We start from the raw sequence: 140,654 nt of genomic DNA on the forward strand, positions 1-140,654 counted from the left end.
AAGAAAACAGGTAGTCTGTCACCAAAAGTCCTTTCTGGTTATATACACAGTCACTTTGCTTTCAGCAATGTTTTATCAGTGTTGTATGACTGTCCTTATGCACTGCTTTAATAATTTAGTATGCTGTGCATTAGATTGGGAAAATACTCATCGAGAGTGTCTACAAGGATTATATCCAAGTCTGAAAAATAGATCTGAATTTACATTCCCTGTGTGTTAGTTTCTTGCATAGCACCTAACAAATAGACCTAGCTGTATTCTCCCTTATATTTTATCTTGGTGTAACTCAGATAATTTAATTAGCTAACGGAATGTCTGTTAGTATGTGTACAGTGTTAAACATTAATTTTTCCTCAGAGGTACAGAATGAGTTTGAACAGGAGACCAGACTCACTGAAACAGTAAGCCCCAGAGTCATATGGGACAACACCTGCAAAAACATACAGATTTCTAGTTCCTGCTAGGTCCCTGAATCTCAGTGTTTTCAGTTAAAGCTGGCCATTTAAATACTTCTATATTTTTGTGCCACATCAGCTGCAAGAACACACAAATTTTCACTACAGTCAACAAAGCTGTCTTAGCCCAGTGCCTGTAAAACCTGTTCCAGTAGCAGTTTACTTGCATGTCTGCATGCACCCAAAGACCTCTGTGTGTATGTATGTATGTATCTATCTCTGTGTGTGTATAAATATATACATATGCAGAAGTGTCAAAATATGGCCTAATGTACCTACCTCTTACTTTTCATAATCCTGACCTATGATATTCTACATGCATGAGACACAGGACGGATATGGATAGAAGACAGTAAGGTTTCATTTTTAAAAAGTTCCATCTGTGATTAATATTGCATCCAAAATTATAGAAGTTTGCATGGCTCCTCTATCTATTGAAGTTATTGGCAGGACTATTCACGGAGAACAGTATTTTAAGAAAACAGTGCACTGAATTTGCAGCGAACTGACTCAAAACTTGTAGAGAAAGCCCTGCTCCCAGAAGTCTACCATCCTTCCAGCCAGTTCACCCCTTTTCACAGTATGCTGTGAGATACTGCAGGTGCTTTGAATATATTCTGCATTATCATCACCCCCCTGACCCCCCTAAAAAAGGAAAGTTAAAGGAAAAAATAAAAGAGCTGTCATTAACTTATGGTTGACCATGAATTTGAAGCAAAATGATGAAGCCATAAGGTGCTCCTGAATGTCTGGGGTATAAGACAGAAGTTTGACAGGCAACCCCTACAACTGTCAGTTCCCCAAAGCAATGAAGCAGAAAATAAAAGTGCTCCCAAACACGTTTAAAATGATTCATCTCACTGTTTCACTTTGAAACAACGAACAAAAATGGAAGCATTCCTATTCCCTATTGAAAGTAATCACAGTTTTATATCCTGCAGTATTTACATAGGGAGACCTGTTTATTTAGAATCCTTGGTGATAAGGACACGGCAAGCTGATAACTTATTATATATTCTCTTTTCATTTTGTCTTTTTTGGGGCTAGAATTATGTATATTTTATGATAACCCAAAATGACTTATACATAAAAAATACAGACTTTAAAGATAAAAAGGATTAGTAGCAGGTAATGCATTTTCCATGAGTGGCTATAGGGCTCTCAGTTCCAGAATGTACAGGCTGCATACAAATGAATTGATAAAAGTCTGAGGCTGCGGATGGGTAGAAAGGCTCATGCTTTGCTGGAGATGATTCTTAAAGTTACAATAAATCAGACAGACAGTGTCGGCCTTTGAGGATAAACCTGTGATGGCTTGTTGTGCCTCTTTGAATCGCCTCAGAGGCCCAGGGACTAAAAAGTGCCTAGATGTCACATTAAATCTACCAGGAGGATGGAGCACTTCAAAGAGGAACGCAATCAGATCTGATGGAAAATACATTTTCTGAAAGCTACTGACAAAAAAGTAATCTTTGATGTGGATGTTGAATAACAATTGATATTGTCTTTCCTGACATTTTTCATTATTGCTGTCTTATACAGCCTACTTCATGTATTAAAGCAATATTAACTGTTTGACAGGGACAAATCCTCAAACTATCACATAAGCAATTGTTTCTGAATTGTCTTAGCCCACTGCCTGTAAAAGCTGTCCCAATAACTGCTTTTAAATATGACGGTATACTCCTCTCCTTGACTACCTAGACAGTGTCTGAGCCTTGGTATAATACAATAGATTCTAGGGGATATTAAAAATGGTTCGGTGGTTATGAGGTGTCATTTGATTAAAAGTAAGGTGCAGCAGTGTTTTCTGAAGGTGACTTTTAATGAGAGAGGTCTATAAAAATTGAGTCCTTATTACTCCCTCTCTACAATACACATTTATAGCAAGTAGGTCTACTCAGAAATTTAGAATCTCAGACAATTCTTGGAGCTTAAAAGAAGAAAAAAAAAGAAATGCACAGGATATATTTGTTATTTATGCAAAGTATAAAGAACTCTGTAGCTATATAAAAAGCGATAAATATAATGCAGATAAAACACCCAGTTTTTACTGGAGAGAAATTCAGGCAGATCTAAAGGCTACATGTAATTTCAAAGGGCTGGATCCCTCCTGAGGTTTGATGTCTTAACTCCCTACTGTAACAATGTGCTGCTTTACTAAAGATCCCCAGAAATCTAGAGCCCTTAATTCCTAGATGACCTCGAGCTACTGATGAAGTAGATGAAAAGGCACCTGTAGCTCTAATCAAGCTGGTACACATGGGTTAATTGCACTAGCACCAGGAAAAGGCACGTGCACAGAAACCCCAAACCTGAGAGTAAATGGCAACAGTGAGGTAATCTACTGCTCTCAGGCTGTCACGTGTTACTGGCATTTCTGTGGTACCATAAAATAGTGAAGCTGTGGATGTCCATGTTTACTTCCAATTTTCTTGACAGTCTTCATTTTTTCATGTACCTGGAGGGTGGTTTCACCAGCTTTTTCTCCCTTATCATGACTACCAGTATCAGAGCCACCACCAGAAGCCTGCTGCACTCATTTCAGATGATTCATTTTTTTATCTCATTTTAAGGTTTTCTGTTGAGTCCCACCCCAGGGAAAGTGTTTAATGGTTTACAGTTAAACAGCTGTATAGAATAAACAGAAAATAGGATGGTGTTTAAAAAAAGTTCCATAGAGAAATTGAAATAATATCTCTAGCAGGAGAGAATAAGCAGCATCACTGACCAACTGCATAATGCACAGCTGTAATGCAGTAAATATTTTAATTGAGCAGGAGAGTTTGAAAGAGAGTTCAGCTACACTTCTCTGCTACACAGAAACATGGTTCTGTTGCCCTCTGACAGGGAGGACAGCTTTCATTTACCATTCTTCTGCACCACTCTTTGCCTTGCCAGTGTCTAAGCTCTGGAAGGCAGTCATCCCCAGGAGGATGAGGATAAGTCATGCTGCCACCAACATTTCTGCCAAAACCCAGGTGAAGCGTGGCCGGTGCCAAGTTGTCAGATTCCCTGGGGCCAAGCATTCAGACATACTTTGTTTCTGCCCAGAAGGCAGTTGCTGTCTTCTCATGAATCAGACACTATGAAACCTTCTTCTCTTGGATGACTTGCTGTTGATGAATGACTCTACTCCCACCCAATACATACATACATACATACATACATACATACATACATACATACATACATACATAGGAAAAAAGCCATCAGTGACATTCTCAACAGCTTCCAAGGTTATTCTCTTATCCCCCAAGCCTGACTCTTGCTTTATTATTTCAGAGTTGGCCAAAGCCAGAAACATCCTATATATACTTCAATCTGAAGTCTTCATTGGCCCCTTTAGGACTCCAGATCCTTGACACTTCAACTGCAATTCCACCAGGAGGGATTTCTTTTGTTTCATGCTCTCCATTGCTCTGTCCCTGGTGGGAACTCATCCACTCCCAGGTTTCCTAACACCTTTCTTCTGAGTTATTGAAATGAGGCTGCTTGGCCAGCTGAAACTTCTTTGAAGTTGGGGAATACTTCAGATGTCAAGTCATGAAATTTCCTCTCTCTTTACTTTAGACTGCTGCCTGTGTTTGTAAAAATCTATGAACTACTACCCATTAAAGTTCCATACACAGTGAACTCCTGGCACTAATTTTGTAATCCTACAGTAAATGGGGAAAAGAAAACCACAGAAATTACTCTGTGGAAATATTAGAAGGATAATTGTTGTTGGGGGATGGGAAAATAAAGACCCATTAGCTGACTGGCAAAAAATATGTAAAAAGCTTTTAGTTTTGCTTTTATGTTATTGAGGTCAAGCTAACAATATTCCCTCTGCACAGATCAAGGTTTGACAATAGAGGAAGTCTGGTTAGCACCATTTTAGAAGTACTGCACCCTCATGTTATAAGGTAGCAAACCAGTAAGAATTCATGCCACTGCTTCACATTTGTCCACAGTTTTCTGATGGGTTTTTACTGGGCATGCAGTCTTTACAACATATACGCCATTGTCTATCTGCCTACAGCCAGCAGACATTTCATCCCACATGCTCTGACACTGACAGAAGCACTGGCACATGCCCTCACGTCACTTGTGCTGCTGCTCAGTCTGGCAGGGTCTCACAGCACACAGTTCTGACACTAAACATGGGGCAGCTGCCACTTCCCTTGCTGGTTTGGGCCTTAATTATATAAAGCACAAAAATAGAGTGTGCTACTGCTAAGTTCAATAAATGACAGTAAGGAGCAATCAGCAGGTCAGTGTGTGAAAGAAATCCAGTTTTGCACTAATGAGGACAAAGCAGCTATGAGACAGCTGATTTTGAAGGCAAGCAGCCAGAGTGGTTGTCTGGGGATCCAGCCTCATGGCAACCTTCTCAAAGATGAATTTTGGCTATACTGAAGGGTCAGGAAAAGGAGGAAGAGGGGAAAGATCCAAGTTATGACTTCTTCCCAAGGTTTCCATAAGCAGCCAAGTTTCTCCTGCTGGGTAGCCAACATCCAACACAGCATCAGTACATCAACCACTATGGTTCAACCCAGTTCCATGTGGAAACCACAGTCCTCTACTTCAGCTGATCATTTTCATATGCACAAAGAACGGGAGTGCCATGACTTCTTACAGGCTTTGAATCACTGCTGCCAGAGAGGAGGAGCCCAAATATAGCACTTCATTTTGCTTATGCACTTGTTCAGCTTCTGCACACACACCTCTGCATATTGAGCTGGGCTTAGAGATTCACAGCTTTCCTGGGCAGATCTGTGAAAGGATGGAAATTGCTCCATAATTACTCAGATGCCTTATGGAGGCCTGTGCACTCAATGTCCAATTTATAACCAATCAGCCCTGTACAACAAGCACCTCCACGTACAATAACAGCTGATTCTGTCTGGCTCTCAATTCTTAGAAGTTACAGCCCCGCAGGATGTAACAAGACAGTTTTATAAAGCTGTGCAAGTAAAAAGAATCATCAAGGTCACCATTTTCAAAAGCACCCAGAGCTGAAATGAAAGGCTAAGCAGATGGTGTGTGGCACAGAGTCAAACCTCTCCTAACTATGGTCTTTTTTTTCCCAGCTCCTCTGAAAAAAAGGGTGTGCAAAAGTTGTCTACATAAAATCAGCTCTGATTTTCAATTTTGTCTTAAGATCATTAAACCAATTTCTACTATACTGTCATGTTTTCAGAAACAATCTGATGAGCATATAATTCTTTGTTGTACCTTTGAACTGGTAAAAGCTTATAGATAAGTAGATATTTCTATGGCAGAGAGTTCTAGAATTCCAGAATCTGGATTTCTTACTTCTTTTTGAAGTATACGGATTTAAAGAGCAGAACTATCACAGGAACACAAAGTATCATCTTCACACTGGTGAAAGATGAATATTCTTGAGTTCTATTTCCTGTATCATCACTAACTTACTCTTTGTCCACTCTGCGGTTTTGGTTGTGGGTTTCATTTGTAAATTAAAGGAATTGCATAAGTAGCAGTTAATTAACTACAGGGTAATAAATCCACTACATGAACAATGTGGGTTGGCTCCAGCCATCAGCCAAACAGCACTCCAGCCACTCCCTTGCTCCCCTCTTCTGCCAGGTAGGAATGAAATACAAGGAAAGGGAGAAGACTCATGAATGAGTTTAACCTGTGAAGCAAAAGCTGCACACGCAGGCAAAGCAGAACAAAGGATTCCCCTGGGCAAGCAAATGTCGGGCCACTCCCCAGGAAGCAGGGCCTCAGCAGACATAACACTGGCTTGGCAAAACAGATGCCATGAGCCCAACTGTTCCTGTGCCATCTGTGTCCCCTCCCAGGCACTTGCCCACCCGGATCCTGCTCATTTGGAAGGCACAGGGAGGATGAGAAACAGAGAAAGCCTCGGCACTGCACAAGCACCGTTCGCCAGTAGCTGAAGCTCTCAGGATTGTGTGGTCAGGATTGTTTTCAGCACAAATCAGAAAAGCAGCACTTTCTGGGCTGCTCTGAAGAAAATGAACTCCATCTCAGCCGGAAGCAGTGCAATGAGAAATGGAAATGAAAATGGAATTGGGATTTTTCATTCCTCAAGCTGCAAGGAGCAGTCATATTCTAGCAGACCTGCACTAGCCCCAGACAAAAGTGGAGAATCTGGGTAGTATTCTGGCATCCAGAAGTAGTATTTTCTTTAGTACTCTCCCAAGAGACTAAAGCAAGCATTTTTCCATTGCTAATATATTTCAAAGGTTATTCTGCCCAGCAGATTTTCTTGATGGTATGTTCTTTCCCATATGCCCTTCCTCCTAACTGATTCCTCGTGCCTGACAAGATCTTCATGAAACTCCCCACTAAGGCCTCCATTGCCAATCCGGGTGAGATAGAGAAGATGTTATCTAGATGTACAAAGAGCTGTATCTTTTCTCCTCCTGAGGCAAACAGACTGAGACTTGTGCCCCAATAACATCCTGACATCTGTCAGCTGGGGGAATATAAGACCCAGCTTTGATTTTTTATTTCAGATTCACGTAAATGGTTTTTCTGCTCTGTAATTACTTTGCTGATAATTACACAATTACTCTCATTTACAGTAATCATTTAAAAATGAATTGATGTTAGCCTAGTCTAATTTGCAAAATAAATTAAGCAAATTATTACTTGATTTTAAATCAAGTAAATCTACCCCTCCATTCAGTTTGCCTGCATGGTGCCACAGCCCACTGTGTTGCTACTGGACATTAGTGGCGCTCATGACAGATGCAATTGTTGCAGCCTCACTACAATGCAGTAGGGGGAAGACTAGGGGGTGTTGCTGCCTCTAGTTATGTGGCATTTTGCTCTTCCTGAACTCCTGTTTAAGCTGACCACTTTGATCTTTCTCATTATGAAGATTTATACCATCATCTAGTGGAACTCCCCTCAAACTACAACCCTTTAACTCTTCTACTCTGCACTTTACAAGCAGCCTGAGATGGGAAGAGCAGGCAATGAGGTTCTTGTATTCAGGTTAGTGAATATATGAGGATTTTTTGACATCTCCCACAGCAGGAAAATTTGCCATAACTACTGTAATTAAAATCCTGCTCAGTATTTGCCTAATGTCACATTAAATCCATATACTGCTGTTGCTCCCCCTTCCCACCCATCTCTCAGTGTCATACTTTAGAATCTAGAGACAAAAGTACAGCAGTAACCACAGCTAAGTTTGTTGTACAGAGGAAAATATCCTAATTAAAAAAGCACATTATAAACCAAGAAAATAAACATGTGGCCTATGTGCTCTACATCAGATGATAAACTGTGCCTGAATGACAAAGGTATTCCATCCTAATTTCTCATCACATTTGAATAGACAGCATTTCCTCTTCTCTTGTGGCAATCACTTTTGTGTAGCAATACATGTATGCTTTTATCAGGCATAGAAATGAGTTGCCATTCTCACAGGTAATTCTCTCAGCTCTGAAAAACAGCATCAAATATATTTCCTTGTTTAATTCAGGAGTTCTGCCAGACATGTTCCAAATGAATTTGTCCTTCCTAATCCAGAAAAAAACAGGGACTCATCAGTAGTCCCATACTGCTTCAGGGCATCTAGAGAAGCTTCACATTGGCAGGAGAAGTACACTAATTCCGTGGCATGGAGCTGATTAAGAGACTAAATTAGAGGTAGTGTGCCTTTACCTGAGCGCATCAGTCAGGAGGTGCATTTCCTGTTCAGGGCTCATGCCTCACACACTGGCTCCTGGCAGTGTCTCTCCCTCCATAGCTGTTGCAGCAGACACCTTTCCCCAAACATGGCAAACTGAGGAGGAAGCCATGAGCCCCCCAAACTCATGAAGAGCACATGGTGATGTTCACACAGCCTGGTCCCCCATGTATTGCTCACTTCTGATTTAGCTGTGGCTGTTGGACCACAAAGATCCAAGGAGTAACTGCAATGACTATCCCTACACCAATGACCCAAGAGGTCAGGCCCCAGATCATGCCAGGATCTGTACCAGGTGTCCTCTCCGTGTTTCCACTTTGTGATGCTACCGAGCGAGCAGCTACACCAGTGCTATCACAGCTACCCTAGAGCTGGAGTAGCACCTTCTATTTCTTTTTGATACGTACAGTTATCTCCCCACAAAATGCTTTGTCTCCTTTCTACTGTTGCAGCAGTAGCCAGTTGATACTGCGGAGAGCCTTTCTGGGAAAAAGTGCTGACCATGCATCCATGCTGTGGATTAGTTTGCCTTCACTCTGATTTAACACTAACATAATTTTCTGTGGCCAAATGTGTGACGCCTCCATCTCCTCAAAGTCATGATTATACCCCTTAAAGCCCAGGCATACGAATTTCTCAACAGTCAAAAAAGACAATGTAAAGGAGAATAGTAATCCAGTGTAACAGCACTTGTTTTATAATAGAGTGTACTAGAGAGCAACAGTACAGCTGCTTCATCTAATCTGAAGCATGTGCAGTTCATATTAATAGTTAATTTAATCTGCTTTTAAATCACAGTAAGGTGAACATCAACAAAAAGGCGTGACCTGTCTTTCCTGGAGGAGCGGAGTCACGTTTCTCTCCACCTTCTCCATGTGAAAGAGCAGTGCTACAATTAAAGCACAATAATGTGCTTGTTATTCAAGTCAGGCATTAGTTCTAGTAATGGGGTGCTTGGTGGTGAGATGGATTTCCTTGTTAGGAGCTAAGCAGAGGATTAGCTGAATTCTCCATGGAGAAATCTTGATTTGTTCAAGGTCTTTCATGTTTTCTACAGAGAAGGGATTATGTCTACTTAAAGAGGGGGCTTGCTTAAAAAGCTACAAAGTATAAGAAAAGGATTTAGGGCAGTCGGGCCTGTGTAAAGTAGCTGAGGGGTAGAGGGAGTTTTAAAGCAGTGGATTATTTAAAGCCATAAAGTTCAAAAAATAATTGGTTTAGCACTACTGGGTCAATGCAGAGTAACATGCTGGAAAGGCAGTTAAGCATAAGCTAATATTCATTTTACTTCAGCTAATTATTGCAAGGATTCAGAGTAGAGGGTGAAAGAAAAAATGTTCTAGCCCTTTTCTTTGGGGCCCAATCATGCACCATAGTTCTGCACTCCTTTGCTTTGCTATAGATATATGTTGTGACATGCCTTACCCACCCAGCACAAGAATTGCAGGGTGCTCTTTCTGAAGCTCTAACACTGTTCTCTTAATGAGGCCATGAAGCAAACCATTAAAAGCCTTTTAGAAGAGTTGTAAAATTCACAGTCTTCCTGCAAGCCTCCTGTCTCAAAGGCAGCTCTGCTCCCTTTTCTCCAGACCCTTCTTCAATAACCTCTGGCAATATCATTAGTTTACTTTGACTACAATCAGACTTTTATGATCATCAGTGCCTATGAGAAATCTAAGCAGAAACATCCTGCCCTCCAACCTGTTCAGGGGAGTGGCACAGCCCTTGGGGACCATGCCAAAAGCCTGACAATGCAGGAGGCACAGGGAACTACCACACTTCAGTAGAAAGCTCTACTGAGCATCCTTGGCACTGAGGGAAGAGGTGCAGACTGAAGTTCACCCTTCACTTTCACCTTAGTCATGCTGTGGATTCACAGCGGAGATCTGACAACAGCAGAAGCAAATCCCAGCGCCGCTGGAGACAGAGCCCCAGGTTCTGCTAGACAGACACACCAATCCTAATGGATTAAAGCATCTAGAGATATTACTTCCAAAGGTAGCACAGCAGAATGAGTCATGGCAATCTGAGGACAGCACAAGCACGCAAAAAAAATGGATGGATGGTTGGAAACAGCTGTTTAAAGCTGTTGAGGATGGACAACAGCACAGGAACCAGAGAGTGGTGAGAAAGGAGGTGTCTTTAGTAATTCACTGGGAGCAGTTCAGTGAGTTTAATGAAAGCTAATGAAGAGATGTAAGCATTCACTAGGGCAGTGGTAGATATACTCTCCAGGCAGAAATACTCTGGGTTGATTGTGCAGGATGGAGAAGAGGTAGGAGGTGGTAATGTAGAGTTCATTATGATACAAAGCAGTGAAAAGAAGAAAGTGCTTGGATTTAGGTGTCACATGAGGAAATTGGAATGGGCTTGCTCTTGCCTTGTACAGTTCTCACATATTCACATTTAGCACATTGCATTCAGTCCACAGACCAAAATATGTTGACAAACAGGTGGGGAGTTTACACCAGAGCTTCCCTTGTGGAAACAAAGGCTCCACAGGTGAATAATGAGGCAGAATTATAGGAGCTAATTCTGCATGATAGCCTGGCTAAGTGACACCTCAGTGCATAGTGAGGAGACTTAATAGGAGATGTTAAATATTCTAAAGCTAAAAAAACTTAAGTAATAAATGGAGTTATTTAGAGAATGCATAAAATATAATTATATGAATGGATACAGAGTCAAGATGTTAAGAATGAGTGTCAGAAAATTTAATGAAGTAGCAAATATTCTCCCCAAGGGAAATTGCAAACCTGATTATTCTGGAAAAGTAAAACGCGTACAAATTTAAGATTAAGAAACGTATATTAGAGAAATGCCACAGGTGGGAAAAAGGAGTAAATTTTTGTGTCTGATATGCACAATATAAGTCAAAGTACATTGGGGTCTGGACAAAGCAAAATATTTTGCAAAACATATGCAATGTTTATTTTGGTAGGTTCACCTAAGCACCTGAAATCCAGTAATATCCATATAGTCATCCTTGCAAGGGTTCTGCAAGGTAAGAGGACACATTTATTAGTATTCTGTGGGTCTCAAATTGACACAGAGGCTAAGAACTAAATCCCCAATGAGATCAGGCATTGCCACACTCATAGTTACAGATCTGACCTAGCTCAAACCATGAGCAGTGTGTTTGCCAATAGAGTTAAAATATGTTTACTTTTATTCTAATATCAATGCAGAAACACCTGAAGTGAACTGGTGAGTTTTCATCCTCTGCCATGACTAGTGGACTAGATTCTTTGAAGATTTCTCCTCTGCATGATTTCATTTCCAAAAAACAGTAAACAGGACTTTTATTTTATGATAATCCTATTTCTGACTCTTAGTACAGGTTGCCTAAGTCCAACTTTCAGGAAAACGTTCCTCATTTTGTCTTGACCTACTCCCCCTTCAAAGTGAAATATCAACATTTGCAAACACTGTATCATGAGGAGAACTAATTTATTCTTTTTTTTTTCTAAGTGCTTTGGATGAAAGGCAGGATAAAATTCAAAATACTATTTTTTTTTTCTTGCAAGTTCCATGCCATTGAAGAGGTGAAAAGGTTCCTTTGAACAAAAGCTGTTGATTTATCTACATTTTAGTGGCTTCCTTTGTTCCCTGAAGCTGCATATTTAAACTTTGCTATGCAGGAATTTATTACATATACAGGAGGGCAGAGTAGTCTTTTTAAACTCAACTGCTCTGCTCAGACCAAAGTTTTAGGATGAAGTAAAATTGAATCCACATTATAGATAATTGCTTTTTCTGTTTCAACATTTTTATGGATTTAAAAAAATTTTAAAAAATACAAACAAACATTAAAAAATTCAAATGGAAGTACCAACTACAGTCATGGTTATTAAGACTGATGTAAGAATATTTAGCCCACATTTATTACATTTTTCCTGGTAAGAATAATTCATGAGTATCTGACAACACTCTGTTAATTCCCACTTTGCTAGCTCAACACAATAATTTGCCACCACTGCCTTCTAGCATCACACATGGCATCTCTTCTGCATGAATACCTGAACTAGAGATGCAGCTGTACTAGAGATGCCAGTGAGTAGTCATTACTGGCATGGCAAAGAAGCATTTGACTGTCATAACTCCCAGTTTTCAAACCAAGCACACGTTTTTCATATCCTGATTCATCTTCAGAAGTGGAAGTGACTGTGTGAGGGACTGCAAATAAGAAAAAGCATTCATATTGGTAATGACTTATAACTACTTTGACAGATGGGTGGTTTTGTGATAAATTGAAAATCGCGTGGTGGTGGTGTTTGTTATTAATTTCGATGCTTCGTTTTTTTAACTTCAAATCAAAACAAGACTGGAAGGAACAACTTGGGTCATATAGTCACTATTTAGTCTGGTGTACAGAACACCCACTCTGCACAATGCTACTCACTAAGTGCTTTTGGAATCCTTTAGCAAACTAACACACACTGATACAGAATACAAGCAGACCCAAAGAGAGTGGCACAGGATGCCAAGCAAACAGAACCCGCCTCACTTTCAAGCACAGCCCTTCCTGTTCCTGGTGAGGTGTCTGAATGAGGAAATGCCTGTAGCCTTCTCATCAGGTATCTGGATGTACTACTGCCAGCCTGTCTCAGAAGCAATGTGGTGCCTGCCCCACAGAAACCTCACAGCCCTGTAATCCTTCTCACTGGAAAAACAGCTTGAAGGGACAGCCAGAACAAATCTTGTGTAGCCATGGTGACTAAATCCAGCTGGTATCTATCTCAGAGGGTTCATCCCCTTTCCCTTACATATATAAGCACATAGCCCATAAAATACAAATGACACCATTAGGTATTCCTGTCTTTATGATTTTATCCTTCCTGGTTTAAACTGCCTTGGTTCTCATGTCGTCTTTGGTACTTAATTAACATTTAGAGTTTCCAGAGCACTACCTCCATTGTCTCTGGAGAGGGACAGCATCCATGGAGAGGGACAGCAAAGGAATAAGGCATTAGAAAAGTGTTTGAAGAAGGAAGAGTAAAGTTTAAATCTAAATGCTGTTCAGCTGATTTAAAGAAACAAAAGCAATCAAATATCACCTCTGATTCACCGCTATACCTCTGAAGAACAGGTACCACCTAAATTATAAAAGGAAAAGGAACTTCCTTATTTGTAAGAATCAGTTGAATTTGACTGTACCATCTAGATAATGTCTGCATTTCACGGAATGTTCAGGAAGAGATTAATCTCAAATCTTTGTTCTATCATTTCAACTATTTCCATGTTCAAACTGTCTTTTTCTGTAAGTAGGCTTTTATGACTGATGTATATATTTTTAACTGGACTGATATGGCACAGTAGAGACATCCAGTGTTTTTCTTAGATTAATGAACTCTTGATTGTCACTGAAGATATAGTACAGAGCTATTTCCATTAGATAATGGTAATTTTAATTTCACTTCAAACAGAAATTTAAGATTTGATATTAATCAGCATTAATTTGGGAACCTGCAGCAATTTGACATCAGATATTTAATTTCCCACACATCTAACTAGTTTCTAGTTTTTATGTGAAACACAAGCTGCATTTATACTAAGGTGTAAATTCAGTCATAGTCAAAGGAAAGTTGTTGAAGTCAATGGAGTATTGTCAAGTTACTGTCCGAGGATATGGGCCTATCTATTTTGGAGAATTGAAAATGCATGCCTATTAAGAGTTGAAGATTCTTTAGAAGAAAATACTGGTTTGGCTGGTACCTACCATACTCTCCATCTAGGAATGCTGGGAGACAGAATAAGAGTGTGGGCTTACCCATCTTTGTTAACTCACTAAATAGCAGCAAATACACTATGGCAATTCAGGAAGAAAATAAGATTTCTGGGTGCCAGCAAAGATCTGCCAGTTGAGAGGAAGAAGGCAGCCCAATAGACAGAGATTTAGCAGCTAAGTGATGGGGCCAGAGCTCTGGAAACACAGAAATAAAAGAGAAATGAAATTTCGACAGCAGGTGATGGGAAGAGACAAGCTAGCATGACAGTGAACTTTGGATCAGAAAAAGATGACATTAGAGAATAAGAGTCACTTCTGACTTACAGTCCGTAAAACTCCATTTAGGTTCAGTGAGACTGTACAGAACATAAGTCAGGGTTGCTTGGGTAGAGTAAAATCCTTAAAAAACAAAGAGAACCCTAAAGCTAGCAGGCCATAGAGAAGCACAAAGTTATGCAGCCTGTCAAAGAGGTTGCAAGACTGATTTATTAAAGTGCTACCATTGCTAAGTGCTTGATCTTAAACACATTTAACCCAGTAGGAGTCTTTCCATGGACTCTGGATCAGGCTCTGAAACAGCAATGCTTTACTGGTTGATAAAGTGAATAACAGCACATATATTTTCTATTGACAAAAGTGAGGAGGAATTTTTAAATTGCTTTAGTTGAGACAAGTTATTTACAAACAAAAAGCAAAGCTAGTGAATGCACAGTGCCCTGTTAGAAGGAGACAGAGGGAAGTTAACACTTCAGTGTTGGTTGGCATGAATGCAGCAGAAAAAATTAAATGAAATGCTGACTATATTTATGATTCTTACTGATTTTTCACCCTTGTAATAGATACACATGCATGTAGCAGAGAAGTGAACACTAGTTTAAACCAGAGTCCTGTTCCTTGGGGTGACTACAAGCACGCAGCCAGGGAGGAGTGAGAAAAGGACAAGTATATCCTTATGTCCCATCCTACCACATATTTGTTGGTCACTACATACCTCCACATGAAACAATTTTTTAATACAATTGGAATGAGCAGCACAGTTTCAGAGCACAAAAAGCAGTATATTACATGGTGCCAGGAGCATTCTCAGTCTGACCCTTTTCTTGCAGTTAGACCTACAAGAAGATCTCTCAAGACCCTCTTCTTCTGCAGATGAAGGAAAATTGCAATGTTTTTTATTGAATGCGCTCTGGAAAGCTAGATATCAGGAGAAACAGTAAAGCATTTCTGCAATGTAGGAATTTGGCTTCATTTTCAGCCTTGATGTGATGCAATACAATTGCTTGCAAGACCTTAATTTCATTCCTGCACTTCATTCCTTAAACCCAGAACTTTTCACTCAGACTTGTTAGCATAAGCCAAGAATTTCTCCACCCCTATCAGAAGTGCATTCACAGATCTGAATTTGAGGGCAAGGTAAATGGAGGGATAATTTCTTCAACTGAACAAAATAGCTCTGCCTGTACTACTGCTCTTTAATGTCTGCAAAGTGAAGCCAAACTTCAATAGTCGACAGAGCATTGTGTTGACAGAGGTGACAGGGCAACCATTTAATTTTTTTTTGAACCACGTTTCAAAAATTCACTATGAGCACAAATTATAAGCTAACATTCACAGTGAAAAACAGATCACCAGGTTCCCAGAACAATTAGCATCTACCACATTCTTCTCAGGATACAACTGAAATATTACAGGTGACATTCAGCAGGAGTTTTTCTTCCGTGTCTAATAGGTCAAGAATCCATCACTTTTTTTTTTTTAACCTCTGGTCAGGCCTCAGAAAACAACAACAACGACAACAACAACGACAACAGCAACAACAACAACAAAACAAAACAAAACAAAACAAAACAAAAAAAAAAAAAAAAAAAAAAAAAAAAAAAAACACCCCACAGCCTTCCTGAAGCTGCCAACCAGCTTCTCTGTAATCAGCTTGGCAACAGCAGCTTTAGGGACACTTTAATATTCCGTGTCCATGCTTATTCACACATTGCATGTTCTTTTGATCCCATGATTTTGTGGCAAACCATTCTCTTTTCTGTCACCCTTATTATTGTGGGGAACAGAACTGCCTCATGTTTTCTGGCTCATTTCACATAGATATCAAATGAAAAATTGTTCAAGTAGGTACTGCTGAAGAAATCATTTGCACCTTTATTAAAAGTTAACAGAAGCTGCCAGCACAGGAATGCACATATGTAACTAACTTTGTACATGGTCAGTAAAAACAAGTACTTGAACCCCTCAGAGCTCATAGAGTTTCATTACAATATGTATTTCTCTAAAGATAAAATTTTTCTTTTAAGGCGTCTTCTCATAGGCTGTTGACCAGAACAGAGAAATGGAGACACTTCACAGGCAGGACCTTTCCTTAGTTTCCATTTCCATTCTCTTAGATTTCAACATATGCTACTCAAAAGAAACTCTGAATTCAGTAATAAAATTACATATTAAATGTTGAGTTAAATTTGAATACATTTAATTATTCCGATCCCTTGGGAACTGAAAATCTATTACTCATGACACAGACCAGAAGATTTAAGAGAGAATTGTATTCCTGATGGGCTTTAATCCATAAAACTAAAGACAGAGAAACAGTGACTTGACCAGAGACACTTTCACCTCAGGCTGAGCTGGCCAGGCCTTATTTTAGCCCAGTCTTCACAGCATCTGTTTTGTGTAACATTTTAAACAGATTTCTGCTAGAGCTCCTTAGAAAAATTATTTTGGACACATTTTCTTTATTTTGATGGCTGACCAATAAATCACTATTGTTACACTGCTAGGGTTTGTGAAGATTTTATTAACATTAGAGTCCATTTAAAAGTAAAGTTTCATATGGGTGAGAGAAGAAAATTTGCCACAATCTGTGCATTTATCATTAAAACCTCAGAAGGGAAACAACCCTTTTAAATAGGAGTCCTTTCATTCTATGCCAGTTACAGAAAATGCTTACCAAAAAAAACCACCAAAAAACAACAAACAAACAAACAAACCAACCAACAACAACAACAACAACAACAAACAGTTGAATACATATGAAATACCACTCTCTTCCCTTATTCAGACTGCAGGGCAACCCAGGACACAGTTGGGGCAGCAGTAGATTGCAACTAGCTTCTCTTCTGAGCTCATGGGTAGTTTTCAAATATCCAGGGCTTTGAACCAGATTGTTCTATCTCTTGAAAGACTATCTTTAACCACCTCTCTTCTTCATAATTGTCAGTCTCATCACAAAATATAATTCTCTGGATACTTACTTGGATCCTATAAATAATATGTAGTACAGTGAGTGGTATAGGAAAGTTGTATTCTTTGCATATTGTACCCCAAAAGGCACAAGACAGGATGAAGTCTACCAGCATATATCTGGCTTTCAACAGCTCAGAAGCTGAGCACTCACTGTCATTAGTGGTGCAGGACCAGAAGAAATTCTTCTTTTGCAAATAAGGAGCCTTGAGCAGAGGGAGTGTAAATGATTTTCCCAGGTCACAGGGTATCATGACACTCTGCCAAGAGCTCTCTCTGAGTTTCCTTAGATTTCAGTTCAGGGCACTGAGGTCATTCCAGCTATGCTCTTATTAGCCACCTCCCTGGGACACCTGCAATCTTTCTGGGTTTTGATTCCTATGTCGCTGGTTGAGAAAAAGGCTAAAGGATTTTTCAGAGGATTAAATCTGCAACATATCCAGAGTCCTTTTCAAAAGTCTGCTTTGAATGGAATGGACAGCTACATCAGAAGATACATGCTATGATGAGTCGAAGAATGCAGGGCTCAGATGACTAATTTGTCATCCTAATTGCCTCTGGAAACAGAGGTAAAAAGGTGTTTTATTTTAAAATTTTCATCTAAGTACCATCTAGTGCATCTGAGGAATGTTTACATTGTCTTTCACTACATGTGTGAGAGGAAGAAAATTAATGTGAGGTTTCTCATGTTTTCTGTGTGACAGAAAAAGAATCAAAAAAGTGGGTTTGCATCAATATGCAGGTGATCAAGCATTTATCACAGGATTTACATTTTGAAATTGATATAGAAGAGCAAATGCTGACTGGAACTTTTCCCTAAAACCAAACCTAATTTTGATATTTGAAGGAAACCCTTCTGGTTCAGAAGGATAGAAGAGAAACAAGCAGATTCCCTGATCCTTTCTGCTCCTGAACAGGTCTGTATCAGCAATTACTTTTCATTCTGGCAGCTTTCACAGAACTCTCATGCCCATGTTTCAAAATCAAGAATTACACATAGTTATGAGACTTATTTGAATTAGTCCAAAACTTAAAAACAGATGGGAGTAAAGGACCTTGATAGGTGTGGCAGAGCACTGAAGAAAGAAGTCCTAAAAAGAAAGTTTAAAAACAATACAAAACAAACAAAAACAAACCAAAACAAACACAACAACAACAAAACCAAAACAAACAAACAAACAAAAATCCAAATAGGGGAAACACCTGGAGCAATTATTTACCAAAAGTACTCATCTCTACCTTTTTTCTACCTAAATATAACCAAGAGCTCAGGGCTACACTGACTATGTGTAATGAGCCAGTTAATTTGTCTGAACCCTGGCTGTCTGTGAGGGAGGGATTACACATGGGCCATGTCCAGGAGGCAGCCAGGAGAAGATGGAGGAAAGCCTTGTCTCTGGGAGCCTGGCCACCAGTCCGTGTCTGACTGGGGACAGGCAGTCAGCAGGGGAACATCGAAGACACTGAACCCCAGAGACACTCTCCAGTCAGATGGCAAAATGTCTCCAGCCATGGACTGCACTGGGACACTGGACTGGGCCAAAGGTCTCCCGTCAGCAGGCGGACTTGGGGAGGAGCTAGGGGCATAAAATATAACTGCACCCCACGGCACTGGGGTGTTCTGTCCCTTGCCTTTTGACTCTTTGGGGACTTTTCGAACTTGCTTTTGGAGTCCTGCCTTTTGGCTCCCCTGCCCTCTCCTTTGGCTCCTGCTCGCCCTCACGTCTGTGCTGCCTCCCTGTTTCGTCCCCGACCAGCGCCCTGCCTGCTTCGTCCCAGCATCCCGGTCCCTACGACCAACCCAGCCCGCCTCCGAGCCAGCCCACGGCCCATCCTCGCCGCAACCCTGCCCAGGCTCCTGGAGCTCCTGCCCGATCCCCAAAACCCGGTGTCCGGCCGCCCGTGGCCGCAGGAGCCGTGCCTGGGCGGGCAGCGCGCACAACCCCGCCTCGGAACAGGGACGGTCCTCCCTGACCTCCCTGGCGGCGCCCTCTTTGCCCTCGGCCTCCTCTCTCTCCCTCTCCCTCCCATTTTTCTTCCTCTTGCTCTGTCTTCTCTAGCTCTTCTTATGGTAACTCCTTTTTATTTGGGTTTTTGGGGGTTGTTTTTGCTGTTGTTGTTGTTTTGGGGGTGGGAGAGGGCTGGGTCTGTGTTGTTTTGTTTTGCATTGTTCTTTGGTTTGGTTTGGTTTTGGTTTTTGTTACCAATTAATGGTTCTCAGATACAATGTTTGCCTTGTTTGGCTTAATTTCATTCCAAACCATCTAATTTTAAAAGAACTTCTCACGGTTCCCCACAGTGGAACACGAGAAGTTGCTACTTATATACTATGAAGTTATATCAAGTAATACAATTCAATTTGAACTCACACAGCATGACCCTCAAAGCAATAGCACTTACTGAAGAAGCAGTTACAAAATAGACAGTTACCTGATGCTGGAATGTTGATAATTTTATCTAATCTAACTTGGTGAGATTCCTAAACTTGTGTTCTTGGTCAGCAATATTTCTTATAGAAAACTGTCAGAAATATGCTTATATTATTAGCAAGTTATACCAGACTTTTCTGCCTCAGTCTACCCCTCTGCCCTGGTTTGAGCCTTTTCACAATTAATTTCAGCCCCTTTTGCTTCCATGTACATCTACTGCCATTTGAACCTTGTGCTTCTCAAAACCCCTCTCTGCAAAATCAGTTTAAACCCATCCCGGATGCAGAAAAGCCATCACTTGAAGGGAGTTTTATGCCCTATTTCCCTGCTCACCAATGTGAAGACATCTGCCCTTCTCTGACTGTTCTCATTCCCACCAGCTAGCCCCAGCTGCCAGAGAAAACCTGTCCACTTTGGGAACAGAAAGGGAAACCGTTCTCTAGCCAACCACTCTTTATCATTGTGTTAATAACCATGTCCCCATCTGTCCTCCATATCCATCTGCTGTCCTCTGTCTCACACTGGGCTTGGAAGGTCCTTGGTGAATGCACAGCCCTTGGTGACTATACTTTTGTCATACTTCCGAAAAACTGATTAGATTTAGCCTTGATCCATGCAAAACAGATCATTTAAGAGAAGGAGAAGTATTGTTATACAAAGACATTTGTCACCTGCACACCACAGTACAGTCCTGGAAACGCCACCAACTGTCAGCTCCTGCTCTGAGAAGGGAGCAGGAAATGGGGGATCTCACCTATCCCACTCCACCTGAGAAATGAACTTAAGACCCATAGCCAGCTGATGAGATGTAAGTGAAATGGATTTTAGGGACCCTGAAGTCAGCCAAGGAGAGCAGTAAAATGGCTAACCAAAACACACAACTGAAAAGGTTCTTTTGAATTAAAGCAGTGTGGGATCCATAGAGGATTTGCACGTTTTCCCTGGGAGGGGCGGGGATGAAGTTGTGATTGATTATTTTTACGGATCAGTCAATGTGGCAAAAGCAAGGACCTATGTTCTACCTATAGCAAACACACTTAGTACCAAGTATCAATGTGCTGGAAATGTTTAGATTCAGGGGTATTTTTTCTGCCTACTTCAGTAATAGTGTATAAGTCTTTAGATAAATAAATAAATAAGACCCTGATACTACAGTTTTAACAACATTTTGTGTTCCAGGTCTTTCAGCATAGCCACAGGACAGAGTGACATTAGCAGGACCACAACCTGAACCATTGGAAATTCACAGGATGACACCCTAATTTCCATGTTTCCAAAAAAATTTCTGTCATTCAAAAAAGATGCACCAAGAAAAAGGAAAAAAGGAAGTACTTTTTCTCTCAGTTAATTTATTTTAATGAAGACATCCAGTTGTAATATTCTTTTACTATTTCTGAAATCTGGAAATATCACAAAATGTGGAAAGGCAATCACATGAAATGAAAAAATCAAGGCACAGTATTGTCTTGCTGAACCCATTGGAATCTGTCACTGAACAAAGGAATCAGAAAAAAAAGAAAAATAAGAAAACCCACTGTGTTGGAAGAATAAATGTTCATGCAGACGCACAAACCAATAAAAGCAAGGAAGTTCTGAATCCAGGTCACTGTGGAGTCTTAAACACAGGCCTATCATGTTTTGATGCAGCAGATGCCCATATGGTCTTCCATTAAAAGGTCTCAAAGCAATGGGCAATGTTGCCATACCATATGTGCTGATTTGAACTACTGTGATGATTTATGTTAGTGAGCATAAGGATTTTTTTGCCTTCCCATTTTTTTTGTTATTCTTGTTCTGCTTGTTGCGGTAGCAGAAGCCTAGAAATGGACAACCTCATCATTGGGGGTTTCCAGCATTAATACTAAATTTGTTTCTGGAAAAAAGAAAGGAAAAAAAAAAAAAAAAAAAAAAAGGAGCAAAATAACTATAAGGCTAACAGAGCAGGACTTAAAAGTGAGTTCTCTAACCTGGAACTACAATTTTCCACCAAATGAAAGATCCTAGTTTCTACTTCAGCTTCACACTGCTTCTAATCAATTCCCTGCTAGGAAGTTACAAAAAGGCAGTGGCCAAAAATGAACCTTATGGAAATTTAGCTCTCAGGAGCTGAGCCCCACAATGCAGGTTTATTTTACAATTTCCCTTTTTAAAATAAAGCAACTGGAAAGAAAACCAAACATGAAAAATATCAGTGACTAAAAAAATATCTTGCTTTCTGGGAAAAAGAAACAGTAATGTAGCTAAACAAACAAGCAATAAAAAAAGCCAGCATCATGTCTCTTTTCCTCCATAGTACAAACCAGAGCTATCCATGACTTTCCTACCATGGATCAGTTCTGTGTATAAAAGTCACCACACAACACCCAACAAACATGCCACTCATCCTGTTCTGCTGAGTATTGCATACTTTGGTGAAAGATTTTAAGAAAGGCAAAGCAGCCCACTAAACGGAGGAGCAGGTTTCTTTCTCCTTTCCATGCTCTTAACAGCTCTAACTACCACACCCCATCAAATGTCACTGTCAAGTGTAACTGCCTAGTGAAGACACAGGTTGTTATCTACAGACTAAACCAGTTGAATAATTAATTCAGCTGACAATTGTTGCTTTTCCAGATTTATAAAATGTCAAGACAAAAATGACTTAGAAGGAAATTTCAACAGCACAAAGATAGGAGGTATTCAATACCTTATAAAATCTTGGGCAGCTGCCAACCAGCCATAGCAATTGTTCTCCTTCAACTCAATGTAATCCTCCAACTCAATTTTCCCTACACTTTTTTCCAAACCTCAAAGAAACACCAGGTGCTCCAATGTTAGATGGTGCTCTAAGCTGTTGATTTGAGAACATGGCGGGAGGGGGGGAACTGAGGTAACTCACCCAGTTTCATGTACATAGCTTTGTGTGTAGAGATGCATATAGACTGTGTATACAAACATACTGACATAAGGTTCTGGTAATTTTACAGATTCTTTCTTTATCATCAGCACATTTGCAAGTGCCTATACACCATGGGAATTAAATCAGAAATCAAATAAATTGTCCAGATATTTTATAGGATTGACTAGACAAAGCAAGGCACATTCTGCCAAAAAGCCAATTCCAAGAAGGAGCCACACAATGCACCCAAGAAAAGCCATGGGGGTTTCTGTTAGGGTCAGGTGAACTGAGCTGGGCAAAGCAGAACAGATAGCAATTGAAGAAAGAGGGTAAAGCCAGAAAATATGTGGTTGCCCAGAAACATATGCAAAAATAAGCGGGTAGGGCCAAAGTGCTGGCTAGAAAGTCAGCTTGCTTATCACAAGCAGAAAAGCAGACTCATCCAGTAAATAGAAATTATGTCGTTCCAGTAAGTTACACTGAATCTATCAAATAGTGCTCTTAACAGAATTGTTAATCATTGTCTTTCCAAGTTGTTTAAATCCTAAATCTATTGACTTCAGAGTGCCTGATCTCAGGAAGGACAGAGCTCTGTTTTGGTAGAGGGGATGACAGGGCCGGACAAGTGTAATGTACTCAAGAGAAATAGCAGAGCATCTTTTTCCTGGAGTGAAGTCCCTCCCACTGTTAATAACAATCAGTTATTTCAGACCTGAGGAACCTGAACATGCGTAAGTCCATTGCACCTCATGAGCTTCATCCCAGAGTCCTGATGGAATTCACTGGTATAATTTCCAAGCCATTCTCCATAATACTTTAAAAGTCATGGCAGTCAGGTGAAGTCCCAGGGGGTTGGATGATAGGGAAATATTGTGCCTATCTTTAAAAAGGATGGGAGGACCCTGCTAACTACCACCGTATCAGCCTCCCCTCTGTGCCTGGGAAGATCCTGGAACAGATCCTCCTAGAAGCTGTGGTAAGGCACAAGGAGGACAGGGAGGTGATTCAGGACAGCTTCAAGGCTTCATCAGGAGCAAATCCTGCCTGCCAAACCCAGTGGCCTTCTATGATGGGGTGACTATATCAGTGGAAAAGGGAAGGGCTACAGATGTCATTGATCTGAATTTCTATAGAGTTTTTGACACAATCCCCCAAAACATCCTTCTGTCTAAATTGGAGAGAGATGGCTTCAACTATTAGCAGGATAAGAAAATAGGATGGTCACATCCAAAGGGTAGTGGTCAATGTCTCAGAGTCCTGATGGACATCAGTGACAAGGTCCATCCTGGTCCTGCTGCCTTTTCCAACCTTGAAATGAAACTCAAGATAATTTTAATGTGGGAGGTAATATAAAAGTGGATCTAGGGGCAGTTATGGAAACATGTCCACAAAAGCCCACATGGGATGAATACAGTTTTTATATGTTTAGCAAATTAGTATAACTGACAGAAAAGCACCAGTTAGGAGAACAAGTGATGATGGAATTTCTCCCACAGTCAAGGTCCTTCTCTGGAGCCCCCCACCTTGATGCTAGCTCTACTTTTTTTATGAAGATGTATCTTCAAGAGTTCTTCTCAGCCTTTGTTCCCAGGAAGAGCCAAGATATGATAAGGGCCTTGCACCCCCAGGGCTTGGAGCTCTGGAATTTGTTTTGTCTTTCTATCTAGAGAAAAGCCATGGAAAATTACTGGGAAAACTAGACACTAAAAAAATACAATAGGCTACAGAGCTACAAATATATGTGTGAAGAATAGAGGGAACATATAAAAGGAAAAAGAGCAAACCAAAACAGCATCAGTGCCAGTGCTATTTAATGTCTTCATTAATGATTTACATGAAGGTACTGAGTGCACCCCCAGCAAATTTGCTGGTGACACCGAGACAATTGGTACTGTTGCTACATCTGAAAGACAAATGCCATCCAGAGGGACCTGGACAAGATCAAGAAGTGTGCCCATGGCAATCTCATGAAGTTTAACAAGACCAAGTGCAAGGTGCTGCACCTGGGTTGGAGCACTCACCGGTTTCAACACAGTGTATGGAATGAACAGATGGAGAGCAGCCCTGGGGAGAAGGACTTGGGGGTGCTGGGGGATGAGAGGCTGGACATGACCCAGCCATAAGCACTCACAGCCCAGAAAGCGAAATGTGTCATGGGCTGCATCCAGAGCACTGTGGCCAGCAGGTCAAGGAAAGGGATTCTGCCCCTCTGCTCTGCTCTGCTGAGACCCGACCTGCAGTGCTCCATCCAGCTCTGGGGTCCCAGCACAGGAGAGACATGGGCCTCTTAGAGAGAGCCCAGAGGAGGCCACAAAAATGATTTGCAGGAAGGATCACTTCTCCTGTGAGGAAAGGCTGAGAGAATTGGGATTGTTCAGCCTAGGGAAGAGAAGGCTTTGGGATGACCCAATTGCAACCTTCCAGTACCTGAAGGAAGCTGCAAGAAAGATGGAGAGAGACTCTTTACAAGAGCATGTAGTGACAGGACAAGGGGGAATGGATTCAAACTGAAAATGGGTAGGTTCAGATCAGATATTAGGAAAAACTTTGTGAGGGTGGTGGGGCACAGGAACAGGTTTCCTAGAGAAGTTGTGGATGCCCCATCCCTGTGAGTGTCCAGGCCGAGCACTGAGCCACATGGTGTATTGCGAGGAATGTCTGCTCATGGCAAGGGGGTTGGAACTGGATGATCTTTAAGACCCTTTTTAACCCAAGCCATTCTATTATTCTAAGGTTCTATGATTCCATGACTCATTGAAGAAGTCCTTGATTTGGCTACCAAATCATGGTGGTATATTTGGCATGGTGGGATGGATGGATGGATGGATGGATGGATGGATGGATGGATGGATGATGTCAGTTACCTGCCAAGCTTCCCCATCACTCCTGTCCTCCAAAGAACACAGGGGAGAAAATAACATGGGGTAAAAAAAAACCCTGTGGGTCAAGATAAAGGCAGTTTAATAAAGCAAAAACAAAAGTTGCACATGTAAGCAAAGGAAAGACAAAGTTTTATTCTTTATTTCCCGTCAGCAGACAATGTCCAATTGCTTTCCAGGAAGTAGGGCTTCCAGATGCATAGTGGTGGCACTAAAAGACAAATAGTAATAACAAATGCCTGCTCCCCTCTTCCCTGTTTCTCTTAGGTTACATTGCTAAACAGATGCCAAATGGTATGGAATATCCTTTTGGTCAGTTTGGGTCAGCTGCCCTGGCTGCTTTCTTCCAACATCTCACCCATCCTCACTGGTGAGGGCAAATGTTGAAGAGACTGCACTGATGCTGTGCCAGCACTGCTCAGCAGTAGCTAAAACACTGGTGTGTTATCAACACCTTTCTTACCACCAGAGCATGGCATTACAAGGGCTGCTGTGGGGAAAATTAGCTGCCTCTCATCCAGAGCCAATACAGTGGATCAGTCCAGCCATAGATTACTTCTTTCATTCATGTTTTTATTATGACAGAATGCCTCACAGGGAAGCCTAAATAACTCCATTCTTAAAATAGAGTCAAATGTCATGCAGAACTTAATGAACTTGGAAAAGAACAGTAATCAAGCTGCAAAAAAATCTGATTTTTTTAATCCCTTTTTATTTGAACCAAATCACTCTGTGCTATAGGCGGTCAGTAGACACAGGATTGGAAGATAAATAAATGCACCCTGGCAGTTGCCTCATCTGCCACTGCAAGTGCTTTCTGACACATAATTAGAAAACAAATGGAAGATTAGCTTGATAATATTCATTAGCATCTAGTGAAACCGAGAGTGTCTAATGTTCAAAGCATGTTGAGCTTTTAGATGAGTTTAAGAAAATTCTGTATTTCCACCCTTCAGTTATGAGAAGACTGGGGGATGGGGGAAGAAGGGGAGGGAGGAGTGGGGTGGGAGAGAGGGGGAGCAGGAGGGAGGGAGGGAGGAAAAGAGCTTGGATAGGGTTAACCCCTTTTTCTCTTGTCCATGCTATTTATTGATGTGTTTTTTCCCACAAGTCTTTCTCCTAATCTTCAGGGCAGGAATAGTTAACAGAAAAGCAGGGCCTCCTTTCAGGCATTGTTGTTTTTCCATGCTCCCCTTCTTTTTTTTTCCCTTCAAATTATCCTAAGTAAGGATTTTAATGATATTCAGAAATCACGGCTGTCTTGCTGAATCGCTGTAGGACTGACCTCCCTTGACAGTTCTTAAATTATTCAGCTATCAAGGGCCTGCTAAACATTAAATTAAGCATCCTCTCTCCCCTGTCCTAAACCATTAAGTTATGCAAATGCACAGATAATGGGGCATATGACAGCTGGAGGCATTAATCAGGCAGCTCTGTCTCTGGGCTGTTGTTATGCAGAAACCGCATCTGCCAACAGACAGAAGAGACACAATTAGATCTCACTTAATGGAATAAGAAGAAACTACCGAGCTCTCTACACTCCTGTTAGGTTGTAGACCTGGGAGGGAATAAGGCACTTGGGAAATCTCACTAGCTTTCTGTTTCTCTTGCTCTCCCTTTTTTTTTTTTTTTTTTTTTTTTTTTTAATACCTGTTCTTCCAATTGAAATGAAAAATTACCTGTAATTGTTATCATTTGCAAACAAAGCCTGTCAGAAGACCCACCCACTCTTTACAATGGATGTTTTTCTTGTTCCTTGCTAAAGTTCTTTGGGGAATTTACCTTCATTTGTTTTTTTAACTAATGCTCTGTCTTTTGCTGGAGGAGGCTGGAGGGGGAAAGGAAGAAATAAATGGGTCTCCCTTTACATCATTCAAATTACTGCTCTGAAAATGAACTAGTCTGCTCAATCATAGTGAAGAAGCATATTGCTCAGGCATGACTCAGTTTGCCATTTGTACATATGTGATGATTTCTTTCTTATTACTTGCTAATTTATTGGAGACCACTCTTTGCATGCAGATATTTCTGGCACTTTTAGCACATTTTCCCCCACAAAATTTTTTCTCCACTCTAATGAGGCGAGTGGGGATGGTGCCCAGAAATTTTGTCCTATGAATTTCTTAAAGAGGTTCGGAAAATAGTCTAAATAATTTAATGCAGCTTACTTTAGAGTGGCTTTAAAAATCCTTGTTAAAAATTTGGGCTATGATGGAACATGGATTCAAAAAATACTGAATAAGTGGGTAAGTGTGCACACATGAGTCTCTGTTTTAGAAAAGAACCTTTTTCCTATACAAACTGACCTTACGTTGTCTGCTGGAATTTTTCATTATTAATAAAGTATCTGATGGAATTAGATCTTCTTTCACCCATGGTAAGCTCTCCCCTTCTCTCTGAAAGAATACCTACTGAAACAACTTCACTAAATCCTTTAGACAAAATCTTTAATATAGGTATTTTCCCATGGAGAGGCTGGGCTTTTAATTCAGATTATGTGTTAGCTTGTTTAATGAAAGCAAAGAATATCAACCTTTACTGATACCTACTTTGATTGTTGGAAAGCAGTGACTTTTTTTCTGGGACTTTTGTTGAAAATGTTCTTGAAGTAGTGGAACAGGTTGGTGAGCATACATCAGTTTGTATACTGCTACTCAAATAAGCCCAATATGTTCTGCATGCAATCAGTAACACAGATCTTTTTCTGCCCAGCTGCCATGATCAGCACTTCTGCCAAAGGTTTTACAAGCCAAACAGCTACCTAAACATACTGGTTGAACATCTAAAATTGATCTCTACCCCAACACACAAAATAGTCAACACCTCTCACTACTGAAAGCCTGTGACCTTATGAGCTTAACTGTCACCTACAGAAGAGCAAAGCTAGAACCCTATCTCTAGGTAGGAGGAGAGCAAATCACAGAATCCAAAAATACCAGGTCTTCCTTAGCAATCCACTTAGAAAGAAAAAAAAAAAAAAAAAAAAAAAAAAAAAAAAAAAAAAAAAAAAAAAAGGGTGGTTGGGTGGTTTCTAGATGTGACATTCTAGATGGTCACAGCTGCCAGATTTCCACATTTAAAAGAAGAGAGAATGATAGAAAATGCAAGCTGCTTCTCTTATTTCTATGACTGCATCTCTGACAAGCAGCTGGATATGTAAGACCTTAAAACAGTAGATCATGAAGCAGTACTAAATTAATTATGTAGTTTTGTAATTCCATTCACTTTGCTTTTCTTAGTTCTTTTTGTCTCAGGAGTACTGGGAATTTGGGCCAGTATATTTTATCTCTAGCTCCACTTTTTATGCAGAGGACAACTTTTCCTACTGGTACAACAACCTTCACGGTAGGAAAAATAGAAGCCAGGTAGAACATAACACCACCAAATCTTATTCCTTTCACTTTAATTTTTGACAATTTAGGTATTTCAGACATGACTTGAGCTGCACAGATTGGTTGACGTGTTTGCTCCCAATGGTCATATAGACAGAGCTATCATTTCTTGTGTTTACCAAGTCCTCCCAGAGATCTGGATTATGAAGCTCTTCATAAAACTTCGCAGTACCAAAAATGACATGCAAACTAAATATCGGTTTCTTCATTATTGGGCTGTTGGATGGCTTCTGATTTGGGTTTACAAATCTTCATTGGGATATTCTACTTTGAAATCAAGTGATATACAATTAACATCTTAGCTTTACTGTATGTCTAGAACAATTGTGTCAGATCAACAATATGTGTATAAATCATTGTACACAAATTCTATGTCTATATATTGCATAAATTTCTGAAACCTTCACTGGAGAGGATGGGACAGATGCAGATAATCAAACCCACTGTTTGCCCCATATTGTATGCTTTGTGACATTTAACTTCTTTCTAGTGCCAGTTCCAAAATTGTGCTGACTATGAAGCAGCAATCCATTAAGAGTAAATACAGTTATTTGTGAAATTCCTCCATGTTGATGCATACTAAGTTTTATAATTCTTCATCAGTTTTAAGTTGTATTTTTCACAAGATTCTAAATAGAGGTATCTGACCAATCTGAGTGCTTGTTCTGCATTATGATAAGATAGACATGGCATTGTAATTAAATACCTCTGTAAAAATGCCTGAATAATGCATATGTATAAAGCATTTACAACTGTTCCAAAATTTATCTAAGGTAGTCTTGGCCTAAGTACTACTTACACTCGGACTACAAATTTATTGTAGTCCGAGTGTAAGTAGTAGACCAATTTATAGCCCTTTTCTGGCCACTGGCTATATTTTGACAAACATAGGTGGGAATAATTTCCTGGGTGATCCTGCGTAGCAGATGACCTGCCCAAAGACATATGTGTGTGTGTAAATATATATATATATATATATATATATATATATATATATATATATACACACACACACACATAGAATTCTATTAGCAGAGATTGAGCATATCAAGAGATAAAATATTTCCTGATGCAGATAATTTTTTCTTGCATGATGGCATCATACAGACACTAGAGATCACAGCATACATCTGTGTTTTAAATAAAAAAGTGCATGCACAATTCTTATTGTTACTGTTTTTATTGGTTGTTCTCAATTTAATAAAATTTAATATAAAATATTAAATAGGTTGCAGTAGCCATCTATGTACATTCATGTAATCACCTTGGTGTTCATTCATCTCTGGCAGAGTTGCAACCATGCAGAGCTCTTAGGCTGCTGTAGAAAGGAGTGTGGCAGCACTGTCTTCACAGTCTCTCAGGGGAAAGTGTGTGTTCAGCAAGACTTCCTTAAGTGAGACTTGACAGTGAAGAGAGCAGCACTGAAACTGTTGATTTGTGGAACAGATATCTCACTCTTGTTCAAGAAAGCTTGCCCTCAAATATTATTTTAAATTGATTTCTAAGCACCATAATTGATAAGCACCATTATAATAAGGTATTCTGCCAATATATGTAAACATTTGGCCTTTTTTACTATTTGGAATCCAAAAAAAGCTGTATTGTCATCTTCATATGTGTTTTACACTGCATATGTAGGTACATTTATTCTGAGATGAACTGAAAGCTTAAAATGCTTAAAATGTGCAAGAGCAGATAGTCCTATGCTGAATTTCTAAATTTGAAAATAGAATTTGCAACATGTTCTTCATCTTGAATCTGCAAAGTGCTTTTTCATATATGCTGAGCAGTAATTGTATATCAAGCTAGGATTGAATACGTGGATTACTTTTTGAATGTAACTTAACTATAAAGAACACAGTTCCTATTATGCATAAATATATACAGATATGCTCTTTGCATTTCCCTATTACAGTGTAATGACTGGACTGTTGTTTATATTTTCCCCTCCCTCAGACACAATTTTTTGCTACTTTATTACATGGGCCAGAGCCCAGGCTGGGAAGTTTATCTGAGATTTAGTGCTTACTTTTAGAAATTCAAACCTTCTTTCACAGCTTTGCCACCAATTTCATGACAATAGGACTGTACTTAGTGTAGTAATTTAGCACAAAATTATATTGGTTTAGCCTATTAAGGCTGTAAACAACAACTTTCACTACCATAGGGTAAGAAACAGTCACAAATACCTAGCAGTTAAGGCTTATGTTCTAATTTAAGTCATCTACATCAGCAGAATTACTATATTGGTCTTCCATGCTAAGCTTATTTCTGATATTAGCTGGTTTTTACTCACTGACTCCAAAGCATAACCTGATAATTTCCTGCTCTGACGCTTTCATTGTTTGCTTTGACTGATTACCTTCTTCTCCATTCAGTACAATTTTTGTCCTCAAAATGTAAGAACTTTCTGTATGTCTTTACTTATTTCATTTGTTTTCAGGTCTGGAACATGATAGTTTTCGAGCTGCATCCATTTTCTATTGAAGGATATTTTATGCATGTCAACATTTCATACAGATGCCTATATCTATTAGTCATGGCATGTTTGGGTCTTACTGTTCTGAAAGGAAATGCATGGTTTTGCCCAGTTCTGCTCATGTCATATGTCTGTGGACACGATTAGACCTTACTTACTGTTGCTCAGATATTGTATTTTCTTTTCAGGCCTGCTTTTTCTTGGTTTTACAAAAAGCCTGTTGTTGAGATCCTGGTCTCTGGTGACTTTTGCCTACACTTTGATAAAAGATTTTCTCTCTGTCACTTACCAGTTGTCTGAATTTCCCTTGCCACAGCTCACCTTTATCCTCACTTTTACACATTCTGTCAAGGATTGTATTTCCAAAGCCATAGGGACTGGCCACCTTTCTCCATTCACTCTCCTTTGAGAGTCAGCCTCCACCTGAGTACTCATGACTCACCTGCTTCCAAGTGCATCCAAAGATCAAGCAGATCTGCAGTTTATTGTCCAGGGAAAGACAATATTGAGCAGTTTCCCGTCTGGACCGGAAGAACAAAATTATCACTTGTGCTCGTGGTCTATACACACAGGCAAACATTGCCGGCAGGTTTGCCTGAAGACTTCCTCAGTGTGAGTGCTTCCTGGACACTCACCAGCAGAATTCCCATCATATCAACAGATGCATCCTTCTTAAACCAGTGTCAGGCTGCTTCTGATCGTTCTGCTTTTCAGTGTCATCAGTCAATAGAAATTAATGCAAATTCACTGGCCTTCCACAAATTTATGAGCCTTCATTGGTTATTCAGATCCACCCCAATAGATCAAGCAAGACCAGCTTCTAATCAGGAAAGAAATTTGGCCCTGTAATTAACAAAACTTTGCTATACCTAATTTCACCATTACAAGTGAGTTTTTGCCATTTTCTGCAGAGTACCGTGGTACTGTGTCTTTTGTACAATTCCTCACACAGCACTACACTGAGAACTCTTACTCTGCACATCCTGGGCTGCAGGGGATTTTTAAAAGTCTGTCAGTCCACTAAAAGGGTAATTTTCTAGCATGTTATCTCTGTGTCTTTTAGTAGTTGGCATGTGAATTTGTGCAGAATCATTTTCAGGGTTTCCAGGTTTCTATGAAACTTTTACAAATTTGTTAAACCATCCATTGGTCATTCACTTTCTATTTTCATCTGTCTGATTGATTTTATAATGCCCCAGGGAGCAACAGATTTCCAGTAAAAACAAACTGGGTTACATCATTTATTTCACACACTTCCACCAGACCACTTACTAGTTTCTTTCCTCAGATTGTTTTATTTCTGATTATATTAGACATTGAGATTTTTTCCCCCATTTTTTCAGCCTGTGTTCCATAATCACTGCAATCTATTATCTATATAGTCTGTATATATAGGGAGATAGATAGGAGATATTCACATAATAAGCTTTATGAGATAAAATATACCTTCTTTGTATTTTGTATAAAATCTGTCAGATATACACTTCTATTATGTATCTCATATATAATACATTTTTATATCTTGACACCCACATTCATTATAGATATCAGCACTTCCTGTGCGGAGAGAAGTTGAACTCTGAGCCCTCAGGCCTGCCTAAGTCCTGGGGCATACTGAAAATTATAATAACCTATGGTTTGTTTTGCCATATTACTTAATTAATCCAGTTGCTCTTGAATTGCATTCTTCTTTCACTGGATATTAAACCAACTTGTCAATTGTAATTACAGAGCTCCTTTTTCCTTTTGTATCTCATTCAGGCCAGTCCTACTGAGTCTATCTTTTCTTGCATGATGTTGCTTTAGTGCATTCATTTTTAGTCTAAAGAAAATACATGGTATAAAGAGTTGAAATTTTAAAAAATGGCCAACAAGTTTATGAAATAATACTTGTAATTAATTAATACATAAACTTAATTAATATTTCAAAATATTTTAATTATAAAGCTGTATCTGTAGAAACATAATAAAACTTGTACAGATTATTCTAATACATCAGTAGTCAATAGCTTCAAGGTTTTAGTAAGTTTCCATTCTGAAGTGTTAAAGGTGCATCAGTCTGTTAAAAAGGGCTCATAGTGCAACTCTGCCACTTGTACAGGAAAACAAGTACTTCAGAGGAATATCAGGTAACATTCAGTACTTGCAAAGTTGCTTCTTTCTCTGTGCACAAGCACACAAAGTTACTTTTAAAAATTAGGTGCCCAGCTTTCTTGTCTTCATTTAATTTTTGCCTTCCCTCTTCTACTGCCACTGAACAGGAAAACATGCAAATACAAAGAAAACATGAGCAAAGCAGTAACAACTTAAGGTAAATTAATGACATTATCTCCATCACCACTTGAACCACAGGAACCACCTGATGTGGATATTCCTGGCCTTCAGAGAGACATGACCCTTGTGACATCATGAGTGTTATTTTGCCCACCAAATATTCTAGAATCAAGACCTATGAGCAGCTCCTTTAGGAACACAGAACTTCAACCTTTATTATAATTGTGAGCATGATCAGGCTCAAATAAACAAAATAACCTCTTTTGTCCTTTTTACAGAACAGTCCCCATTTTTATTCCTTCTTGAAAGATATGGTCCTCACAAGTCTATATGTCTGGTGTTTAACACCTGTAAATTTTTGTTCATTACCCAGGGAGCTGAAACCTAAAACCTACTGAATCAATGCTAACATGTGATCTGCTCGTCTTGTCTATCTCTCTGTGCATTTGTTTTATTTATTTTCTAATGTATATTTAGTGTGCAGTCTCTGTGTGGAGTATTGTATATTTCTAAGTAATGCAGTATTGCTGACAGGGTTTACGTGATGGAATCATTGATATTGATGTGACAGCCTTAATGTCTCTCTGCTTGTTATTAAGAAGTATCTTTGCTGTGATGCAGAAAGTAGTATTCTTAATCCCCTCTTCACTCTACATGAATAGTTGTACTGCCCCAAAACAAAATGTTAATTCATTCTGAATAGTGACAGTGATCCTGACAATCAGTAACACTCATCCTCAGTGTGATATCAATTCACCAATATTCCTTTCGTTCCCCTTTCTGTGAGGCAAAGCCCAGACTAGGCAGATTCCTCCATTACTCACTTGAATCACTCCCCATGAACACCCATGAACCGCAGGCAGACAGGGTACCCCAGCAGCTCAGTGAACATGCCACCAAAGATACTCCTACAGATGAGAAAAGGAGACTTAAGCATCAGTAAACTGAAGAGAGAGAGAAACTGGAGTGCTAATGTTACCCAAAGTGAGGGGGTTTTAACATTTCTCAAGTGTTGCCTCAGCCAGAGCTCAAAATCATCAGTTCGTCTAGGCAGGCAAACAGGCAGGAAGTGTCTACACTTACTCTTTCTTAAAATTTCCCACTGGTGCTATGGTTTTCTCATAGTTCTGCCTGCTTGTTTATGGCTAAGATTTTTTAGCTGCTTGGAACCCAGCTGTCTAAAACTCCAGCAGATTGCGCTATGCTAATCACCATTGCCAGCAAAGATCTAATGCAGATCTGACATAGCAGTTGCTTCATTTTAGAAAACAGACTGTTGAGAGAATAGTACTGCCTCTGCCACAAAGCCCAAGTAGCTATTCCCAGACTGCCTGAGGGCTCATTTTGCTATATATATTAAAGACATGAGCTCTGGTTATGCAGTGTTTCAGCAACAATAGTTATTAAAAAATTCAACAGATCCACCATCAATTTACATTCAATATTGTTCTTATTTAAGGAACAATTCCCAATGCTGCATCTGTTACCCAGACTAGCTGTGGATTCCCCATCCCTGGAAGTGTTCAGGGTCTTGGATGGGGTTCTGAGCAGCCTTCCTCATGGCAGGAGGGTTGAAACTAGATCATCTTTATGTCCCTTCCAGGTCAAACCATTTAATGATTCTATGATTTTATAATTCTATGATTCTGCTAGAGTACGGTGAACTTCTCTACACTAAAAAATATTACTTTTAGTTTGTTTTGTTGATCTAAAGTCACAGAGATTCTGCATCTGTGTGGTCCAAACACATACTTACACTGAAAATCTGGCTTGCATTTTCTTTTTAATAGCATGGAAGATAGCCATGTTTCAAGAGGTTTTAACTGTCCAGCAGAGTAGCCCTTTATTTTATTCCTATATGTTTCTTGTCACTATGAATTACTATGAATTACATGTGGAAGTAAGACAGCTCTTTGATGCAGTTTGGAAATTTTGATTTCCTAGTTCCAATGCATAAAAACACAAAGAAGGCTCAGTGATTATGGATCTGAGAGAAGGATATAAAGTAATCCAGAATTTAATTTAAATCTATATCTTGAGTACAGAGTAGTACTGACCAATTTACCCAAATCATCATTCCCTGATTTTAATTGTACCTTAAGTCCTTGGAATTATTTTTGCACATTTTTAGTTTACCAAAATGTAAGGATTAATCATTGTTTTCATTTTAAAATATTGTAAGCAGGCATAAAGCACAGAAGGAGTATTACAAAGACAAGGTAACCAACTTGATGAAGCCCACATAGAAAACTACCATTCAGAAGTTTGTCCACATTATCCCTTTGGTGCCTTATCATATCCAGCTCTTTTCCACCATCTCTAAGTCAATTGATAGGATTCACTTCCAGTCAGCTTTATTTTCTTTACTGCATGACTGCAGTGAAAAGTCCATCCTCTGACTCTTTGCTGGCCACTGTAAGCAGTCTCAGTTCACCTCTCAGCAAGTAGGAAACCATACCAGCAATCAGAAAAACGAGCTGACCTTCAATCTCAGCAGATAGGCCTCGTGTACAAGGAAAATGAATTCTGGATAGGCTTCTACAGAGATATGGCTAGCTTACATTGGCAAAGCCAGGCATATTGTTGTACTTCTGCTGTAGGGAAAGAGGGCTTAGGTTTCACAGCTATTAAACATCCAGCGAGTTTTGTCAGCTCTGACGTCACTGCATACTACAAAAGACTAAAAATTGTGCAATCATGGTTTGCTAATTTTTTTATGCCATGATGCTTTGGATGAAAACAGTTTTAAAAATCTTTCTTTATCATATCAACTCTTTGCTGAGAGTTGTCAAACATAAGAAAGCACTGCAAAACACTACGTGCACATGGCAAATGCTGGTCAGTTAAAAAAAAAAAAAGAAGAAGAAGTACATCTTACTTCAAATATTAGTGGTACAATCTGCAGAGACAATATAACTTCTATGTGATTCAATGTAATTTTTCTATTGGCAAAAATACTATAGGCACAGACAAGGGAAGGCTATCCATGATATCAGTTCCAGAAATAGGCTAAGAAATTATCACATTTGAAGCAATTAATAAGGGGGAAAGAAGTACGGCAAACTATTTCTCACCAAATAATATTAGGGGGCAATTTAGAAAGCAATATGGTATATGATTAAAATATTATTTAAATCAAACATAATACTTGTAAATCACCAGCTGTGATTTTGCCCACTACTTTCCTCAAGCTTAGCTTTTAAACACGTCTCTGCATCTATCTTAACCAAGTCTTTGTCACCCTCCTGTGTTCAGACTGTTGTTAACATGAATTTGACAGAAACTAAGATCTCTTTCAAATATTTACAGTCACTGCTTTAAAGTCTTTTTTTTTCAACCCGTCACATGTAAAGCAACATTAATGTTTCTCGGATAACATAAATACTTCCCAGATAAAGGCTAATTCATATCTGATAAAAGCAGGTCAGAAAAAATTGCAAACAACAAAGTCAGTGTGGTCCCTTTGTGATTTTTTGATTAATTTTTTTCCCTGCTAAGATACTGCACCTAAAATTTCTTGGTACTTGCAATACACTAATTTTCAAAGATTTATCCAAGACCTCTAAACCTTTCTTTTAACTATCAGAGTCCTGAATTTACATGATGTCATCAAACAATGACTTTCAAAAGCATTAACACAGGAAGGAGGAGAAATGATTAATGCATAGAAGAAACATATCATTAAATCTTAAACTAATCAATTATTAAATTCTGCAATATCTTAGTAAAATTGCCTGGTTTTATTTCCAAAGGGATTATATGGAGCTAAGGTGGATATATCATGCATTTCTGATGCACACACACATCAATGCTTCACTCATTAAGTTGTGTAAGACTGCTTTAAAAGAAATATACTGGTACATGGGAAAGACCTTCAAACACATAATATAAAATCTACCCATTTATTATTCCTTCATTTCCCTTTTATTTTCCTTTTTCTCATGTTTGCAACAGCCAAGACACCTGTCTTTGTGATTTACTAGTATATGGTTTGTTGTATTTTTACATTTTCCAGTGTTGAATGTGTTCTTTTTAAGAGAATCTGTAGAGCAGAGTCTTTCTCTTTTGCTGTAAGGGAACAAATTTTGAAATCAAGTCACATTATTTGGAAGGCACTGCAACTGATATTTGAACCTCCAGGGCAGTAGAAAAAGTGTTTCCAAATAATAGACACCTTTTTGTATGAACTGTTAGAAATGCGTAGAAGAATATTCCTTCCCAATTTGCTGAGGCAGATGATCCAATTCAAAAAGTATTTAAAGCATTAAAAAATGCCTTCCTAAATGAAAACTACTTTTGTAGCCTTTTTGTAGAGCTTGGATATATCTGCTATCACTTCTGTTCCCACTTCCAGCCTGCTCAAGAGATCACAAAAATCTTCCAGATAATTCTTGCTTTCACTTGGTAAAATAAGAAGGAACTGAACAAAAAGATCTTTAGGCAAAGAATGTTTTATTTCAACCACCAAACTGCAAATAATTTGGTATAACATAGCAAATAGTTATCTAAAATTTGCACACTCTTATTATTATTGTGAATTACTTAGCATACATTAAATCATTACCAACCTTTTGGGGATTTTACTCTAAAATGCTACCTGATGCTTACATTTTTGACCCAAAGGAGGAGTCAAAATTTTTCTCCAGTGTCTAACTCTCTGTTGCTCTAATAGAAAATATTAGCAGTTTTCAAATACTTCTATTCTTTCAGTCACTGGAATTCTCTCCTATTCAACAGTCTGTGATCTGATTTTCTATAAACCTGTACCTTCATTGACTTCTGCAGAATGGCACACATCTCTCTGACAAGTTGTAACCCATCACCCTGGTATACTATCACCATTCCTGTTTCAAGGATAAATGAAATAGTGCTCTTAGTTTTATGGCTTTGAAAATGCCTCCAATAGGGGAATAGAGAATACACTGAAGTATTTCTCACTACAACCTTTTCTTACCTAGCTAAACAGAAAGGCAGTGCAGTAGAGCTAGAATAAGGCATGTTAACAGAGATTTTTCAGCACTTATCTTCTATAGCATACCTGCAATTGAATATATTACATCTCCCTGAAACTTTACTTTCCTCCTTTTTCATTTTCTACTATTCAGAAGGCAAATGGAACCACAACAATGTGTAAGTTGGATTTGTAACCCATCCTGAGGGGGTGAATGCTAAGTAGGTCACAAGAACAGATACAGACGGGGTGATTCGCCTGTGGGGTGAGGAAGAGCTGCCACACTTCTGTCACACACCTTGTCTAATGCAATGTGATAGAATGTTCTTAGACAAAATATAGAGTCAGGTAAGCTTTTCTTTGGCCTTCAGAGATGATTTTGCTTAAGTGTTGAGGTACTTAACCTACCACTCATAAACAGTCTTGAGTAGTAACATTACCTTTGAAATAAGCAGTAATATGAGTGCTTTGTTTGGCAATAGATGTTGCATGAATTCAGCTGCAGTTAGACAAGCCAAGCTTTCAATTACTGCAGACACCATGGTGGAAAAAGGACCAGCATGTGGGCAGTAATTTTCATTGTTTGCTTTACTCCTGTATCCTTTGATAGCCAGCTGGTGATGGATGGGAGGCAGTGTAATGATGCAGACTCTCTCTTCTGAAAGCCATTTTGTACAGCAATCCAGATACTAATAAAACCCCATGAAATACCACATTTTTATGAACTGCTAAAGTGATATGACTGTTATATGTTGATAATGATAAATTGAAGGAGTAATTGGCAATAATTTATTACCCTTTTCCTTGAGAGAAAATTACTCATACAGCAAAATGATACCAGTATATTATGAAAATGAAGTCGTTCTCTTCCCAGGCTACTCCTCTTACAACCAGAAGCCATGTATGCTGTTTTTACATCTTTCACTACTGTTCAGTTCTGAACTCCATGCAAAAAGGACTGCTCTTTCTCTTCTTTTGTGGTACACAGAATACTATGACACAGACAAGAATCACAAGATTAAAATCTTTTAACAGAAGTAAATCTTTTAACAGAAATAATAGCACCAAAATATTTTTGTAGCCTAAGGAGATTGAAAGGAAACATTTCTTTATACAGTGTATAATGATACAGTCTAATTTCCTGAACAAGTAACTGATTCAAGATAGTAAAGCAACAAATATCCTGCTGAGAAAAAAAAGTTCAAAATTATTAGAGGCAGAAAGAAAATATCTGAATAATTAAAAATACATCTCTATTTGTTAAGCACACAGGAATATCTCTTTAGTTCTCATCTCTGAAGACAGATCAAAGATTACCTCCTTGAGATGAGAAAGAAATTCATTAGATCCTTTGTCCTACAGTGGAATCATTCACCTCAACAAAATTTGTCTTCAGTTAAGTTTGTAATTGCAGAGATGCAATAAATACACAAATAGCATGGAATATCTTTCAAAGAGCCAAAGAAAAGCTTTTGATAGCCACATTGACAGTGGCATGAGGTCTTCTGAGCATTCTTTTTAACAGGAATGTTTAATTGCTTTTTATTGAGCAGAACCTTCCCTTCTGCTTGTAAAAGAAATTATCGCTTTCTCCCTTTGGTTCAGTCAGAGGAAGTTAATAGTCCCAGTTTCCTCTGGCAACAGACACAGTTAATGGCTGGAAGACTATCATAAACAGGGTTTATTGCCCAAATTACAATCCAGTTCCTAACCAGCCTTTTCATTTCAAATTGTCCTCTTGGCATTTTGGTGATTCTCTGTCTTATTATCGGCTTCACAAAGACAGTTCTCTGATATTTAAAAACTTTACGTGCCTTTTTTTTTTTAATAGTATTCACATTGATGGAAACTGTTAAGTTCAGTGTGAAAGGTGTATTTATTTACTTCATGACACCAAAGTGCTTCTCAACAGAAGTGATTCTTCAGCTTGCAGCAAAACTTATGTTCACGTAGAAACAATAAATAATTCTTTCTCAGCTCTGAAGCTGTTCCTTTTGGTGTAATGTCTAAGTGTTATTATTAAGGTATTTGTATAAAAAAATATAATTATATAGGGAAACACTTGTGAAATCTTTAAGGTAAAAAAATAATAGAGTATTACATATGTGATAATTATTCTTACTATGACATCATAAATGCACGGAAATAATTGCAGTTAAACTAAGATCCCTGCTTTATAGTGCTATCAAAGAAGTCAAGCATATTGACTAGGTGTATTATGGTTGGAACATATCTTGAAATGAGGGGACTTCAAGAAAAATGAAGGCAGATTTTCTCAAATTACTTAGCAATTAGCAATAAGAAGCATTATACAAAGCAAAAACTAAAAATTGTGTTTCTTTGAAAGGGGATTTCAGAAAGGAAGATTTTGGGATTGCACACTAGAGAATTTCATTGCTATTGCACTTCATGACTAGGTGTCAGATTTTCTGAATAGATACATCCAAGACAGACACTAACTCAGACTGAAACACAGTAGCAAGAAATGTAAAAGCCACATTCCTGCCAGGACAAGGACATAATTACAAACACTTCATAAACTTAATCAGTAAGTTGTATTGTCACAGATTGTCAGAGGTAACAAAGGTCTACAAAGAACATAGGTTTGAAATGTGATCCAGTTTCACCATGAACTCCAAAAGCCATTACTGCATCATATTAAAAAAGTCTCCTGATTTTTACATAATTAAAAAAAAAAAAAAAGAAAAGAAACAAAATAAAATGAAACAAAACAAAACAAACAAACAAACAAAAACAGGATAGGGGAAAAAATCCTAAATTCATTGGAAGTGGGAAAAAACAGATTATTTTTAATTATACCATCCAATCCCTAAAGCTCTGAAGCATCTGAAGACTTCCAGCTCTATCAGGCCACTTCAATGATGCTGTCCTCTATAATTCAGACTGGTGATCTTTTAAATTTAAGTGTTGTATAATCATCAGGAGTATAACTATCAGCATTGAAATTCTGAAAATATTTACTATCACTGCATCAGGATGTTTACATCTCATATTGGCATTTTTATACTCTAAACATAAATAATTATATGTCTTTTAATTTTTCATTGAACAAAATGAGGCTTCTATAAAGGATTTTAAGACTGACAGGAAAAAAAAATTATGTAGAGATAACGTCTAATTTGCTTATGCCTAAAGATTCATTCAAGGGTATATCTATGTCTCTGAAAGAGGTGTTGCAACAGGCACAATAATGATAGTAAATATTTTGAACAATCAGGCTGAATTATTAGAATGTCTAATTAATACTTCTAGAGCATTTCAAAATCACTGACTATGGCATGCTACAGGATTGAATCAGAAATCAACAGTAGCAACTGACAGAAGACTGTACTCAGGGAATAAATGGCAAGTTTTCCAAATTTCTTTATTTTTAGCTATAGTAAAGATAGTATAAATAAATTTATTTCTAAAACGCAAAGAGTGAAGGACAGAATTTTGTTTAAGTCCAGTTTCAGCCTCACTTTCCTTTCTGTGTCAGTATGCTCTTTGGCTCAGATGCTCATTTTGTGCAGGGCAAGATACAGAATAATAATGCAAAAGATTGCAGCTGATGAAAAATCCCTTCGTATTTTTATTTCATGTTACTGCTGTGAAGTACAATAGGTGATTTCCTGAGTCTGGTACCATACCAGGGAGTCAGGAATCATACTACACCTACACGTTCTCCAAAAGAGCGTCCCTCTCTCCAGTTTCTGCCTGGGAACTGGAAGCTCTTCCACAACATCAGCAACAGCTGCACCACAAACATAATACAAGAGTTACACCAATCTGTGAGAAAAAGCCAGTCTAAATTAGCCCTGCTGAGCAGCACCACTTTCAAGAGAGCTCTCCTTCTAATAAAAGCCATCAGACACGAAATTTGTCACTCTGTGTCTTCCAGCAATCAAGCGCCATCATTTCATTTTGAACAGCAGAGAAAGGAATTAGTCTCTATAAGAAATATTAAACAGACATCATTTCACTTTGAACAGCAGAGAAAGGAATTAGTCTCTATAAGAAATATTAAACAGACATACCTTGAGTAGGACATGAAAGTGAAGTTGAGGGCTAGGTTGTTGTCTGCAGCAGGTGCTTATTTCAACAATTCCAGCAAAAAGGATATCTGAAACCAAACCTCAGCCTTTTAACAGTGATGGAATGGCCACTTCTGCATTTCTACTCCAACATGTCCATCTTAAGATTCTCAGTCTGTATTTCAACCTGACTAAATCCTGAATGTCTTCGCTGAGTGAAAAGTAGACAATCAGCAGATTTGGAAATCAGAGCCTAACATGGGAAGAAGATAGCACCTTGCATAGCACCCCTTAGGACAAAACTGCACCCTGATTTTTTCAGATCCCACAGTCTGAGCATAACACTTGTTCAGCCCCATCCTATGTCTGCCCTACTCACAAAAAATGCCCCAGCACTCCATGCCCTGAAATGCAGGCAATCTGGTGACTGTCAGCACAAACCTGCAAAAGAGGAGATGGGTAACCTGAGGTTAGTCTCTTTAAGAGGAGGTAACCCCTAGAACAGTTCAGTTCTGCTTGCTCTGGCACTTGAGCTCCCTCCTCTGGCCTGGGACACAACAGACTGGCATTACGGTAAATTCGGTAGCCTGTAGCTCTGTTGCTAAGTTTTAGACAAGGCAGAACATGTGTCACAAGTCCAACGCTGTACAACTACTTTACACATACTGTTAATGGGACCTTAATTTTTTAAGTGAAACAAAATCAAAAGAGATTAATCTGATCTCTCAGTCTCACAGCTACCATATGTTGGATGAGATGATAACTGGTTTGGAATTCCAAGAGTCATAAAAATTCCATTTATATCCACTTATTCCTGAACTAAAAGGGTATGTGCGGTAAGATATTACAAAGCATGGTCTAATGGACTATTAACAGAAGCACGGTATAACTGTGGGGCAGACAGCCTTTACTTTCTATCCCTAAACACTTTTTTAATGACCAATTAAAGAGTCCCTCTTAACTAGCTCATTTGGCGCTAGAGAAAAGTTTTTAAACAATATTTTAGAAAACTAAGTTGTTATCATGCAGCATATTGGAAAACATCGTGCATCAGAAAGATCTACACCACTATTGATACATGTTGTTACATAAATGATCAGGCCAATTTCATAAAATAAATAAAAGAATTTATTAAAAAATTGACAGAAAAAAACCCCAAATAAAACCACAAGCAAAATGCAGTCCCGATTCCAGGAATCGGCGCTGGGTGAACCACGGATCTGGCCTCTCAGGCAGCGAATCCCCCCTGGTTCATGAATTCGGTTTGTGCAGAGTCCATTTTTATACAGTTTTTGTGTTTATGCAACTGATTACTTCATCGGTCTTTGTTTCCCTGGTCCTTGATGCATATTCATCTGGTTCCTTTTCTGGTCAAAAGTCTGGTGAATGGTTTTTTCGGGGAGACATAAGCTTTTGTCTGGGTTTACTGGAATCTGGTATTGAGATGTACCTTCTTGACGCTCTTGACGAGATAGAGGAGATGGGTATCAGGCGCTGAGCACTCGGCCAACGAAATGGCGGTGCTCAACTCCATCACCCATGGGTGACACCCTCCTTTCTCTCGGGAGTGGGTGATTCTCAGTTTCCTGGCAAAAGTATGTTTTCCAGGAATCCCACATTCCTTAGACTTAAGAATATGACTTTAGACTTAAGAATATGACTTTATACAGTGTATTATTATAAACACAAATTAATTCCTAAAAATCTATCACACATGTCAATAAAGTCCATTATTATACACTCAGTTACACTTCCAGCAGTACTCAACATTACTGCAGGAAAATCAGATCTGGAGCATTAAAAACACTCCCCTTAGCGTAAGTGACAGGAGTGGTGCAGCTGCAGGTAACAGGGACACCACAGTGCAGGCTGTTGCTGTCTGTTATAAAGAAGGAACTGAAATAACTTTCAGCAACTCCAATAAAACACACTACCTTGTCTAGAGCCTTGCTTCACTGAAATATTTGTAGATACCTTACATCAATATGCTTAGTCTCAAGACTTTGGGTGATTTCATAGCATATTCTCAATTATTGCCCAAGGAAACAAAGCACAAGATGGGCATCACAGGACACAAAGATTTATCCCCCTCTCCACAAAACAACAGCACCCACAGCCATAAAAGGCCCTCAGCTGCCAAGCTGAGCTATCTGCCCTTTGGTCAGTTTATCCCCAGTTGTCACAGATTAGGAAAGAATTAAGAAAACAAAAAAAATGCATGTATCAGGAAAAGAATAATCAGGTCATTTGCTCCACAGCTCTTGCCAAAAGTGCCACCAGGATGCGGGGCTACAGACTTCTGGAGAGCAGTATTTTTACAGGAGGTCCCTCAGCCTGCTGCTCCCTGAGCCATGGAGGGGCTGGTCAAAAGCATGTGGCTGGAGCCTATCTGTTTCTCATCCCCTGACTGATGGCAGATTCCCTGTCTTAATACAGCTCTGTGAAGAAACTTACCTAAATTTTTGGCCTTTAAAGCAGCACCTCTCCAAGAGCACTGAACTTGTGAGCACCAGGTTGAACAATCAGCAGCAGGAACAGTATTTGCTAACACTGGTACCCAGGCCACGACCTCTCACCCAACCCCACTCATTCCTTCTCTTTTGCACTTAGGCAGCCTCTGTGTTCCCACACTGCAGCCACCAAGCCTTGTACATCCTACACCATTTTGATCTATCTCCCTGCAAAGGGCAGACTCTCTGGGGACCTAAGCCACCAATGTGATTTCTGTGAAGTTCATAACATGCCCAGGTTTAGGGAAGGAGTTCGTGCACATCATTGTAAGGACTTTTAAAACTCCTGCACCACAATATGGGACCTTGCCAGTTACCTCTTCTTCCTTATTCCCAACAGATCTACTTTCTTTCTGGAATTCAGAAACAGCTGAACAATTCCTCTCATCTTTGCTGCTATTTTCAGCTCAGTTTCTGGATCCGTTATCTTCTCTTGCTGGAATGTTGTCTCAAGTGTGAATCCTAACTACCTTAAATACCTGATATTGAATAATGTTTTTTGTAACAGGATAATAAAACAGTGCACCATATTTTGTCATAGGCAGCACAGCTGTAATTTATAGCATGTTTTATGCTCATTGTCCTTCAACCAATGGAAATTATTTTTCCTCATCCTTTACCCTGGCATGGGACATAGTGTGTGACCAAGCAAGTTCTGATTGTATTGATCTTCCTTCATTAATCTATCCCCATGTACTCCACTCAGTAGAACCAAAAGTGGCAGCGGGTGTTTTGGGAGAAGCTGCCAGGCTTCTGGAAGTGTTATCATCTCTGTGATGAATTGCAAAGTATCCTGCAATACACTGTAATCAGTAGCACATCACCCTCAGCCAGCTAACCTGCCTGACTGAAGGTGTGAATGAGGAAAGATTTTCAAAAAGTGCCATGACTCAGAGTATGCCTGGAATAGGACATACCAAGGCCAACTACCAGTGAGGTTTCTGGTTTCTCCACTAGAACTTCACATCTTGTTGCTAAAACTAATGATCTGGTATCAGTTCTCTTTAATAACAATGTAAAAGAGAAGTAATCCAAATCATTTAAATGAGCAAAAGCAATGGAATGAGGGTCATAAAACTCTATTTTCTCCTACATTTTAACAGTAATTATATTCTTTTAGAGAATAATCACCACTTTCTAGATTTGAGCTTTTAATAGTATTGCAGTAATTTAATATAGGGACTGGAATTTTTGAGACTTCATTTTGAGACAGCATAGATCAAAAAAAAAATTACAGATAAAAAAAATCATAAGGTAAGCATCACTCTAAGAATAAACCCAAAGCAACCCCCACACTCAGCAGTCTGAGACATTTCAGCTCCTAAGCTCCCTTGTATCACAGGTTTTTGAGATGGGTTGTTAGATGAATATATTCTGTGAAACAGGCTAAAGATAATCCAAAGATAATCAGTCAGAGATGTAACAACCAATTCACTGTCCATTAAATACTTAAATGAAATAAATTTCTCTTTCACAGTTCCATGCTGCAGTACCAGGAGCTCATGATTTCTCAGGGATGTACAAGTCTCTCAGCAATTCATCCCCTAATTGGCTGTGTTGATTGGAATCTTCCCCATTGTGAGCCAGACTGGTTAACTGAGGAAAGAGATTTAGGCCTTGCAAGTCACATCAAAGCTGTGGCCATCTCTGGTGATGTCTGATTCAAGTAAAATACTGCTCATCTGGTGCTCCACTCTTGTGCAACTTAAGAACTCTCTTTTGTATTCTGGGACCTCTGCTCTACACACAGCTGAATTGGGCTAAGCTATTAATTGGCCACAGAACAAATTTCTTCCCAACCTGAACTACAATTTGCTCTGCAACACTTAAGTTTGTTAAGAGTTGAAATGTGCATTTTTTAACCTTTTATGACATTGTCTGGAACTGAATTTTCCAAATTCACTCACTCCTAAACACTGATCATTTGCTTTATACTGAATAGGGCTCCATCCCAATGTCTTCTGCATAGACAGGTACACAGAGCATTTGCAAGCACTTCAGCAGAGAGTAAGGAGAAGCAGGATGCTGTAAATCACTGACCCCCTAGTGCTCTTGTGGATCTTTCCATCAGTATCTCCTGAGGCAGAGAACTTTCCAGACTTTCACATCTGCTAAATGGTTAGCCTGTTTCTTTGATTTCATCTGACTGAGATCAGACTGATATACAAGGTCATGCTTTATGTGTAAAAGACATTAGAGAAGGAGACTTTCACATTTTCTGGGGGTTAACACAGAGGATAATGGGTATCAGCACTCCGGATTGTTTATGCTGTTTTTCTAGCATCTTCCTCTGTGAATACAGTTTTATTATTCTACAGACACATACTTCCTGTCTACTTCTAGCTCAGTCTTATTTCAGAACTAAACTGCTTTAAAAGATTCCTTTTTGCAAAATATCCTTCCTTTCACAGACATGGGGAGAGCCACACAAAGTGTGTGCTGCTTCATATCCACAGGCATCTGACATCTGATCCTTTAAGTAAATTCCTCAATGCTTTTCACTCTGCATGACCATTCTTAATATAACAAGCTCTGTATTTTCTACAATCAGGAATGAGAATCTTAAGAGAATTTTCTAAACAAAGTTTTTAGGAAAGTGAGAACTGGAAGCGAATACACTGGGCACAACAGTATCCACTACTGTTCATTTTCTTTCAGTAAGGATTTAAAACAAAATTCTCAGCAGCATTTTGGCTCAAGTTCTTCTTTATATTCAAATGGAAGGTTCTGTGCATCCTTTTGTGACCATTGCCTCTTGTCCTATGGCTCAGCACCATCAAGCAGAGCCTGGATCCACCCTCTTACCACCCTACCTTCACATAGTTATTGACATTGATCAGGTCCCCTCTCAGTCATCCCTTCTGTGGGCTGAACAAGACCCAGCTCCCTCAATTTTGCCTCATAAGAGAGATGCTCCTGCCCCCTCATCACCTTTGTGGCCATCCACTGAAATTGATCCAGCAACTCCATGTCTTTGTTGTGCTTAGAAGCTCAAAAGAGGACACAGCACTCCAAATGTGTCTCATCAGGGCTGAGCAAAAGAGCAAGATTATCTCCCTTGACCTGCTGGCAATGATCTTTTCTTGTGCACCCCAGGACACCATTGGCCTTCTTGGCCACAAGGGCAAAATATCTGGGTTTTCTCCACTCAGGTGCAGGTCAGAGCATCTACCAACCAGCAGTGAAATGTCATCCCAATCAAAACTTGGCAGAGAGCTACCATCAGATTTCCAGATGTGGTTGTCTTCTCTGTGCCAAATGTAGTAGGGATAGAAATAATATTCTGGCTTACTTTACACATAAAATGTGTGGATTTTGCATGAAAATGCTAAAGGTTTGGTGGCAACTTAGTGCATTATTTTTCACTTACTGAAATGCACACTCTACTGCCTGTTAAAGATTGACTAGTGGTGTCAAACAAGCAATTTGAATTCAAAGTAAAGTTGTAATTAAAACTACTGCTGGTGGGCATCTGGAACACAATGGGACTGCTTCTCTGATTGTAACAGAGATGTAAAGAAGTAATTGAATAGAAAATTTTATTCAAGTGCAGCTATTGCTACAATACGGATCAGGTAAATTATACATTGGGGATACGCTGTGTGGTTGTGTAGGGAAAGTGAGAGTGTAGTTCAATCCTGACATTTAACTGACATACATAAGTGTGTTCTGCCTTGCTTCCCAACCTAGCCACATCACAGCCCTTATGGTAATAGTAGTAGTCATAGAGCCACAAAATAAGCAGTATTCCTCCGGGGTAAAGAGGGTAGGAAAGCAAGACAGAGGGCCACGTCTTCAAAGTGGTTATAACTGGTACACCAACAGGTGATAAAATAACAACCTGATGTTCTACTACATTCCTAATGTTTTTCTTGTTTCTATTTCTCTCCTTTAAATTAACACAAACTAACCCTAAATCTTGCAATATATTCTCCTTTTCACCAGCTATCACCAGCTGCCCATACCTCACCACTAACTTGGTCCAATGTTTCCATCAGAAGTCACAGAGCACATAGCTCTGGTGTCAGTGCCTGAGGACACCTCACAGCACCAGAGCGATGTCCTGTCTTGCACCGAACTACTTCACATCACTAGACAGATTTAGGAAATTGAAGACAAGCTTCCATGATGTGCCAAACACAAAGAGGTACCTTTTAGGTGGCTTAGTGAAATACCTCCACAAAAAAATCCTTCTATTTCAGTGCTGAGAGACCAGACCTGACAATACAACTCACTACTGTGACATCAGGCAAAGCACAATCACAACTGAGTCAAGCATTAACACGTCTAGCACTAAGGCCAGAGATGTCTCTTCACAATAAAAATGTGCCCAAAAGCAGCATGATTGGGGCTGCCCTGGAAAGAAAGAAAAACCATAAGCCAGTGTGACTGTATACTGACAGAGCACTACTAGCCCAGAAGCTTTCCAGGTTTTATAATTCTTTAGGTCTGTTTTGCAAAGCTTCAAAACCTAGCACCAGAATTTGAAACTTCCATACAGTTGTTTCAATTCCAAAGACTACTGCTTACCCTATGGAAGAAAATTCACTAAGTTTTACAGTAAAGAGTTTGTTACTACTATCCCTAGTTTTAGCAATACATCTCTCATATCTCTTCAGGTTACATCATGGAACTACAACATAGAATCATACCCAGACCTGGCTCATTATATTAAAAATTCTAAGCAGTTTAATGTTAATTTCTCTCATAATAGTTCAGCAAATTTCCACTTTCTCACGATTTCTTTAAATCACTTCTGTAATTAATCAATTTAGCAAAACATGCAATTTTTGCCTTTTATGCATAGTGTGAAGGTAGGAAATAGAATTCCAATTTTCTTGGATTTAAGAAACTGTACAGCTTTTGGTTTTCTTACATCAAATACACATTTATTCTTCAGCTACTTACAAAAAACCAAGTCTATCCTTGCATCTCTTTGATCACTCTACTCCAACCCTTCAGTAATCCATTGGTAATTATAACTTCTTCGTTTCTCTAGCCTAAAAGGGTGGTATTTATCACAGATTGTCATGAATCCTGGTTTTAAATTATCAAGAGTCCAATTGCTGACTAGAATGGGGAATCTTCTTTCCAATTAAATGGGCTGATTTAATGTAAAAACTTGCAACATTTCACTTTTTAATTAGGTATATCATTATTAAGTACAAAAAGGTTCAACCTCATTTTATTTTCTACCCAGAGAATGAAATATGGTGAAAATTAAACACACACCAATATAGCGCCAGACCTAGTAAAACTTTCAGCATACCTTTGCAACTACTAACTAATACATCACTATATGATGTCTTTTATTCCTGTTTCATTCCAAACACTTACTTGAATGTCAGGAACAGGCTTAAGCTTTGAACATCCAAACATCCCTGGGTATATCAAAAAATATTAAGCCACTTACAAGTTGAAAAGAAAAAAATCAATTCATTTAAATAGAAACAGGAAAACACTTTAAAATATAGAGCATCAGCTGACACAAGAGCAGGACTCCCTACACTGCTGCCTGTATGAATCGTTTCTTTCCACTAACATTACTAGTTAAATAAGGATATGGCAATCCAGACTTTCAATTCTTATTTAATTCTTGCTTGGCTTGCAGATAGTAACGACCATAGGAAGTTCGTATTGTAGAGAACTGACAGGAATCTCGGGGACATGGTACCTTCCTGAAGGACAGTTGGCACCTAGGCTAAAGAATCCCTCACGCACACAGCAGAAACAGAGGGAGCATGCAGCTTTCTCAGCAGCTTTCTCTTTTTAGGTCAGGTCTGGGAAAGACATTAACCAGAGACTTTTATACTACAAAGGAGAATGCTAGAACATGCTTTTGTAAAGTCAAACACATGATCTAGTAGATGATTCACTAGAAAAGGAATTGAAAGAAATATTCATTGAAAAGAGCTTGTCTTATGATTCCCTCTCTATATGGGCCAGTGCAGGTGAGACCAGTATTTTCTTTATTTTTAACACCTTCTAATGTCTCCAGAGTATTCATCTCACACCAAAAAAGCCCTACGTCCAAACACTGACCCAGCTTGCAAGTGTTGATGAGAAAAAAAGACCAGGAGTCTCAGCAACAGGCTGCTGGAATTTCTCCTACCAATCTGATGTGGGGAAAACAGGATTTCACTGTCCACAAGGGCTCAAAACCCCAAATACCAACAAACAGCTTGAAAGGCTAGAATTGCTGCATGGATTTGTCTGAAACAAACCTCAAGTAAACAATTTTTTCAGGACTTGCTTCTGTATTCCCAGAATTTCTGTATGTCCCTCCTCTGATATTCCGTCAAATACTGTCTGCTTGATGCAGTCTTCACTCAGTACTTTAATTCTACCTGATTTTTCCCTTACTGGGTTAAAAAAAAATATTGACAAGAAAAAGTTCAGAAGCAGCAAGAGATTCCTTGTTGGACTCACGAATCAGCTGCACAAATCAGTGCAAGTTTTTTTGTAAACACACAAAAAAAACATGCTAGCTAAGAGGAATGCAAGCCTATTATAAAATAGTAAGTTTGGCTATTTTTTTGGAAGGACATAAGCTAAAGCTACAGTTGAAAGGAAGTACACAAAACTCATAAAAAGAAATTTATAAAGTTAAAAAGCTTAATATGGAATCCAAATTAAGTACTCATAAATGGGAGGGCAAAAAGGCTTCTTTAAGCATTCATAATAATACTTTTGTTTCCATGGCTCCTTTGGGAAAGACTCTTCTTGGAAAGAAATAAAACATACATGAGGAAAACTTCCTTTTTAAGGAAAAGGAGTATACCAGAATCTAACACACATTAGTCTTGTTTTTCATCCTGAAAGTGACAAAATCAAAGTGTTTCAAACACAATGGCACTTCACATCATGATATGATTAAATTTTATTTTTTTCACATAATTTACATACCTGGAGTTACACTAAGTTGACAAAAATCTCCCAACAGTAATGATGAATTTTCAGATAGGAATGTAAGTCAGCCCTAGCACATTCCACTGACTTGCTCTGAGGTGACATCAACAAAGGGATAGTACATTATTATCATTAATAAGTTGTGACCACTGTACTGACATTACACAAAAAAATTAAAAAAAAAAAAAGAAATCCCCATTGTGTGCCAAGGAGTTTAGTCTGAAACCAGCTGTAGTAATGCTAAACACTCTTACAGTAGCAGATAACTTTTACACAAGTTAAAACAGGAGATTAAGGCCAATATATGGGCATTGGCAGTAAAGTCACAAGGTGAGAAAAAAAGAAACTCGAGGTTCTGTAACAGGAGATCTTCTGAAGATTTGTGTAACCACAGTGCCCTCTCTAGCCCAGAGTATCAATGTCTGCTGCAAGCTAGAAGGACCAAGTGAGAAAGTGGGACCAGAAGTACACTGTAGTGTCAGGAAAAGGCAGAGAAGACTATTATTTACTCCAGCTGGACAAAGTTCCACATATAAAAGGCTACAGAACTCAAAGAATGAAAAGGTAGAACAAATACTGGAGCAAGAGGGAAAACACTTAAGAAACACCAGACAAAGAAGTCTGCTGCACTTTGGCCTCAAAGTCAGTGCACAGGAAGTCACAGGCCCATTGAGTGGACTATAGCAATGCAGTCTGGCACAACGCTAACAAATGGAAAGCAATTTTTTTGCTGCAGCAAATATGTATGCTCCAAAACAAGAATGTAACATTAATAACCTAGGAGTTTAATACACAAAATGCATAGAGAAATAAAAAAATCTTAGAAATTGATTTATTCAGACTCATGAATCTTAGCTTTAAACTAATAAATGTTAATAGGAAGAAAAGCCCAGTACAGCAGACTTTAACCACAATTACTTGCAATAGTTATGATAGATAGTACTTCTAGCACTGAAGCAGTAGTCTGAAGGCCAGATCCTCAAGTTAGGAACACTAGTGTTAACTCCTAAATACTACAGGTACACTGTTGGAATATACCCCAAAACCAACTAGATGTCCCTAGAGACCACGTTAGTTTACCTTCATTATGCAGCCACAAAGTATTTGTAAAGCATTACAGAGAGCTTGTGACAAATTTTGCTTCCTGAATTTTACTAAAAAGAAGGCATTGCTGAAGTCACTTGTAACTAGAAGTGAGAAACAGACTCAGATCCATAGCATTTACAACGTTATTCATGTTTTAACCACACGTTTTCAAATTTTGGAATCAATCATGCTCAGTCTGGAGATCCCCACATTCAGCAAAGCCGAAGTTGCCGTATCATTGCAAGACTGGGCCTCTGTCCCATTCAGTAAATTAAAATTGCTACAGGAACTAAAAGAAAATAAAACTTGTGTGCTACAGCCATGCAGTACCACAGTAATGTTAAAACCCTTTAGCTTTTATATCTTAGATGTGCAGTGTGGCTCTAACCCATTTATGACTGATGCATCTGCATGAAGCTTCTCATGAATGTTGCAAGCTTCTGAACATCTTCTACAGTCACTGCATTATATAAAGAGGCACGGATTCCTCCCACAGACCTGAATTGAAAATAGGAGAGGAGGAAAAAAAGAACCAGAAAAGTTTTGTATATTCTGAAAAAGATATTAGTAGCAGTCACAGACATTTAAATCTATTCATACTCTAAAATTATAAATTTCACATTTATGTGCATGAGAAGCAATATTAAATTCTTCAAGGCAGGCTTGCAATCCAGAGAAGCTTAGTATTTATTAGTTATTTACAACTCCAAAGCTGTAGCCCAATGACATAAAAGAAGTAATCCCACAAAAAGTACTGAACATGGGAAAGAACTCTTGCAACCAGGTAGACAAGCCACTTGAGAGGCTTTATACTGATACAATCTGACCTCAAGATATCTTCTTTGGCATCTGCACAGAGACAGATTTTCAGAAGAAAGAAGAATTAAGGATAAAGCTCTCTGAAGCCCACCTCTTCACCTAAGCAGTAGCTGAGCCACCAACAATCTCTGATTATAATCTCTAGACTGCTTTTCTCAAGTGTTGCCAAACCAGTATGAGGAACAGCTTAGGTGTGAGAAAGGCTAGTAAGCCAGTGCACAATGCCTGATGTTTCATCACTGTAGTAACAGTTTATTCTGCACAGGACAGAGATTTACTTGACTAATACTCACCGATGTCCTTTCAGAGATATCATGTTAAGTTCCACAGCCTTCTCAAGAAATTTCTTTTCCAGGGCTTCATCACCCTTGACACTGCCAATGCGGAAAGGTACATTCATTCTGCTTCGGTTCTTTCTCTCCACTGGACATCTAGAAAGGTTGCGGAATGTAATGCTTAACCCACTTTGTGCTAAATTTATATTTCAGCTATATGCAGTTTGAGAAAGTGAATAATCACACCTGTTTAGAACCGAAGTCAATCCTTCAGAATCAAAACTGCCATTACTTTCTGTGAAAGTAAGCAACCTTCCTTTTTTAATCAAGTATAATAATGGAAGTGGTAAAGTGGAAGGCTTATTAACCCTTCCTGACATACTCAAAATTGTGCCAGAGAAATGGACATGAGGCTTGTATACAGACCAAATTAAAGAAAAAAGGAAAGAAAAATAAATAAAGAAAACAATTACTTAGGATAGGTGAGGTAGTTACAGGGAAATTTAACTAAGTCTAAAGCAGTTTCTTCTCTTCCTCTTCGAAGACTGACACATCTCAACTAAACAGAAGTGCTACCAGAATTACCTCAGCTAAACAGAACTAAAGGAAGCATAAGAACACAGTGTAAGTAAATTTGCATAGACATTAGCAACTTCTGTTAGTGATTTCAGTCAATCTTCTAAATTAGCATTACTCGGAATCATGAGGTAGAGAAGAGGTATCTCTAGAACAAAACTTGCACTGTATACATGGCCACAAATTACATAAAATGCATGACAGCTCCTTAATCTTTTAAAATCCCATTTAATCTGAAGTGGAAAACTCAAGATATATGTAATTTCACTTCAATTATTTTGTGAAGGTCAGAAATGATGGGGGAGGAAGAGAAGATTTAAATACCTTTCTTTAGTGTTTCTACTTATGAAGGACATATGAAACCTTCAGGTTTTTTTTTTCTCTAAGGCTGTGATGTAGATTCTTGCAGGCGTTCAATATAAATGAGTTTTCGTAAACTGCATGTGAATTTCATACCTATTATTATGCTATTTGGAAAAGAATGAGTATAACTCTTTTTAATTCCTCTCTTGTTCCTTTGCCCAGATGTCTCCATGATGAAAAAAAAAAAAAAAAAAAAAGATCCATCATAACAACTGCCTGTGAAAATCTTCTACTTCAGGTTCAACCAGGAACATAATGTTCAGAAAAGCCTATGCTTCTTAGCACTCCCATACCCGAATTACTGCAGCCATGCTTTCGTTTTCAGAATATCCAGTCACTACTAGGCCATCTGATGTAACTCAGTGCACAGACATTGAAAAACAAACTACAAATGGCAAGGAGCACTTCACAGAAGAAAGCCTCCATTTGCTAAATGGCTTGTCACATGGCTTTCTCAGGAAAGCATGCCACAGATTAAGTGCCACGTTACAGCTAGGAAGGCAGCTTCAAATTAAGTCTTCCTTTTAGTTATAGATACAATTAAAAAAATCACAGTCTTAACTGTATTGCTGAGGAAGTTGCATACAGCTCAGTTAGTGAAGCTTGTTCTGCTTTCCCAACTGACTATTTACTATCCAATTTGCATTGCATTTCCCACTCACTGCCTTACAGACCAACTTTCCAGAAACAGATTTCTGTTTGTCACAAAATGTTTTTTTCAAAGCTTCATTTGCTTTCTGATGTTTATGAAAAACCCCCAGGATTTCCCTGGAGTAGGATCACAATCCTGACCACTGTGATGCTAAAGGCCAAGCTGTTCTCATTAACTAAATGGTTAAGAAGAATGTATTAAATATTATGATGAAACTTTATCCCTGCCAATTATGATTGTAGACAGCTTTAATTTAAAATCCAAATTTAATTTGCTCTATTCTGACTTTGACATGAAAGTAAATTAGGTCCCCACATTGTTGCTTTTACAATGAAGGTGAAGGAAAATATTTTGCAGTTGCATCGTCAACTAGTAGTCTGAGCTTCGCAAATGTTAAAATTACTACAATATCAGTTTTTAACTATGCATAGGTCCTGTGAGCTCAAAAATACCTTGCAACACTATGTAAAAGTCAAGAGGGTTAACACTGCTTTGGAAAGCCAGCAAAATAACTGACAAAAATAAACTGTGCATGAAGTACATAAAGTAAATGTATTCCATTCTGAGGTCTGATCTTTCTATTTTATTTCACGAAGTGTTTCAGAACTTAGCATAATTAGCTAATAAAAATGCTCTGCTTGACAGAGAAAAAGAAGAGTCTTTGACTCCTGGAAGGTGGTAGGGAAAATACAATGCGAAGGGGTCTCTACAATTTCTTACAGACAGTTTTCTCTGTTTTGGTTTATATTTGCCCAAGAGATTCAGTAAGCATACAAACCAGAATCTACATATCTGTTTTTTGTATACTCTTCTCCCACACTCCTGTTTTATTAAGTTTAGAATGTTTTTGTAGGGTTCACTACTGATCTATACAAGGTAAGTTGAAATAACTTCCTACTGGAATGAGACTTATCCTTGGACAGTTACCAAGTGAATGGTTTGCATAAATAGTATCTCTAGGAGTCCTCAAAAAAGGTGACTTCACAATTAAACTCTTGAAAGTTATGACTGTTTGGCTGTGTAGCAAATATTGAAGAAAAGGAGAAAAGCTTAGCAACTTACGCATAAAATCCATTAGATTTGTCTATAATATCATAAATCATCTGTGACTTGATTAAACTAAGTTTATCCATAGCTGCAGCTCCACCATTATTCTTTATCCATTCCAGTACCAATCCCATGATATAAATACTGCAAAAGGAAAGAACATTTTTCAGTGAAACTATCCAAACAAGAAAAACGTAAGTCTTGTCTAATAGTTTACAAATTGTTTCAGGAACAAAATGCCATGGTTGATTTAGGGGCGCTTAAGATTAACAAATCAAAATCTAGACTATTTTACAAGTTATGGCAACTCTAAACGGACAGAGTTTTCTGGACACAGATGAAATATCCTGAAATTAAAATGCCACACATATCTATTGGACCCAGCTTAATCCTTTGTACCATAGAAGGACATGTCCTGCAGGTTTCCTGCAGCCCTGCAGGGCTCCCAAAGACATCCCCAGACATGCTGCATGCACTGCCAACTCATTGCCCACACAGCTGCCGGTCAGGTCCTGCCTACAAGGACTACATACATAACTGCCTAGAAGGAGCCAGATTTAGCAAAAAAGTTAATAGCATTTGCCCTGTGCAGTTGCCCTAGTGAAAATACAGGAGTAAATCTCAAATACGTGTACATTAATCTCCCAGAAAATTAACCATATTTTCACAAATGTTAAAAATAAGAACTCCAATCCCATTTCCATCTACAAAGACCTTTTGCCCACATGAACAGCGAAGTTTGGCAAAACAAAAAAAAAGAGATATATCGCACTTAATTATTCGTCACCAGTCAAGCTCTTAGTAGAGATCTGGAAGCCTACTGGCATCACATGGCTTGAGACCAAGAATTTCAATGCTAGTTACTAAGTGCAACATAAAAAAAATACTTGAGGCCTTTTGCCTTTGTGCTTTTGCTACAAAACTCAGCTTGTTCAAGTTCAGACATTTCCCACGACTACAACAATTTACATAAAAACCTGCTCACAAGTTTTTATGGCCTATATCCAACAAGTTCATTCTTACGAATCCCTTCATTATTGATTCCAAGGGAGTGCTCAGAGAGCATTACCCTACAAGTTTTCCTAACACATATCTAGCAGAAGGCTGTGTTAAATTTTGCTGCTTTTTATTTCTAAAGGGATGCCAGTACTAAATCCTTGAACACTTCAGAAAGGCTGCAGAATAACCAAAGTTACAGACTGCCATTTATAGGAAGTACTTTACAGCCCTGACAGCATAATCTTGCCACATTTATGACAGCACACTATCAACTCCTCTGCTATAAAGGATTTAAGTGAAGTATAGATTATGCCCTTGGCAAATATACAGGGCTAGGTTCACCTGTTGCCCTCACTTCCTTGAGCAAAACTTTTAGGACAAGTGAACTTAGAAGTTAGCCTTAGAGTCATTCACAAAAACCCAGACAGCTTAAACCTTTCATCCTTCTTTTACATCAATCAAAATAATGTTTCTGGAACAATTTTAAGTGCAAAATGCATTTCACCCTGCAAATGAGATTTTTATACGAAATTCATTTTTAATTTCAGCTAAATAGTTAGGGTCAAAGAGTCAACTATGTAGTGCGCCATGAGGTTAAAGCCATTAGCATCACCTTAATTTAATTTAACATCTTGCTGAAGTAGCTTTTGCAAATTCAGTTAATATTTCCTGCCTGTCTGCCAGCAAACCATTAACAAGTGCAAAGAAAAGAGCAGAGTAAAAGAGAACTAAGAAGCTTTGCCAGTTCCTCAAACTGGAACAGGCAGTTAGGGCCATGCCAAACAGATGTGCCTCCTGCCAACATTTCAGCCTGTTACAATCTGGATTCTGGAGTGTACTCCAATGTGAGTCAGTAGCATGAAATGAAATCCATCAAGACAGTGATGAGAAAGGAGAAAGACTATGAGTTCAACTTTATTTGCAGTTCCCTTAACCGCTCACAACTCTGTTAAAGGCTACTGTCAGATACTGAGTAACAGCTAAAGCAGCACTTTCTTTTCAGAAGTTTTTTGCAACGGTTAAAATAAAGCTGCAGAATTTGATCTGTTTTGCTTTTCAAATCACAGGAACAACACTGTGTCCAAGTACTGAGATTAAGTAGAACTTTCCATTGGAAAATAGCTTTCTACTTGGAAAACATGAATGGCTGGACTTAAAACCTGGCATATTCAAGTATACAGTGTCCAAAAACAGTATGTGTGACTTGGCAGTCAGGCAAATAATCAATCATGAGATAGAGGTTTCATCAAGCACTGGAAAAGAAAGACATACATACTGCCTATGTTACAAAGCTACATTGAGCAGACCAAAATCTGGAAACATTGTATAGCTAATTCTTACTGGGTGTACCCAGCCAACAGGGCAGACAGGCTGCCAGTACGAATACATAATTAAAGCACTACATACGGTACAGTATGAACACAACTTGGGGGAACTAGTTCTGCACTGCAAAATCTGGCATAAACAAGTGTTCACAAGACTTACTGTTCTGTTGATAAAGATATCTGCTCCTATGTCACTGCAATAGCACACTCTGCAGTGACACTCAGCAGATTCAGAGATACTTAAATTCAGTAAAATTTGAAGTGATACTTATTGTAATGATAGAATTAAGTTACAGGGTTTACATACAGGAATCACAGAACTTTATGCCTGTACATTCCATATGTGTTGAAGATCATTAAGCAACTTGACTTTGCAATTCTGGAACATAAAAACAAACTATAAGAGCTGAGAATAAACATCAGTAAAAAATTGCATTATCAAATTACCTGAATGAAAAGGAAATCTTTATTTTCAAGGTAATTTTAAAAGCTTCTGGGAAAAAAAAGATACCTAGATTGAAGATTTTTTTTTAAATAATCATTTCAGAGGACACTGGTATAAAAATTCTTCAGGATAGAAACTACTGACTCAATATCTAAAAATTCTAGTAGCAAAGAACCACTTCACTAGTTATTGGAAGCTACAAGAAAGCAATTTTAAAAAAGTAAGTTGTAGTCTGATGTGCTTCTTGCATAATGAAATCATCAGATACATGGCAATTTTATGATTTTGATTGCTAGCAATGATTACCAAGCTAGATTAATTTTATCTTTGGATCCCAAACCAAACACTGAGATGGCAGTCAAAGAATTATGCAAAACTCTACGAGAGAGTAAAGCAAAGCAGCTACTAAAATGCCTTTTAAAAAATTTTTCTACACTTTCATTCCAAAACCAACAGTAGTGAAAGATGTAGAAAGAACAAGAAATATTTTTAAATATTAAAAGAATACATATATCTTATATTATTTAAAACTTTAATCACAATAATATTTACCATTTTCCAGTAAAGAAAGTCAGTGGGAATCTAGAGGTTCAAATGCTGAGAACAACATCAGGAAGAAATTAAATCACACTGTATTTAGTGATCAAGAAGCAAGGCTAAGTGCCAAATTACCTCCTTGCAATGACTGAAGTATCACCACTAAATTGACTAGAGCTGTGCTCACATAAACCAGAACGGCATCCTGAAACTGCTACAATGGAGCTATGACATATAGTATTTACTTTGAAAAAGACTACATCCTCTATGGCTGAGTCGCACTAGGCAACGCAAAACCTACTAGTTACAGGGCTGGACACTTCCCATATTTTCCCAGGAATCACATTAAACACTCCAACATTTCAGTGGCTTGAGGGCAAATAGGCAACTTTGGAAGCTTTTCTAGATGAGAGCGGCAGATGGCAGTGTGGCAGCTTATCTGAGTAAGAGATATCACACAGCACGGTGAGTTACCTGTAGCATGGTGGAGTGTTATACAATGAGCTATTCGCTGCCTGTGTTTTGTAATCCAGCACAACCGGGCATTCCTTCAGTGCAAATCCCAGCAAGTCCTCACGAACTACTACAACAGTAACTCCAGCACAGCCAACATTCTTCTGAGCACCAGCGAAAATCACACCAAACTTTCAAAGGAAGAAGAAAAGAACTTGGTACATGCATTCACTTGTAGATCTTACTACTGAGCAATACCCCAGGCATACTAGTCAGCTGAACAGAACAGAGAATGTGTTGGAAATTATCAAGTTGTAGGTTAAAAGAAGAGTTAGCAGAAGTTCTGACTTCAAAGCGCACTTACAGCTACTCAGTTGAGGAAGATAATTACAACAAATTTCACTACAGTTTGCTAAATGTTTATTTAATTGCTGCAAATAATTCTCAGTGCAGCCTGTTGCAACTTCACACTACTCCATGCAAATTTACTAAAAACAAATTCCTACACAGTTCACAGTATTTTCAACCCATCTCCTATTTCAGAACAATCATCGTAAAATCCACCTGTTCAAAGAGGCATATTAGGAAAGGCCAAGTTGAATGCATTAACAACTACTCCTTTTTGCTACACACAGGTAAGAAAGGTCAAACATGCTGTTTCACTAGTCAGTAACACCTCTACTTATAGTATATACAAATATAGTAACTGCCTCCGTTTGCCTCTGTACTATCTATGAAACAGACACCATAATCGTGAGGCAGAGGAAGTTTTAGGAGTTTAAAAGAGGTTACAAATTTTTCATGTAAGAGTCAGGATTAAAACACTGATTCACAGTACCCTACTGTACCCGTACACTATCTACAATTTAGAAGGCATATATTTTAGCTGTTATTTTCTTTTAGCAGGCATTTTCTTCATCAGTATCAGTAGCTAAATAATCTTGGGCAGCTACTACCGTGAACAATTTCAACGTAGTTAAGTATGATTTTATGAGAAAAAGGAAAACAAATAGACATTGAAACCTCAGACCTGAAATCTCAACACTCCTATCCATCATCAGATACTCAATTAACAAAACAGGACTTCCTTAATTTCACTGCCCAGCATCTCTAGCCATCCAGACATTTCAAAGTGCTTCACTATATGCTTAAAATTTTGAAAATGCTTTGTGCGGCCACTATATCCAATTGTTTACCTTGGAAACATCCACAGGTTTGGACAGGAAGTTTGACGACATATCACAAACCAAGACTGCTCCTTTGACATCAGGTACAAAGTCAAACTCCACACCATGAACAGTTTCGTTAGCACAATAATACACATAAGATGCATCTGGATTAAGATTCCAAGTGCTTGGGTCAGGAATGCCTAAGAGACAAAAAAGAAACCCAGAGGTCACTGGAGACAAGTAATTTTCTTGGCATGCAGTTTTACCTGAACATGAAACTTACGTGCAAACCAAGAACAATTTGGCCACATAGACTATTAATCATGTTGTTACCAGGAGGATAATGTATCTGCAAACCAATACGCCAGTGCATTCCCAAAATTTTCTGGTGAGCCATCATTAAATTTGCAAAACCTTTTGCTTTTCACCCTTTATTCTTCAAATTATTTTCATCCAGTTTGCAATTCCAGACTACAAACAACTGCCCTAGGGGCTCAAAACAGCATTTCAGAGGAATTCACATACTGACCCCAGTAATCTTCCCGCTGCCTTTGGAACCACTGAAACATCCAAATTATCACCAGCAAAGCTCTCTAAAGCTCTGTTTCTGTGCAATCTCAGAAGCATTTAAGTCTTGCCCAAGCTGAACAAACACAAGGTTACCTACCGTTCTCCCAATTTAAGCTTTGCAACTGATTTACAAAATTAAGATTTCCTCTGCCAACAGGCAATATACAGGCATGCCCTGACAGCACAGAACAGGTTTGGCATAGAACAAATAGTTGCTCTCCCTTTATTTTCTTCTCCAGGACCTGATGGGAGGTGGAGGGAGGGGTGGGAGATGGTGCTATTGCCTCCGTCATTATTTACTGCCTCTTCTCTTATCTACAGCTACGAAATGGTGAATTACACTCCTCCAGACTGGAAAGTTGTAGGTTCAATTCCTTCCTGTGCCTCACAGTAAGTATAAACTTACTTTCCAAGTCAGTGCCCTAATCACCAATTAATACACTAACTTATATGGGGATATTCTTTGTCTTTCTTGTTGCCACTCTTTCTAGTTCAAGTGTTGCAATTTGGACCACAGGGAAGAAAAGTGAGCAAAACTAGCAGGAATAGAAACTAGATCTCACGTATTCCTGCTGCCAAGAATTATTTATGTGCGTTCAGTGACACAATGGTGGGAAAGATAATAATTTAGGAATACTTAAAAGCAGGTAGCAGAATTCAGGTCTCCCACATCCTGGCTCAACAAGGTTAAAATCTCAGACCTGCTTCTGAATTTTAGAGCAATCTCATTACTGAGTTATCATGAAATTGAAATACCTCACAATATCCCTGTGACTAGCTTAAGATCTCAGTTAAATATTAAAAAAATCTGAGAGAGCCCAGACCATTTCCCTACTTAGACACTTGTTTCTTGCTACTTACTTTCAGGCATCTGCTCAGCCCCATTCCACCATTTTTTTCTGGTGGAAACTGTTAAGCCACTTAACAAATCTCCCAGTGGTGAACAAGGAGAGATGTGGCAGACATTCTTTTGAGTGTTGGGCAGTCAACTCTAGTTCAACTAGATGAACATTGGCTACATTCGATCTATTTTGAGAGTAAGTCAAAACCTAAGCGTTCACATTAAAAGATGCAGTCATCAACTTACTTGTGTAGGCTCCCAGTTTGGGATGAACAATATTTACTTTGGCATACTTCTCTGCTTCTTTAGCTGCTTTTGCCGACCAGCCTCCAGTAACCACATAATCTGCCTGTCTTCCCTCCTTTAAACCAATAAGGTTAAGTGGGACTGCACTGAACTGAGCAGATCCACCTCCTTGAAGGAAAATAACTTTGTAGCTGTCTGGTATATTTCTGCATAAAAGAAATAACCATTTATGTTATTCCCAGGTGACACTGGATGCATACAACTTGATATAATGCATTTAACCATGATCGAGGAAGAACACTGCCATTTTAGAAGAGTCATTGCATAGAGTTTAGACCCAGTCCCACTAACCTCAGCACTGGTCTTGAGAAACAACTTAAATATTTAAGAGTAAATGCCATGAATTTTAGTGATAAAAATTTGCTCAAAAAACCTTTCCCTCCCCTACCCAGGCACTGCATTAAACAAACTCACACCTGACTAGCCATACACACAAACTTGAGAGATATTCCCACACAATTAAAGCTGACTTTTAATTTTATCTATTGCTAGCTTCATGCCTTTTCTGTCAGGCTAAGAACACCGAAGTGTTTACAGTAGTACTGAGCTTTGAGACCCTTCAATTTGAAAGTGCAGCACTGAAGTATACATGCAGAGCAAGTGCATACAGAGTTGCTCATACAGTCACAGAAACTACATATTCAAATTATTCATTAAAATACCTTTGTCAATGACTCTGGCTGTCACTGAGGGTCAAGCGTTTGTGTTAAATGACCAACATTATTAACTACTATGAGAACAGTAATTCTAATCCATCATATATTTATTTCAAATTTTTTAAAATGTGTCATTCTACAAATTGGAAAAGGGCTGTTGATTGGTGATTCTAACAATGATCCACAGAGCTTTTGTTAATAAAATAGGACTTATGAACAATGTGCAGATCACATTTATACCACTAGAGAACTAATTTTTATTGTTTGCACTTATTTTTTTTAGTTCATGCCCTTCATTAATACTATGAAGGTGATAAAAATCAAAATTTCAAAACAATCTCAGCTAGACAGATAAAAAAATCTGAACATAGTAAGACCCTTTGTCGCATTCAAAAATATAAGCATCAAACAGAAGATCAGTGTCCTCCCCAAGGTTATTACTCTATGATACACAGTACCCACACATAATAAACACCACCAAAAGAGGTGCTTTCAAGAAAGATCTCCACATTAGACATTACTGATGCAATTAGCACATACAGAACATAAAAATAAGCAGAAAATAATTAACTTACAGCAATTCACGCATGAGATTTTCAGTTGTATTTAAAATTTTTGTGAAATCTGACGACCGATGACTCATTTCTTTGGTGGAATAGAGAGAAGACATAACATGAAACAAGATGGCAATACATGAATTTGATTTTAAAATTATGTTAAGCTTTAAATCTTTTACACTACAGACCCAAAATGCCTGAAGGTTGTCCTTCTCAGTTCCTACTCCTCTTTAAGTACCTAAATACTCTTAAATACCCACAGAAGACTTATGCCTGAAGTCTTGTCCAGACATAGACAAATCCCGTTCATTGACATTTGGCACTCATATGACATCACTACTACTAGAAACAACAACATTTGCAGGTACAAAAAATAGTCTCTAGAAAGGTTTCATTTTTCCTCATGCTAAGAACCTTCTCTGCTGCAAATGCTGTAAGAAGTATATAACAAAGTCCAGGAGTTTTTTTCTGCTCTTACCTTTTGCAAGGTTTCTTTACACAGTAAAGTTAATTAAACATTAAGGACAATTACACAGTAATTCCTTTTAAATCCTTAGGCTGCCCTCCATGTGTAGGTGTACAATTTAAATATTACTCTGAATTGTGCAGAGACAGCCGCACATTCCACTTTTAGCAACTAATCAGGTTCATAGCCTAATAAAATGTTCACCATCTTGATGCATAAATATTTTGTGCAACTGGGGCTGAAAAGCCAGCTATCCATATCCAATGGCACAGAAGACACTTCCCCCTTATCACAGGAGAGCACTGCCTTCCTAATGGGAAGGATGCTGTGCATCTATGTGGTACCTACACACATCTATACAGACACACAGGTATTAGAAACAGACCCAAAACACCAAGATCAGAAAGTCTTATTAAACAATTCAGTTAAACATCAAAATCATTAAAAATGTAGACTTTTTAAAGTCTTACCAAGAACACTTATACCAAGTCCTTTGTAGTCCACCAATTCTTTCTGCGCTTCTAATAATACCTATCAAAAGAAAAAAAAGTCCAGAAATAAATTAAGGGAATTTTCCACTATCTGGAGTCTCTGATGCATCATGCCTATGACAACTGCCCCATATTGCAATAACCTGACACTTGCCAAGTGAGATTAACAGAAGTATAGTCACCGATACAATTTTTTGTTGTACCTAGAAGCTTTAGGCTTTTCATAAAATAGCAAACTTAAATCATATCCTTGTTGTGGAGACCATGTTTTAAGTTATTATTTCAAAGGCTACATTTCCAGATTTCTGAATGATTTCTAGGAGTTGAATGGAACTCTTAACCTTTACCGAACATCTAATGTTTGTATACGTAGTCTTTCTAAGCAAGCATCCTAAAATACCCATTTCCCACCACTCCATCCTGTGTCCTTCCGCTTGACTTGTGCAAACAGGGCAACCAAAGTATTGAAGAAAACATAAGAAGGATCAACTTGGGGAATTGGATACCTTAAAGTGAGCCAACATGACAATGACTGGTTTCATAAAATGAAGTTCCACACTTTTTGAATATGAGCCTTTATCTTATTGAGAGTTAAGAAAGAAATTAGGCAAAATTTTGAAACAACTTAAAAAACCAGGTCACTAAAAGTCCTAGCCAAGTAGTGCTTCAGCCATCCATTTTTTTTTTCTGCTTTCTCCCCTAGCTCTTGAGTATCAACAAAGTAGCATGAGATTCTAACCACTGGATCTGCAGCTTCTGATTTTGGTGAATTCTTGTCTGAGAGCCAGAACACTCTTGGCCGCTCCTAAAGAAAGCAGGAGAAGAGGGAGCCCCAGTAGAACAGTCACCAAACTAATGCTGCATGCATGCACCCTAGGATCTCACAAGAAACTTCACACTCTGGGCAATTTCAGGAATAAGAAATCTACCTTGCTGACAGGGTATCTGCATGGCCTGTCAACTGTAACAGCTGGCTGCCAAAAGGTCAACTAAAAGATTGTGAAGTTTTAACCACCATGCTTTACAAGCAAACTTATCCATGCCAGGGAAGGAGGCAAAAAAAGTAAGGGAGAACACACAGACTATTAGAATAGTGCTTGCTAAACTGCTTGATAAAACCCAGTTCTGTTAGTGACATTCTTCATCTGAAAATCTGCACAAAACACATCTACGACACCCATTATAATCTATGAATTGCTCCATCTTCTTGCTTCACTAAATTTGAGTGCTTAATGGGCAGCATCAGCCCACAGTCAAGAGAAACAAACCATTGAGGTGATACAGCAGTCCACACAAGAGCACTGCATTTTCAAGAGGGTAAACAGATCGATAATAGCGAGCTCAGCTGTGCCCACCTGCACTCCTCAAACCTTAAATCCAGTTTTCAGCCGTTTCTGTCAGAAAGCTGGGTACCGAGGCAGCGCCTGTGAGAGCCCCTTTTGGAATCTAGAGCTCGACAGAAAACAAGTTTCTTTGCAACCTTATCCACAAAGGACATTCCCTCGAGTAAAGAGATCAAAGAGAAAGAAACCCAACAAATAAAAACAAGAAAGTTGCTCTGCAGCAAATCTGTTTATCTAAAGATTTTTTTTAAGAAGTAACACATAAAAAACCGAAGAATATTATGAAGGGAACTAAGAAAACAACAACAACAAAAAAACCACCAAAAAAAACAAACAAACAAAAAAACCCCCAAAAAACCCCGCCCAAAAAACCAACCACAGTAGATAACCCTTAAACTGAAAGTCAGCTACGTACAGTTCGGCAGAAACCACCACCTCACTCCATATGTAACTGGATAATCCAGGGCTGCTGATGCAACTTTCCAGAGGGTTGAGTGTACAACACATTCACTATAACATCTGATAAAAAGGCGTCTCAGGGAATTGCCATGCTATTTATCAACTGACAAATCTCACACTGCACAGAGCTATCTTTGCGTGCTTAGGTCCTACTTCCTAAATCAAAACTAAAGATATAGGTGCTGGTACGGTATCATCCAAGAGGAAAAAAAAAAAAAACAACCCAACAACAAAAAAAACCCCACCACACCTAGAAAGTATTCCAAGAACCCCACTCGAGCTCACTTCCAAAAATCTGAGCTTATCAGGGCAGTTCGCTGGAGAAGGGGAGAAGACACGGGGTTTCCGCGCTGTGAGGGTAAACTCCTGCAAATACTATTTAGTAGAGTTTCCCCAGCCCTCGCTTTGCAGCCGGAATCCCACGGGGAGCCGGGGAAACAAGGACACCCAGCCCCGCCGTGCCCCAGCCCGGCCCCTACTCACGGAGCGCGGCAGCTTCGCCGGCCCGGCGCCGAAGTTCGCAACCTGCCGCCCGCCCTCCATCGCTGCGATGTTGCCTGCCACTCCTGCTGCTTCTGCCGCTTCTGCTGCAGCCCCGCCGCAAACCCCCCCGCTATAAACCCGCGGCCGCCGGGGCCCGGCACCTTCCACCCGTCTCCGGGCCGCCCATTGGAAGCGCGGCCGCGAGGAGGCGGTGTGAGGGCCGGGCGGTGTGAGCGGAGGGCTGGGCAGAGTCAGGGGCGGGCCTGTGAGCGGGGCGGTGTGAGCGGGGGCCGCGCCCGCCTGGCCGCGGCGCTTCGCGGGGCTCTCACAGCGGCGCGCCCCGCACGGGGAGCGCAGCGGGCCGTGGCGGGAGCAGCCCGCGGGAGCCGCCGGTGGGTGGGCGAGCGGGCAGGCGCGCGCACACACACACACACACACACACACACACAGGGCGAATGCACTACAGTCCTACTGTAACTTTCTGCCTGTGCTTTTCCCCCACGCGGGTGCTGCAGCAGCTCTGGGATGCATGTTCCAAAAGCAGTCTGCATGAATGAGAACTTAAAGGCAGCGAGCCACATTTACACTGAATTTTAGGAGATCCTTCATATTTCATATGAAATGACAAGAGACAACGGTCAGAAACTGATGCACAGGAAGCTCTTATGAGAAAGAACTTAACTGTGCAAGTGACCATGCACTAGAACACGTTGCCTAGAGAGGCTGCGGCGTCTCCCTTGCTGGAGACACGCAAGAACCATCCAGGTGCAATCCTGGACCATGTATTCTAGTACACCCCAATAAAGCTGTGAATCTGGAGCAGACGACCTGCTGTATCAAACCAGACCGTTTCTGTGATCCTCTGATTCATCTTGAAAGAGGTGGGTTTACAGCACCTAGATGTTCTAATATTTTGTGTAAACCCCTTACCTTGCAGAGGAGGATCCCTTCCTTCCGTAAGCCAAGAAGTGCCTGCATGTTGTGCAGTTTCCCCAAGTCTGTTGCAGGCAAAATTGCTATTTGAATTTCATCAAAGAGAAAAAAAACCAGGAGAGCTGTGACACTTGATCACCTTCACATAATGGATAGCACAGCCTGGACTTGAGGTTTGCCAAATTCTAGGCTAATATCCCTGAATACTAAAGCATTCCCTCCACAGAAACCTTGGTTCATTGAAAACACAGAGGTAGAACAACTAAACTGTTGTAACTGAGAGAAAGAGACTTTAGCTAATTCAGTTTTTTCTGATTGTTTCAGGGAGAGACATTCTGCCCAAGTTAGTTCTCAGAAGTTATTTTAAAGGCAGTAGCAATAAACCAACTTTGACCAAGGAAGCCATGAGTATGACTGAAAACAGATGGGCACCACAGTCTTGGACAAGATTCACAATTTTCATACATAGGCGTATAAAGCACAGCTCTTGAACACATTAGCTTGCGCTGTGTTACCTGTAATGCTGGCCCTATGTTAGTTTCATAGGTGTTCACCAAGCTTATCATCAACATTGATCATCTGTATAGAAATCTATTTTTTAAAGAAATGAAAGTATCAATGTCCATTATTTTGAGAATACTGTGATGTATATAAAATACCATTTTTCATTACCATTTTCATACCAATTATTTCACTGAAGAAATACTGATTACTTGAATTTTTTCCTTTTCTTGTCAAGCCAGGTGATACCTGGAACCACAAAATGAATTTACAGACCACAGCCTGATCTGGGTATTTAGTTCAAAGATTTTCATCTTAAGGATTTTTGTAAAATATGGTAAACAGAAACACTGGTGTTAGAGCAAAGATAACTTTCATTTCAAGGATAGCTACAGCTTAAGAAAAACCTACCAAACTTGTTTTCGGACTCCGGAAACCTCCTCAGTTCTTAAGAGATAGTAGCAAACTTCACAGACATAACAGGCTGGATACATTATCCTCAAAACATGAGGGTATTTTTAAAGTACGTCTCACACCCCAACACCCAGAACAATGAACCTTACTTCTGGTTATGAGAATTTGTTATAATTAAATAGAAACTTCTACTGAAATGCTTAGTAACAACATAGATGTGACAAATATTTTTACTGGTGTCTCAAGTAGAAATAAGATCAAAAGATACAGGCTTCTCACACGGGCTTTTTCCAGTATCAAATCTAAAGCACCTATGTAGGCCCAGAGAGGCAACTTCAAACTCCAGTCTGGTTAGAAAAATGGTATCCAAAGTAGTAAGGGCTAGTGGAAGCAGTCAGAAATTGGGTGGGTTGGGGAATCAGGTCAGGAAGCCTCGCCACTACTACAGTAAGTGCTTGAACATCCGACCAGCATCAGTCTTAAATCCTAATTGTGTGGCACAAACCACAAGGGAAATTAAAACTTTGGAGTTAAAAATGTACTTCAAATGCTTGCACAGAGCTAGAACACAAAAACAGAAACGAGGCAAGAAGGAGCTGGTATCAGCTCGAGCACTGGTGTAAATATGAGATATTGGAACTTTCAGTTCATAGAAATCTCTTGCTGACCAGAAGGGTCAAAAATAGCAGGTCCCACGAGATCAGAGGACAACTCTGCTGGAAGTCTGGTCATCCAGAAGCTTTAGAAAATCCTCTTCATACTGTGCATTGATGGGAAGTATATAAAATTGGAAAGAACGTATAAGCGTGAAATTTTTGCTGTGGACAAGTGATCACTATGCTTTTGCAGATGGAAAGAAAAAGAGAAATAGTACAGATCACATTACAGTTTAGTTTGTATTGGATTGAAATTTCTCCTATTTTAGTATTTTTGCTAGCAGCAATGATTATTTATTTTTTTAATTACATGAAAAACCATGAATTCTATCATGGAATCATACCAATATTCATAGTCACCCAATACAAGCTTTCAAAACCATGATTTCCAGGAATGCTTCTGACTTCTATCATTTGGCAGAGAATTTGACCCTTTCAAGTGCCACAAATCAGTTCCTGCAGATGAACGTCGATTTGCCTAATTAACACAAAAGTAGAAAGCTGTATTTACTATGATGCGTAAGTGGAAAAACAAGACAGATGAAAAGATAAAGTTTAAATAAAGTTTCAGAATTTTCAGTGAGCTTTTATTAGGTTCATTGTGACTTCATGTTATGCTGGACAGCAAAACCTTGATCGACTACTGCTGGAAAAGAATCAGCTCTCTCAAGGAGAGCACGTGTACACAAGTCTTCTGTCTCGTACCACAGCTGACAAACGGACGTCATTATTAAAAGACAAATAATACTGACTACATAGCAACCTGGCAAGCATTTCAGGAGGCAACTGGGATGCCCGGTCCAGCAAACTTGTGAGATGAGCAAATTTTGGTGAAATCTAACACTTAGGTGGTTCAAACAAGGGTCTGGGACTATTCTGTTTTTCAGAGATCAAAGTTCTGAACTGTGAAGAGTAGGTCTTGGGAAGACTAAGTGAAAAGAGAAAAAATTTTTGAGCTTCATGAGTAAGCAGTAACATGTACTCTAGCAAAGAGCTGGCCTATTGATTTCAGGCTTTTATGTCAAACAAGAACACAGACAATTACGTAAAACATTAACTAATAGCAAGTGAATGAAACAGTTTATATTCAGACTCAGGGTAGAAAATGATTTCCTAGTAATTTAAAATAAAAGTATTTTTACTTTTTATTAGAATACTTTACTGTTAAATATATATAGAAAATATATGCTTATATGTGTAAAATACTTCTTGTAAATGAGTTTTTAAATCATTATTAAAAACCTTGAAACTTCTGATGTATTCATGATAGCCTTAAAAGAATACTTCTCCCCTAGTAGCTTCAATCCATTGTCTCTGGCAATTTCAGATCCAACTATATATAAAGTATGCACTACAGATTCTTACAGTAAATGCAACACCATAGCACCAGTAACATGAAGAATCCTTCATGTTTCTGATTTAAGAGGAAAAAAAAGGTTAAGTATTAATCCACTTAAAAAAAGTATCCCCATCTAAATTGCAAACTGCCTGGTCAATTTTGCTTTAAAAGATTATTTTTTACATAATTCATAATCTAAATGCAAATATTGAATAGAAAGTATTAAACATGAAAGTTATTTACTATCACCTGCTTTTGGGCATATAATACATAAATTGTTTTAACTTCTTCGTGGTATTTTTAGGGACAAGTAACAGACTACTAACACCAAACATCACAAATGAAACACTTCTGAATTTATAGTCTTACCAAGTATTTCTCAGGGATTAGCTTTAGAATTTTAGATTTATAAAAGGGAATAGGTAGGCTTCTACTGCTGAATATATAGATTGCATGTAACTGTTCAGTCAACCCAAAATCACAAAGAATGACTGAAGAATTAGACAAGCAGTTGGGAAACTATGTAAAAAATAACAGAGATTAATGTATTACCTTCTAATATTCTGAAGTGACAAAGTCTGTACAAAGAACATACTTTCATTGTGCAATTACTTGTGCAATATTGCAATAGCTAAGGTAATCTTGTGCTATTTGCTCTGTAGGATTGAATTTGAGGATTTGTGAGTTTTTTCATATTTGTCAAGCAACTGGAATCAGGAATTTCTACAGATCCTATGTGTTCCAGAAATCACATAGCAGATGACTGAGTAAAAAACAGTTACAGGCTGTTTTTTCCTCCAGTTCAGCCTAAATCATTCTGCCTAGTTCCTGTATGTAATAAGTATACTCTAGTTCAGAAGCTGCAAACGAGCTGCCTGAGCACAAGGACAAGAATAAGATGCCAGAGGTAAATCCCAGCAGTTTTAAAACAATGGTAATTCTCTTAGTTTTACATTTTCACATTTCTCTAGGTCCTGAGAGCAATCTGAGTTAGACTATACATCCTCCAGAGGTCCCTTACAACATGAACTATTCTATGATCTGCAGTCACAGCACTAACGATGTTTGTATTTAAAGGTTTCTTATAGGGATCTTTCTGGGCTCATTTTTGACTCCGAAACTTTCACTAATTTTTGCACTGTCACACCCACACATTGTTATGCAGGAATTGATGTTTGTCCCAAAACCACTTCTGCACTCCCACTGGAATGCACTGAAAATAAACACTAGAAAAAAACTGCACTCAAATTAACTTTATTAGCTGAAAAATCTGTGATAATGAAATTCATATGTCAAAGAGTCCCTTATATGTAGTACAAACTGATGGATACCATTTTAGGTGTATGACATGTTTTCAAAACTAAAAATCTAGTGACAAGGAATGCAAACATGAAGCAGGAATACTGAGCAGTATGCAATGCTTTAAAAAGTCATAAAGTCTACAAAACTTTACCAAAAATTCACTAATTATACTGAGACATCCAAAACCTAGTCTTGCAAGTGTAAAGAACAGTTCAAACATTTTAGAACTATTTCAACTGCTGGTAACACTTTGTATACTTTCCTGTATTTCAGAGTCAGATCGAGTATCAGTTCCAGAGCTAACACTTAATACCTGCAGCCTACTTCTGTCTCCTCTCACACCATTACTTGGAGTTGCTGTTTCATTTGCTACAGCAGTGTATTTCTTAGAGGAATTATTTTTGCTTTTTTCACCAGAAATTCCATTGGATATTCTGCAATCATCACTTTTGATTTGTACACTGGAATCAGCAAATGAATGCAGACTGGTAGCCAACTGCCTTGCTGAGTGGCATCCTTTTGCTTGTTCATTTTGTTTGACTCTCCTCTCAGATAATACTGGAGTACTACTTCGAGGCTTATCCTCTTTATTTTGGTTAATTGTTTGAGCTTCATTTTCCTTCCACAAACCTGGCTGATACTGCTGTCCAGCAACCTGAAGTTCTCTTATTTCTCTAAGTGATGAAAACACATTATTCACAACCATCTGGGATTGAAACATGCCAGGAAGAGGATGTTGGATGTCTCCAGCTCTGTTCTGAAACAAAAGATACCAATGAAGAAACTGGAGCAACTAGAGAAAAAAAAATCAGTTTTGCAACTGCCATGTATACCAGAGTCTGCACAGCAAAATACAGTCTTTACCTAATATCAGTAAGATGCAGAGGTAATAGCAATTGCACTATCTTTATCACTTTTCAAAACAGGTTTCTGAAGATTGCTAGAGTAATAATGACAGAGTAGGTACATTACAGTTTCACAACTAGCTTGAAATTTATACTACAGAGATATGTCAGTTACAAAAAAGCACCCAAAATTTAATCCCATCTCTCATTCTGAAACACCTGCAATTCCTTATGTTTACTAGCAGTTCACAGAAATGTAGTCTCAACACTCTATATACCATAAAACCTGGCAGCTACAAGAATCCAAACTCATTACCAATACTAAGAGATAAAAACAAGAGTCTTCAAACTGCAAAACTGGAAATTCTCTACACACTGTTAAAACAATCCCCGAATTTTTAGCATTATATTTAAGGAGCTCATGTATTCTTGAGGAAATTAGAACAGTTAGAGGGGAAGACATTGGATATAAGAAACACACTGGAATGCAGAGTGATTCCCGGTATGACAATTTTATTCAACTTGGACATAGCTGTAAGGCCACCAGTATCTCAATTTTTAACAGCCTTTGAAACAGCCTGGTTGGTATTTTTCTGATGTGTTACAGGAATTTTAATATCTCCTTTGAAAATTCCACGTTTACTATTAATTCACAAATGCAATATTTGCAGATACTACAAAACTGTAGTTGCCTGAAACTCATGTGATGGCCAGAGAGAAATCTATCAGGACTGGACATATACACTGCAATTACTCACAAGATAATTTATGGTTTTCAGAAGGTACATTGTATAGCCTCTCCTGTAAGACTAAATTTCTTAAAAACATTGTATTTCATTATTAAGTGTTTCTAAAAAACCTGATCATGGTATTTTTCGATTTGAATGGATGCATACCACAATCGGAACTTCCTATTTCAGACTAGGAAACAACACAATTACCACCAAAGGCTGGTGGTAACAATACATTACAAAATACTGTGGTTTGTGCTCCAAGTGGTAAACACTTTAAAAACTTACATTAATCACTGAATTGTTATGGTCTGTATAAATGCAGCTACAGCAAAGGGTTGCAGTAATAACTTCATCAGTCAGAGGGGAATTAACAGCTGAAAAGTACATTACAGGGTATCAAGTAGAATTGTCTCTAGCATTCCTTCTAAAGACTTACTTCGCTATTCTGGGTGTGTTTCTGTCTTTCTTCTTCAAAAGACTTCTCCTTTACTACGTTCACAGGCTTACTGATAGTAGAATTTATTTGTGGATGCCCCACAATGACAAAATCTGATTGGTCTATCCCAGCTAATACAGCAAGTTGTCCAAGCCTGTAAAATAAATGTTTAATAGAAAGTCACACAAACTATTCTAACTGTTTGAAAGACTAAACATTCAAAATCAAAAGCAGAATCTGTTTAAAGCTTTGAACACAGTTTTTATTATTTTATGTGAAGCTCAAAGTATTTTAACCAAGCTGAAAACAAATTGCTGAAGGTATTTTCTTGTCTTTGCACAAATTAGCCTGCAGATTCAAAACGAGTGTTACAAGGCTGAGAACGAAGCTCTCCTAGTTAGCCCTAGAACTCAGGGCAGCATCCTGGCAATGAGATTCCATGTCAGGCAGAACAAATATTAAAACTCTTGTCATTCAAGCAGAAATTGGTGCACATCTCCAAATAGTATAATCTCTAACACAACAATGACAAGCCTCACAAATACAGTGATATTGGGTCCCCTGCCAGCTTGGAAGTTGGCCAAATCAATCACATGTGGGTTTTAAGCCTCAGTAAAAAGTGAGAAGTTGCAGTCATTAACTGATAGCACAGCATATGATACACAGAAGCTTACTGAGAACAGCCTTCTTCATGACTGGTATTCTGTAACTTTCAGAGCAGCCCCTTATTACTATGAACAGACATAGGGCCCATATGAAGAAATTTTTTTCATGTAGTGAAAATGCATTTTTCCCTTCCTGAGAAGTTTGAAACTCCTGTAGTAATGGCAACTCTATAAAGTGATTGTCACAAAATTAGAACACCGTCTCAGGGCTTTACAGTAAGTTAGAATCATTGAATCATTAAGGTTGAAAAAGACCTCTTTAGATCATCAAGTCTTGCCATTAATCTAACACTGCTAGGTTCATCACTAAACTATGTCCCCTAAGCATCATATCCAGGTGTTTTCTGGACACTTCCAGGGCAGCCTGTTCCAATGTCTCACCACACTTGTAGAGAAGAAATTTTTTCTAATATCCCATCTAAACCTCACCTGGCACAACCTGAGGCCTGAGTCCTATCACTACAGTTATATCACTACAATTTGGAAGTGGGAGACAGAGAGGGCAAATAAAATCTTCTGTGTTCTTCTCTGAATACACAGAGTACACAACAATATATGTTCATACCATTCCCTTCCTGTGGATGAGACTGTCGTGCTTGGTCATACAAGCTTTACAGGACAGGTTCAAGCTGAAATTATTTGAAAAATAGGAAGGATGAACCATCCTCTGACAAACTGCAGGTACAGTGATAATACAAACTTTAATCAACACTCTCTGAAATAACTCTAGTAGTAGTAGTAGTAGTAGTAGTAGTAGTAGTAGTAGTAGTAGAAGAACAAATAATAATAACAATAAATACAGACTTTAAATACAAAGGCTGGAGATTCATCCATCTAGACTTCCATACTTCAATTAGGGAATGGAGAGCACAAGATAACAGGACACTTTCTGAAAGCAATTCAACTGCATTTTGAGCCTTTCATACTGTGGGAACACTAAGAGATGAACATAATTCACTGAAGAACTGGAGATGTGCTTTAACAGAAGCTTTCAACTCTTTTGGAATAGGCTTCTTGAAAGCCTTTACCAAAAACAGCTGTATGAACTCAGCTGAACAGTGCTTAGATCATGTTTTTGCCACTAGGGAAAGACTAAACAATAGTTACACAGCTATTTACTTTCCTTTGCTCTCTGAAAACACAGACCTAGAAATCTGACAGGGTAGCAGGCACCATACCCCATAGTGAGGATAATTTTGGAAAGATCTCAGGAAAAACAGCAAGACTTAAAGTGACAACCTACCCAGCATCTTTAAGAAGGTCTAAAAAAGCATGAAACTTTTGAAAAGAGTTCTCAATGCTGCCTAGAACACCTTCATCTTCCAAAATCATGTTGGTTACTGACTGTGCATGAAGAACCTCGGATAGGGAGATATTTAGACTCCTTAATCTTGCATTTTCAATTTCCAGCTATGTGGGGGGAAAAAAAAAAAAAAGAAATTTCTTTCATTTTCTGTTTAAAAGACCCCAAAATATCAAACCTCACCTCTGTGTGCCTAAGCAGAAACATCATGAAGAGGAATATCTGAAATAACTGACATAACAAGATGCAGAGTTTGTTGTACCACACATTTTCAAGACACTGTTACATGAGCTCTGTGCAGGTCTGCTTATCCACAACTGCAATTCTATGCTACCACAGATGCTCCTGCAAGGCACTCAAAACCACTGGCTCAGCACTCTCTTCAGTATATACAGGATGTTACAGAGCAAGTACAGGCAGAAAAATTTAGCTTTCATATCATTTTACTTTGCATGTATTATATGACATGTTAATACCAAAGAATTTATTTCACTCGTTAAAAAACCTTAATGAAGGCCAATGTCTGTCCTCCTTATTTTCAGCCCTCTGTATTGGGGGAATGCATACTACTGTTATCTCTCCTCTGCGCCATGCATCCCAAAACTGAAAGTTTAACATGATTCAATTTTTTTTCACATCAACCATTAATCAAATCAATGATGAAACTGAAAACTGCCTGATAACTGCAGGATATACAAGGTTTTGTGTTTGAGGGAAGCATTAACTCACTCATTTAAGATTACAGCTGTGCAATCAAGTACTATCACGGGCTTTCCATCTTACATTTTTTTATGACAGGCCAAAAAAATGATAGATTGGGTAGTGCACTGTAGGTGATAAATAAGCAACAACCCCCCCCCCCCGCCCCCCCATCCCCACGCCCCAGCCCCTCCCAATTTTAGAGATTAATGCTACTTGGTTTATTCCATCTCCTGGGACAAGGCGCTAAGTCCAACCAGCCTAGCTTTGATAGAGAAAGATTTCTTGAAGGGGGTGTTTAGCCTAAAAAGCATATAAGGATCTAAACAACAGACACCCAGCAGCGGAGCTCACTGGTGCACATCACATTACAGGAAGATGGGGATAGTCACACAAGACGGCTACAATCTTTAAGAAGTGCAGAGTCCTTTGTGGGTATTTACTCCCTGTACTGTGGGCTATCACTTGTTGCTAATATTTCAAAGGTATCACCATTTTCATTACCCTCCAAATAACATCTAAGGATCAAATCCATTTGTTTACTCTACCTTACCCTCAACTATATTACAAGAAATTCTCTTTATTCATGCAGAAGAATATTTTTAGGTCAGCAACAGCAGAGGGGAAACAAACCTCACAATTTAACTGTTATAAGTTGTTCAGTTTTGTCAAAGCTGAACTGCACTTAGCAACAACTGACATGCAGAAAACCATCCAATATGGTTACTGCCTGCAGAAACAAAACTTAAAAATCAAAGGTACAGAATAAACCAAATTGAACAACATTTGCAACACACAGCTTTTCAGCACAAGTCATGGTAAGTGAGTTGGGAGATAAAGAACTATTCATATGTACATACTGCAAACAGATTCAATCACTTTCTTGAGAAAAGCAGGTATCAGGATGCCCGAGATCATAAGTGTTTCAGAAAATGAATAAAACACATTGAAAGAGTAGCCTGAGCTGGAGTTCAAGGCTCTGGAACAGAATCCATAGAACAAACATTGCTAAACACAGATTTCATCACTGCCCTTAAGACCAGTAAACGAACCACGTGACTTTGAACTGAAACTCTGGAAGCTACCCACATTAGTGGTCATTCATAATTACTCCTAATTAATTAAGTGTATTCTCTGAGCAGTGCCTCCTTTAAAAGTAAAGATCATTAACAGTTAAGTATCTTTACCTCTAATAATCGTTCCTCAGCCTTTACTCGAGCTTTCTGTTCTTCCTTTAGTTTTTCCATGCATTCTTCCAGCTCCAACTATCAAAACACAGATAATAAAATTTATCTCAAAATGTCAGACTAACATGCAATTTAAAAAACCTCAACAACTTAACAACTGGCAAATGACATTCCAAACATATCTTCTTCAAAAATACAAGACAGAGGTCAACCAATACATAACTCCAGGATGCAAAATATTAAGACAGAAAAGTAGAAATAACTGTGATTCACTAAAAAGATTTGTAAGATTGCAACAGACACAAGAAATTACAGCCCAATTCTCTTCGGCCTATGACATAACCATCAAGAATGTATGTTTTTCTCAACTTCCCCTTCACTTTTTCAAACATCATTTTTAATTAAATATATCTACATCATCAAAAGCTCAAATTGGGCTCCAATAAGAAATCCTTGGCAGCCAAATCTAGATTTTCCAACTATATTCTTTATCCAGAATTTTATTCCTTCTTACAGCTGTAAGAATACAAAATTCTGAAGTGTAAGAACTGTATTCTTTCTAATTCGTTTCACTTAGTTCTTCATAAAAAGTTTTTCACAATTTCAAGTTTAGTGTTGAATTAACAAGAATAAAAACAAACCAAAAACACCTAATAGATATATTCTAGTCTTATTAATGAGATTCCTAAACTGGTATTTTAATTATTAGTTCTAAGTAGTAAATCTCAGTTTCAGTAAGAGTAGTCAGGATTTGCAATACCACATTTTCTTGCAACCCAGCACAGCATTATCACTTTTAATTACAGCATCTGAACTGGAAAAACAAGCAAGAATGTTTGTTCGTGCACACCTTAATAATCTTCTGGTTCAAAAGGTGAATAGTGTTCAAATCATGAAGCTATTCTATTTTTCAGAGGTTAGACTATACAAATTAACAGTATACAAAACTTATTCCTTTCACTTTGTATACAGGCACATATATGTAAAAGGACACTGCTTTTTGTACACACCATATCAACCAGTACTAAAGAGAATAAATGATTCAAATAGTACTGAAATAGTTTGTTTACTAGCAAAAGCCTATTTAAGTGCATACTACTGCACTTCATATAAGCAATTAACTGAGAAGACTGGTATGCAAGAATGCACGGTAAAAATAAACCTTGTACAAATGCAAAGGTGTTGTAAGTTGCAAGGTACTTTTGCAACTGATTCCAAGATGCAGGTTCTAGAATACTCTCCATATAAAGCCCTCCTAAGTGACAACTACTCTAAGTGATGATTATGTGTCTGTCACTACTCTAGTCAAGCCCGTTCCTAAAATCCCTAGACTAGCATCAAACACTCAAATGCTGCAAGTAGAAAGCTAGTTGTATCTTTATTGTACTCCTATTTGAGCATTGAAACAGATTTAGCACTATCTAACCTGCAGGCACAGGGTGGGAGGCAAACATCTAAGGAGAACCACCCAAAAATACCACAATCTTACTGCCGTCTACCTTGGAACATGTGCAAGTAATGGGAGCTATAAAACCTGTAACAGACACAGAAGCACAGCACAGAAAGCAGAAACCATATTGTTCTGCACTGACAACTTGATATGTAACCTGGAATCCCCCAGGATCCCAGCTAGAAAGACCAGTAACAGCTATCACAGACTTCTTAGTCCTACTGCGATCAGTCTTAGAATTCTTACCTTTCCATTTATACTGCAGGTGTATACATATAATTATTCGCATTTTGAAGGTTTTGGGACGCAGACTAGGAACTCTACTTGAAAAACCATAGTTTTATAGTATTTTTGTTGTGGACAGATTTTAGATAATTTTAAAGATGAAAGCACTGACCTTTTTCTTCAAATTGCTGGTTGGTAATGTCAAAAGTCAATGGCTTAGATAGTAATCAAATGATCATGACTTTTTAAACAGAAATGTAGATGTTTTGAAGTAATGTTTAAACTTGATTTATCACACTCTAGGTGTACATAGTATTTCATGGTTATTGGCTGAATTCATAACAAAATTGAACACTGCAGTTGCATGTCCTCATAAGCAGCATCGAAGCCAGCATTTAAAGAAACTGATTTGTCACCAGGTTGGGGGTTAGGGTTGTTCCTTCTTTCTCTAAAGAATTTTTTCCCCATAAGTTACCAAGGAGACCAAGTGTTGGATACTTAAGAGTACTTAACTGAAGCAAAGAGGTAGACAAAAGTGGAAGGGGGAAATAATGCAGGTAAAAGACAGAGCTTGAGGCAGCTGCGGGCTTTGCTTTTTCCGGCGTTCAGGGAGGGAGTGAACGGCTGTTGCTGGCTAGAAGAGTTTCACTGTGGCCAAAGGGATCCAGTCCTGGGAAACCTATTATCACCGGTTTGGTCTGAATCCTGAGTTTTCTCTGCCACCCGCGGGAGCTGGGCCGACTCTGCCTTGCCTTCGGCTTCCTCAGCACTGCTCCCCTTGCTACAGTGTGACCCTGCACCCCCTGCACTGCCGGGACATCCTGCCCCTGCCTGCCGGGACACCCTGCCATCCCAGCTACCAGCCCGGAACTTTTCCACTGTTTCAGCTTGGTGCTCTGAGGATCCTGCAGGGACACCGAAACCAAACTGCCCTGGGTTTTGTGAAACAAAGCCTTCAAGATTCTTGGTACTGTTTTTCATTTGTTATTAATGCTGTAGTTGTTTGGTGGGGGGGTTTTTTTGTGTTTGTTTGCTTTATAATACATACTAGTAAAGAACTGCTATTCTTATTTCCCAAATCTTTGCCTAAGAGCCTCGGATTGTAATTTATAATTGAAAAAGAAAAAAAAAAAAAGGGGGGGGGGGGGGGGACAGTTTACACTCCGCATCCCAAAGGAAACTGCAGTTGTTTTTTTTTATTACCTGGCAGATACCTGTCTTCCCAAACCAAGACAGATTTTGGCGCCCAATGTAGGGCTTGAGGGCACTGAGAAAAGAAAAGGGAAGGGAAACAGCGGTTCTTAACTAACCTAGTACTTTCTTTCGTGTGCGTTGGATATAAAAACCTCATTAGGCTGCATCATGTGGTCTAACTTACCCTGGTTTGGGTGGCATGTGGTTGTGGCTGTATTCCTTCCATTTGCAGGCCCTTATCTAAACACGGGCCCTAGAACTAAGGCTACTGTGACTGTCATCCAGTTTATTTTATGGCTTAATAAGGTGAAGAACTCATGGATTTTTAATTTCCTCTGGAAGGCAGGCACATGGATTCAGGGCTATCGTACACTAACTGTGTGTTTTTGGAGTTACTTTAACAATGGTACCTACTGTGAGGAAATGACACCGGGGGAAGTTTCTTTTTCCCAACCCTTTACCTATCTCTTTGGGTCTGCCCCACCAGTTTTTGAAGGGTTTAAATCCTCCCTGAATGCTAATGATATCATACAATGGCTGGTGCTGCTAATAGGCGTATTCTATTTAGCATTCAGAGATAAAGGAAGATTGACTTGGATAACCACCCTGATACCTACCCCACAGAATAGGGATAATACCCCAGAGCCTGACTCTGCCCCACAGCCTGCCTCAGAAAGGACCCACCCGGATTGGGTTAAGGTTCTGGTAAAAGAGATGGGCCAGATTCTGAGGGAGTACATTTCCCCAGCTCATAAAAAACCCTCCCCCTGCCCCGAGAAGGCAGAGACTGATGGTGCAGCAGTGGAACCCACAGACGTTACAACTGTCCAGGTTCCAGCTGAACCACAAGAGCAGCCACAGCCAGCAGCAGTCGCCCCTGTGAAAACAAGCAAGTCTAAAGTGAAATCGTCAAATCCTGGTATTAAGAATAAGAAAGGAGGGTCCTCACAATCCACAGAAGAGCCACAGGTTGAGATCATCACTGAGTCCCCGTCGTTTGAAAATCTACGTAATCTGCCAAAAGATATTGTACGACAAAGATGTGAGGCTTATACAGCCTGGCTACTTCGAGTCTGGGACCTTATCGGTACAGGCGTACAACTGGATAGTGCTGAAGCAAGGAATTTGGGACCCTTGACCCAGGACTCAGGTATAAATCAGGTATTTGTAAGAGAGCAAAGGCCCCTTTCCCTTTGGGAACGACTTCTAATGAGTGTGAGAGAGAGATTTGTCCACAGAGACAGAATGCAAGAGCACAACAATAGAATGCGATGGAAGACCCTTGAGGAAGGAATCCAACAGTTGAGAGAAGTGGCAGTATTGGAAGTACTTTTTGGGAGGACCAGACAGCATGATAATGACCCCAACAAGGTTAGATGCACAGGGCACATGTTGTGGAATCTGGCAACTCATGGACCATCTCAATACGCCACATTCATCGCAACAATTAATGCCGAGGATAACCGAGAGACAGTGGGTTCTGTTGCCAACAAGCTCAGAAATTATGAAAGTATGATCAGTGGCCCAATGCAGGCTCATGTCTCTGCGGTCGTGAAGGAACTCAAAGAGGAGATGAGGGAGATGAGAAAGGAGAGAGGATCATCCAGATTCTGCTGAAAGCTGGGTTTGCCATCCAGAAGAGCAAAGTCAAGGGACCTGCCAGAGAGATCCAGTTCCTGGGAGCAAAGTGGCAAGATGGACGGCAGCAGATCCCCACTGAGGTCATTGATAAGATCACAGCAATGTCTCCACCGACCAGCAAAAAGGACACACAAGCTTTCCTAGGAGCCATAGGTTTTTGGAGGATGCACATTCCTGAGTACAGTCAGATTGTGAGCCCTCTCTACCTGGTTACCCGCAAGAAAAACAATTTCCACTGGGGCCCTGAACAGCAACAAGCCTTTGCCCAGATCAAGCAGGAGATTTGCTCATGCAGTAGCCCTTGGCCCAGTCAAGACGGGACCAGATGTGAAGAATGTGCTTTCCTCTGCAGTCAGGAACAACGGTTTGTCCTGGAGCCTTTGGCAGAAGGTGCCTGGGGAGAACCAAGGCTGACCACTGGGATTCTGGAGTCGAAGTTACAGAAGATCTGAAGTCAACTACGCTCCCACAGAGAAGGAGATCTTGGCCGCCTATGAAGGAGTTCAAGCCGCCTCAGAAGTGATTGGCAAAGAAGCACAACTCCTCTTGGCACCCCGACTACCAGTGCTGGGGTGGATGTTTAAAGGAAAGGCTCCCTCCACCCACCATGCCACTAATGCCACATGGAGCAAATGGACTGCCCTCATCACACAGCGTGCCCGTACTGGAAACCTAAATCGCCCTGGGATTTTGGAGATAATTACAAACTGGCCGGAAGGAGAAAACTTTGGTCTCACGGACAAAGAAGAGCAGGAACAAGTGACACGGGCTGAAGAAGCTCCTCCGTACAACCAACTGCCAGCAGAAGAAACACACTACGCTCTTTTCACTGACGGTTCCTGTCGCATCGTGAGAATGAACCGTAAGTGGAAAGCAGCCGTATGGAGCCCCACACGACAGGTTGCAGAAGCCACTGAAAGAGAAGGAAGATCAAGTCAACTTGCTAAACTCAAAGCTGTTCAATTAGCCCTTGACATTGCTGAAAGAAAAAAGTGGCCAAAGCTCTACCTCTACACTGATTCATGGATGGTAGCCAATGCTCTGTGGGGCTGGCTGCAAAGGTGGAAAAAGGCCAACTGGCAGCACAGAAGAAAACCAATCTGGGCTGCTGATGAATGGAAGGACGTTGCCACTCATGTAGAGAAGCTGCCTGTGAAAGTCTGCTATGTAGGTGCCCATGTTCCCAAGAGTGGGGCTAATGAAGAACACCAAAACAACAAGCAGGTAGATCAAGCTGCCAAGATAGAAGTGTCAAAGATAGACTTAGATTGGCAACACAAGGGAGAGCTGTTCCTAGCTCGATAAGCCCATGATGCCTCGGGTCATCAGGGCAAAGATGCCACCTAGAAGTGGGCCCGAGACCGAGGGGTGGATTTAACCATAGACAATATTTCTCAGGTTATCCATGACTGTGAGACATGTGCTGCAATCAAGCAAGCCAAGCGGGTGAAGCCCTTATGGTATGGTGGGCAGTGGTCCAAATATAAATACGGGGAAGCCTGGCAGATTGACTACATCACCCTCCCCCAAACCCGCCAGGGCAAGCGCTATGTGCTAACCACAGTGGAAGCCACCACTGGATGGTTAGAGACCTACCCTGTGCGTCATGCTACTGCCCGGAAAACCATCCTGGGCCTGAAAAAACAAGTCCTATGGAGACATGGCACCCCTGAGAGAATCGAGTCGGACAATGGGACTCATTTCAAGAATAGTCTTATAAGCACCTGGGCTAGAGAACATGGCATTGAGTGGGTGTACCATATTCCTTAACATGCACCAGCGGCTGAGAAAGTTGAACGGTGCAATGGCCTGCTTAAAACTACCTTGAAGGCACTAGGTGGGAGAATCTTCAAAAACTGAGATCTTAATTTAGCAAAGGCCACCTGGTTGGTGAACACTCGAGGTTCCACCAACCTAGCAGGTCCTACCCAATCTGAGCCCTTGCAAACGACAGAGGGAGATAAGGTTCCGGTGGTACACGAGAGGTATGCTGAGAAAAACTGTTTGGATTAATCCTGCCTCCAGCAAAGACAATCCCATCCGTGGGGTTGTCTTCACTCAGAAACCAGGTTGCACCTGGTGGGTGATGCAAAAAGATAGAGAAACCCGATGCATACCTCAAAGAAACCTTGTTTTAAAGTGAACTACCCATGACAATGTGGCTGTATCCATATTTGCATGTATGTATATATTTTACAGTTAAAAATCAATGTAATATGTTAGTATGGGAAAAAAATTCGGGGTGGATAATGTTGGGGGTTAGGTTTGTTCCTTCTTTCTCTAAAGAATTTTTTCCCCATAAGTTACCAAGGAGACCAAGTGTTGGATACTTAAGAGTACTTAACCGAAGCAAAGAGGTAGACAAAAGTGGAAGGGGGAAATAATGCAGGTAAAAGACAGAGCTTGAGGCAGCTGCGGGCTTTGCCTTTTCCGGCATTCAGGGAGAGAGAGAACAGCTGTTGCTGGCTAGAAGAGTTTCACTGTGGCCAAAGGGATCCAGTCCTGGGAAACCTATTATCACCGGTTTGGCCTGAATCCTGAGTTTTCCCTGCCACCCGCGGGAGCTGGGCCAACTCTGCCTTGCCTTCGGCTTCCTCAGCACTGCTCCTCTTGCTACAATGTGACCCTGCACCCCCTGCGCTGCCGAGACATCCTGCCCCTGCCCTCCGAGACACCCTGCCATCCCAGCTACCAGCCCGGGACTTTTCCACTGTTTCAGCTTGGTGCTCTGAGGATCCTGCAGAGACACCGAAACCAAACTGCCCTGGGTTTTGTGAAACAAAGCCCTCAAAGTTCTTGGTACTGTTTTTCGTTTGTTAATATTGCTGCAGTTGTTTGGTGGGGGTTTTTTTTTGTGTTTGTTTGCTTTGTAATACATACTAGTAAAGAACTGCTATTCCTATTTCCCAAATCTTTGCCAAAGAACCTCTGATTGTAATTTATAATTGAAAAAGAAAAAAAAAAAAAGGGGGGGGGGGGGGCGTTTTACACTCTCCATCCCAAAGGAAACTGCAGTTGGTTTTTTTTATTACCTGGCAGATACCTGTCTTCCCAAACTAAGACACACCATTATGCTACAGGTATATGTACACTTTAATCTTTGGTTTGCTTTTAAGAAATTCACTAGTTGACACAATGCCCTAGTCTCTTTGTGAAAAAAAAATTATTAAAATATATCAGAGATATATGTACATCCAAGCTACAAGACTAAGCCTTCAAGTATTACAGCCCAGAAAGACAGCACTGATAGACTTTAAGATGAAACTGAATACCAAAATACAGGTAGCCCTCAGAATTACCATAAGCAGAATGTCTGTTCAACACTAGACAGAGGTATAAAACTGAAGTTTAAAAAATTACATTATATTTTAAAACATATAGTAACTAATCAGCCAGGTTCTTCTACTTCACTGCATCATACTTAAAAAAAACAAAACAAAACAAAACAAAACAAACCCAAAAAAACCAAAAACAATCCAACACAGTTACAGTGCAATCTCTACTTCTCTGTAATTCACAAAGTAGTGAGATGTAGAAGGAGTTGCCCTGTTAACTGGATTAAGGGTGAAGTTCACCATTTAAATCCCTAGTTAAAATTTAAAAGTATGGAAGTTACCTCAACTACACAGTTCATCAAAACCAACTGTGACATTTGATTCCCTCTAGTGGAAGGAAAGAATATTTATGAGTTCTTATTTTTCATTTAAGCAGAAATTACGCTTTCATTAGTCAAGGCTTATTTTTTTATGAAAACACAACTAAGTACTACTTGTTTCACTAAGTACTATGCTAAAAGACCCTTTTTGAGCAGAAAGATGTAGAGAAGTTCTTCAAGACTTGTATACTTAAGTGAAAGTCTGGTCATTCAATCACATCAAGAGATGCTTGGGGAGCTTTTTTTGTCAAAGCAGAAGTTAAAGGAACTCCCACCTCTTACTATTTATTCCCAGTCTGCATTCCCATCATTGTTCTAACACAACCTGTTGTCCCATTTACTGAAAGGCCTGCTACCACCAAATACACTGGACTACTTTTCAGTTGGATGAGTTCCTCAAAGCACCTCCCCTCGCAAGCTGCTGTGCAGTAAAAGCTATTTAATGACAGTCTTATAATGAGAAAAACATGAAAAAGGGCAAAAGAGAAAAAGACTGAAGCAAGAAATGAAAAGGCACTTAAATGACGGAGGGGAAATAGACAATTCAGTGGTGCAAATTTGATAGTTTGATTCTGCCATAATGTCAAACCTACTTTGTGTCAAGGTTACAGAAACAATGGCTGAGGCACAGAATCAGGTGCAGATTGCTTAAATGGTGCTATCTGATAAGCAATCGTGCCCTAAGAAAGTATTTTGGTTTTCAAATCCAGAAAGTCAGGAAAATCTGGACCTTCACAAGCACAGAAAAATCAAAATTTTGGGGTAGGTTGCCAAAATTTGTGGGTTTCTGTCCAAGAAGTTCAAATTAATCACAAATTGTCTCTTCCTTGTACCTGTCCTACATGTAGTAGTACAGCCAACACTGTACTGACATAATAGGCCAGAACAACAACCCTTCCCGAAAGCACAAAACACTGCCTGCCTCTGATGTGTGTCCTGAATATAATATTCCTCTCTCTCCAAACACCAAGAACAAATGCATCAAAAGCTTTCTACAAGGACAGCAGTTCCTACATAAAGGTTTTTGGAGCAATTTTCATATGACATGGAATTCTATGATTTCAGACACAGTGCTCTTGGTAAGAGTGTTGAAGACACCACACAGTGCAACGTCAATACATCGCACACTAAGAGTAAAAGCTGCTATAAAACTTTAAGTTCCAACAACATGTGAAAACCTTGAAATTTTCCTGAACAAAATTTGCAAAGAGAAAAAGGTCTAACGAAAAAATTATACATCAGCTGAAAAGCCTGGTAGTTATTATGCAGCATTTGTACAGTACTTTTGCTTTCCACAACTCTATCCTACTCTAAACATTCCCACTACTGTTAAGCCTACAGCAAGTTAAAACTTAACTTCACTCCTCTTACACAAAAACAGGTATACAGTCCAATATTTACATATATGAACAGCAAATTCAGCCAGTGTGGTGCTCTGACAACAACCAGCAAACACAAACTGACTGTAGCTCTTATTTACAGACACAATCATTGGTTTCTCCAAACAGAATTCAAATCTTAACACTTCTAAAACAACTAAGTTATTCTGCCTGAGGGTTATTTTGCACTTTATAATAGTGCTAGATGACCTCAGCAGCATTACTGAGCCACTGACATATATCTTTTTTCCACCCCTTTCTTTTATAAGAACATTCCCAGTCAAGACATTTGCAGAAACAGTCTGCTTCACTAGTGCCAAGTTTTTTAAGTATCAAAGACGTAGAAGGAATAATAAAAAGCAAATGAAAAAAGTTTACTAGGCTCAATTATAAAATGGAACTCAAACACTTTCAGCTACTTTTATAATTATTTTTACACAACAGTCTTTACTATATTTTAGCTCTTAGAAATAATATTAATTACTTTTATAAAGGAAATACTTGAAAGAAAATACTATAGACAGTAACACTGATCAAAAGACCTGTGCACTATGATTCAAGACTGGAACAGAGAAATTATGCATACTGTAGTTGTATTAAGGTATTCTGAAATCCTGCTCCGAAACTGGTTATTTGTTTAATTACAATTTTCTGAATAAAACATGGTTTAATTGATACAATTTGCCTTTATGGAGTCTAAGGCACTGAACATTGCTTCTTACCTCTAACTGTTGATATTGAGCTATATCAGTCTTATCTACTGATTTTGCCAAGTCAGGCTGCTGGATAACATCCTCTAGATCTTCTGTGTCTTCAGTTTCAGATGTAGAAGCACTTTCTAGTGTCACTTTCACAGGAATACCTGTCTAGTTACACCAGAAAAGAAAAACATGCCCACTCATAGCATTACGATGTGTAGCAAAAATCAAAGATTAAATCACATCAAAAGCTTAATTTAAATACAGTTATTTCCCAGAGTCTCTTACAATGTGTATATATTGCCCAGCCATACATCTTTCAAATAAATTTGCATAAAACAATATTTAAAAAACAATCCCATGTGTGCCTACGTTGAGTATTTGTAGTGAAGACTTAGCAGCAGAGTCAGGCCCTGCAAGGCACAGCCAAGGCCACCCTATGCAGGACATAGCCAGTCCCAGCTGACCCACTGCAAGGCAAAAAAATGCCCAACAGGCAAAAGAGGTGGGAACAAAAAGAGTGAGAAAAAGCAGAGGGAACATCAGGCTGGGAGCAGGAAGCGATGTTCCATGGTAGCGCCAATATACCCTCATTCAAGCCAGGAAAGACCTGTATCAGAGCGGAGGGATGGGTCAAAGGAGCTGCTGCCACAGGCATCCTTGCCCATATATTCCCAAAGGACTGCAGTCCATGGGAAGCCTACACCAGAGCGGAGGATAACTGGAGGCTTCTGCAGCCATCAGATCCTTCTGTGATGGAAACAAGATGCAAAGGAGAAGGAATGAAGACAGGGTCCTCCTTCTCCTCCTGGTAGGTTTACTAGAGCAGCTCACTGACAGGTCCAAAAGCAACTATACACCAAATCCAAGACAGAAAAGATGGTGCAGAAAGCCTTCAGTGAAAAATGCTGTTAGTTATTCTTATTGTCTATGGATGGATAGTGCCTATACTCGAACTCAGCTTGCTCCTAAGACTAGGAAACCAAAAGATACAGAGATAGAATTCGAAGTAAGCTGAGTATCAAAGAAGCTTCAACCAAATGCTGATGTAAACTACTTTTTTTCACTTCCATAAGCAAGAATCTTTAAAAGTATGTACCAATCTTGGCTTTCAGACAACGAGATTCTGTTGAGAACACTTTCCCCTTTTTTCAGACATCTACCCACTAAAAACAAAACCACTATGTGAGAGAAACAGTACCTGAATCTCCACTGGCAATTCTCCAGCACAATCCACTGCCCCACCTCTGAAGTTAGGAAAAAGAAAACAAACAAAATCAAACTTCTGAGGAAACTAAGTTTAAAATGTTCCAAACACAAGATTCTTGGACAGATGAAGCAGTAAGAGTAAGCATCACACACTGCACTATACCTCTTCAAGCCTCATTATATTCTCATTTTGATTAGTACCCCCTACTTAATCATGATTTAGCGCAACACTACTGGATGCTAATGTTAGCATCCTCAATAGGCATCTTATTAATTATCCTGAACTAAAGTCAACAGGAGAATTTGGTGTTCAGCATTTTGAAAAACAAGCTTAATAACCACCACTGCAATAGTGCATTAAGTAATTTTCTTGTTTAAATAGCTAAATAGTCTCCATTTTGAGAAGCCAAGATTTAGGGCATAGATTAAAAAAAAACCAAAACCAAACAAACACTGTTTCAAACGACAGCTTCTGTGACTAAGTTTTTTTCAGCTTTATTTTAATTTACAGGTGCTCACAATAATTATGCTGGTATTGGGTGAGGTGAAGTAGAAAAAAGAGGCAGGAAAATACCTAAGCACCTTGAACTGGATCTCAACCCAACCATACTACAAGTTTAGAACACTAACTTGCCTCTTTAGCTATGATACATGTGATAAATCATTATTAACAAAACAACATGTAGACAAGGTAAGTTTGGTTGTAGTGGGGTTTCCTGATGCATATGAATATTCCTATGACTATCATGTGGTTTTGTGTATTTTAAATAATACAGAAGAATTTATGCAAAATCCTCAAAATTTATATAAACAGAAAAAACTATGCTGACATTCTGTGTGTACCTTTCAAATCGTATTTTAGAAAGCTTACATTGCCCTCTACAGTATTTTTCATCCAAGTGTTATTGTTTAGTATTTTCCCTTGTACCACGAAAACCTCACCTGCATCTCTTGGCACGTTCTGCAGTCCGCCAAGGAAGGAAGCCTTTTGTGCCTGCTGGTAGTGGTTTTGGTGAGTAACTTTCTCTCACGGTGAATTTTTTTTCCCCAGGACTTAGAGATTTTTTAGATGATAATCCTGGATTGAAGAGCAAAATCAAAAGAAAAAAGAATTCATTACACATTATTCACATACAAATTCACCACTTACCATTCATAAAATTTCCTAATAATAAGGACTGTAGGAAATTCAGTATAATTTCCCTTAAGTGATTATAAACTGATATAGTTAACTGCTGTTAGGCTGATGCAAGACAAGCTGGTTTTCAAAAAAGGAGGTAAACCTTTGCAGCAGAAGAGGTTTATTCACATTGCTAATTTCAGATACCTAATTCCACTGTCTCACATCAAAATTCAGACTGTCCACACAGACAATAAAGACATTTACGTGCTTCAAATTGCCCTCTAGTAGCTTTAGAGTGAAGAATATTATTTTGTTCATGGGTAAAATAGTTAAAAATAGCTAGTACTCTTGCAGATCTCTTTTACAGGACACCAGCAATCTCTTCCCTTCACTAGTAAGAAAAATCAGAGTTCACTGGTCTGGTCTTTTGTTTTTGTTTATATCATACAGCATCAAAGTAGACTCAGCAAAGAATCCTAATATGGATGATCACTCTACCTCACATTCTCTCTAATCCAGAAAATGGTACGTCTAGAAAACTAATCACCTAATATTCTATACAGTTAAACTAGTGAGAACTAAGGTTATCGTTTCTCTGAGATAATAACTGATTTTGTAATGGTATAGAAATACATAACTTAGTCAACAGGATTTAAAATCTCAATTCATTCAGAACATAATAAACAGCATAGTTTTCACCTTGATCCCCTCCTTCTCTTAAAAAAAACCCCAAAACGCATAAAAACCCCACACACAACGAACAACCCAAAACAGAAAAAAAAGCCAAACAAACACAAAACTCTCCGCAATCACATTTGCTAGGCATTTTTTCTCCCACCACCCCTGATCACCACAGTTTATTTGTCCAAAGACTTCTTTTGACTTATGCTTACCTCTCTGCTTCCAGATAACTAGAGCAAAGATGAGAGACAGTGAAATTTTTAGTAGCTTATTGAAAAAGATTTAGTATTGCAACTGTCAGTACTTAATTATAAATAGTCAAGATTCCTATGTTATTTTAAACATACTGTTCGTAATAGGTTTACATGAAGTTTTAAAAAAAATATCTTAGAACATTTTGTACATCAGTTAATTATTGTTTGTTCTGGCAGAGAACAGCCTGCTACAGAAAGGTTACAACAGCAGGAAAACTAGACAACTTACTTCTACCAGGCTTTGCAGAAGTGGAAGCTTGTGGAGACACAGAATAAATACATGCAATGCTTCCACACATTTTGAAGTCAGCATATCCTACCATTTTTTCAGCCATACATCTAGCAGCACTAAAAACAAAAGCAACCTTCCTACAAATACCAATGATGATAGAAGATGCATTATATAATTAGGAAGAAAATTATTTTTTTTCTTTTTGAGAGACAAGTGTTCTGTAAAACATTAACATCTAGACACATCATACATTTTCTATTTTAAGCTCTTAAGCATTAAGATACAATTTTCTAGACAAAATTTACTATAGCCAGAAAAAAACAAAGAATTACCTATACGAATAGTAGCTTTTCCTTTCCGACCACTTCCTAGGACAATGGTTCTTTTCTTTGGCTTAGTTTTCAAAGCATCTTTGGAAGACGGAGACATAAGCCACTTAAACTAGAATTTGGTGGGGTTTTTTTAAAGAGAAACAAATCAGTTTAGTAACTGACAGTTATTTAAGTGCTTATTTAAAATTAGAGGTAGCTGTCATATATAGAGAACCCTGCTACTTACAGAAAACTTTAAAAGCTATCAAATCAAGAAAAAACAGAAGTCTCACAAAGTCCAAATTCAAACACAGATGATAGTCTACATAACCAGAAAGTGTTCCCAAAACACCACTACAATATCCCATCCAACAGTATTCTTCCTCTTGTGCAAAACAGTTCTCCTTCTATCGCAAAAAAAACCCAGTATCAACACTATAAAGAGTCAACCCTGGTTTCTGCACTACATTCTCAGAAAACTGGCTTGACAGGAATGACTGGCTCAGGCCAAAGCTCTCCGGAGTAATAAAAACATCCCTAATGTGATTTTGTACTACTGATAAAGTCATTATTTTAAAAAACATGAAGTTTATTTTTACTGCCTGTAATAAAACTTCATCCTTACAAAGTAGAATCTCTGTACTAAAATTAAGAGACAGTGATGACCAAAGGCCACAGCTATACTTAAAACTTCACTTCCTTACAGCAACAGCTCTATTCCTAAAGGCTCCCCCTGCCCACATAAAAAGTTTACTTACTCCTGGTAGATATTCTAAAATTACCCTGCACTTACTTTTCAGTGTGCATCACTAATACAGGGTCTAGTGCTGAAGCAGTCACTGAAGAAAATACAGATGACACTAACACAAAGCTTGTCTCACACAGACCTAAATCCCCCATAAGAGTACCAGGAACAGTATGCCAGAGCTATTCCCATCTAAAGCATCAGAATGATTAAAATGCCATTACTGTACTCTTACTAACCAAGTTTAATCCAAACTTTAAACTGTCAAGAAACACCCTTTCTTTTCACTTTGGACTCAATTAATCCTTTTATAAACTTTACTGTGTCTCTAGCTGGATCTAGTATCTGTGCAAGCAAATTGCTAATTTTGAACTACAACACACCCAGAAAGAGTAAAATTAGATTGCACGCTTCTAAGAGCAAAGTCATTTTAATTTTGTTTTACTAGACACCTAAAAGGGCAGGTTTACTAGGTTAAACCTAAAGTTCATCTAGCCCATAGCCTGTCTCAGCTGGGTGCCTACTGCTGCTGTTGTACAACATCTAAGCATCTACGAAGACAGCAAAATACAAAAACAATGTTTTGAAAGCATCCTGTTTTGTAGACACCTTCAACGGATTTTCCCTTAAGCTATTCAGTTTCTCAGAAACCACACAAATTATCACCACCTATTACACTTGGTCACATCTATGATTACAGTTCATTATACTGCTACACAGCGCTGCTAAAATATATAGCTTTTGTTTTAGCAAAGACATCAATTAGCAGTAGATAATTCTTCAAATCTAAACAAACAGCCCAGAAGGGAATCAACTACATGCTACTGAAAAACAACCAACCACTTTTTACACAAAGCAGGATGGAATTAAAGACAGCTGTAACTGGCAGAAGCAAAGCTACTTAGCAAGCCGGTGGTCAGTATTTCTTCATCCATGTTGTTAATGAAGTATGAAGAATTACTAGCACTGCCAATAAAACTTAAGACACCACAGTAACTGGTTGAATATAAAACTAATGTCTTGAGTCAAGTGATCTTTTAGCATATGGGAGATTTCCCAGAGTTGCTTCTTTCCATGGTTTGACTTTCCAATTACCTTTAGCATTTCCAGGCAGATGTTATTTTCATGTGATCCCTGTGACATTTTGCAAGTTTTGATTGCATCTGCCAAGCAGAAAGAGTACTTCACAACCAACCTCACCCTTTCAAAAAAGGTCTTCTAGAGATTGAAGTGGGGAACTGCATTATTCCTCCAGAAATTCTATACACAAATTTTCAGTTTATTAGACAGTCCCTACACATCCACAGTTCTGTCTTTATTTAGTCTTTTCAAAAACCAAAAGAGCATTAAATTCCAACACAAGAACTAGGATTACTGGAACTCCTTTGAGAACTGAATCAGATTTCTGCATATTTCAACAGTATACGTAATCATTTATGGTCTAGATATCCAGCTTATGCATATTACCATGAACTCTGTGTGGACTGTTAAGATAAAGATGAAAGGGGTACTGTACTTTAACTGGACTCTGTTTTCATAGATGGTTTGCATTGGAAGGGACAGTCTTGAGCAACTTAAAAAAATTCAGTTACAGAAGTTAGAGACAAGAAATAAGTTTTTAAATAAATTACATTAACTGATAAATTTTAAATTGTGGTTTCCTTTACTTTTTAATTAGAAGTTATTATTACCATGTTGACAGGACACTTGTAGTAGGAAGCCCTATAGCAGCTCTGGAGCAGTATTTAGTCAACATTCTATGGTAATGCTGAAATACACGCACATTTCCATTTTTCCTTCCATTAAATGTATATCCAAGTTTATTACATGTGACAGCTTTAATTATGTAAGAAATCATACAAAAAGCCCAATACAGTAACATGTTCATCACAGTGGTTTTAGGTTTTCCTCTAGTGTTTTTTATTTGTACTGAGTAAAACTTCTGTTCAGAACTAGAATAGTTGTTTTAGATTCATTTTGAAAAAAGTCGCACTTTAAAAAAAATAAATGCAGTGGAAGCTACAAAGACAAACCGAAACTAATTCGAAAATGTATAAAACATACCTCTGAATCAGCACTGTTACCATTCTTAAGAACTCTTTCAATAACGTTTTTCATCATAACATGATCTAGAATTAATTAAAACACCTTGTTAAGAATTTCCTGTAAGAGACAACTCTTCATGTGAACAAACAGATCACTGAATAGTGTCCTGGGTTGCAGCATAAGATGTGCACAAAGTATTCTATCACCATCTTCATGAACTGTTGAATCCAGGTGGGGCAGTGTTTTCCCAGACCCCCTCCCTCTGGGCCATTATCTTCTGTTAATGGCCCATCAAATGCCTTGCCCATGACTCATAGACAACTCCCTCCAGGAGTTATCTCTGTTTAATGGGCCACCAAAGACCCCCTGCATGAGTCATCATCCCATTGTGAGATGCTCCGCCCATGGGGAGGAACCAAGCATTCTCACCTGGATATAATCTGGGGTTTGAGACAGTACAGGGGGCCCTTACCCACTGAATTCCCAGAGGACCAAAGGTACCAAACCTTTCTACAGGATCACCGCTTCAAGAAGACTACCTCATCTGGACTGCTTCCATCACCCTGCTCAAGTTGTTTTCTGACTCTATCAGTGGACTTTTGTATTATTGCATCTATTTTATTTTACTTTCTTTCCTTTCTTCCTATTAAATTGTATCTCTGACTTAGAGCCTCTCATTTGTTTTGCTTTCAAACCACTACAAACAGTAATTGCACATGACCTATCCTGCTTGTTTTCCTGTTTTAAAAATGTTTAGCAAATTACTGTGGCATGTTCTTTTTTTCTTAAAAGCATTTTACCTTTCCCCATATAGTTACTGAAGAAGAAAAAAAAAAGAAACCAGCACCACACAAAGAAGATAAATGCAGACACAGGTACATACCAATTAATGGATTTTTTCTGATGTCAAGTACCACTAATGTTGTATTAGTTTGAAGAGCATCTAACAGTGACCTTGCTCCCTCATTGGATATTCCACACTGCTGCAAATCAAGCGCTAAAATGTTTAAGGAGACAAAAAAAAAAAAAATCAGTGGAGGTAGTACTGCATTTAGTTAGTAATTTAATTTAATAGTTGATATCTAAAAAAAAATAATCCTGCTGAAAGCCACCATTTCATAGAACATGAAGCATGAGAAATGAGGACATGTTGATAAGAGTCACACATAAAAACAGGAGTATTACTTTCAAAGAAGACAAGTAGAACCTTTCAACATTAAGAAATTACTGTTAACATCTGCAGAGGAGGTAATATGAATCACTCTACAACCACTGTGGGCAACCTGTGCCACTGTTCAGTCACCCTCGGACTCATCATGTTGAGGAAATACCTCCAGTGTTTTCATCTCTACCCATTCCATCTTGCCTTGCCACCAGGCACCATTGGAAAGAGTCTGCCTCCATCTCCTTTACATCCTCCCTTCAGGTATTTGTACACCTTGATCCCACTCCGAGCCTTCTCCAAGCCAGAATCCCAGATTCCTCAGCCTTTTCTGATATCAGAGCTGTTTTATCCCTTCAGCTTAGTGGCACTTCACTGGACTCTCTCCAGTAGCTTAAATTCTCTCCTGTACCACAGATTCCACGGCCTTACTTGTGCTGACTAAAGAGGAAGAATCATCTCCCTCCAACCTGCTCACAAAGTCTCTGCCCAATGCTACCCGAAGACCACTGGCCCTCTTTACAACAGAGGCACTTCACTGTCTCATGGACAGCTTGTTGTCCACCAGGATCTACAGCACCCTTGCTGCAAAGCTGCTTTCCAGCCACACAGCCCCAGCACATTCTAGTGCACAGGATTATTCTTATCCAAGTGCGGGACTTTGCACTTCCTTTTCTTAAACTCCATGAAGTTCCCATCAGTTCATTTCTCCAGCCTGCTGAGGTCCTTCTGGATGGCAGCAAATCTTTGCCTTTCCAGAGATTCAAGCAAGACTGACTGGGTTTGTAGTTTCCCAGGTCCTTCTTTCCAGACTTCTTGAAAATAGGCATGACATTAGCTATCCTTCTCCAGTCCTCATGCACCCCCTCCCAAACACCATGATCTTTCAAAGACTACTGAGAGTGGCCTCAAAATTACATCAGCCAGCTCCCTCAGCACTAGTGAATGCATCCCACTAGGGCCCACGGACTGCTGTTTGTCCAGTTTGTTTAAGTATTCTCTAATCAGATCCTCTTCCATCAGTATGGATGTTGTCTGTAGACCTGCCTCAAACTATAAAACAAAACTATAAACGTGGTATTTTATTTCATATACAGAAAGCCATGATTCACACCAGCACCATTAGTAATTTTTTATAATTACTAGACATAGTAATAGATATACCATTGAACAAAATAATTCTCAAAAATACTCAAGGACAATACTAGATAACTCAACAGTTTTCAGTTACTTCAAAAGAGGAAGAGAGATTTCTTTGGAAAAAAAGAATACTGTTCCCAAGCTACATAGTGAGTTGCTCCTCCGGCTGCAACTGTTATAACTGACAATTTTAAGTCTTCTGCCTGCCACTACTATATTTTAAGAGAGGCAGTGAGACATAGAGACAGGAGAAAAGACAGTAGTAGAGATACAGAGATCTTGCAGAAATCCTTACAGCAACTAGTAAATACCAGATATGAAGTACACTGAGAATTTGCTGGTGTAGGCAAAGTTCTACATCATATGGAACACCTCAGTATCTATACATCAATATGTCTACAGTTACTATATAAGAAAACTCCTGAATTACTCTGCTGTTCTTTAGTAGACTTTGTAATACCTTTTAGCCAAAGGTCCTCTCCTAGACAGTCTGCAAAGGCACTTGCTCCTCTGTCTCCAACAAGCATGTTGCAGTTCAAAGTAATCCGCCTCAAACCTGTCATATATTCAAGGTCAGGTCTCCTGTAACGTAGGCTTTTAGCCCAAGCTTCACCATGTCTTCTTATTGCCTGGTGCTTTGCAAACAAAGAAGCTGTTACCAGATGCAATGGCAAAGCCATATTTGATGACATGGTCTCAAGCTACATTTTTTTGTAAACAATGTTCAAAGGCTTGAATGCCGGTATAAGAAATATACGCTGGTATAAGTACACCATTCCTGAGTTCAAGAAATATAACTAATTTTTAAACCTTGCTAGTAACTCATATTTGTTGTGACTGCCCAGTTTGCAATACATATTACTGAGCTTGGCTACAAAGTATTTTATCATCTTCTTCTGACAGACACTTTCAAGGCACATTGAATAGGAAATAAATACATACTACGAAATTTTGTGCTTTCACAGAAATCATAATTAACACTAATTGAAACACAGTACTAGGCAGAAGCCTACTGATCAATTAATCAGTAGCTTCTAAACTGTAAATTTGATCATTCTTACTCAGTGCTTAAGAATACTGGAGACATTTTTTTTAAACTACCGACAATGAAAGAAGCATGCCCAAAACAGATGTCAGACATTTACAGGCCTAGTCCTCATTTAAGGAAAATACTTTCCTCTATTATTTATGGGTTTTTTTCTCAGAAATAGCAAATTTAAATCCCACACCAGTAAACTAAGCTATTTTTTGTCATACAAAAGCACAGCTTTCATAAGAATGCACACTTAATTTTGGTATTCACACAAGCTCCTCATGAAGTGCCTTAATGGATTTTGGGTTTTAAAGGAAAAGTAAAAAATTGAATTTATTAAGTTCTTACAAACACTCCATTCTAAGAAAGTTGACTGAATTACCTTTACTACATTTGCTATATGTTCCGCCCCTCGCCATGTGAGGCTACATGCCGTGAAGTTTACAAATCTGATAGTAGCTGTATTCTTTATACTCTGACAGATTGCTGAAGAAAACAAAAGCATGCATGTTATTGATACACAGCATTTCCGTATTATCAGAACACACTTTTTCAGTGGCCTAATAGGAGGCAGCTTTAACAGCCAAAAGCTTTGACAAAGGACTAGTGCTGAAATACAGAGTATATTTTAAATACACTTAATGTGTCCTAAATTTATATATTTCTAGAGCCAAAGTTCAGCAAAGAATATCTGAACAAGCTAGAACATATATAATTTGAGTTTACTTATAGAAACATAAGCAAATCAGGAAAGAGTAAAGATATGAATTGCTGTTTTATTTAAAAGTATAAACTTCACTATAAAGTAGTACAGTTATTTATTAGCCTGAAGTGAAGAAATTCAAGTCTTTAAATGCTACTGAGTTAAGCAGAATAAAATGAAGATTGTTCTTTTAATCACCATAGACAAATTTAAAACAGGGATGGAAATACAGCAAAATTTGCTTACCTATTTGGAAACTTAAAACCAGAAAAGTATATTTACAGGTTTTGATTGTGAACTTACTTTCCAACCCATCATCTCCAATTGGACAGTGGGCTAAAGAGACACTCTCCAGAGATGAAGCTGTGGCCAAGCCCTTAGGATTAAAAAAAAAAAAAAACAAAAACAAAAACACAAACAAAAAAAAACACCACCAAGTCACCCAAAGTGCTTCAACTCTGTTCCTTACAAGAAACTCTAAGGACAAAACAAGCAAACCTTCAAGTTCAGTTTAAGTGGATTCATTTCTTTAGCACAGAGGAAGCCTGCATGTGGACAACCAGCAGCAACCTCCCTTCCTAGAAGCCACTCATGAGTAAACTGGAGCTTTTAAGTAACACATCTGAACACCAGTTTTTATCTCCAGGTATCCCACAACTTCCCCTCTATCACATACATGCACAGTGGTTTCAGTCATGTGATATGCCTCAAGGACATGGCAGAGATGTTGCTAAGATCTTTCTAGTAAGTCTTGTGATTATGACACATTCAGTTAAGACTAGGTTACACTAAATGTCTCAGCAGAATCATTGTACTTGTATATGTAAAGACTACAAATATCTCAGAAGAGAAATATCCTTGTCTGCAACAAATACTTACAAAGATTAGTTGCTACTATTGTTTGTTCTGGGCACATTTTCCATTTATTTGTATAATATTATTTTCTCACCTTTGTTAAAAGTGCTAGGTCTCTTTCCCTCAGAAGTAAACCCTGCAGTTCTAAATTTTTTAGTACATCTGATATACTGAGACAGCCTTTCACAGCTTTGCACAGTTGGCCAGTCAAGTCTTTTGATAGTGTTGCAGGAATTCTCCTTCTAAAGGAAGTTTTGTATCTTTCAACACCTAGTAAAAAACAAAAACTACACATCAGTAAAATCCTATCCCTATTGGCTTAAAAGCAATTATAATCATACCTTCCTTTTCTTCTGTGTACTTTCTTAAACCAAAATAATTCCTTAAGCATAACAATTCCTCCCCCCATGTACTCAATCACACAGAAGTTTTATGCAACAAATTCTAACACACATCCATCAACATACTTATCCTTTATACAGACCTGAATCTTCAAGACCATGTTGATGTAAACTTCTTATTCCAACAGAAGTCAGAGTCTTACTATGCCTGAGAGCATTCAGAAGCGGTGCCCAATCAGTAGCTTTGATGTGATCTACAATTAGATCAACAGCATCACGAGTCCCGTTAGCCTTAACAGCTTTCAGTGGGAGAGAGCCTTGAAGTTCACAAAGATGTTCATAATGTGAGTAGAAATCCAGCATGCACCGTCTTCGTAATTTGACTGACTCAATCATTTCTTTTATGTGATAAACTTCTCTCTAAAATAAGAAAGGGGAAAAAAGACATAAACTTTTTTCAATATATAACTATCTTGCATCACAGTGCCAATTTAACACACATACCCAAAACATGGAAATGTTCCTGGATATTGTATAGAATTTACACATCTTTAATGTGTAACTAAAAACCTTAGGTCTTATGATGCTCATAACCTATGCAAGTAAAGCTGAATGAGTAAAGGGCTGGGGTAAAAAAACCCAAACACCAAAAAACAACTGATCTGCATTTTTATTCTCCCTACACTAACAAGTATATCAAGAACACAAAAGCCTTGATCTTTAAGCAGTGACTGTTGTAGACATCTTGTTTTCATCTTCAGATTAGACTTTGTAACGTCAAGGCCTGCCCAAAAGCCTCGGACGCTCCCTGACGCACCATCAAGGGAAACACACAGAACAAGCTGTGAGCATCTCTGCTACTTCAGTTAAAAGTCAAAATTCTCATCATACATAATGAAATTTGATTCCCTATATATTTCTGCTATTGCATACTGGATATACATATCCCAGTAAAATTCAGTCAGCACTTTTCAGGCATAAGGTTTTGCTATACTTCAGTACCCACACAGAAAAACACTACTAACTTCCAAGCATAATCTCTAAATACCACTATAACATAGTTATTAAGAGTTAAGTAATTCTACAGTCTCAATAAGGACATTTGTCAGTATATTAGAAGATACATTTATTTATTTATTCTCAACACGGCATTAAGTATGCCACACAGGATATCAAATATTATTGACGTTGCAAACTTTTTTCTTATTTGTCACAGACTAGAAAGCTTTAACTAATCTTCTCAAATATTCTGTACATCAAATTAAGACAAGTTACTGGACAGATAAAAGTATGTGAGGACAGTAATTTGTAAAAGCATAATTTAAAAGAAAAATAATGTTGGCTTCTAAACGACTGGAAATATAATAAGATATAAACTTTAATAATACAGTTCTTCCACACCTTTTTACTTTTTTTAGGCTCTGATTTGCTGATTACATTTAATGACCATAATGTGGCCACAGGAACAGAAATGACTGAATAATAATTCAACACTTCATGTTCAGAAAATGACCATCAGTTTTAAGGCACATATTAAGTGCAAAATAGTCTTTTTTTCTCAGGAGCTTCAGCAACATCCCGTTCATGCGGGCTTTCACTGCAACACCTTAATACCACACCTCCAACTGAAGAAAGGAGTTCCTGGCCCCACCACTTAACTTTAACCAACTTGTAGGAAGAGAGAAAAAGGGACAAACTAATCAGACCCACAACACTTTCCAAACAGAAAACTATAAAAACTTGAACTCTTCTGCACTGAACGTAGTGATATCACCTTAGCCTATCCTGACTGGCTCTGAGAATGTACGCAGACGATAATTATTTATTCAATACGGATTCAGAAAACATCACACTAGCTGGCAACACATTGCAAGAAATAAACAGCACACAGTAAAACTGAAAAATCCAGGTCCATGCTAGGAGTATTCAGAAAGCTATGAGTTTGTAGCGATTAAAATAACCAGCTGGCTAAATGCATAGGGTGGGCCAATGGATGGCACCCAAGAGCACAGCCAGCAGCAGCCACAGCCACACGCCAACCCGGGGGGCCCATGGGGGAGCCGAGCCGCGCTCACTCTGGGAGGGAGCGCCTTGAAAAGCGCGGCCTCGGGATCTGCCGGGACCAGGCACGCTTTGCTGGACCTGCTGCACAGCTGTGTTTAAGGATGTAACACAGCACCCAGCTACACAGCTCCGGTTAGCAGCTGGGTAAAAATAGCGGGCTTTTCATGCGACACCCACTCAAGACCGACTCCGACCCAAGGAACAACTTCAGACCGCACACCAGTGGGCAGGCATCAACAGGGGGCTGCGCTGTCCGCCACCACTACGCGGCTTCGCGAGAAATTCCCGGCGGCCGAGAGCAGGCATCAGACGGTCGCTCCCGCACTTCCAACGGCCCCGCCGCCCCTGGTCCCGACGGCCCCATCTTCCCGGAACAGACTACGGCAAGTTCCGCGGGGCCCCCGCTTCCCCTCCGCGCCGCGATCCCGCCGTTCCCGCTGTTAGGCGCCGCTAACCGGCACTGACCAGCGTTACGCGTGTTACCCGCCGTCACCCGGCATTGCCCAGCGCTGCGATACCCCTGTCACCCGGCACTACCCGCCATCACCCGCCATTGCTCAGCACTGCGTTACCGTTGTTACCGCCGCTCCCCCACCCCCCACCTGGGCCCGGCGCCGTTGGCGCGGCCGCCGCGTGGCGCGCGAGGCTGGTCCCCGATTGGTCGCCCCTCACCGCCCTCCTGCCCGCGTTCAAAATGGCCGCGCCCGGCCGTCGCGACCGTGGGGCTGTCAAATAGCAACAGCACCGCTCAAGAGAACTACCGCTTCCCTCTCCTGGGGAAAAAAAAACAAACAAACAAGGAAAAAAGGCAAAAACCCACCCCCAAACACACATACCAAAAAAAAGCCCCCAAAATCCCAAACCGAAACAAAAAAAAAAAAAAAAAAAAAAAAAAAAAAAAAAAAACAACTAAAAAAATCAACCAAACCAACCAAACAAACAAACCCAAAAACCACAAAACAAACCACAAAAAACCCCACAGAACCAACCAAAAGCCAACAGTACAGTGCTAGAAGAAAGCAGGTATTGCCTCAGCTTTCACGTATAAGGAGCTCCATAGGTAGAGAAACGTTTTGATATACAGCAATAGCCACAGCCAGGCCACCTGAGCTGTCCAAAACGGTAACAAACTCGTATTTCACAGCCGCATTTCCCATTCGGTTGCTAGGTTAGTTTACATACAAGGGATCACAGAGTTTTCATTAACATTCAGTACACCGCATTACAGGGTGTGACATTTAAGGTAGAATAACTCAAAATGGAGTCCAGGTGCTGCTCCTAGAACAGTACGTTCATGGATAGGAACACCAGCTAATTAGGAAAAAATATTGCTGTAGGTTGATGACTAAGAGCAATTTGGTTATTTAAAAAATTGTGTTTCTAGTCTGCTGGTAGGCAGCAAGATTTAAACTCCAAAGGTGAACGAACTCCTAAGAGCTTTCCAGAGTAACTAGACAGGCTGCTAGAACATTCAGAGGACACTGTTTACACAGATGCAATGTTACTCATTGTCTTTGACTGACATCAGAAGCAACTGAAGCACCTAAAGTGCTATCAAGTGTACCAGAACAAGACTATTTCAGTAAGTCTGAAATTACCTTCTGTACAAATTGTTTTACTGGGACATCTGGGGAATTCCATGTAAAAGACAAGAAACACAGGACCATTATCAGTGAAATAGCAAAACCAATGTTTCTGTGACTGTAAGACAAAATATTTCCTGTGCTTGCCATACCTCTCAGTGTCACAGACCAAATTTAAGCAAAATAAAATTCATATATTTTCAAGAATCTTTACTTTTAAAGGTTTCTTGTTCATGTTACTTAAGTTACACAGATATCTCCAAAACTGAAATTCAAAATCTTGCTGAGAAACTGCATCAAGTTACTCCCTAACAAACTTGGTTTTCTTCAAAAATAATGCTAAGTGTCCCTTCCCTCCGCATTTATTCAGTGCTTTAGATTTGAATTCTATTTCCAACTTTAATTTTTTTGTTTGGTTTTGTTATAAATAAACAAGAGCCAATTCAAAATCCAAAGATTTATTTAGCAATTTCAAAAATCAATTTCGAAGACGCCACGATAAATCAGGACAACATTGATCGAATGTTGGGTGGACCACCCAGCAGCAACAATGGTGCTCTCAGGTATGGCCACATATTCAGGGTCTCAGGGTAGGAACTTTATACCGTTTTTCTGCCCTGAGGCAAAAACACGACTGCCGCAAAGAACATGTATTTGCCCAAAACATGACGTCATGCAAATAGTACAACTGCCAAAATGTCCTTCATCCCCCGAGGGATGTTTTTGAAAGGATTTCCTAAAAAAGAGTTTCTGAATTTTCTGTTGGGAGGCTTGATGAAATCACCTGCTAGTTTCCCTCGAGATCGTTGTCAGATCCTTGAGTGGCTGCGAAGATGTGGTCCGCCCATGATTAATGAGCCATTTTAGTGTTATCTCTTCTGTTATGTTGCAAATGTCGTGGTGGCACCTCCAAGCTAAAAGACGACTTTGGAATTCTTGGAGACGCCCTCGGACTGTCTCCAAGAATACAGGTTTTCTAATTCCAATGTATAATTTTCCACATACAATTTTAATACACGAATTTTATACAGTACATCTATTACAGTTTGGTTTGATAGTGGTTTGGGTGGGGGTTTTTTGAGTATTGTTTTCCTTGGTTGGTTGGTTGGTGGGTTTTGGTTTTGTTAGTTTGGGGGGTGGTGTGGTTTTGTTTGGGTTTGTCTGTTTGTTTGTTTGGGTTGAGGGTTTTTTGCTACATTGAATTTTGGTACACAGAGCTACCTTCCAAAAGAGCAGAGTCCTGAGGAAGTGTCAAAAGTGTGTATCAACCCTAAACAAAGGCTTTATGTGGTACTTGCGATGATGTCTTGTTCTGCATTCTGGTTTCTCATGTGTACACCTTTTGCAGCCCACAGACTTGTTGTAGAACACACCTAGTGCAGGTAGCTTGGAGTGCAAGTTGCAGGTTGTGCCCTGGCTGGTGGGAAACAGCTGTGGCACCAAACAATGAGCTGTGAAGGGGCACTGCCTTCTGATGTGCCAAAAAGAACAAAACACCCCCACATTCTGAGGACAACAAAGAACTAAGGAGGCCAAATATGTCAGTTTCAGCCCAACGAGTGAGTCACCATGACTTGAACAGCACCCAAGCAAGAGGATCCCCCTAGACTACTGAGCCGCTATCAGGTCTCTGGATGATCCCTGCAAGGATAGAGGCTCCAGCCCTGCCGGTGATGACAGGCCTGCGTGATCCTTCTCCTGGGCGTCGACCATTTGGAGCAGCAGTGCACCCTGAGCCCCCACCTCTATGCCCCTCGCTAATAAAGGCTTAAAAAGGGAGCAGAAGGTCTCCTGGCCCTTTATTTGCATCAGGTAATATGATGGTTGTCTCTCACAATCATGGGATGAGTATTGTTTGTATGTTAAGAAAAGTTTTATTGATGCATGGTTATGTTATTGTGGTTTATTGTTTGGATCCTCTGTTCTCCCCATAAGCCTCTTCCCCGCCCTCTGTATTGTTGTCACCAGAGAGCCTTGGTTGTCAGGGTAGTGGGGGACGTGTGGAAGAAGGGCACATACCTATGCCCTTTGCATGGGGCAGCCAGGAATGGGGAAGGCTTGTTGCTAGGAGGCACAACATGGCAACACTTGACCTCCAATCAAGTTGCAAGAAAGCAGCCTCCTCCAATAGATGATGAAGAAGAGTTGACTGACAGACTTTGGGAGGGGCCAGGGTTGGCTGAGGCAACACCACCAGGGGTATATAAGATGGAGCAGCCATTTTGTGGATGGGCTTGTGGTAGATGGTCACACTCCCAGTGCTGCTGCTTTTCCTTATTTAGTCCTTTGTTGTATTTGTTAAGGTTTAATAAACCTTTGAAAATTTCAAACTGAGTGGTCGTTTCTCACATGCTTAACAAAGGGCACAGTCCTGGAATGCCAGCCATCGTCCAGAGTCTCTGTAGGAGCCCAGTGAACAGTGACAAGGCCCCACATGCCACATAACTTTTACTGTTGTTTTATGTTTTCTTTTTGGCTAGAGATCTCATTTCTTTTGTAACATATCCTATGTATTGCATTTGCAACTATAATCACTACTTTCTTTTGTAGTCAAAGGCAATTCCCTTTACTGTTCTTAGTTCAAAGGACGGGTGTCTGCTAGGGAGGGCAGGGCCTTCCTTGGAATGAAGAATTCAAACCCCCTCCCTCCAAATTATTATAATTTTGAAAATTAAGTGGGCTGTCATGTAACATTAACTTTGAAGAATTAAAGACTTTAGTTAAACTAGATATTGCTGAAGTGAGACAGATAGACTTCCTTTTTGATAAGCAGAAGCCAGATTTAAGGAACTGATAAATCATGAGGCCTGTCAACTTATGTTTGTGTATTCTGACTAATCAATAGGCTTCGAGAATTACAATGAAATCATAAATCAAATACTGCTGGGAAAACAGGATTCAGTTGTCACGCAACACTAGAAGGTTAAAAAGTCAAAGCAAAGAAGACTCACTTACTTCATCATTTTGAGACCCTGCCCCATAAAAAAGACCACCGACCCATTTCAAAGAACAAACCACGCGTGCTTAATAGCTTTTGGCTAATTACCATACGAGGCGAGGAATGGGATGTACCAGAGTCATGAATATTTATTTGTGTTTTGGGTATTCAATACTTCTGTACATAAAAAGACCCTGTGATCTTCTGTGGGGGTGTGTGTGTGTTTAGGAGCTGTCCTGCATGCTGCCCGGCGTCATAATTAAACATACACTTTCTAACTCTAAACTGTTGGAGAGTCTTTGTCCGTCATAGATGGATATCAACATTAGGTCGATATTCATTTTTTTTTTTAATCATTCAGTCAGGCAAAGATATGGGGATAGAAATTACAGTGCTTTACTAGTATGTATAACAAGGCAAACAAACAAAAACTCTAGCATTAACAGCAAAACAGAACCAGGAACCTCAAGGGCTTTGCTTCACAAAGCCCGGGGCAGTCTGATCTCGGTGCCCCTGTGGGACTGTGAGAGCACAAAGCCGAAATCGTGGAAAATCCTGGGCTGCTGGATGAGATATATCAGAAGCTCAGTTGGTGGTAGCTGCAACCGCAGAGATGTCCCATCAGGGCAGGGCTTGCAGGGCTACAGTGTAACCAAAAGCCTCAAACCAGTTTCCAAGAAGCAGCAGGGGCAGAACAGGGCTGGCCCAGCTCCATCAGGGCAGGGGAAGGCGAGCTCAGAATTCCTGGGCACACTAGTAGATGGTGGTAGATTTCACAGGACCGAACTTGGTGAACTCCTCCTGCTGCAAGCAGCAGCCTGGCTGTCCCGTCTCCAATGCCGAGAGCAAGACAGAGTAGCTGCCTCTCACCCCATCCTTTACCTGGCCCCAAACCTCACGGTATCTTTTTCCCCTCTGAGAGAAAACTCCCAGAGACCAAAAAAGGTATAGCCCAGTGCTACTCTCCTTTGGCCACTTCTTTGTTTTCCTCAAGCACCTGTAAGTACTCAGTAGTTAGTTTCCTGGAAACTTATAGGAAAAAATTCTGTAAGAAAAAAACACAAATCTAATCCCCAACAACTGTTTTAGAGCTTCAAAAGCATAAAGTTATTTGGTGAGATAACAGATGTCTCAGTAGAGAACAGTCCCAACCAAACAGACCCAATTCTGTCACTTTGGCAAATGATATCTTCTTCATCAATCATCATTTTGCTGAATTTGATGAAGCACTTTTTGTTCTGTTTTCTTCCTATATCTTTCTAGGCCATATGCTCTTTGGAGGTTTTTTTGTTTTGTTTTTGGTTTTTTTTTGTTAATGTATACTAATTTAAATTTTTAATGTGATTCAACAGTACAAGCATTTCTCAGTCTCACACCATAACCAGTTAGCTTTTTTAGAGGCATCAGGAGACAAAAAAGGGGCTGTGAACTCTACCCTGTTAGTGGGTGGGCAGCAGATGTTTTCTCTTGACTTTATGAGGATGTCTGGAAGGTATCCTACTTGACTAGTGTTCTTCCACATTATTGCTTACTGCCTAGTAAGGATGTGTTAAAGGAACAACTTCACATTTTGTCCCTTCCCTTTTTTTAAAACTCCTCTATCAAGCCATTTAAAGCCTGCTTCCAAGACTAAATAGATGTCTGATTCCAAAACTAAATAGTAAAAAATTATTATAAATTTTGCAGAACCTGTTTTGAAGGTTTTACTAAGTTTTCCAGCTTTTTGCAGATAAAACCTATCTCACAAAACTGATGGTGTTAACTGCTGTCAAAGGGGGTTCTCATCAAAGTTTCTAAGGAGTATCTAATCTCTCAAATCAATACATGGCAAATTGAATGTGTGTTTTTGCCTTAGATAGAAACAAATCCTATAGTGTGTGTATCTTTTGGAGTTCTCCTAAAATAGTGAAGGAAAATCTTCTAGAAGAGCAAGAATTCATTGTCTTCCTGCCACAGGAACAGGCTGAGCAGAGGATCTGGCCACCAGAAAACCTTCAATATGATGTCTTGGTTTAGATAGACAGGTATCTATCTGCCAGGGAAAATTGGAGTCTCCCTTGAAATGTAAGCCCCCCTGTCCCTTTCCAAATTATTATAAATTTGCAATTAAAAGGCTGTCAGGCAAAGATTTTGGGAATAGGTATAGCAGTTCTTTACTAGGGATATAAAAAAATACAAATGTTGTAGTACAGAAGAACAAGCAAGCAAGCAAACAAACAAGAAATCCTAGAAAACCCTGACAGAGTCAGAAATACAGCCTGATGCCCTGTTGGTCAGGGTGTTGGAAGCTGTCCAAAGTAAGCCCTCCTGGAGTGGCAGGTGTGGTCCTGTTGGAATAGAGACGGTCCTGTAGAAAAAGGGTCCAGTAGTGGTGAGATGGGTCTGGTCTTCCTCCAGGAATCCAGTGGAAAACTGGATGACTGGTGACACTTGTGGCTCCTTTTATCTAGATGGAAATGGTTTGACTCCTCCTCCCTGGGTAGAGCATCTCACAATGGGATTATGTAATGTGTCGTATCATGGGTGAACTTTAATGGCCCATTAACAAAAGATATCCCCACGGAGGGAATGGGAGAGTGACCAGCAATAAGAAACAGTGCCCAACTTGGTTTTAACACCTGGCTTGTTATCAGAAAGGCAGTTGCACCCTCCCTCCTGGAGTTACAACAGATAAAGAAAAAATGCTTTTCCAAGTGGGTTTCTGTGGAGTGTTTTCAGCCACTACTCAAAGTAATACCCAGGATCTGGCCTTAGCAAGACAGACCCTAGCTACCCCTCCTGCCTGAGAGGATGTTTCCAGTGTGCTCTGTGCACAGTGGTTTGGTCGGTTCTGCTCCCTCCCTCAATGACCTTGGCCTTGTGGTTCCTTCCTACTCGGGGTGTCTCCATTGTCTTCAGGTCAATGCCCTTACCTGCCCTTTGCTCCGCCCCTAGACCCTCTACTTAAGGGGAGACAAAGCTGGGCTTCACTCTCTCACCTCTCACCCTCTCTCTCTTTGCCTTCTCCTCCCCTCCCCAGCTCGGGGTGGGGGTGGAAATAAAATGGACTCTCATTCTTAACAAAAGAGACTTGTCTCGTCTATTTTCCTGCCGGCGCCTGCACCTCCCTGGACACGATGATCACTGTTGCCACATAACACAACAGGTTTCAACAGATGAAACAGAATAAACATTTTTTGTTTCTTTTTGGTTACAAAACCCAAGACATATGGTAAGACTCTAACATCAGAATATTTTTTAAGTTAAGAAGTTAAAAATAGCCCATAAATACCTTAATAGAAAAGAAAGAAGTAAAGGGGTAAAAGTAATTTCCTTTTTTTACGCTCTGTAGTTTAAGTTATTTTTGTTGTTGAGTAAATTTTTCTCTTTAAGTTTCCTTTTAACCTGTCCCTCAATCCTGGTTACAGTTAAAAAGGTAGAACCTTTCAAAAATTAAATGGTATCAGAGGTGATTCCCTAGAGAAGAAAATTACATCCTAATTTCAGTAAAATGATCATGTAGAAGAATCACAATACATTGAATAACTAAATTGAAGATGCAGTTTATTTTAGTTTTACTCACAGTGCAGTCTAGAAGCACTGTTGTCAGTTCTAAAAAGGCTTTGTAGCTGGTCTTTGAGATTAAAAGACTCTACTGCCTTTTAATGATGCATGTATACATATATCCTGGTGAATGGAGATTACTAGTGCCCTGTTGAATGGGAGATACCCGAGTAACATAGAACAATTTCAATTGAAAAGTATCAGAAACAATTTGCTTGAAAATGAGCAGAATGTGACAAGAAAATAAGAGGGCAAAAACCAGTCATGACCACTGTATTTTGCCACTGAGAAGAGTCATAAAACCAGCTGTAGGATGCACCCCTATAGGCCTATTCAAGTGGGAATATCAGTCAAAAAACTAAACCTCTATTCTGTCACTCACTCATTTGTCTTACAAAGATATTGGCAAAATCATGACACAAATGCTACCAAAAACTGTAAACTCAAGGGGTTTTTTTGCTTTTTGCATATGTCAACCTTCACTATTACAATCCATCCAAATTACATACTTACATATGTGTAGAATTGAGACCAATACTAGAATTTTTAAAAATTAATTATTCGGCTAATCATTGGTGTAGTCCAAAATAAGCAAATATTGGCAATGTCTATGGATCCTAAAATAACTGCATCTAAACAAAAAAAAAATAATATAGAAGACCCCTTTGAAGAAACAAAATTGATCTGTGAGAAAAATGAGCAAATAATGGAGACTAGAAAACAAGGAATATGGCTCAAGCCAAATGAATTATAAAAGAAAGAGGGAGGATATTGTTATAAATACATATTATATAGTTGACTTTTCACAAATATTAAAATGAATATTATATGTATAATGTGGGAAGATGGTACTGTATTATCTTTTATTAGTAGAGTTTAGAAAGGTCATGAATATATTTTCTGATTGTAACATAGTGTTACCAATAAAAAGACTAGTTTTTTTTCTCTTTGTAATACCTAAACTGACCAAACCAGGAGGTAAAGAGAGTCACCCTGCATTCCTGCATAAAGACTGCTGAACTTCTGTTTCTTATCCAAATGAAGATAACCAAAAACCTCAGGAGAAGAATTTATGAGACCCATGTTACCAGACGGAGTGAAGCTACCAACAGATGGATCTACCAGATAAAATTATTGGAGACAGTTAAAACCGATCAAACCCAAAGAGAATGTTTGAATCATGCATTAGAGTCTATTGAATATGTAACACAGAGGTTCTTAAAACATAGAATCTGAAAGGGTAAAGGTGTACTTCTGGCTGGCTTGATGCCAGGCACCCTCGGCCGAGAAAGTTTTGCTTTTCTGTCTCCTAATTGTCTATTTTTTATTTTTTATTAAACTTATAATTATTTCTAAGAAAGTGAACCTCGTTTTTCACACACTCGTCACAATTAAGTCACCCCAAAGGCTTCTTTTCTTCAGGATGAACAGTCCCAATTCTCTCAGCCTTGCCTCACAGAAGTGTTCCATCCCTCTGATTAACTTGATGGCCTCCTCTGGACTCTCTCCAATAGGTCCATGTCTCTCCCGTGCTGGGGACTCCAGAGCTGGATGCAGCACTGCAGGTGGGGTCTCAGCAGAGCAGAGCAGAGCAGAGGGGCAGAATCCCTTTCCTTGACCTGCTGGCCACAGTACTTTGGATGCAGCCCAGGACACATTTGGCTTTCTGGGCTGTGAGTGCTCATGGCTGGGTCATGTCCAGCCTCTCCTCCCCCAGCACTCCCAAGTCATTCTCCCCAGGGTTGCTCTCCATCTGTTCATCCCATACACTGTGTTGGAACCAGAAGCTGCTCCAACCCAGGTGCAGCACCATGCACTTGATCTTATTAAACCTCATGAGATTGCCATGAATCCACTCCTTGAGCTTCTGGATGGCATCTTTTCTTACAAATGTAGCAACAGCATCACTTGGCTTGGTGTCAACAGCAAATTTGCTGAGGTAATACTCAATCCCTTCATCTGTGTCATTAATGAAGATTTTAAATAACGCTGCCTCAATAAGGACCCGTGAGGGACACCACTTGTCACTGATGTCCATCAGGACTGCGACCCATTGACCACTAGCCTTTGGATGCAACCATCCAACCCTAAAAGGCTGCCCACGGGGGATATTCCAAAAGGATGTGGAATAGAGTCAGCAGATCATTAAGGAATGAATCCATAGAGAACAAAATCTAGCCATCCCCAGGAGTAAAAAATTATGCAAGGAAGGCAGGAGACTAGCATGGTTGAGTAGGAAACTGCTGGTCAAAGTAAAGGGAATGCACACAGTGGAAACACAAATAGGTGACCTCAGAAGTGTACAAAGTACAGTTGTGTAGGGGCGGGTTGAGGGAAACCAAGGCAAAGCTAGACTTGAACCTATCAAAGGATGCAAAGAATAACAAGAGGTCTTCTACAGACACATTAGGCAAAACACAAAGATCAGAGAAGGAGTACCCCCCAATAAACAATACTGGAAGACTGGTAACAATGGATGAGTTGAAGACTTAAATAATCAACAATATTTTTGCCTCAGTCCTCAATGGCAACCACTTTTCTCACGTCTCTCAAGTGGATGTGCAGCAGGATGTGGACTGAGGAAGCAAAGTCTCTCCCACTGTAAATAAAGATCAGGTTTGTGACCATCTGAGGAACCTGAATGTATTTAAGTCCATGGAACATGATGAGATACATTCCATAGTCCTGAGCAATTTCACTGATGCAACTGCCAAGCCAATCTCCATGATATTTGAAAAGTCATGACAGTCATGTGAGGTCCCAGGGGACTAGAAAAGGGAAAACATTGTGCCCATCTTTATACAGGGTAGAATTAAGGACCATGGTAACTACCACCCTTTCAGCCTCCCCTCTCTGCCTGCGATGATCCTAGAACAGATCCTCCTAGAAGCTGTGCTAGGAGGCTCCTGAAGGGAGAACAGGGAGGTGACTCAAAACACCCAGCATGACTTCATCAGAGACAAATCATCCTGACCAAGCCAGTGGTCTATGATGAACTGATTACATCAGTGGACAGTTAACACATAAGATGGTGTTGCAAGGGGGTTCCAATGCCTGAAGAACACAAAATTTTCCAGATAAAACATCTCCCAGGCACTGTAAGGAAGCAAGACACCCAGGAAACTACTGTAATTGGCACTGCTGCTGAACAGCCAGCTGTCCCCTCTGAATGCCTGTGCACTTTGACCAGAAGAAGACCAAGCAGAGGCAACTACCAGCACAAGCAGAAAATGTTCTCATATGACTTTCATTTACAGACCGGTTCCAGAGCTATGCTGGATAAGATTGGATGAAGTCAAGAAATTGAATTAATTCATTAACTATTTAGAGCATAATTACAATACTAGTTTTAGTTCTCCTGTTCACCATTCCATCAGTACTAGTTTAATCCCTTCTGACATTTTTACACAATATGTATTTGTCATGGTTTAGGAATGGTATTCGCCTATTTAGTGTTCCCACTGAAGCACCCAAAACCCTGCAGTGCTCACTCACTGCCCTTCTCCTCTACCTCCCTGTGCTGGTGGCTGGAGAGGAGAATTGGACGTGCAAAGGGTAAAGATCATGGGCTGAGATAAGCACCATTTACTGGAAACAGCAAATAAGAAAACAAAGAGTAAAAGTAACAATATTAATAGCAGTGCATGAGAGACAAACCATTCAAACATGATTGAGACCACCCGACAATACCCCACTACCAACAAGCCACCCAACCAGAAGGGCCCCTTCCCTTCCATCCCAGAAAATTATGTGAAGTGGTATAGAATACTTTCATATCCTAGTCATGCCTCCTCCTGGCCATTGCAAAAATTAACCCTGTCCTGGCCAGAAGCAGGACAATATTAAATTCTTATTTTCTGCTGATAGCAATTGCCTGTGAAACATTGAATGACCTTGCTCTGACTCAGAATTTTTTTTATATTTTCTAAGATTTCTTGTTGGGGTAATCCTTTAGTCATTTTAGACTTCTTGACACAACTTCCTTTCAAAAACAGAAAATTAAAATATCAATAAATTGAGCTGGTCCTTCTGATTTTTTCTTGCAGAGCAGCTGTTCCACCATATGACTGTTTCGGTCACCCAGTCTCTGAGTTTTCCCTGATCCCATTACATACTTATTGCAATGGAAAAAACTGCAATGGAAATTGTACCTACAACCCACAGGCTCATTTAGATTTAGGCCCAACCAGACGTGTCTGACCTGTTTTCAGCACCGTTTTGGTGATTGTCAACATCCGCCTGTATTTTCAGCTGCTAAAGCACAATTGGCTGATAGAGTTATCAGTGACAACTCCGAGAAGTCCCTTTTGAGCTGTAAGTTTGAGTTAAGCATTAGAAAAACATCTAATTGTGTGTCAGTGTATTTTGCATTCTGAGTAATTTTTTTGGTCCCAAGTTTTCCTATGCGTCCTTAGTCAAAAATAATAAACTCCCATGAACACGTATTTCATTGAAAGAAACACCTCTTCTGTGGCAGTCTTCATCTTTGGCCTACATTTCATGAAAGCCATTTGCTTGAGTTCAGAGGTAGTGGTTTTCCAGAAAAAAAAAAAAAAGACAAAAATAACAACAAAAAAGTTTTTTAATACAGAATCAGTTTTCTTCATATAATACATATAATAACCAATTTTCTGTTATTAGCTCTCTTCCAGGGAAGATTTACCTTCTTTTTATTTACAGAGGATTTTAATACTGTGCTGGATGCTCTTCTAGAGGTCATACAACATTCATCTAATATGTGTTAACTATTAAAAAGAGCCTGAAATAACACTATTTTGGATTCACTGCAAGAGGCAGTTGGGATGAAGTAAAAACTATAGCAAAATTTTAATATTATTGTTTCAAAACCTTGGAGGAGTGAAGTTTTTCAGAAGTAAAAACTGGCATTATTTTATAGGATGCAAACTAAAAACTGAACAAAACTAGATAAGGAGACTTCTTTAATTACAGTAAGAAAACTCAATTGACTCACTAAAGATTCTGCAATACGGCTTGAACTTTCTCAAGATGATAGTCATATAGAAAATTGGAAGACTGGGAATTTAGCAATTAACTGAAATGTGTATATGGTTGATAGCGTTTTGAAAACACAGAACAACCCATTTTCCCAAAAAAGTAATATTTTTCAGAACTGTAGGCAAGGACAAACCCATTTTCACAGCAGTGACATATTAAATTACTGAAACATTTGCCAAATTCAGAAAAAGAAGCACTCTGGCATCCAGCCAATCTTAGGGTCTTTGTTTTGAAAAACGTTTAAGGACAAAATCCAGCATCACATTCAGTGCATTTGGAGGTAAGAGGGGACATGGAATGAAGGAGTGGGAGTATAGAAATAGAAGATTAGGAGTATAGAAATATTGGAGTAGGAGTAAATAGAATAAAGTGTCCTTGTTCAAAGCTGGTATTTATTTGATGGTACCTAAGAATTGCCTAAACAGATTTTTTGATCAACAAGTAAGGGCTTTTTCCCCCTGGATTTCACTGCCAATAATGTCACACTCTAGAAGTAGATTGTTCTTTTCTCACTTATTTTTCCACTGTTCTGCTCAACATCATTTCATGGCCTTTTTCCCTGCTTTAAACTTCAACACCTGGTTTTAATTTTGTCTAGAGAAGTCATAAATAAATCTTTGTACTGGCAGAGAAAAATATCAATAAGGAATCCAATCCACTGCGATCCCTTGTACAAATACAGGCTGGGCAGAGAATGGATCAAAACAAGCCCTGCCAAGAAGGACTTGGGAGTGCTGGTGAATGAGAAGCTGGACAGAACCCAGCAATGTGCACTAGCAGCCCAGAGCAAGCAAGAATTTCCATCCCTTCCAACCCAAACCATTTTATGATTCCGTAATTCTAGGAATGGCATTTCTGTGTGTTCTCCAACATGTGTTAACTGCTGAATTAAATTCACTGTAAGAAAAGCCATTTGGTGTATTATATGTAACATTATTAGTAGATCACTTTCTTTACATTATTGAGCACTGATAGCTTGCAAATTCAGGTCTCCAACTTGCAAGAACACTACAGGTACAAACCATACTGACATTGTTTCTGATGCAGTTTAGCCATTATTTAAATTGTTTAGTTGTTGGATATAGTGCCTGCTCATTTTACACTATCACATGAAAAGTCTAACAAATGCTCAAGTTTTACTGTGGCATGTGGGCTAATGCACCCATGCTGTATGTGGTGTGATGATCTTGGCTGGCTGCCAGACACCCACCCAGTCCAGGTGCTCTTTCACTACTCTTCCACACAACAAGGGAAAAAAAAAATAAGATTGAAAATCTCACAGGCTGAGATAAAGACAGAATGACAGCTTACTAATTATTATCATAGGTAAAACAGTCTTATCTTGGGAAAGATTAATTTTCTTGGTGGTAAGAATCAAAGACACTTACCTACTCCTTTTTGTCCCAGCCTCAACTTCTCTCCTTCATTCCCAGCTCCCCTTCCTCCTCCTGTGTCAAGTTATGTGACGCACTACCACTGCCTGTATGATTATTGGGGAAATGTAAATCATACAGGATTCTCAGTCTTGCAAGATTTTGAAGTTTCTGAAAACTAAGAACAAATTCAAAAATTTAGTTTCTAACTGGTTATTGTTCTGGTTCTGGTCAGGGAAGGATTAAATTTTGCGGTGGGCAGGAGGAGCATGGCTAGGACACAGAGGTTATTCTCTATCACCTGATATCACTGCCAGGGCAGGGTGAAGGGACTCTCTTCTGGCAAGATGAGGTTTCTTCCATCTTTGAAAAAATGTAGCAGAAGGTACTCTGTGCTGTTTATTGTCGCAGGGTCTGCAGTGACCATTTTTGCATGTGAATCACCCTCTTTTGTACACTTCTATTATTAATATTGTTACTGTTACTGTTTATTTATCTCATTGCTGTAAATTGTTCTTAATCCATGATCTTTGCCTTTGGTGCCTCCAGTTGGATGGAAGGGAAGGGGAGAAGCATATCTTGGGGGTTTTTTAGTGGGAATACCAAGTTGGGAAATACTAAGCCAGGACTGCCATGTGTCTTTAAAGATAACTTATTACCTGTATAACAGAGGCAAATGGCTATCTGCTGGAACAGCATCCCCAGAGACAGTACAGAGCAATTGGTAATGAAAGTCAGTATTGCCCACTGAATTTCTAGCCAGGTCGGAGGAGCAAAGTAAATTTAGAAATAGAGTGAATGAAACATATACAAAGTAAACAGCAGTAACAGCCTGATTTTTCTTATAAAATCTTTTTGGACAATGAGGTACATACATGCCATCACAGTTTTAAGAGATCATGCTGCTAATGACTTGGTGCTTACGCCAAAGAGTACAATATGAGAATATCTTGCATTGAGTAGTAAATAGAACCTAAATTAATTTCATAAGTGATGGTTTCATAAAAAAAAAAAAAAAAAAAAAAAAAAAGAAAAAAAAAAAAAAAAGAGAGAGAGAGAGAGAGAGAAAGTAAAGCTAGAACTGGGAAGATGCCTGTAAAGATGTGCAAGTTTGCAATCCCGAGGAGAGTGGAAAAGAGCACTATGGCAGGAATAAATTAAAGCGTCTGAAAAGTGGTTTGAATGTAATGGCTTTTGTCATGAGTAAGTAGCTAACAATATACCATCATTCCACTGTCACATGACATCATTGTGAAGACTACATTAATGCTGTCTGACCCAAGATCAAACGTTCTCCTCTGACATTTTTCAAAAACTCCAACAGAAGGCATGCCTATTTGGAACCATATTTGCTTAATGATCTTCCACCATATTTCAGTCTTTGTTTACAGGTAGGTTTTCTTTCCAACTTTAGGTTTTACTAATCAAACTAATCGACAGACTAAATTCAATTTTGTGGAAAATCAACAGCTTTAATATGGAGGATGATGCATTTTTTTCAGGGAGGTAATAAAAACTGTTCAACTTTCATGTTTTTCTCATGCCTGGTAATGAGATATTCCTTTCTTGACTCAAATTGATCGAAGTTATTATCCATGTTGATGATGCTATTGTAATTTACTGTACAGAGAAAATACCTTTCTGCATTACCAAAATAGGAACACAAGCACTTAACAAAGTCACTGTGTTCAACTGTGTTCATACATTTTCTTGAACAGCAGAAAGATGCTGAATTGGGGGTTTTAGACAATATTTGGCTAATACTGGGTAGCTAATTCTATTGATCCAAGTAATTATCTAGGTTCCAAGAAAATAAATACAAATGAGAAGTTCTGATAAAATATCTTAGAAATGGATTCTAAAGAAGACAGGGACCTGGGGCAGAGAGTCCTGATGAATTCCTGTGTCCCTTACATGGTGAATAAACAGCCCATGAGCCAACATCTTAGGCTGGAATATCAAAAAAGCCCCCCAACCATTCAAGCAGCTGGATATTAGATTCTCCTTCCAGCACTGGAAGCAAAAACGGTTTCCTATAAATTGGAGCTCCATAGATTTAGGAAGGTGGTTATACAAAACCCTCAAAAGGATTGCATAAATCTTAGTAATTTGCTTTGGGAGTGGAAAGGATGAGTTCGAATCCCGGGTCGGAGTCTGCGGCTGGAAGCTTTATTCTCGGCGGGTGTTTTTTTTCCTAAGAACATGGGGTGTGTATCTTCCAATAAAGGCATGCACATAGCCCGTGACTCCCTGTTAGATTTGGTATTAAAACACTGGCATTCCCTGACAGGCAGGAGAACGCCTCTTATCACGGATTAACTCAACTCTGTACAGAAATCTGGCTGATCCAGAAATTAGAAGGAGGAGGGGCGTGGCCTCACTTTGGTAGCCTAGAAAGTTAATTAAGAGAATTATTATCAGTACTTCGGTCTCAGAGAAGATGGCAAGAATTAAGCTATGCAGAGCTATTTGCAACATTCTTAAACAGATCAGAGGCACACGAACCTGAAAAAGGCTGCTTTGCGATGGTTTTAAGAGTAAAGACAAAGGATAAGAAGGAGGAGCCTCTTGCTAGCCCGGTCTGTGTTGGTAAGTCCGACATGACTGACGTGGATATGGTAGCGCCCGCTCTGCGCGGGGAGGGGGAGCAGTACCCGTCCTTGCCGCCCCCATTGTTTCCCCCAGGGGTGGGGGGAGACCTGACACCGCCATCTCTGGCCGCCGTGGCTGTGGTGACCAGAGGGCGACAGAGGCAGCGCCGTCACTTCCCCCGACCGGCCCGACGGCGGTGATGAGGACGGACACGGGGCAGGGTCCGGCCCGGTTAGCGCCAGGGCGACGGGCGCAGGCCTCGGGCGGTGCTTTGCCGAGGTAACACCCAGTGCCAGCGGAACGGCCCCGATTGAAAGTGAGCAGGGTGGGTCCCGTCCAGGTAACTCCTCAGGTGATGAAACCTGGAAAAAAAAGCTGCTGCAGCCATTGCAGTGAAAAGAGAAAAGGGGAAAAAGCAGTCCGAGAGGTCATAGAAGCACCCGACCCAGTAGCAAAACGTACCAGATCTAAAAAAGGAGGAATCAGAAAGGGGGGAGCCTGCCCTACAAACACCTTTAAGCCAAGCTGTTGGGAATCAAGGTGTGATTTACATAAAAAAAACATTTTCGCTCGTAGAACTGCAGCAGTGGAAAGCCTCAGTTGGACGATACAGAAAAGGTAGGGGGTATTAAGACACAAAACCCAGACTGGAATGATCTGAATGTAATACTAGACACATTACTAGATGAAACAGAAAAAGAGATGGTTAATAAGGCTTCTGTATCTGCTATGAAGACTCTAATTGCAGCTGAAAATCTTCAAGGGCCAGTTAACGATTTTTTTCCCTTTAACTGACCCAGCGTGGACCCTAATGTAGCAGAACAAATGGCAAAGTTAAAATGATATCTGAGTTGGATGGTCCTTGGCCTAAAACATGCCATCCCTAATGCAGTGAATTGGTCCAAGTTATATGAAGGCACAAAAACCCAGAAATTAAACACCTACAGACATTTTGAATAGGCTTAAAGAGGCTGCACGACAGTACACAAATCTGGACCTCGAGGCACCTGCAGAGCTGACCCACCTGGCTTATTTGTTTATAGGCCAATCTGCAGATGACATAAAAAGCTGCCAAAGATGATCGAGATGCATTGGTAAATTGTTGAATACAGCCTAGAAGGTATATCAAAATAGAGATTCAACAGACAGGGATAGATGCTGGCAGAATAAAAGAGATGATCAAAGTCATCTAATAGGTTGAAACTCCTCTAGACAAAGATCAATGTACTATTTGCAAGAAGAGGGGGGACTGGAAGAACGTGTTGTGGGTGAAAAGGATCACACCCACAGTACCTGAATTAGCTGTGAATGGGAACTGTTGGGGGATGAAAGGGACTATCCCGCCCTGCAGAACCTTTGGTTGTAGCTAAGCTCAGGAAGGATGATGTTGAATTTCTGGTAAATATGGGGGAACATATTCTGTATTAAATACTTTAAAAGGGAAACTGAGTCAAGATACTGTAAATTTCATTAGTGCCACAGGGCCATCACAGGGTCTGTGAAACAAGGCTTTTCTTCTGACCTTTAAAATTTAAGTTAGGAAAACACTGGGTGACTCACCAATTCCTTTTTATGCCAAACTCCCCAAAGGCGTTATTTGGGATTCACTGGAGAAATTAGCAGCAGAAATCACATTTTCCAAAAAGGGGGGAGTGAAAGTTATAATTCCTGAAACTAAATTTGTCAAAGCAGCTGCTGTTTTCATACAGGAGAATTATGCCAAATTCCCAAAGAAGTTGAAGATGCTGTCATTCCAATAGTATGGGCCAATGATTTTTCTGGGAGACCCAAAAGAGCTGAGCCTGTGAGTATTACACACAAATTAGGGGCTACACCAGTAAGGCAAAAACAAACCCTTTGAAGTTAGAAGGCCATAGGGGATTGGCATCTGTAAGTGAGAAGGTCCTTAAATTAGGGTTATTAGTGGAATATGAATCTAGATACAACATACCCATCCTTCCAGTAAAGAAGGATGATGGTAAGAGTTATTGATTAGTGCAGGATTTAAGAGAAATTATCAAAATAACAGAAGATATATACCCAGCTGTAGCAAACCCCTACATTCTTTTGACCATGCTGACAGATGAATTGGGGTGGTCCACTGTTTTAGATCTCAAGGATGCCTTTTTCTGTATTCCTGTGCATAAGAATAGCCAAGAACTCTTTGCTTTTGAGTGAGATAATCCAGCAACAGGGAGGAAAACCCAGTTTACCTGGACAGTTCTACCCCAGGGATTCAAAAACAATCCAACAACATTTAGAAACTAGCTGACAAAAGAACTGGAGGACTGGAGAAGACAAGAACCAGGAGGGGTTATTCTCTAATATATTGATGATATCTGAATTGCAGCTAGAATGTGAGGTGACTGCATCCAGCTTACTATAAATCGGTTGAACTTTTTGGGGCTAAGTGGGTATAGAGTCTCGAAAGAGAAGGCACAGGTTGCCAGGGAAACAGTAGTGTTCTTGGGGCTAGAAATCTTTTGTAGGCATCGACAACTCATCAGAGAACAGAAAGAAGTCATCTGCCATCTTCCAGAGCCCCACACTGTGAGAGAGATGCAAGCCTTCCTGGAAATGGTAGGTTGATGCCTCTTATGGATACCAAATTATGGACTACTGGTAAAACCTCTGTATGGAGCCTGTAGTAGTTTGAAGGCAAAACAAATGAGAGGCTCCAAGTCAGAGATACAATTTAATAGGAAAAAAAAGGAAAGAAAGTAAAATAAAATAGATGCAATAATACAAAAGACCACTGACAGAGTCAGAATACAACCTGAGCGTAGTGATGGAAGCAGTCCAGATGAGGTGGTCTTCCTGAAGCAGTGATCCTGTAGAAAGGTCTGGTAGCTCGGGTCCTCTGGGAATCCAGTGGGTAAGCGCCCCTCTGGTGTTCAGAGTCTCAGCTTATATCCAGGCTGGAATGCTTGGTTCCTCCCTCTGGGCGGAGCATCTCACGATGGGATGGTGAGTCATGTGATAAGGCCTGATGGGCCCATTAACAGGAGGTAGTCCAGGAGGGGGTTATCTGTCAGCTGTGTAGCAAAGGTGCTGATGGGCCCATTAACAGAAGATAAGCCAGAGTGGAGGAGGCAGGGAGCGCTGCCTCACCTGGTTTCAACAGTTCATGAAGATGGTGATAGAATATACTTCAACCCAGGACATTATCCACCCCTTATTCTATTACCATCTACATCATCCCAAATCAATACCTTCCTTAAACTACACACACACACGCATATATATATATATAATGAAATCCTACACACAGTTCTCACTTAAAATAAGGTCTCCTTGTGGTACACAGTGGGTTTCCCCATCCTTTTGCATCACCCACCAAGTGTAACCAGGTCCTTGAGCAAAGACAACCCCACGGATGGGTTTGCCTTGCCCGAGGTGGGATTAATCCAAACAGTCTTTCCTAACATACCTCTCATGTGTACCACAGGGACCCTATCTCCATCCACTGTATGCAAGGATTCAGATTGGGCAGGACCGGCTCGATTGATGGACCCTCGGGTATTGACCATCCAGGTGGCCTTCGCTAAGTTCAGTTCCCAATTTTTGAAGGTCCCTCCACCAAGTGCCTTAAGGGTAGTTTTAAGCAGTCCATTGCAGCGTTCCACCTTCCCAGCAGCTGGTGCATGGTATGGGATATAGTATATCCATTCGATTCCGTGTTCTCTGGCCCAAGTACTTATGAGGCCATTCTTGAAATGAGTCCCGTTGTCTGACTCAATTCTCTCAGGGGTGCCATGTCTCCACAGGACCTGCTTTTTCAGGCCCAAGATAGTGTTCCGGGCAGTAGCATGAGGCACAGGGTAGGTGTCCAGCCATCCAGTGGTTGCTTCCACCATGGTGAGCACGTAGTGCTTGCCTTGGCGGGTTTGGGGAAGGATGATGTAGTCAATTTGCCAGGCTTCCCCCATACCTATACTTTGACCATCGTCCGCCATACCACAGAGGCTTCACTCGCTTGGCCTGTTTGCTCGCAGCACAGGTCTCGCAGTCATGGATAGCCTTGGAGATGCTGTCCATAGTAATGTCCACCCCTCGGTCACGAGCCCTTCGATATGTTGCATCTCTCCCTTGATGACCAGAGGCATCATGAGCCCAACGAGCTAGGAATAATTCTCCTTTGTGCTGCCAGTCTAGATCAACCTGAGATACTTTCACCTTGGCAGCTCGATCCACCAGCTCGTTGTTATGATGTTCTTCATTAGCCTGACTCTTGGGTACGTGCGCCTCCACGTGTCGAACCTTCACGGTCAGCCTTTCTACTCGGGTGGCGATGTCCTGCCAAATCTCAGCAGCCCAGATGGGTTTCCCTCTGCGCTGCCAGTCGGCCTTTCTCCAGCGGTCCAGCCATCCCCACAGAGCATTAGCTACCATCCATGAGTCAGTGTAGAGATAGAGCCTCGGCCACTTCTCTCGTTCAGCAATATCCAAAGCCAGCTGGACAGCTTTAAGCTCTGTGACCTGACTCGATCCACCTTCTCCCTCGGTAGCTTGTGCAACTTGTCGTGTGGGGCTCCATACAGCAGCTTTCCATTTCCGGTTAGCACCTACAATTCGGCAGGAACCGTCGGTGAAAAGGGCATATCGTCTCTCACTCTCCGGTAGCTCGTTATATGGTGGGGCTTCCTCGGCCCGTGTCACTTGCTCCTCCTCTTCTTCAGAGGATAATCCAAAGGTCTCACCTTCAGGCCAGTTTGTTATAATTTCCAGAATCCCAGGGCGATTCAGGTTTCCAATACGGGCACGCTGCGTGATCAGGGCGATCCATTTGCTCCATGTGGTGTCAGTGGCATGATGTGTGGTAGGAACCTTTCCCTTGAACATCCACCCCAGCACTGGTAGTCGAGGTGCCAGAAGCAGCTGTGCTTCAGTACCAATCACCTCTGAGGCAGCTTGGACTCCTTCATAGGCGGCTAATATTTCCTTCTCTGTGGGAGTGTAGTTGGCTTCGGATCCTCTGTAGCTTCGGCTCCAGAATCCCAGTGGTCGTCCCCGAGTCTCACCCGGCACCTTCTGCCAAAGGCTCCATGACAGACCGTGGCTCCCGGCTGCAGAGTAAAGCACATTCTTCACCTCTGATCCCGTCCTGACTGGGCCAAGGGCTACCGCATGAGCAATTTCCTGCTTGATCTGGGCGAAAGCTTGCTGCTCTTCTGGGCCCCAGTGGAAGTTGTTCTTCTTGCGGGTAACCAGGTAGAGAGGGCTCACGATTTGGCTATACTCGGGAACGAGCATCCTCCAGAAGCCTATGGCACCTAGGAAAGCTTGTGTTTCCTTCTTGTTGGTCAGTGGAGACATTGCAGTGATCTTATTGATGACTTCAGTGGGAATCTGACGCCGTCCATCTTGCCACTTCACTCCCAGAAACTGGATCTCTCGAGCAGGTCCCTTGACTTTGCTCCTCTTGATGGCGAAGCCAGCCTTCAGGAGAATCTGAACGATCTTCTCTCCCTTCTCAAAGACTTCTGTTGCGGTGTTTCCCCACACGATAATGTCGTCAATGTATTGCAGGTGTTCTGGAGCCTCACCCTTTTCCAGTGCAGCCTGGATCAGTCCATGGCAAATGGTGGGACTGTGCTTCCACCCCTGGGGCAGTCGGTTCCAGGTGTACTGCACGCCCCTCCCGGTGAAGGCAAACTGAGGCCTGCATTCTGCTGCCAGAGGAATGGAGAAAAAGGCATTTGCAATATCAGTGGTCGCATACCATTTTGCTGCCTTGGATTCCAGCTCATACTGAAGCTCCAACATGTCTGGTACGGCAGCGCTCAGTGGTGGTGTGACTTCATTCAGGCCACGGTAATCCACTGTCAGTCTCCATTCTCCGCTGGACTTACGCACGGGCCATATAGGGCTATTAAAGGGTGAACGAGCCTTGCTTACCACCCCTTGGCTCTCCAGCTTACAAATCATCTTATGGATGGGGACCACAGAGTCTCTGTCGGTGCGATATTGCCGACGGTGGACTGTTGCTCGGGCGATTGGCACCTGTTGTTCTTCAACTTTCAGTAGTCCCACAGCAGAGGGGTCGTCTGAGAGTCCAGGCAAGGTACTCAGTTGTCTGATGCCTTCTGTCTCTAGAGCAGCTATGCCAAAAACCCAGCGGTATCCTTTTGGGTCTTTGAAATACCCATTTCTGAGATAGTCTATGCCCAAAATGCATGGGGCCTCTGGACCAGTCACAATGGGGTGTTTCTGCCATTCTTTCCCAGTTAGACTTACTTCAGCTTCCAGTACAGTCAGCTCCTGGGATCCTCCTGTCACCCCAGAAATGGAAATGGGTTCCGCTCCCACATACCTTGATGGCATCAGAGTACACTGAGCACCGGTATCAACCAGAGCCGTATATCTTTGTGGGTCAGATGTTCCAGGCCATCGAATCCACACAGTCCAGTAGATCCGATTGTCCCTTTCCTCTACCTGGCTAGAGGCAGGGCCCCCCTGTTCCTGGTCATGGCATACATTGCTCTCTTCTTGTAAATATGTTTCTGAGGTTCCTTCAAGAGGATCAGTCATATCATCATTCCTGTACCGTCTGGAGTTCTGTGCATGAGAGACCGGAGCAACATTGATTCTAGATGGGCTCTTTGTGGTAGGTGTTTCTCTTTTCAGTTCACGTACCCGGGCTGCTAAGGAGGAGGTGGGTTTTCCATCCCACTTCCTCATGTCTTCTCCATGCTCCCGAAGAAAAGACCAGAGGTTGCCTCGTGGTGTGTATCTTCTCTCTCTGGCTGGGGAGCGACTGCTCCTAATGGCAGAGACTCTCATTGGCTCTGGTTGGATATGGTAAATTTCTTCCTTAAGTTCTTTTTTCAGTTTCTGATGGCCTTCTTCAATCAAGTTCCGGACTTGCTCAGCCAGTCTTGTTTCCACAGACGAGACATGGGTACGAACTGGAGCAGTGACAGTGTCCTCGTAAATTCTTAGTTTATTAGCCAAGACACCTACCCTGTCCTCACCTTCCCTCCATTGCAGTGTTGCCAGGTAACGTGGGTACATCTCGGGTCCAAGCCGTGCAAATCTCAACCACATCCGTGATGTGCACTGGACACCATCTGGGTTTTTAGGAAATCTCTCATCTTCTGAAAAAATGATTTCCAACACAGCCAATTCCCTCAGGCATCGGATACCTTGTTCTATTGTGTTCCATTTTCCTTGGTGCACTTGGAGGTCTTCTTTACAAAGGTATCTATCCTTCACACTTGTTAGCAGTCACTGCCAGAGGCTGAGAGGTTCTTGGCGTTTCCCAATCCCCTGGTCAATGACCACATCCTGGGACAACGATCCCAGTTGCCTGGCCTCACTTCCATCCAGAATGGTGTCATTGGCTGCAGCGTCCCAGATGCGGAGCAGCCAGGTCAGGATGGACTCGTTGGTCTGGCGGGTGAATTCCCTTCGCAGGTCACGCAGCTCACCCAGAGATAGAGAGCGAGTGATGATTTCTGGCTCTGTCTCTTCTGCTGATTGTGAAGGTCCTGCTGCACCCTCATCAGTCACTATGCGGACTGATTTGGTTCTTGATTTCTTCTTCTGAACGGGGGCAACTGCTACTGGTTTAGGCTGTTCCGGTTCAGTGATGGTTTGTGTGGCGATGCTGATGGCACCCTTAGTCCCTTTCTCCTCTGTGACAGGCTGCATAGATGTGGACACTGTTGCCTCACTTTTGAAGGTCTGTGTAGATGAGGACACTGTTGCCTTGCCTTTGGTTCCTTTCGCCTCTGTGACACTCTGTGTAGACACTGATACTGTTGCTCTGCTTCTTTTTCCCTCTTCCTCTTCCTTCAGAACACGCTGTATCACACCATGTAGTGTTTTGATTCTAAGCATGGTGCGGGCCGTGCAGAGAAGACAAAGCAGGACTAACAACAACATCATGCTGTCCTTGGCATCCAGAGGGTATTCCATATTTTCAAAAACTGCTGTGTCATGCCTGAAAAGCTGGAAAAAATCATTCTTCACCCCTCCCCACAGGGGCTGGGTGAGATTGTTGAAGCCCCAGATGTAGCATCCTAGACCAGAACAAGAAAACAAAAGTGGGTGTATATTCTGAATAATGTTCATTGCCTCGGAGTTTATCAAGCAATGGACATAATAGACCACTAAAGCAATTTTAGTACCATACCCTGGTCTACGCAGGAGCATTAAGACTGGCAGATAGTACCCCAGTTGTGGAAAAATATAGAGAGATAGATATAAGACACATGTAAGCATGTTGAGCATCATAGCAAACTGGTGTCTTCTTCAATACAAAATTGTAATTCTGACTTTTCTCAGTGCCTTGTGCCCCACATTGGGCGCCAAAAATGTAGTGGTTTGAAGGCAAAACAAATGAGAGGCTCCAAGTCAGAGATACAATTTAATAGGAAAAAAAGGAAAGAAAGTAAAATAAAATAGATGCAATAATACAAAAGACCACTGACAGAGTCAGAATACAACCTGAGCGTAGTGATGGAAGCAGTCCAGATGAGGTGGTCTTCCTGAAGCAGTGATCCTGTAGAAAGGTCTGGTAGCTCGGGTCCTCTGGGAATCCAGTGGGTAAGCGCCCCTCTGGTGTTCAGAGTCTCAGCTTATATCCAGGCTGGAATGCTTGGTTCCTCCCTCTGGGCGGAGCATCTCACGATGGGATGGTGAGTCATGTGATAAGGCCTGATGGGCCCATTAACAGGAGGTAGTCCAGGAGGGGGTTATCTGTCAGCTGTGTAGCAAAGGTGCTGATGGGCCCATTAACAGAAGATAAGCCAGAGTGGAGGAGGCAGGGAGCACTGCCTCACCTGGTTTCAACAGTTCTTGAAGATGGTGATAGAATATACTTCAACCCAGGACAGAGCCCTTAAGACAGCCAAGAAGGGAACCATCATGTGGACAGAGGGGTGCATTTAAACAGCTGAAATGTTCCTTGATATCAGCCCCAGTTCTGGGGCAGCCTGACTTGATTAAGCCTTTTGAATTCTACATACAAGCGACTGAATGTTGCTCTGGGGCTACTGGCGCAGCACCTTGGAGATCAATGAAAGGCTGTGGCCTGCTCTTCAAAACAGCTAGACAGTGTTAGTCAAGGGTGGCTTGGGTGTTTGAAAGCTCTGGCAGCTACTGTCATCCTGATATAAGAGGCCCATGAATTCACCCTTAGACAGCAGAAAGCTGAGTATGTGCCCCACGCACTGATAAATTTACTGGAACAAAAGGGAGGAGACCGATTATCACCGGCTATTAGTGATAGTAGAACTATCACTAATAGAATGCTATTAGTGATAGAACACTTAAGTATCACTCTGTGTTGTTGGAGTGGGATGATGTTACCCTAAAAACAGCATTTGTTGTAAATCCTGCAATGTTTTTGTCATCTGCATTAATTTACAACATGCCTGAGCATGACTGTTTACAGACAATAGAAGAGGCCTATTCCAGCAGACCAGACCTGAAGGACATGCCTCTGGAGAATCCAGAATGGGGAACTGTATACAGATGGAAGTAGCTTCATGAGAAATGGTAAGCAAATGACAGGAATGCAGTGACAACCATGGATAAGGTGATTAAGGCAATGTCCTAGGGTGACTTTATGATGCTTCTGTCCCCAGTCGTCTCTTCTGTTTATGTTGGATATTGTGTTTAAGACTGGTTCTGAGAGCGAAGCAAATAGAAAGAGAAGCGTGGAGTTTGTTTGCAGAAACTGCACTCCTCCACACTATGCTCCTGGACAGTGTTGTCTGCAGTACAGACAGGCTGTGGGACAGAGGTCTCATTTGCTTTTAGTTAGTTTTAGCTAGCTGAGGCAGACAAGTTCCCTGGACTGTTTTTTTCTTGGAACTGTTTAAACCTGCTCTGGACTAAAAACCCAGAAAAACACTGGGAGCTTGCATCCGTGGCCCACTGGGGCTCAGGATGTGGCATTTTCCAGCACCGGAGGGATTGATAAGAGACTCAGCAAGTCAAGCTACACTCCACAACAAGGAATTCCTGGGTTTGCCATCTCTTCAGACAGCGAGAGGTTTTATTGTTTCATATTATTCTTGGTTTTTGTGCTTGTGTGTCCTTTGATTGTTAAATAAGTAGTTTTTTCCACTTTCCTCTGAGGAAACTTTTTTCCCAAACCAGCTGGGGGGGCCTGCTTGGATATGCTGTTCTGGAGGGACCCCAATCAGAGGTTCTCTCCCAAATTTGTCCTAAACCAGGACAGGCAAAAGCCTTGCCATCAGATGTATCATCACAGAAGGCTGAACTCATTGCACTGACAAGAGCTCTAGAACTGAGTGAGGGAAAGAAGGTGAATATATGGACTAATTCCAAATATGCGTTTAATGTTGTCCATGTCCATGGAGCAATTTGGAAGGAGAGAGGGCTACTAACTGCCCAAGGTAATGAAATTAAGTGTGCTGAACATATCCTTGCACTCCTGCAGAGTATTTGGAAGCCTTCAGAGGTAGCTATTATGCATTGCAGAGGTCATCAAAAAGGGAAAACAAGTCCCCAGCTGGGAAATTACTTTGCTGATGAAACTGACTCAGGGTTGCCTCACAATTTTTGCTGGGACTTTAGTCCAAAATGTATCCAAAGCTCTTAATAAGAGCAATTACTGCATTTGTACTTAATTGCCACCTTTAGGTGGGAGTAGTTGTGGGAATACACCAGACAGAGAGTAAGACATTTAATTAGTAGAGCTAGCCTGATGACTGGGATGCCATGACAGGGACAAACAGAACTTTGAGATTATGAGAGGATGGGATTAAACCTGTTTACGGGAAGAGGAAAGATTCAATCAGCCCCCTACGAGAAAGATGTTGTGAAATGCATGAGTTGCTCGTATGATCTTTTAAACCTAATTATTGTAGTAGAAATTATTAACCTTCCTGAAATGGTATATAAGCTCTTGGAAAACCTGAGTAAAATCGAATTCTGATCACTAAATCAGTCTTCCTGCCTCTCCATCAATCACCGATAAGTAGTAACTGGCCACTGATTGGTGTTTTACTGGAAGCAAACCATACCAAAGGGTGGGAACAAGTCAATAACATTCGTCTTCCTCCTATACACCAAGTGGCCTAATAGATCATGGAAATGATACAGTTCCCTGCACAGTTGTTAATGCCACAGAAAAGGCCATTCTTCCTTCATACTACCATAAGACCAGATTCATGGAAAGAATAAGCCCAAGAACTGTGAGGAAAAATGGAATTGACATCATGGAGTCTATTCAACCACTCGAGACAGACTGGTATTGGATATGTCATGATAAGGCCGAGAAAATCCTGCCCGTAGATAAAGCTCAGCTTTGTGCTCTTGGGGTTGTAATTCTAAATATAACAATATTTGATCATATTGAAAATCCAAATGGGAGAAGGAAAAGATCTATTAATCCCCTCATTGAATGTTGTTAAATGTTTTCATGATATAATCAGAACTCTCATTCCCTCTTTCAGAATAGTCAAGCTGGAGAGGGCAGCTATAAACATCTCAGCCATTATTGAACATACTGAACAGCAAACTGTAGGTACAGTTTCGGCCTTACAGGAAAAGTCCATGGTCTGTCTCATGGTTATGCAGAACAGAATGGCTCTCAATTTCATACTGACTACACAAGGAGGTATATGTGCTATTATTAATACCACATCTTGTTCTTATGTGGACCAGAGTGGGTGAGTTAAGGACTTGGCTGAAATTTGGAAGCAGATTCAAATTTTACATAAAGTAGCTTTCAGAAATAACACCTTAAACTCTGACTAATCTTCGACACCCTTACCTCATGGTTACCAAACTGGGCCTGGATAAAAGAAGTGTTCATAGTAGCTGCAGTTACAGTTGGCATCTGTAAAATAACTAGTGGGATAGCCGGTTGTGTATGCTTGTGGTTAAATACAGAGGAGACACTAGACAAGGTAGAGTCTTGTTAGTCTCTAAAAAAAGGGGGAAATTATGCCATCTTGATTTTTGCCATTTTTTCTATGTTCTCTGTATTCTTTACACAAATACTTGTAGCTCTGTGGTCTACTATTGTAACTTCAGTATTTTCCCAGGCAGAAGGACAAAACACATTCCAAGACCCCTATGCTATCTTGGCTCTCCTTAGAAACAAAGAATGAGTCCAGCTCTTCAAGATAACGTTTTTAAAAAACAGAGTTTAGGCTTCATCTGAGGGAAGAGGATTTAGAAGGTACTAGAGCTGGGGGACATGACTTAACTGGGCGTGCACCTAACTGGGGATTCTTGCCTGATACGCTAATTTGCAAAATCTATAAAAACTGGACATGCATTATGTAGGGTGTGCATCTTCAGCATTTTCCAGCTAATGAATTGTGTAGCTAAGGATCCTTATATAAAGGTAACCCCTTTTTATCAACCTATGTCTAACTCGTATTTCTAGGACCAGAGAAAAAGGCATAGGTAGATGCTAAAAGGATACCCAAAAAAATGGATAGCCAGAAGCAAAATAGATCCCAAAAATTCACTGAGGAAACAATGTCCTGAATCAAACAAGTCATATTTGCTTAGTAACAAGGGAACTGAACTGATGGTGACCTTTAACTAATAGTGATACACGTAAATGTGAAATGAGTTACTCTCTTAAGGGAAGTGTGGCTGATGTTTTTTCCAAACTGATTCCTACTCCTTTCTAGGTGGTCTACATGAATAGAGGGAAGGATTTGATATGGCAGAGGGAAGGAAACATACCTGTAGAGAGAACAACTATGGTTGAAACACCTGTATTAGCACACAGGGCTTCGCATATGAATTTCTCTTACAGTTACTGTCCATTAGGACTGGAATCCCAATGGTCTGGATACCAAATAGAATTGCAGGAAAAAGGAAATATACTTCTAAACTGTTTATGCTTGTGGTCTATCTATATGCATGACAAAACAGATCTGGTGCTAAGGCATAAAAATATACAACATGAACAAAGCAGTCTAACAGGACAATGGAGACAAAATGGGAATGTAACAGATTAAACAAAGAGTAGGATCTACATTTTATAACATGGAATTCTAGCACCAAATAATACACTCAGCTCACTGCTAGAACCGTCTCTTCTTGGCATGGTCAGCTCTTTGAAGTATTATATCTAATGTAAGGCTCCATGTGGGACTTGATAAATCTTTTGTGAAGACCATGGAACTGTTTTTTTTCAATTCAGAAAGGAAAAGACAGAGCAGTCATTAAGGTAAAAGAAGATTACTGAGCATGTAAACAGCAGGAAGATAGAATTAAAACTGCAGTTAAATTGAACTTCACTTGATCACAGAATCAATTAGATTAATCAATCATCTGAGATTATCAAATCCAGCCTTTGACCAGTCACCACTCTGTCAAGTAGATCATGGCGCAAAGTGCTCCATCCAGTCATCTGTTGAACACCTCCAGGGATGGATGACTCCACAGCCTCTCCAGGTAGCTTGTTCCAGTGTTCAACAACTCTTTCTGTGAATAAATTCTTCTCATGTCCAGCCTGAACCTTCCCTGGTTCAGATTGTCCTCTCATTCTAGTTGCCTGGGAGAAGAGGTCGACCTCACTTGGCTACAGCCTCCTTTCAGGGAGTTTTAGGAAGCGGTAAGTCCACCCCTGAGTCTCTTTTTCTCCAGGCTCAGCAACCCCAGATCCCTCAGCTGCTCCTCAAATGACTTACCTCTAGACTCTTCACCAGCTTCATTGCCCTTCTCTAGACAATTTTTCTGTAGGGAACATTTGTTTTTACCCTCAGATCATTCACAATTTTTCTGTAGGGAACAGAAAAATTGTGAATGATCTGAGGGTAAAAACAAATGTCTTCATGAATCTTAGAGTGCTGCCTCTCTAATGAGACCACAAAGCGGCATCAAAAATCCATCACTTTGGTTTACTGGTTTATTTTCCCATGAACTATGACAAAGGAGCGATGTGATTCTTGAAAAGAGTGCAGGTAGATAGTGTATTGGGATCCTTGTGGAAGACATTAAACCTGTGGAGCTGGTGATCTTGAAAAGGCTGCATATCTCCTATTGGAACTTACACTTGAGAATGCTATATGTTATTAATATGATTTGTGAATTACAACAGGTGTTTGGGAAAGGTAAACTGTATAGGGATCGAGGGACAGAAAGTATTGATCCTGACTGGGAGACCACTGTACACTGCAACTAACATAGGACAGTGCAAGCAGCTGCCTGTGGGCAGCTCCTGCTCAGCACTGCCATGATACTTCCTGCATGGACTCGCCCTTAAACAGGCCTGTTTTCTTGTAAGGAAGTTAAAGATGATCTCAAGTGACTGAAAGGGTGAGTTTCTTTCCCCAGACAAGATCTGCTCTATGCAGTGTGCTGTGGGGAAATCCAATGGGGCACTCTTCAATGCTGTATGGAGTTCCCAGCACCTGAGAAGATTTAAGATGTTACCATCTATACCCCTCTTCTTAGCCTGTCCTTTTGAAGTAACCTGATTAAGCCACTTCTTGTTGGCCCTTTCTCAATGAAATCTAGAAAGACCCCTGCACAACCTCACCCCACACCTCCATGCAGAACAGATGGTATTTGCTGTGATCAGGCCAAAGAAACAGAGGTTTGCTTAACTACTTCTTGGAAATCAGAATGGTAAAAAAGGAAAGGTTATTTCATTAGAAGAATTTTGAACTCCAAAGGGAAACTTAAGAAGTACTAATGCATATATGATACACTAGAGAGAATTTTGACTTTTTCTTTTGTTACAATACTACCACCTTAAGGTCACCTGTAAAGAGACTAGCAGAGACTCTTTATGAGAATGGGTATAACAACACTTGAAATAATCAGCACATTAATACTTTTCAGCTGTTAAAATACTGAAAGCACAGAACCCCAAATAAAGCTCAGCCTAACAAAGGAATACTAATAAACAGATAAAAGTACTTTGATCATGAGCACTGATGATGGTCTTGAACTCAGAAACTATATATTATAGACAAACCTGGCCATTATGAGATTAAACACTTTCAGTGAAAAATTTTGTAATGTCAATCAGTGTATGGGTCAGAATTCTAATTCTTAAAGCCTTCTTTGTAACTTGCAATGGTAATAATGTAAAGGAACTCAAAAAGTAGATTTACAAGTAGTAATTTATTACAAATTGCAGTGGGAGTTCCCAAATCACCTGAATAAATAACAGCTTTTTGAAAGCTATCTGGAAAAGTAAATTAAATTACTCACTTGTGTGAATGTGCCAATATTTAGTAAGTTTTATGATCCACGAATTTCATGTAAAGGGAACAAGATTAAGTGTATGCATACACAAACAATAAATCATTGCATGGAAAACTTTGAAAAATGTTTTCTGTGAAGGTATACATTCTCATGCACACTATGCTATGAACGCCAAAAACTCCTTGAGAGTACTAACAACCTGGAAAACAAACGTCTGGTTCTCTCCACTGTTAATAGCACATTACCAGAAACTTAAAATGGTACTTCTGTATTGTTAAATTTCTCTTCTATCTGACTGATATTTTACCCGTCCAAACAAAATTCAGGTTTCCCATCATTTTGGATGGAAGGAACAGTAGAGGGAGCTCAAAGCGCTTTTTTTTTTTTCTTGGTTTTTTTTTTTTTTTTTTTCCCCCCCTTGACAATCTCAGACTTACGACTGGTTTCTTAGCAAAAGCAGGTATTGATGACAAAAGTTTCCCCTCATAAATACAAGAGGTTTGAATATCCTATATAATTCAAAATACAGCTACAATTACTCTCAGTATCCAAACTAAGATTTAGCCACTGATTCTTTTGAAAATTTCCCAATTTCTTCAAAGTTTTAGTTCCATTAAACACTCTCTATTTTGGAGTAAGAAAAAATCATCTTCTTTCAATCTCCTTAAATATATAACAATCAAAACAAGACCAAAATTTCAGAGGATTTTTAATGTAGATTCTATGTAAGTCAATGCAAACCCACAATTCAAAATACGACCAGATTAGGAAGCAATCCCATAGAAATACAGTACTCTGACAGCCTGCTTCACAATTATACCCATACTAAAGTAATACACAGGTTTTATCCAAACTGGTATTTAAACGATCTTAGCACTTATCCAATTCTCTGTATTTGTCCAAAGCAGCATTTTCTAAGTTTAAAAGTCTCTTTTCTCTGTCTCTTAGGACAAATGAAACAAGTTATCCTTTTCCCTACTAATGAATTTCTGTAATTCTCTTAAATATTATTATAGATTCACCAATCTTTCTTAAGAGTATAGAGCACTATCTAAATTCCATGTTAACTGCAGGGGAATTTGACTAACAACAGCAATCACTGCACTGGTACTATTAGCTGTGCGTCTCAGGCAAGAGAATTTTTTTCTATTCCTGCCCAAATTCAAGTTCACAAATCATCCCGTACTGGTTCAGAAAACATACTATCTGGCTATCTGAGGTTATAGTTATATAAACTGAGGTTATAGGCGTAACTAAAGTTATGTAACTGTAACTATAGTTAAAAAATGAGGCTTAAAATTCAGCCCACAGTTTTACTTTAGTACATAACTGAGTGCCTTGATTCCTGCTCAATATTTCCTGAAGTATCAAATGGAAGCAAATTATTTTGCTATCTTCCAACTCAGTTTTTTCCATTACTTTAAATACTTTCATGGATATAGTACTTTTGTCAAGTATTTGTGATTGCTTTACCTAAGACTTAATGAGGGCCATTTTTTCCAAGTACTACAAGTTTTCTAATAGATTTTCATATAGAGAAAGAAAGATACCTTCCCTATTACTGTACTTCCACTTAGAGGAAAACACTGATCACCTGTTGTCTTAAGATCCTTCTCTGCATTCACTTTAAAACCATAAATACTTGAAACAGTCTCCTGATGGGCTTCTATTATAATGTTTTAAATTATATATATCAATAAAAATAATTTAATTGCTCATCTGAAAATGCATTTGACTAGGTCATAACTTTGATCCTTATGTCACTTATTCCTCACACATTTCCTTATGGTTTTCATTAGATTTGGCAGTAATGTGCAAAATATATTAATGCTCCTATTAAAACAAGACATGAAGCATAAACAAAGTACAGAATTCATTCCTAAAGCTTCTAAATTCTTGCATTTAATTTGTGTATAAATTGCATATTGAAAAAATAATTTTATGAGGTACTATTACATGCAAGTGAGTATTTATTTGCTGTTCATTTTCACTGGAAAAGTAATTTTTCACTTTACATACTGAACTTCGGTGCAAGATTTTGAAAAGTACTGAAGAATGCTTTGATTTTGGATTAGTCTTCCATTATAAAATTATGGGTAATGAGATAGTTATCCATGGTCCCTCCAGTGACATACTTTGGATTGCAAGAAAATAACCTCAGCTGACACATTCTTTGGATGATGGAAAGATTTATAAATAATACTTTTCCAAGAAATACGAAAAGAACTACCTCTAATGTGTAACTCTTGCCTCCCTGTTCTGTGACACGATGAGAGCTAAGATGGGCACGAGGGCCTACCAGTTTGTGCTTTCTAATGGTTAGACTATTTCTGAAATAGTCACTAAACAAACTGGAGGAGTCACATGATTACAATGTGTATGTTAAATATCTTAAAGGGAGCTCAGGGGTTTGACACTACTGTGTATGATAATGGTAAACAGTGCCATTCCATTGAAAATGGTGGAGTTACTAGGCTATGAAACTTAAATAAAATCAGAATTAGGAAGCATATGTACAAGAGTAGACTGTAGGGAAATAGTAAAAGCTAGAATAGAATGTTTGAGGTCTTAGATAAATAATCCAAACATACAATGCCATTAACCCAGCAGAGCATGAGAAGTCCTGCTGATGGCAAATGAGCTAGACACTATACAAAGTCTCTCTGGGTTAATAAATATGTGTGATTATATATATTAATAACTCACTTTGGACTTGCACAAAAATAAGAAACCCATAAAGAATAAAAGCCACCTTGTTAAAAATTCAAGAACCTGAAAGAAAAGTGTGATGTGATGAAAATAATAAATGCACATAAAAGGCATTTTGACAGAAACAATAGTATTTCTATGATGCCAAAATATGAATTTTTAATTTACGTCAAAGAGATGGAAGATTAGTATCCCCCATACTATATCCTTGGCTGAACACTTAATCACAGGCTTTGCTGAAACTTTTGGGAGGAGATTTTAACCTATATAACTGTTAAATAATAAAAATACAAATAAGGATCCATAATTGGCATCCATTTAATGGTAAAAGCAATACAATAAAATGAAAGTAATCAGTGAAACAGCAAGTGCCTATACTGAAGACTTGAGTATTCCTTTTCAGTGAGTGGCCATATTACTGTAGTATCAGCTCATACCCTACCAATTTATTAATGTAATTTGTGTCATGTGGCTATATCAAGCATGGTGAGACTTTTGGCTTTGTTAGAGGTTTTTGGGTTTTTTTCAGGGTTGAAATTTATGATCCTGTTCCACCAGACTTGTGCAGAACAATGCAGGAACAACTGGCTCATGCAGGTGATTCAGCAGCTTATTCCCACAGAAGTGGTGGTCTGGATCACACTGTGCCTACTAGACATTTTCCATGGGAAGGACTGAAGGGTCAACCGAAACTTTATGAAAGACAATGCAAATCCTTAAACTAACAGCAAACTCTGGGAAAATACCCAGTCAAGCAAGCAAGCAAGCAACCAACAAACCCTGACGACCAAAAAATTCCCACCCAACACAATACACCGGTATCAGTTCCAAGCGGAGTTAAGGAGCCAAGGCATGCGGCTGGCAGCCTGTGCTGCCGAAGCGGGCGGCGGCCGTGCGCGCCGGCGGGCAACGCTGCGGAAAATGCTGGCTCCTGGCGCGGGGCGCGCTCGGCCACCGGGGTGCGCGGCCCGCGGGGCGGGGGGGCCGCACCCGCTTCTCTGCACAGCACCCCTCTTCTGGGGCCGGGGCAAAGTAATAGTAACAGATAAGTTTGGAGAACAAAAGCGTTTCGAAAAATACTTGAGCTTTTTCTGAGGTAGGTCATCCATAAGAACCCCTCGAGATGCGAACAGGTAGAAAGAAAGAAGTGTCTAAAATTCCACATAAATCAGGTGAAAAAACAGGGGGGCTAACTCTTCCCTAGTCATTAGCCTGTACCTTAGCACCTTGGCGGGCACCTTTTGCTTTGAAGTAGGTAACACTGAGAAACATTCAGAAGATAATTTGTCAAAACTACACACACTGGAACAAATGGATATCAGTTGAATGAAATTGCAAGTACTAGATGTAATTTATTTAACAGCAGAGGAACAGCAGAGACATTTTATTTGGGGTGGGTTTTTTTTTTCCCTTAGGAAAAAAAAAACCCCAAACTAACAAACAAAAACCAAACAAAGAAACAAACCCCCCCCCCCCCAAAGAAAAAAACCAAAACAAAAAAACACCCCAACCCAAACAAAAACAGCAAACAAAAACCTGATTAGGAGGGCATACTGGAAGGATAATTTGCTCAACTCAGACATACTGACAGCCTCTAAATTTACTGGAAGCATTCACAAATAAGACTGGGATGTACTTGTGGGTAGCACTGTGCAAACATCTTAATGCACAATGGCAACCAAAAAGCACTCAAAAAATATCCCATTGCTTAAGATGGGAGGCTTACTAATTATGAAAATTCTGTGATGTTGCTATACACAATCTTCTGTTTTACTGTCATGTGAGTGCCAAGTTCAGATACCACTTGGAACCTGTCAAATCACAGAAAACCTGTCTCAGGCATCAGACAGAGGAGAGTGACAATAAATATCTTCAGGTATATGGAAGGAAAAAATTGCAGACTGGGATAGATTAGTGCAAAGAATGTTATAGACATGATAAAACATAGTGGTAGTTTCCAAATCTTTACTGTCTTATGAATAAGAATACCAAAGATGCAAGGTGTTTTATACCATCTTTTCTCCCTCTGTCAGTCTCACTTTTAATTCCCCATGGCAGTAAGCAACATTAAAACGTCTTGCAGGCAGTAAGTTGCTATGAGCCATGCACTGGAGACTACTTGGATAGAGGAATATGAGATTAGTGCTATAAGGAGGTTTCTCAGGAAGTATCTGTCCAGGATTAGGTAACAGTATGGATAATATCTATGGATAATAATAATAATTACCTGTATAGGCAATGAAGATTTCTGTCATTTACTGATAGTTGTTATTAGGATAAAATATTTATAAGGGATGTTTCGCATTTCAAAACAAAAGCCAACCATTATGGAACTGAGGTCTGGAAAGAAATTTCCTCATAGGTTTATTATCATGTAATTGGGCATAATGGGGTTCTTCTGACTTCCACTAAGTCATGAAGTAAATGAGTAAAACAGTATATAATGGCTATCTGCTGATGCCATATTCAGGATTAGATGGCTCATCCATTAAAAATCTAAAGATATTTATTCTGTAGATTTGAAATCCAGTTATATCAATAGAAGTGGTACATACAGATTACAGTTGTAGTCTGTGGGGTGTCTTTTCTCATTAAAAATGCAAAATTAAATGACAGGTCTGCATTTGAGGTACACTCTGTGTTCATGCCTGCTATACTGACTATATAAAACAGTTAAGAAAGTTTAGTCCAACTTCTTCTAGTGCAGACTATTACAGTTTTTATTAGAACAGTGTGCCTTCAGTTTTGGAGAGGATAATGATTCAGTTTACCTAAAGGTTGGAAACTCATTGACCTGTTCCTAACCTTTCAAGATGTGATTCCTAG

General features: G+C 39.8%; 2 protein-coding genes across 7 annotated transcripts; both read right to left on the bottom strand.

Annotated features, from left to right (window-relative positions):
- Positions 1-51,789: 51,789 nt before the first annotated feature.
- PSAT1 (phosphoserine aminotransferase 1) lies at positions 51,790-67,972 on the bottom strand. 3 transcript variants are annotated; one of them, XM_066181789.1, is made up of 11 exons: positions 67,761-67,850; positions 67,234-67,337; positions 66,831-66,921; positions 65,455-65,515; positions 64,537-64,606; positions 63,246-63,451; positions 61,616-61,788; positions 60,441-60,610; positions 56,676-56,804; positions 54,041-54,178; positions 51,790-53,426 (listed from the first exon to the last, which is right to left on the bottom strand). In XM_066181789.1, the coding sequence occupies exons 5-11, from the start codon at positions 64,602-64,604 to the stop codon at positions 53,321-53,323; spliced, it is 990 nt and encodes a 329-aa protein (XP_066037886.1). In that variant the 5' UTR covers positions 64,605-64,606; positions 65,455-65,515; positions 66,831-66,921; positions 67,234-67,337; positions 67,761-67,850; the 3' UTR covers positions 51,790-53,320. The 3 variants fall into 3 exon arrangements, with proteins under 3 accessions (XP_066037886.1, XP_066037885.1, XP_066037884.1); XM_066181788.1 differs by lacking the exon at positions 66,831-66,921; XM_066181787.1 differs by lacking the exons at positions 66,831-66,921; positions 67,234-67,337 and having other exon boundaries at positions 67,761-67,972.
- Positions 67,973-70,470: 2,498 nt separating this feature from the next.
- On the bottom strand, positions 70,471-103,524 carry CEP78 (centrosomal protein 78). Of its 4 annotated transcripts, XM_066181785.1 has the most exons (18): positions 103,381-103,492; positions 100,995-101,271; positions 100,605-100,780; positions 99,959-100,031; positions 99,335-99,438; positions 98,380-98,554; positions 96,501-96,614; positions 95,636-95,700; positions 92,848-92,956; positions 92,242-92,259; positions 91,168-91,303; positions 90,218-90,263; positions 89,041-89,184; positions 78,775-78,852; positions 76,829-76,995; positions 74,921-75,074; positions 73,536-73,662; positions 70,471-70,742 (listed from the first exon to the last, which is right to left on the bottom strand). In XM_066181785.1, exons 2-18 carry the CDS (start codon positions 101,245-101,247, stop codon positions 70,714-70,716), a joined length of 1,968 nt encoding a protein of 655 aa, XP_066037882.1. In that variant the 5' UTR covers positions 101,248-101,271; positions 103,381-103,492; the 3' UTR covers positions 70,471-70,713. The 4 variants fall into 4 exon arrangements, with proteins under 4 accessions (XP_066037882.1, XP_066037880.1, XP_066037883.1 ...); XM_066181783.1 differs by lacking the exon at positions 70,471-70,742 and having other exon boundaries at positions 72,842-73,662; XM_066181786.1 differs by lacking the exons at positions 70,471-70,742; positions 92,242-92,259 and having other exon boundaries at positions 72,842-73,662; positions 103,488-103,524.
- Positions 103,525-140,654: the final 37,130 nt, after the last annotated feature.

Source organism: Chamaea fasciata, unplaced genomic scaffold (assembly GCF_029207755.1).
Source record: "Chamaea fasciata isolate MVZ Bird 193981 ecotype frontalis unplaced genomic scaffold, bChaFas1.0.hap1 SCAF_4, whole genome shotgun sequence".
NCBI lineage: Eukaryota > Metazoa > Chordata > Aves > Passeriformes > Sylviidae > Chamaea > Chamaea fasciata.

Coding starts and splice junctions, on each gene's coding strand:
- CEP78 (XM_066181783.1), bottom strand. CDS start 101,247: ATGATTGAGTCAGTCAAATTACGAAGACGGTGCATGCTGGATTTCTAC. Junction 90,264..91,167: donor GAACGTGCCAAGAGATGCAG/GTGAGGTTTTCG, acceptor TCCTAACTTCAG/AGGTGGGGCAGTGGATTGTG. Junction 89,185..90,217: donor AATTGCCAGTGGAGATTCAG/GTACTGTTTCTC, acceptor TGGTGTAACTAG/ACAGGTATTCCTGTGAAAGT.
- PSAT1 (XM_066181787.1), bottom strand. CDS start 67,820: ATGGAGGGCGGGCGGCAGGTTGCGAACTTCGGCGCCGGGCCGGCGAAG. Junction 65,516..67,760: donor CGGCGAAGCTGCCGCGCTCC/GTGAGTAGGGGC, acceptor TTCTTTTGATAG/GTATTATTAGAAGCGCAGAA. Junction 61,789..63,245: donor CAAACTGGGAGCCTACACAA/GTAAGTTGATGA, acceptor TTTGTCTCTTAG/GCATTCCTGACCCAAGCACT.